This window comes from Kogia breviceps, chromosome 18 (assembly GCF_026419965.1).
Source record: "Kogia breviceps isolate mKogBre1 chromosome 18, mKogBre1 haplotype 1, whole genome shotgun sequence".
NCBI classification, from domain to species: Eukaryota; Metazoa; Chordata; class Mammalia; order Artiodactyla; family Physeteridae; genus Kogia; species Kogia breviceps.
In genome coordinates, this window is record NC_081327.1 from 279,905 (window position 1) to 400,198 (window position 120,294).

The 120,294-nt window shown below is 49.3% G+C and overlaps 4 protein-coding genes, 1 non-coding gene and 1 pseudogene across 13 annotated transcripts; 1 reads left to right on the forward strand and 5 right to left on the reverse strand.

Moving 5' to 3' along the window:
* The first annotated feature begins 7,966 nt into the window (after positions 1 to 7,966).
* A1BG (alpha-1-B glycoprotein) lies at positions 7,967 to 12,935 on the forward strand. The gene is made up of 8 exons (XM_059045589.2): positions 7,967 to 8,000; positions 8,088 to 8,123; positions 8,209 to 8,487; positions 8,962 to 9,234; positions 9,512 to 9,808; positions 10,409 to 10,705; positions 11,521 to 11,808; positions 12,163 to 12,935. Exons 1-8 carry the CDS (start codon positions 7,967 to 7,969, stop codon positions 12,168 to 12,170), a joined length of 1,512 nt encoding a protein of 503 aa, XP_058901572.2. The 3' UTR covers positions 12,171 to 12,935.
* A 13,446-nt stretch (positions 12,936 to 26,381) lies between these two features.
* On the reverse strand, positions 26,382 to 38,661 carry ZNF497 (zinc finger protein 497). The gene is made up of 3 exons (XM_067019592.1): positions 38,522 to 38,661; positions 27,293 to 28,126; positions 26,382 to 26,773 (listed from the first exon to the last, which is right to left on the reverse strand). Exons 1-3 carry the CDS (start codon positions 38,659 to 38,661, stop codon positions 26,620 to 26,622), a joined length of 1,128 nt encoding a protein of 375 aa, XP_066875693.1. The 3' UTR covers positions 26,382 to 26,619.
* On the reverse strand, positions 35,544 to 62,885 carry ZNF8 (zinc finger protein 8). Of its 4 annotated transcripts, XM_067019835.1 has the most exons (6): positions 52,372 to 52,537; positions 51,933 to 52,103; positions 47,479 to 47,605; positions 47,094 to 47,189; positions 41,210 to 42,653; positions 35,544 to 39,413 (listed from the first exon to the last, which is right to left on the reverse strand). In XM_067019835.1, the coding sequence occupies exons 1-5, from the start codon at positions 52,435 to 52,437 to the stop codon at positions 41,257 to 41,259; spliced, it is 1,857 nt and encodes a 618-aa protein (XP_066875936.1). In that variant the 5' UTR covers positions 52,438 to 52,537; the 3' UTR covers positions 35,544 to 39,413; positions 41,210 to 41,256. The 4 variants fall into 4 exon arrangements, with proteins under 4 accessions (XP_066875936.1, XP_058900581.1, XP_066875938.1 ...); XM_059044598.2 differs by lacking the exon at positions 51,933 to 52,103; XM_067019837.1 differs by lacking the exons at positions 47,479 to 47,605; positions 51,933 to 52,103 and having other exon boundaries at positions 52,372 to 52,454.
* Positions 59,839 to 60,245, reverse strand: LOC131744835 (large ribosomal subunit protein eL32-like; annotated as a pseudogene).
* Positions 62,886 to 83,684: 20,799 nt separating the features above from the next.
* Positions 83,685 to 106,527, reverse strand: ZNF274 (zinc finger protein 274). 6 transcript variants are annotated; one of them, XM_067019892.1, is made up of 8 exons: positions 106,171 to 106,527; positions 105,673 to 105,748; positions 104,811 to 104,937; positions 103,954 to 104,049; positions 89,623 to 90,105; positions 86,625 to 86,716; positions 85,455 to 85,581; positions 83,685 to 85,028 (listed from the first exon to the last, which is right to left on the reverse strand). In XM_067019892.1, exons 2-8 carry the CDS (start codon positions 105,703 to 105,705, stop codon positions 84,115 to 84,117), a joined length of 1,872 nt encoding a protein of 623 aa, XP_066875993.1. In that variant the 5' UTR covers positions 105,706 to 105,748; positions 106,171 to 106,527; the 3' UTR covers positions 83,685 to 84,114. The 6 variants fall into 6 exon arrangements, with proteins under 6 accessions (XP_066875993.1, XP_058900580.1, XP_066875995.1 ...); XM_059044597.2 differs by having other exon boundaries at positions 105,852 to 106,209; XM_067019894.1 differs by lacking the exon at positions 103,954 to 104,049 and having other exon boundaries at positions 106,171 to 106,260.
* LOC131745672 (U6 spliceosomal RNA) lies at positions 98,044 to 98,149 on the reverse strand. The gene has a single exon (XR_009332405.1). It is a non-coding gene; the product is annotated as a U6 spliceosomal RNA (small nuclear RNA).
* Positions 106,528 to 120,294: the final 13,767 nt, after the last annotated feature.

Sequence of the window (120,294 nt, forward strand, 5' to 3'; positions counted from 1 at the left end):
CCAGATATATGAATTCAGAAGTCTCACAGATAGATTATGGTGGCTGCGATTTGGAGGTGCGAGGCACAAACTGGGAGAGAAACGGGGACCTGGACTTGAAGGGGAATCCAAGGCCTTACCTGCAGGAGAAACCGAGACCTGGGTTTGGGGGGGGGACTCAGAGGCAGGAATTGGGGGAGAACCAGGCATCCGGATTGGGCAGAAGTAGAGGCGGGAATTTAAGAAGTTACTGGTCACGGAGCGGGAGGACCCGGCCATGGGGATCTTGCAGGGGTCTAAGGACACGGCCTAAACCTTTGGGGGGACGCTCCGGCCTACCTCAGTCCTGCACTTGGAACCGACGGACAGCTTGGACCTAGGCCGGAAGCCCCGCCCTTCCCTGGGAACGACCAATCACCAGACTCCAAGTGATTGCCTGGATGGGTGACGTAATGCGTCTCCAAGGCGATGGCGAATCGCAGGAAGGCTCCATTTCACCCGGAAGCTGGAGTTCCCACTGCCTCCGGCGGAGGCGGGGGAAATGAGGAGGTCGCCATGGTAACCCTAAGGCCCAGTAAAGCCTGGACAAGATGGCCGGTTCCCCTCCCGCCAAGTTCTCCGCCGCTGAACTACCCTGCAGAGTCTGGGGCGGACCCCGGGCAGAACCTCATTTTCTCAAGCCTCTCCGTCCCGGCCTCCTCTGGTCACTTTTGGGAAAAGGGACTCTGACGCCGCGCCGGCCCGGAGAACCACGGAGATGGCAGTCTTCCGGGCGCCAAGAGCACACCGCTCTGGGCACCCCGAAGAACGAACGCCAGGACTCCTGCGCTTCCGGTCCGGGCGGGGCCGCGGCGGGGTCGGCTAGTTGGTTCCGGAGCTGAGGCGGTGCTGGGTCTAGCTCGGGCTTGTGCGGGAGTCCGCGGCCTATAGAGGGGCGACCGGCCCGAGCCTCCTGCTCCGTCGGAGCCTCAGGTTTGAGTAGAGGGCCGGCTAGAGCTCCCAAGGAGCCAGCCATTTTCCGTGACGGTGGGAGCGCCTGGATACCGCCCCCAGGGCCCTCCCTTCCGCCCTTCGGGGTTGGAGGCGGGGTGACGATGCTCCCGCGGCTCGCGGGGCTGAGGTGAAGCGTTGGTGCAGGTCGAGCCCTGGACTGTGTCGTGGACGGTGGCTGCGAGTCCGGCTGCATGGGTTCTGCCCGGGATGCGCGGCTTGCCTATCTGGGCCTCAGTTTCCCCATCTGTAAAGTGGGGATGACACGTGCAACCACCTCATGGAGAGGTGTGTGAGCTCCAGTCTTTCCAGGTGGCCCCAGAGCTGCATTTAAAGCCCTGCACTGGGCGCTAAAGTTTGCAGATTCCTGGGGATCTGAAGGCTAAGAATTTGGCCCACGCCTGGCTTCCTCTGTCTGAGCCCCTATTTCTCCATCTGTAAAATAGGTGGGGTACTGCCACCGCCTTTCTAGACTTGACACGAGGACTAAAGAATCAGTGTAACACTCTTAGCACAGGGCCAGCTGGGGCCTAGTGGGCACTCAGAATTGTGGCCGCTTTTAGCTTAGTAATAAAATGGATGATCCAGGGACTTCCCTGGCGGTCTAGTGGTTGGGACTGCGTGCGTTCACTGCTGAGGGCCTGGGTTCGATCCCTGGTCAGGGAACTAAGATCCCACAAGCCTCGCTGCACGGCCAAAAAATAAATAGAAATGGATTATCCATTCAGCAGACATTTATGAAACTCTGCTGTGCTATAGGCTCCTGATGCTCCAGCTTTTGGGGCTACATCCCCTGAGGATCTGGTTAGAATGGAGTTTTGCCAGAATCTCGATCTCCACACACAGCCTAATAAAGCACAGGTTTTCCCCGCTGGCCGAAAGTAGAGCGTTTCTATGAAACCTTTCCTAAGTCAAAATGGTGTACAGCGAAGAATAAATCACCTTAGGACACATCTTGCTAATAGATGTGCAAAATAAATAGAAATAAAGCACAGATGCTCACAGACACAGTTCGAAGCTATGGCAGCTTGATGCTGAGGTGGTGAGGGTAGTTCTGGGGAAGGAGATCCTTCGGCGATGCCTCGCCCCCTGGTTGGGGTGTGTGCTTCCTCTATCACTCAGCTCACTGCAAAACAAATGCTGAACACTGTTTTCGCTTTTAAACTTTTTTCTTAAAAGTGAAAATTTCTTTCACTTAGATAAAATAGGTACTAATGTAGGTCTTTCATAACAGCAAAGTGGCATAAAGCAAACTTTTGAAAAGCGGGGGTTGCATATATTGGGGTGGTTTGTTACTCAACAGTAGATAACTCAGCCCAGGTGTCAGGACAAGTGGGCCGCTGAAATGTTGTAATAGCAAAAACGTGATGCTTTCCGATTACATAATACCTACTGGACAAAATACAGGAAAGGTTTGATCACAGAGGTATAAAGAGATGGCCCACAGTCCCAGACCCACCCAGAGGCAGCCACCGTGAGTTGAATGCCAGAAATACTTGCCCTGTGAGCTCGCTTTTGCATCCTTTGTTTCCACTTGGCAACTTCAGTGTGGAGTCTTAGGTCCCTCAGGTGTCTGCAAGGAGGCTGAATGGTGAGGGAAAGACCAGAGGCTCCACCACCAGGTTATTAGTATAAAGACATGCGGCAGACAGATAGCAGACCCTGCCAAGTGAGTGGCCCCCTGACTCAGGTTGGGTGGCGCCAGGGGCAAGGCCATCTCCCGGGTTTGGGGCTCTGACGTGGGTTGAGATATGTGAGGTTCCTTGTGTCTGGGAGTCAGGCATAGCCATGGGGCCTCAGACACTCCTCAACCCTGCAGAAAGTTAGAGGTTTGGGCTAGGCCCCAAAGAGGAAAACATCCATTCTCACATGGCAACCAGAGGGAGCCTCTGAAAACCCAAGTTGGATTTCATCTCTCCCCAGCTCAAAATCTTCCCTGTGTCACTCCTGGGAAAAAACAATCTGCACAGTGGCCTGCTAGGCCCAGAGGATATGGCCCCTGTCACCCCCCACTCTCTTCTCCCCCTCAGCTCCATTCCAGCCACACAGGCCTCCTCAGGGCCTTTGCACTTGCTGTTCCCTCACTGAACGTGCTCTTCCCCAGGGAGCCTCATGGCTCACTCTGCCCCTGCCCCCAGGTCTTGTTTCTTTTTTTCTTTTAAAAATTTTTTTTAAAAAATTACTTTCACATGTCTTTTACTTATTTATTTTTATTTTTTGGCCACACCACGTGGCATGTGGGATCTTAGTTCCCCAGCCAGGGATTGAATCCCTGCCCCCTGCAGTGGAAGCATGGAGTCTTAACCGCTGGACCACCAGGGAAGTCCCCCCAGGTATTGTTTTGAATCCCACCTTCTCCATGAGGCCTTCACTGACTACTTACTAATTTCTTTTGAGATATTAGTCATGTACCATAAAACGATTTCAAAGTGTACAATTGAGTCTTTTTAGTATCTTCACAAAGTCATGCAACCCTCACCACTTTTGTAATTCCAGAACATTTTCATAACCCCAAAAAGAAACCCCATACCCATTAGCAGTCACTCCTATTCCCCCCACCCTCCAGCCCCTGGGCAGCCACTAGCTTACTTTCCGTATGGATCTGCCTATTCTAGACATCGTATAAAAGTGGAGTCATGGAATACGTGGCCTTTCATGTCTGGCTTTTTTCACTGAGCTCCAAGCCCAGTTCCACTTTGTCCAGGCGACCCTTTCCTCCTGCGTGTGCCTCCTGTGCTTCATGGCTTTCTTTACACCAGCGTTTCTTCGCTTCAGCACTACTGACGCGTTGTCATGGGGTTGGGGGTGGGGCTGTGCCGATCATTACAGGGTCCCTGGCCTCCGGCCAGTGGATGTCACAGCACCCTCACCCCCAGCTGTGACAACCAAAATTGTCTTCAGATATTGCCAAGGGTCCTCCTGGGGGGCAAAACTTTTGCCTCCTGAGGGCCCCTCAGGAGCCACAGCCACTGAGCCCAGCTCCATCATCCCTGAGCTGGTGTCCATTGTAGGTTAGATTTGTCCCCACCTGCTGATGATCACGCTGGTGGGCATTGGGGCCCACAGCTGCCTGTTTCCCAGGGTGCCCATGTCACCCCCACCCATGTTCTCAGGAAGCTGCACAGTCAGTATCTCAGGTGGACAGGCGGGATCGCGTCCAGTCCACTTCCCACCGGGGAAGAATATCCTTGGACTCAAAGCCACAAGTGTTTGGGAAAGACATGTTTCTCTTTCACATCCTCCCATTTTTTCCCGTGGTGATGGGTGGTGTCAGGGTCCCGTGGACAGTTGTGCATGGGGCGCGATGTGCCAGTGTTCATTGTCACCCAGGTGTCCTCGCACTTGCTTGGAGAAGGGGCTCCGAGTACCCACCCTTTGGTCTCGAGATCCAGCTGGCTAACTTGTCAGGTGGAGAAACCAAGGTACAAAGTGGCAGTTGCCACAGTGCGGGGGAGGTGTTGGATTTCCAAGGAATTAGCCCCGATCAATGCCACCGGTGGGGGAAGGGGAGCCAGCAAGGGGAGGGGGTGGTGTCGGCTTCACCTGACCTGGGTCAAAGGCCAGGCCCGCACAGGCCCAGAGGAGATGGAAGCGTTGTGCAATTAGCACGTGTGACGAGTGAGGGCTGTGTGAGAAACCTCGCGTCCTGCAGGGTCCTGTCCTTCTTGTCAGCCTTTTTTTTTTTTTTAATTTAATTTTATTTTTTATAACTTAGTTATATAGATAAACTAACTTATTAGTTATCCATTTTATACATATTAGTGTATGTATGTCAATCCCAATCTCCCAATTCATCCCCCCCCACACCCCCTGCCACTTTCCCCCCTTGGTGTCCATACGTTTGCTCTCTACATCTGTGTCTCTGTTTCTGCCCTGCAAACCAGTTCATCTGTACCATTTTTCTAGGTTCCACATATATGCGTTAATATATGATATTTTTTCTCTTTCTGACTTACTTCACTCTGTATGACGGTCTCTAGATCCATCCACGTCTCTACAAATGACCCAATTTTGTTCCTTTTTATGGATGAGTAATATTCCATTGTATATATATACCACATCTTCTTTATCCATTCATCTGTTGATGGACACTTAGGTTCTTTCCATGATCTGGCTATTGTAAATAGTGCTGCAATGAACATTGGGGTGCATGTGTCTTTTTGAATTAGAGTTTTGTCTGGATATATGCCCAGAAGTGGGATTGCAGGATCATATGGTAACTCTGTTTTTAGTTTTTTAAGGAAAAACTGAAGAAAATTAATAAAGAGTAAATGGAAAAATAATAAGAACATTTTTAAAATAAAAATAAAATTGTGGGGCTTCCCTTGTGGCGCAGTGGTTGGAGGTCCGCCTGCCGATGTAGGGGACGCGGGTTCGTGCCCCAGTCTGGGAAGATCCCACATGCCGCGGAGCGGCTGGGCCCGTGGGCCATGGCCGCTGAGCCTGCGCGTCCGTAGCCTGTGCTCCGCAACGGGAGAGGCCACAGCAGTGAGAGGCCCGCGTACCACAAAAAAAAAAAAAAAATTGTGAATTCTCGGCTGGTCCAGTGGTTAGAACTCCACTGCTGGGGGTAAGGGTTCGATCCCTGGTCAGGATACTAAGATCCTACATGCCAGGCAGTGTGGCAAAAGAAAAAAAAAAGAGAGAGTGAGAAAAGAAATACATTAAAATAAAATAAATACTAAACCAAGTAATGTAATAAATAATAACAAATACATTTAAATAATAGAATGGAATGGAATCATAGTTAGCAAACAAAATTACCAATAAGTAATAAAATGATTAAAGTGAAAATAATTAATGATTAGAGAAAGGATAAAACACTAAGTATTAAAAATAGATAATGTAATAAATGACAACAGATTAATAAAAGTAATAAAATAATGTTAGAAATAGTATAATAAGAAATACATGAATATTTAAATTGATGGTTTGTTTATAAGTAAAATAATTGATGATAATAAAATAATCATAAATAAAATACAAATAAGTAAGAAAATTATGAGACACCTACTGTTGTGGTTCACGGCATTCTGCGCATGCGCTTGGGCAGTAGGCGGCGTTACTATCAGCTCCGCGTTAGGCATGAAGGAAATGAGGCAGGTGGCGGCCTGTCCTCCCGGCACATTCCCCCCTGCAAGGCCTCTCATCTCCTCCCCCCAACAGCCGAGCAGTACTGGGATCCCCACTCACCCGGGGGCAGGTGAAGGCAGCGGGCAGGGCCCAGGGCAACCCCAAGCCCCACGGGGGCCCGCCTGACGTGCAATGTTGGAGGTGTGCCGGCCAAGGAGGGATTCGCCTGTGTCTGGATTTTCTACACTTGGCATCCTGTGGGCCTCCTGCAGGCGCATCCTGGCTCTCGCCTGGAGCTGTGGTTCCTTCTCCCTCGCTGGTTAATTCCGGAATGTGTGACCATCATGGATTTGGAGACACATTTGCACCCAGGCCATTCAGTTCAGACCTGTGCTTCCACCCTGGTCCTGCCCCTGCGCTCAGGTTGTGGACAGTTTTCTGAGCTGCCTTTGGTCATTCTCGTGACTGTCACTCACTGCAGAGAGGCCGGGCCTCGCCTGTCCCCAGTGGGCCTCCCCCTTTCCCTAAGACACAGCCCAGTGGGAGAGAGTGGGGGGGGTGAGGACTTGTGTTCTCACTGTGGACCTCTGAGGGGTCCGGTCGTCCCACGCCTGGAGGTCTGGTCCTCACCCCGGGTGTCCAGGCCCCGGCTCTCCAGCTTGTCGAGGGCTTGTGAAAACCTCCCAGCTCTCATCTCCCACCTGACCCGCCGTCCTCCTCACGCATGCATCCCACAAGCACGCACTGAGCATCTGCCGTGTGCCAGACACAGAGAAGACAGTGTGAAAATGTCCACCCAGGCCCTGCCCGTGTGGAGCCCAGGCTGGTCAGGGAGACAGAGGCGCTGGGGAGAACACACATCCCGAGGACATGGTGGAGACTGGGGCAGAGGGGCCGTGTGGCTCTGGAGGGTCAGGGAAGGCTTCTTGGGGAGGCTGAGCCCTGCGGGTCACTGGGGGAGGAGCACCAGGCAGAGGAACAGAGTAAAGGCTGTGAGGCAGGTTGAGCAGTGAGGAAACCAGGACGGGGGGAGTGGGGGAGCGGGGCAGGTGCACAGCACCTTCAACACACGGCAGTAGGTGCCTCGTAATTTTATTACTTATTTTTATTTTATTTATCATTTATTATTTTATTCTCATGGATTATTATTTATAAACATCATCAGTATAAATATTCATTTACACTTTCATGTTTTTATTTTTATTTTTGGCCGCGCCACTCGGCTTGCGGGATCTTAGTTCCCCAACCAGGGATCAAAACCGGACCCCTGCAGTGGGAGTGCGGAGTCCTAACCACTGGACACCCAGGAAATTCCCACTATAATGTATCTTTTATTTATTATACTATCTATTTGTAACATTTATTATGTTACTTTTATTATTAATTTGTCGTCATTTATTGCATTATCTATTTTTAATATTTAGTGTTTTATCCTCTCTCATCATTAAATAATTTATTATTTTCACTTTAATCATTTTATTACTTATTGGTAATTTTATTTGCTAACTATGATTCCATACTATTATTTAAATGTATTTATTATTATTTATTACATTACTTGGTTTAGTATTTATTTTATTTTAAAAATTGTACTAATTTTTCCATTTACATCATTTTATTATTTATTAATTTTCTTCGTTATTGTTTACTGTTATATCATTTATTTTGTCATTTTTACTCTTTATTATTAATTTAGTTTATTCATTCTGCATAGTTATTGATTGTTGCTGTAGCTGAGACTCCTGAGGCCACAGCTGCCCTTTGTCCCGACCCCCTGGAGCCCCGCTTTCCCGGAAATACGAATGAGCTGCGAGGTCAGTGCCCCGCGCCCTCCCCGCCCCCCCGCCCCCGCCCCCCTCTCCCAGCCGCCCTGGCTGGGCCTTATCACCCTGCAGACACTCCTGGGGCTGCAGTGAGGCTGACCATGTCCGCACGGGTGGCCCTCCTGCTGCTCTGGGGTGAGGCGTCCGGCCTGGGGTCCCCGGGGCCGGATGAGGGGCGGGAATGGACAGCCGTGGGGCCTCACTGGTGGTGGCTCTCCGCAGGTCTCGCCCTGAACCCAGTGACCGAGGAGGCCATATGTGAGTGGGCCGGGCCTGGGCACGGTGGGCGCCGCGGGGTGAGCCCCTGCGTGGGCACCCAGATCTGACACCCATCCCCACGCAGTCTTCGACACAAGGCCAACCCTGTGGGCAGAGGCCGAATCGCTGCTGGAACCCTGGGCCAACGTGACGCTGACATGCCGGAGCCCCCTGTGGACCCTGGAGTTCCAGCTCTTCAAGGATGGGGTGGCCCAGGAGCTGGTGCACCTGGGTTCACCTGCCACCGAGTACAGATTCCCGCTGGGAGCAGTGACTGGTGACACCCGGGGCCTCTACCGCTGCCACTACAGCATGGACAGCCGGAGGTCCAGCCTGAGCAACCTCGTGGAGGTGACCGGAGCAGGTGAGTGGAGGGCTCCCGGGCCTCGAGGCAGGAAGAGAGGCTGCTGGAGAGGCCTCCCTTCCCCCACGCCTCACTCTCCCTGTTCTCTTCCGGCCCCCTCCCCGGGTGGCTGGTGGCCTTGGGTAAGTCAGGTGACATCTCTGAGCCTCAGTTTCCCCATTGGTGAGATGAGGGTGATGTTTGTACCCACCCTAGAAGGCTGTGCGGAATAAATGACTGAATCCTCAGGGAGCGGTTAGGGCAGGCCTGGCCACAGTTGGGCCCTGGACGCGGCTTCCTCTTGTAGCCCCCCGTCCCCGTCTCTGCCTGTCCTGCCACCTCTCCACCCCTCCCCCCGTGCCAATGCCTTCCATCTCCTGGCTCCCTCACATTTCCATGAGTGTGGAGGTCCAGGTCCGGCTGGGGCCCTGTATCTTCCAACTCAGGCAGAACCACCCATGACCCCTGCACCCCACCCCCCCACCCCCGCCGCAGAGCCCCTGCCCCCACCCTTGCTCTCAACCAAGCCCGTGCCCTGGATCACACTGGGCCTGAACACGACGCTGCTGTGCATCGGGGGACTTCGCGGTGTGACCTTCCTGCTGAGGCGGGAAGGCGACGACCAGTTTCTGGAGGTGGCTGAGGCCCCAAAGGACAGGCAGGCCACCTTCCCAGTCCGCCGGGCTGGCAACTACACCTGCAGCTACCGGACTCACGCATCAGGAGCCCCCTCGGAGCCCAGTGCCACTGTGACCATAGAGGATCTGGGTGAGTGTGTGGACCATCCCAGAGGGCTTCCTGGAGGAGGAGGCTCCTGGAGACAGAGTAGCTTTTACCCTGACCCCCCGGCCCTGAACACCCCTGCCCAGGACTGGGTCTGGGAAACAGCGGCCACGCAGTTGCCCCGCCTTGATAGTGGCGTGGAAATTTGCCACAAGGAAGGCTGTTCCCGGGGCAGAGGTCTGGAGGCTGGGCTCCAAGGAACGCTCCCACAGCGGGGGTGGCTGGGACTCTGGCCGCCCCAGTGACTGTCCCTGACTTGCAGCCACGCCGCCGCCACCCACGCTGAGTCTGAATAGCGGGTTCGCCGGGCTCCTGCGCCCCGGCTCGCGCGCGACTCTCACCTGCGTGGCGCCCCTGAGCGGGATGGACTTCCAGCTGCGGCGGGGCGAGGAGGTGCTGCAGGTACCCATGTCCAGTACCAGCCCAGACCGCGTCTTCTTCCAGCTGAACACGCTGGCCCCGGGAGACGGCGGTGTCTACACGTGCCGCTACCGGCTGCGAGAGGAGCTAGCGCCCTGGTCCTCGGACAGCGCGCCCGCCGAGCTGGTGCTGAGCGATGGTGAGCCTGGGGGATGTGGCAGCGGGGAGGGAGGGAGGGGGCGCTCTGCCCTCGGGGCAGCGGGAGGAGAGACCCAGGGAAGGGTCCCGGTAACTGCACGGCTCAATCCCGACTCATCTGCCCGGCCTCAGTTTCCCCACCTGAGGATAGAAAAATGAGCCCAGCCTCGTGGCCCCGCGAAGAATAACTGGGTCCACGCGCAAGTCTGGCCATGCAGGCGCTACACACACGGGGGCCCCCAGCCTCCGGGGTCCGGGTGGGCGCTGAGGCCTCTCTGTTGAGGGTGGCCGGTTTGGGGCTGCAGGACCCGCCAAGGACCAGGGGCGTAAACCCCTGGAGCGGACACCAGCGGGGAAGGCGGGCGCGGATGCTCCTCCAACAAAACACGACCCCACACCCCTCTCTATCTGTGGACACACAAACTAGTTCGGAACAGTGTAGGAGCGTGCGTGAGCGTCCAGGGAGGACGAGGGCCGGGACGTCGGGCGGACGGTGCGGTTTTACGTAGGGCGGTGCAGGCGGGGCTCCCGGGAGGGCGCAGAGGGAGCGGGGCGGAAGGATGCGGCGTTGGGCGTCAGGCTGGCCGCGTCCTCCCCGCAGGGACGCTACCGGCGCCGGAGCTGTCGGCCGAGCCCGCGACTCAGAGTCCCCAGCCGGGGACGCTGGTGCAGCTGCGGTGCCGGGCCCCCCGCGCCGGCGTGCACTTCTCCCTGGTGCGCGAGGGCGCGGGCCAGCGCCGGGTGTACGGTCTCTTGAGCCCCGCGGGGACGGAGGCCCACTTTGAGCTGCGCGACGTCTCGGCGGTCGACTCGGCCAACTACAGCTGCGTCTACACGGACACGGCGCCGCCCTTCGCGGGCTCCGCGCCCAGCGCGCCCGTGGAGCTGCGCGTGGACGGTGAGCGGCGGGCACAGCGGCCCGGAGCCTCCTTCTGCCCGTGCGCAAAACGAGGGTGCCCGCCTGTCCCAGGACGCCGAAGGGAAGCGCTCTGGGCCTCGGCCCTGCCCGCAGAGTAGGCTCCTTAGGGGAGCGCGAGGTCGGCCGCCAGGGCCCTGGGACACCCAGCCTTTTGGCCTGTTTCCCACCGACGTGAGCACCGGGGGGGGGGGGGGGGGGGGGCTACGTGTAGCGCTTTGGTGGAGGTCGTGGAGAGAGTACCCAGAACTTAGGGTTCAGAGTGCTAACGGCTTTGCACCACTGGCTCACGCCTTAGGTTCCCTGTGTGACACGCCTGTCGGCTGTGGTCAGATTACGACCCCACCGCTGCCTGCGCCCAGGTGCCCAGGGCGGAGGGTTGAGCTGTAATTCTCCCCGAGCCCCCGCCGGCCCTGGGGTCTGTGTGTTCCTCTGATTTCCTCATCCGGATCTCCTGGGGTCGGAGGTCAGGCAGAGCCCCCGGCACAGGGTCCACCGCCAGACCGCTGCCTGCGCTGTGCCCTCTGCGGGAATCCGTTCCCCTGGATCCTGTCTTCCTTCTCCTCACCTGCCTTGAAGCCCTGAGTGCCGTTCGCAGGGGACCCCAGGAAGTCTCAGAGCAGGCCCGGGTCTGGCGGAGGTCGGGGCGTGTACCTGGAGACACTACGGTTATAGGGTAGTGACCACGGTGTGAGGCCAGCAACCTGGGCTGGAGAAGGGGGCTGGCAGCGGAGCGGGGCTGGGCCGCTGCTGCCTGGGGCGAGGGGCTTCACCTGACCGACCCGCTGCTCTCCCAGGACCCCTGCCCAGGCCGCGGCTCCGGCCCCTGTGGACCGGGGCCGTGACTCCGGGCCGCGATGCTGTCCTACGCTGCGAGGGCCACGTGCCGGACGTCTCCTTCCTGCTGCTTCGGTCCGGCGAAGAGGAGCCCTTGGCCGTGGCCTGGACCACCCACCCCTCCGCGGACCTCGTGCTGACCTACGTGGGGCCCCAACACGCCGGCAACTACAGCTGCGCCTACCGCTCCAACTGGGCCCACTCCCTGCTGTCCGAGCTCAGCGACCCGGTGGAGCTCCAGGTGGCAGGTGAAGCTTGGTTCCGTGGGCGCGTCGAGGCTCCCGGCCTTTGCCCGGATTGTACCCTCCTACAGGAGTGCCCTTTCCCGCACCTCCTCCCAGCCCTAACACTGGCCTAGTCTGCTGGGGTGCGTGGGGGGGAATTGCAGGCAGGGAACCACACAGGCAAAGGCCCTAAAGCAGAGCGTGGCGTGGCCAGCTGGAGCACCTGGAGGGAGGCCCAGGTGTGTGTGTGTCGGGGGCGGATGTTAGCTGGCAGCTGACCAAGCCACTTCCTTCCTGGGGGGATCTCAGTGAGGTCTGCCCTGACTCACCAGGGAGCCCTCCTTCCCCTAGCATTTCTCTTCTGTCACATTTGTCTAGGAAGCTGATCCAGCTGCAGACCCAGGCTGCTGATGGTATCCTTGGGAAGTCCTTTCTGCACTCTGGCTCTGGTTCCTCTTCCTGCGGCTGGAAGCTGGACTTCCCCTGGGGGGAGAGGGCAGGGACGGCTCTTCCTCAGCCATGCCAGGAATCAATAAATGTGAAGACAGACTTTACAAATGTGTCTTTGGCCAATGGCAGCCCCGGTGCAGGGGGGCTGGAGTCCCAGAGCCGAGGGAAGTGGGCTGGGATCCTGGGTCTTGAAGGTGGATGGGCTCCGGGTTGGATCCTGAGGGTAGGGGTGCCGACGATTGGCTTCTGGGCCCCCACTTTTCAAGACTGGCTTCTTCTGCCTTCTTCCATTAAGCGACTCCCCAGTCCCCTCTGCGCAGTCCCCAGCAGGTGTGGGCGGGCAGCTTGAGGCTCCAGACATACCCTGGCTGAACTGGGTGGCAGTTCAGAGGCTGCACTGTGTAGTTCTGTCTTCCCAGTCTGAGTGGCCACCATGCGGTGGTGCCAGACTGTGTCTCCAACCAGAGGCCAGGTCTCCCACATCACAGCTTGGAGCTGTGGGAGGAGAGGGGGTCCTGTCCTCCTTCCCCACTGCCCCTTGATTCTGAGCCCCCTTTGCCCCAACCCGACACCCTCCTGGACTGTTGCCCGCCCCTGCCTGGAGCTTGGCCCTCGAGGTGCTGGCATACAGCAGTTGTGTATTAGGCTAGCATTATCAACTAATACTTGATAAACTGTTTTTTCAAGGAATTTGCCTATTTCTTCTGAGAGGTCTGATTTACCCTCATGGAGTTGCTCATAACACTCTTGCATTCTTTTAGTGCCTGCAGGGTCTGTAGTGATGTCACCTCTTTCGTGACTGATGTGGTGTCCCTTCTCCCTCTCTCTCTGTCAGTTTAGCTAGGGGCTCATCAACTGCATTAATCTCTTCAAAGAACTTACTACATTTTGGCTTTGCTCATTTTTGTATTGTCTCTTTTCTACTTTGTGAATCTTTTCTTGTATCATTACTACTCCCTTCTACTTACTTCTGAATGAATTTCTTCTTTTTCCTTTTCTTCAGGTGGAAACTTAGGTCATCGACTTTTGGGGTTAAACAGTCACAGCCTAATATTAAGCTTAAAAATAGGTTTGTGTTACTTTAAATCATGGGAAATTACTTCTTTGTGGATGAAAAAAACATGGACTATTGGCAGTTTATCCATTACATCCAGTTGGTTGATATGTTGTTCAGTTTTTGTATCCTTATTGATTTTCTGTCTTCTTGTTCTGCTGATTCTAGAGAGAGGGGTGTTGAAGTCTCCAAGTATAATTGTGAATTTGTCTGTTATTTTCTTTCAGCTCTACCAGTTTTTGTTTCCTGTATTTTAAAACTTTGCTGTTAGATGCATACATACATATTTGGAATTTTTTGTCTTCTTGGTGAATTGGCCCTTTGTTACTATGTAATTTCTCTCTTTATTCCTGGTAATTTTCCTTGTTTTGAATTCTACTTGGTTTGATATTAATATAGTCACTGCAGCATTCTTTGATGGAGTTTTCACATTATATACCTTTCTCCACTCTTTTACCTTAAGCTTACCTATATCATTATATTTAAAGGAGGTTTTTTATTTTCTTTTAAAAAAAATTCCTTTTAGTTGGTATGTTTAGACTATTTACATGTAATAATGGATATGCTTGGGTTTTGGTCCATCTTTTTCTTTTCTGTTTGTTCCTTCTGTTATCTGTCTGTTTCCCCTTTCCTGCCCTCTTTTGGGTTATTTTTTTGCAGGTTCCATTTTAATTCATCTACTGAGTTTTTGATCATCTCTTTGTATAGTCTTTTTTAGGGATTTCTCTAAGGATTACAGTATGCATACTTAACTCTTCATAGTCAACTTAGAATATTTTACCACTTAAAGTGGGATTTTGAAACTTATCACTATATAGGTCTCTTTATCCTCCACTCTTTAAATTTTTAAAAAAATCTTGTACACTAATGGTTTTCTTTGAGATATAATTTATATACAGTAACATGTACCAATCTCAAATATATCACTGATTGAATTTTGATACCCTCCTCTCTTTATGCTGCAGTTGTCATATATACCACGTTAACATACACTGAAAACCCTACCAGAAAATGTCATAAATTTTACTTTCAACCATCATACATATCTTAAAGATCAAATGTAAGCAATCTGAAGTCCCTCTAGCATTTCTTTTAGAACAGGCCTGCTTGCAACAGATTGTCTTAGTTTTGCTTCACTTGAGGATGTCTTTATTTTGCTTTCTTTCTTTTTTTTAAAAAAATTCATTTTATTTATTTATTTTTGGCTGCCTTGGGTCTTAGTTGCTGCGCACAGGCTTCCTCTAGGTGCGGCGAGCGGGGGCTACTCTTCATTGTGGTGCACGGGCTTCTCCTTGTGGTGGCTTCTCTTGTTGTGGAACACAGGCTCTAGGCACGCAGGCTTCTGTAGTTGTGGCACATGGGCTTAGTAGTTCTGGCTCGCGGGCTTAGTTGCTCCATGGCATGTGGGAACCAGGGCTACAACCCATGTCGCCTGAATTGGCAGGTGGATTCTTAACCACTGCGCCACCAGGGAAGCCCCTCCTTTCATTCTTGAAGTGCATTTTCACTGCATATAGAATTCAGACTGACAGTTCTTTTTCTCAGCACTTTAAAAATGTTGTTTCCCTGCCGTCTGCCTTTATGATTTCTGATAAGAAGTCTATGATCTTACAGGACTTCGCTGGTGATCCAGAGGTTAAGATTCTGTGCTCCCAATGCAGGGGGCCTGGGTTCAATCCGTGGTCAGGGAACTAGATCCAGCATGCTACAACTAAAGATCCCGCACGAGGCAACGAAGGTACTGTGAAACTAAGACGTGGCGCAGCTAAATAAATAAAAAAGAAATCTATGATCTTTTGTATTAATCTCTATGTGAGGCACTGTTTTTCTCAGGTGGCTTTCAAAAAGTTTAAATGTTTTTAGTTTTCAGCTTTGATTAGGATGTGTTTGGGCATGGATTTCTTTGAGATTCTGCTGTTTTGGGTTCACTGAGCTTTCCGAACCTGTATGTTTATACCTTTTTGCCAAATTGGGAAAGTTTCCAGCCATTATTTCTTCAAATATTCTTTCCACCATCATCACAAAGAATGTGATTTCATTTCTGACTATACTTATGGTTTCATGAGTCTCTCATTGTGATTCTGTCCTATAACAAGGCTGTTATAACCTGCCTGGTTTCAAACTATTATGTCATCTTAATGCATTGTTCCTTTTATAAAAATACAGTGATCCTTTGATCTTAATAATGTTTTTCTGCGTTAACAGCTATTTTGTCTGAAATTAATACAGCTCCATCAGCTGGCTTCAGCTCCATGCATCCCTTGTATATCCTTTTGTGTTCCTTTACCCTCAACTTTCCCATGTCCTTGTTTTAGGTGTGTGTCTTCTAAAGAACATATGCCTGGGGAATTCCATGGTGGTCCAGTGGTTAGGACGCCACGCTTCCACTGCAGGGGACGTGGGTTCGATCCCTGATTGGGGAACTAAATCCTAAAAGCCCCGTGGTGTGGCCAAAAAAATAAAAATAGAAAACATATGCCTGGATTTGAAAGAAATCCAATCTGTTAGCATTTGTCTTATTTGGTGTGTGGAGTATAGTCATGCTTATTGAAATCACCGATAAATTTGGATGTGCTCTCAAATCCCAGTGCTTCCATCCTTCCATCCTACATTCTCTGACCCCTCTCTGCCTCTATAAAATGGGGATGCTGGGCTTCCCTGGTGACGCAATGGTTAAGAATCCACCTGCCAATGCAGGGGACACGGGTTTGTTCCCTGATCCAGGAAGATCCCACATGCTGCAGAGCAACTAAGCCTGTGTGCCACAACTACTGAGCCTGCGCTTTAGAGCCCGTGAGCCACAACTACTGAGCCCACGTGCCACAACTACTGAAGTCCGTGTGCCTAGAGCCTGTGCTCTGCAACAAGAGAAGCCACCACAATGAGAAGCCCACGCATTGCAACGAAGAGTAGCCCCTGCTCTCCACAACTAGAGAAAGCCTGTGCGTAGCAATGAAGACCCAATGCAGCCATAAATAAATAAATAAATAAATTTATATCTATATAAAAAAGTATACATGTATAAAATTGAACCGCTTTGCTGTACAGCAGAAATTAACACAACATTGTAAATCAACTATACTTCAATTTAAAAAAAACCAAAAACCTGCATCACATGTTTCCATCCACCCCTCAAACCACCCACCACAAACTCTCCATTCTTTAAGGCTCCTGATTTTGTCACAAGTGTCAGGAGGTAAACCCTGAGGTTGAATGGATCTGAAAGAGAGAGTGAGGGACAGAGAGAGAGAGTGAGCACGCCAGGCGCCTATGTACCTGCTCCCTTGGGCAGGCTTGAGCTCTGTCCCTGCCACCTGGACCTGGATGCATCTGCAGATGCTCAGTGAATACTGGCTGAATGAGGGAAGCAATCCAGGATGCAGCAGACTCTACCTTGAACCCCAAGTAGACACCTGCTGCTGTGGGTGGGTGGGTGGTGCCTCCACCTGGCCTCCCTGAGCCCCCGGGAAGCCTGAGGCCTGCTCCTTATAATGTGATGTGAAGGCAGAGCATGGCTGAGCAGCAGCTGGAGATTGGCTTGTGTACAAGGTAGAAGCATTCCTGAACGGACCTGCCCTTGATGGGTACACAGGGCACCTTAGCCTGCCTGACTGGACATCGTTTACTGGATAGATTCCAGGAAGTGGGGGGGGGGTGTGTGGCCCGAATAACTGCTGGTTAGGTCCACAATGGGGCCCCAGCTCTGCCGCTCGCCAGCTCCAAAGGTTGGGTAGTCTTGCCCTTGTTTGGGCCGCAGTTTCCTCATCTGCAAGAGGGGGATGCTATTCTGCTTGCCTCCCAGGGCTGCTGGCCACTGTTAGGTTCTTGTTCTGTGCTCTGCTCCAAGTGCAATGGGTAACTCCCATTGCCTCGTTTCAGCTTCCTTCTGCTCTCAGAAAGGGGCACTTTGACAACTGTGTTTCAGGCAAGGAAACTTGAGGCCCAGCTGAGGGGAGGTCTTGAGTAATTGGTACAAGACCACATGATTAATTCAGAGACGTTGAGTAACTTGTACAAGATCACACAGTTAGCTAGTGGCCAAGTCGGGATTTCAGCTCTAGAATCTCCTCCTCCTCTAGACCCACAGGTGTTCCCTAAGTCCCTCAACCTCCCTAGCCACATGCTGGGTCCCAACCACCCTTTTTTGCTCTGTTCCAGAAACACTGCACCACCTGCTCTTCCCAGAATGCACCAGTGCATACCATACCCCAGGGGCCTTTGCCTCTCACCATTCCCTCTGCCTAGAGTGTGGTTCTTTCTTGCTGTTTCCGTGCTGTTTTGCATTTTCCCTGAAGACTCTCTTGACCCTACAGAAGGATGGGGCCGCGCCCTCCCTCCTCCCCCGTCCTTGTGATGTCCGTGTCTCGGCATAGCTGATGGGGCCAAGGCAGCGCATCTGACAAGCTCTTTCAGAAAGGTTCGTTTCTCAGGGAGCAGAACAAATTTTCCTAACAGCTCCAGTTACCACGTGTCTGATTCGTGCAGGCACCGTTTCACAGGCCGCATAGACTGCCTTGTTCACACCTCTCGATGACACTGAGGTAAGTATTAAGACTACAATCCCCATTTTACTGACAGGGCAACTGAGGCACAAAAGAAACACACAGCTAGTAGGCGGCAGAGCAGTGGTTGGATGTACCAAGCCTCGATGATTCTTCTGAGCCCAAACTCCATGGTCTCCCTGCCCACGACCTCCGCCCTGGTTGCTGGCACACCCACCCCACCAAACGCTCCTATCAGGTGGGGCTGGGTCCTCCTGGTGTCCCATTGGATCTCCCTGGGCTGTGACATCTGAGTGGGTCTCTAAGCAATGGTGCCCACTCTGGCCTGGGGCAGGTCTGTCTCACCCAGATGCTGGAGGTCAACATAGGGAGGGCTCCAAGGGGGTGCATCGGGACACATGGCATTTCTGGCCCCTCCCCAGCCCCAGGCATCCAGCCCCCTTATCTGATAGCAGCAGCCTAGTTTTCCTTTGGGGAACTTCCCTTGCTCTCACATCAGTCCCTGGGCTTTGGTCAGTCAAAGACAAGCACAAGACCCCGACCAGCTCAGTGAAGCTCAGCTCAGTGAAGCTCAGCTCGGGAACCTTTCACTGTTCTCCCATGAGGTTTCTACATTGATAAGGCACAAGCATGAGATTGCTGGGCCAACTGTGTCCCCCTTGGGGACAGAAGCTACTTAAAGATGAACCTAACGTAGGAAAACTCAACTGAGAAAGAAAGGAGAACGAGAGAATCCTGATGCCGTCACCTGAGCTCCTGATACACAGCCATGAAACCTCCCTCCTTGGCCTCCATCAGTTTGAGCTGGGCTTTTGGTCACTGGCAGTCAAAACAGACCTGCTTACCGCAGGTGTGTGAGGGTTTGGGTGGGTGCCCCCAAGCGCCAACCTGCACCCCCAACATTCCAGTCCAGGCTTTGTCCCGTGTGCCGTGGGCACCTGCCTGTCACCCCCTCACCTCTCTTGTCCGGTGCCTGAGTCAGGTCCTCCACGAGCACCACAGCCTCCTCGCCACTCTTGGGGCACTGAGTCCGCACCCAGGCCTGGATCTCGGGGGGCAGCGTGCCCAGGAACTGCTCCGGCACCAGCAGCTCCAGCACCTGCTGGCCTCATCAAGGCCTCTCGAGCTTCACTCGCAGAAAGTCATCCTGTTGCCAGGGCGCCGGGCTCACAGGGCTCTTGGGGTGGCCACTGGGCAGCAGCCCTCCACTGAGATATGGGATGGCTGGAGCCTTGGCACTGGATCTGCAGGAAGATCAGAACTTGGTCATCCTGTGAACTTGGGGCCCTGCCTTGTGGCTGCCAAGTAGGGCAGAGGCGGGCTTGGGGCCTGCGAGATGTGACTCACTCTCACAGAGTCACAGATGATCAAAATAATCAGGGCAGCGCCCGTCTGGTGCTGAGCACCTTTCTAAATGCTGGCATATAGTAACTCGTTTAAAACTCACAACAAACCCAGGAGGTGGGAGCTTTCTCTCATTACATGGTGTAAAAAGAGAGAGACGGGAGAAAAAGATTTGCCCAAAGTTTCCCAGATAGTGAAAGGAAGGGTAGTTGCTGAGCTACAAACCCCAGTAGCCTGACCCCATGGCCAGTCTGCTTCAGGCCTATGCTCCTCCCACACAGGGTGGATCTGTTTTCGATCTCACACAGACCCCACTCCCCTGGGAGCCACAGGGGCATTCCCTTAGTTTATTTGCTAACTATTTTGTAGTTTCTGAGATGAATATTTAGACAACTGACATTCAGCCTTTCTTCTTTTCTAATACATGTATTTCAGCCTATAAATTTCCCTATAAACATAGCTTTAGCTGTACACCCACAAGTTTGGTTTTGCATCTTCATTACCATTTAGTTAAAAATATTTTCTAATTTCTCTTTTGGTTTCTTCCTGAACCATGGGCTACTTAGAAATCTGCTGCTTCATTTCCAAACAATTCAGAGTTTTCTGATAGTCTTTTTATTACTGATTTCCAGATTAACTCTGTTGTGCTCAGAAAATGTGCTTTGGTCAATTTTAATCCTTTGATATTTGCTGGTTTGAGACTTGGTTTGCGACCCAGTGTATGGTTTTGTGGTCAGTGTTCCACATACACTCAAAAATAATGCAAAGCCATCTTAGGTAAGTGACAAAAGAGGAAACAGATAAACTAGACTTCATCAAAATTAAAAACCTTTGTGATTTGCAGGACACCGTCAAGAAGGTGAAAAGAGGAATTCCCTGGCAGTCCAGTGGTTAGGAGTTGAAACTAAGATCGTGCAAGCTGTGTGACAAGGCAAAAAAAAAAAAAAAAAAAAAAAAGCAGATGAAAAGGCAACCCACAGAATGGAAGAAAATATTTGCAAATCATATACCCGATAAGGGACCTGTAACTAGAACAACTCCATAATAAAAAGACAAATAATCCCAAATTTAAAAATGGGCAAAGGATTTGACTAGATATTTCTCCAAAGAAGATATACAAATGGCCAACAAGCACATGAAAAGATGATCGACATCATCAGCTACCAGAGAATTACAAATCAAAAGCCCAATGAGGGCTTCCCTGTGGCGCAGTGGTTGAGAGTCCGCCTGCCGATGCGGGGGACGCGGGTTCGTGCCCCGGTCTGGGGGGATCCCACGTGCCGCGGAGCGGCTGGGCCCGTGAGCCATGGCTGCTGAGCCTGCGCGTCCGGAGCCTCTGCTCCGCAAAGGGAGAGGCCACAGCAGTGAGAGGCCCGCGTACCGCAAAAAAAACAAAAAAAAAGCACAATGAGATATCACTTTACACCTGTTAGGATGTCATACTCAAAATAACAGATAACAACTGTTGGCACTGGAGCCATGACCTTGGGCACAGTGAGAAGTGAACACGAATAAAACAAGACCTCAATCCTGAAACCTTTCAGTGGCAGCTGGTGATTTCTGGCAAAGCTGTGCTCTAGCCCCTAACTCCGCTGGAAGGCTTACTTGGACCTCTTGCAACCTTGCCTTTGCCATCATCCCAATTCCTGAATTCCTCTGTCCCTGTTACTCTCTTGTCCTAAAATCCCCCTCTGCACCTGGGCAATTTCTCCTAGTCCTCCAGGCCCCACTGTCGCTGTCATCTTCTCCAAGAGCCGTCCCGGCACCTGGGAGCAGGCTAAGTGTCCTTCTGAGGGCCCCGGGTCACTGTCCCCCGGCTCTGTGCTCCAACCTCGTTTCCCCAGAGAGACTGGGCGTGCTGGAGCCGCAGTGCCTATAGCCAGTGCACAGTGAACAGGTGCTGAGAAAACGGAGCGACCAGGAGAGGCGGAGTTTGAGGCAGGGAATCATTGTTCAGAGGAGGGGGAACAGGGGTGGCAGCACTGACAATAAACACAGCGACAGTTTCCAAGCTCCCTTTTGTACCCCTGAAACTGCTCTTTTGGAAAAGCCCTGAGGACAGTCTCGGAGACACAGGGACGTGAACCATGCTCAGCTCACCCCCAACGTGATGACCTCACATCAGGTCGAGGTCCCCTGTCCACAGCTGCTTAACCTACTTAGGAGAGCAGTTCTTTCATTTCTTGCTCCTTACTGCACCCGACCTGACCACAGCAGACATGCAGCAGGTGCCCAAGCTGATGACTCCACAGTCCCTGCCAGGCTTAAGCCCACAGAAGGCGCTAGTGGACATCAACCCAGCTGCGGGACTGCAGGTCACATAATTTTAGCTGCAGACAAATTCTCTGTCACATACTTGGTAAACTCCCTGCAAATCATCCAAATATGGTCCCCCAGACAAATTCCAGTCAATCACATAGTTACATGCATACACCCTACCTCAGGCATAGTCCGTCAGCCATATCCCCAAACATACCCCTGCACCCAAACTTTCTCAGTGTCACTCAGTCAGTCCAATAAACACAGGAGCTCACAGCACCACCAGTCGCTCATAATCATCAGTCACTGTCTCAGCCAGTCACATACACAGACTCTCGGTTACGCCTGAAATCACAGTCAGTCACAGACACACCTCTCACGCACAACACCACACAACCCTCCGACAAAATCTCCAACAACTTCTTTGTCAGTCGCACACTGGATCAGGTCAGTCAGACATCCTATCAGCCGACCGCACGCTCCCAGCTTGTCAGTCAGAAACACACCGAAACGAGTCAGACACAGAAACACAACCAGACACACACACAACTGGTCAGTCAGCCGGTCCCGCACTGGAACAGAGTTCCACACTCGGTCTGTCCGTCTGTCTGTCCACGCGCGGCTCGGGGTCAGCCCTTCGCTCCCCATCCGCGCGTGTCGGTCCCACACATCTCGCTTAGACCACCGAAGGCGTTCGCCGCTTCGGGGTTTCCCGTAGTTTCTCTCCGGCAATCCAGGGGGGACTCCACCCAGACCCACCTCACCCGCTGGCGCGCGGGCGGACGCTTCCGGGAAGCGACGCGGCGGCGCTGGAGTGAAGAGTCCGCGCGCCAGCCGGGACCACAGCTCCCAGAACGCGCCGCGTCTCACGCGCCCCGGCTCGTGCGACTGCCAGCCCACCTGGACTACAATGCCCAGAAGGCGCCGCGTCGCCCACCCCTGCAGTCCCGGGGGCACGCCGGGAGTTGTAGTCCTGCCGGGTGCGTGGGCCGTGGCGACCGCGGCCGTGACTTTGTGGGGCAGTGGTGGCGGTGTGTGGATGATCCGGCCGGAGGGTGTGCAGGAGGCGGATCCGTGCATGGTGCGTGGGGGGTGAGAGGTGTGAGGGGTGTGTGAGGAGGTGAGAGGTGTGTGAGGAGTGTATGAGGAAGTGAGGGGGGTGTGAGGAGATGATAGGTGTGTGAGGAGGTGAGAGGTGTGAGGGGTGTGTGAGGAGGTGAGAGCTGTGAGGGGGGTGTGAGGAGGGTGAGGGGCATGTGAGGAGGTGAGGGGGTGTGTGAGGATGTGAGGGGGTGTGAAGTGAGAGGTGTGAGGGGTGTGTGAGGAAGTGAGGTGCTGAGGGGGTTGTGAGGGGTGCGGATGCTGTGGGAAGGTGTGTATCATGTATGTAATGTGTGTGGCCCGCTGCAACCATGTGGTCACAGTGCCTCTTTACCTGGTCCTCTTTCCATTTTCTTTCCCCTTTAAAAATTTTTACCTTTTTTTTGGAGCTGTAATTCACATACCTTCAGTTCACCCTTCTGAAGTGTACAAGTCAGTGGTTTCTAGTATCTTTACAAGGCTGTGCAACCATCACCACTTTCTAGGTCCAGCACACGTTTATCACCCCCAAAAGAAACCCCATGCCCATTAGCAGTCACTCCCTATTTCCCCTGCCCCAGGCCCCTGACACCCACCAATCTGCATCCGGCCCCGGGGCATTTGTCTATTCTGGATATTTTATGTAAATGGCCCCTTTGCATTTCCTGACCCCTGGTAGGCACACCGTGGGCACCCTAGGAATCCTTCCCTTTCCCCAGCAAAGACCCATCTCACCCATCAAGTGCTGGGCTTTGGCCTGTGGGTGGCACTGGTGGCCCTCATTTCTTTCGGTCTTCTTGGCCTTCTTTGTGGTCTTCTGCCTTCTGCTGTCCCACTTCTGTTGTCACAAGCACAGCCCCGCGATGCCCACCCCCAATAATCATAACAATAAACCACATCTGCACGGAGCCCCATTTGCACACCAGGCAATTGCTGAGCCTAGTCAGTTCATCCAGATTGTTAACTCTGCCCGTGACCTTCTCCCTTTTTGCACCACCAGGGGCTTTCTCTCTGGCAGCTCTTGCTTCCCCCCCTCCAGCCCTGCCCTCTCCACCAACCCCAGCTTCACATCACTGATGTCTTGTGGCACTTGCCTTGATACCTCCCTGCCTCCAAGCCTAACTTGCCTCCCACCAGTGAAGGGAACCCCAGATTTTCCTGGTCCTATTTTACCACTTCTATGAACCGTCATGTCCTTCTTCCTATTATACACATGGGTGCAGTTGGCTCTGCTAGCTGGTCTGGTTTGTGCCTGAAGAGGCTGTATTAGTTTCCTATCGCTACTGTAACAAATTGCCACAAATGCAGTGGCTCATAACAAAAATCTCTTATCTTGGGTTTCCGGAGGTCAGAAGCCTAAAATGGGTCTCACTGGGCTAAAATCACCATGTTGGCATTTGTGTTCCTTCTAGAGGCTCTAAGGGAGAAATCCATTTCCTTGCCTTTCCACCTTCTAGAGGCTGCCCTCGTTCCTTGTTCTCTGCACCTGCCTCGCCCTCATTCCATCCCCTTCTCTGACTGACCCTCCTGCGTCTCTTTTTCACTTATGAGGACCCTTGTGATTACGCTGGACTCACCTGGTAATCCAGGATACTTTCCCCATCTGCAAATTCCCTTTTGCCATGTAAGGTAACATACTCACAGGTTCTGATGATTAGGATGTGGACAGCTTGGGGGGCGGGAGAAGCATTATTTTGCCTATTACAGATCCTAATTTCATTGGTCTGGGTTTGGCCTGGGCATCCAGACTTTTTTTTTTGGCCACACCATGCGGGCATGCAGGATCTTAGTTCCCCAATCAGGGATCGAACCTGTGCCCCCTGCAGTGGAAGCGTGGAGTCTTAACCGCTGGACTGCCAGGGAAGTCCCCATCCAGACTTTTAGAAGTTTCCAAATGATTCTAATGTGCAGGCAAGGCTGAGAGCCACTGGATAAGGAACAGCATGATGCAGTAGGCAGCAAAGGCTATGGAGAGGGACCCAGCTGATTTCAATTCCCAGTTCTGCCTCTTCACTCTTTTATGGGCAAATGACTTCATTGATCTGGCCTTCTACTTCCTTCTCCGTAACATGGAGGTAGTAAACCCTCCCCTCTTCCCAGATGATCATGACGCCCTCTGCTTCTCCACGTCCACGGTGGGAGGCAAAGTTGTACCTGCTCAGACACAGCCACACGCTTAGGCTCACACAGACATACAGACCCATGTAAAGACACACAGACACACAAAAACACAACTTGCATCCAGGATATATAAAGAACTCTTACAACTCAAAGAACCCAACAACGAAGCCCCTAAATCACCCAGTTTAAAAATGGGCAGGGAGGGCTTCCCTGGTGGCGCAGTGGTTGAGAGTCTGCCTGCCGATGCAGGGGACACGGGTTCGTGCCCCGGTCCGGGAGGTTCCCACGTGCCGTGGAGCGGCTGGGCCCGTGAGCCTGTGCGTCTGGAGCCTGTGCTCCGCAACGGGAGAGGCCACAACAGTGAGAGGCCCGCGTACCACTAAAAAAAAAAAAAAAAAAAAAAAATGGGCGGGGAATTTCCTTGTGGCCTGCTGGGGGCCCAGGTTCCATCGCTGGTGGGGAAACTAAGACTCTGCAAGCCACACAGTGTGGCTACATAAATAAATAAAATAATAATGGGCAAAGACAGTAACATTTACCCAAGGAAAACATGCAAATGGCCAATAAGAACATGAATGGATGCTCGACATCCTTTGTCATCAGGGAATTGCAAATGGAAGCCACACCGTGGTGCCACTTCACACCCAAAAGGATGGTTGTGATCAGCAAGACAGGTAACAAGTGTCGGTGAGGACGTGGAGAAATAGGAACCCTCATACAGTGCTGGTGGACGTGTAAAATGACGCAGCCTCTGTGGAGAAATGAAAACGTACGTCCACACAAAATCTTATACAGGACTGTTCGCAGTTACATTGTTCAAAGAGGTAAGGGAGGAGCCAGGATATAGAGAGGGTCTTTCTGCTGGAAAAACAAACAAACAACAAAACATGTGGTCGAACATCAAAGATTACTGCTAATCGCAAAGAACAGACACCTCAAGTTAATCACGTTAGTGCTTTTCTATGTATGGGAAGATGCAAGAGTCCGGGTTCATTGAAATTAGTGCTTAGATACGTATCTTAACTGTCCAGGGCCAGGATCCAAAGCACAGAATGGATAACATTCTGTGTCATCCACAGAATGGTTCCTGTTTTTCTCCATCCTGAATTCCCCTCAGGGCTCACCGTCTGGAGGCATGTGCTGGCTGATGGCTTGATCTTTGTCTACTGCAATGGCAGGCAACATTCCCTGTCCACAAACCACAGGGTGGTCTGGGGGAAGCCCCCAGTAGTAGTTTTGTATTCCGTGTCTCACTGGCTCACTCATGCATTCCCCGTACGTGCCAGGAGACAGGGACACAGAGACGTGGACATGTGCTAATGGAGCTCCTGGCCTGGGGTGGGGGGGGGGCTCTGAACAAAGACACAGGCAAAAGCAACACAAGGGATGTGCTGCCAGGGTTGGGGGGCCCGAGGAGGCCACGGGCCTCTGACTTGCTCAGGGAGTCACCCTGGAGCTGATGCTGAGGACAGGAAACCAGAACAAGCTGGGCTGTCCAAGGAACCGGAAGGAGGTAGGTTTGGTCACTGCAAGCTGCCTGGGGGACGGCGAGAAATGGGCCTGGAAAGGTGGGCCACGGTGGGGAAGTGCAGGGGCTTCGAGGCCGGGCTTGAGGTTGGTTCTTACCTTGGTGGCCACAGGGAAGCCCTGAGCAAAGTTGTACCGGAAGTGAAAGGCCCCCGCCTGTGATGGGAACAAGCTCGTGGCTCCCAGCAGGCATTTCACCAACAACCTCTGGATTGAGCAAGGGCTGCCCAGTTCCCACGCTGCAGCAGTTGAACCCTTTGCCTCGAGTGGGTCAAATGGTTCAACTGCTTCTTCAGATGGGACCCAGTCCCCCTGCTGTCTCCCAATTCTCAAGGGGGCTTTATGTTCCAGCACCGCCTCCTCACAGGGAACACGTCTGGGTGTCCGCTGAAAGGGACAGATGGACTTCCACCACGCTGTCCTTATCTGCTACATCTAATATTTCCATCCTGAACAGTGAATGGCTTCCAGCTGGCCGTGGGCAAGCAGTTTAAGCTCTCAGAGTCTCAGCTCTAAGTGGGGATAGAAGTGCCTGCATTCCGGGGCCGCTGACAGGAGGAGAGGGGACAACACGTGCAAAGCGCTCACACCGTGTGGACGCCTTACACGGGCCCCACCGTCGCAGCTGATTTCAACAGTCTTCATGCGGAAGCTGAGAAGCGACACACAGTTTTTAAAGAGCTGGACTTGGTGACACCACGTTTCAGCACACAGAGCTTCCTTTTTTGGGGGGTAGGGTGGGAAACAAAAAACCATATGGCCCGGGTTAATGCAAGGCACAAAGGACTAAAAAAAAAACATCCTTTTTTTTAAATAGTTTTTTTTCTTGTTTGTTTGTTTTTTAATTACACTTTTCCCTTAGCGAAAACTTTGAAACGAGCTGTTCCAGGCCTGCTGAGAGCAAGACCATTCACACCTGTGGATCCTTCCTACCAAAGAGTGGGCACCCGTGGGAACCTGCTCGTGGGGGAGGATTGGGGGTGGCCGTGACTCCCCTTCAAGTTCACGGAGAAGCATCTCCAGAAGACAGCTCCCAGGCCCATGCCCGGCTTTCTCACCCGACCGGGTGACCCTGCGTGCAGAAGTGCAGGAAGGGCAACAGTGGCTGCTCTGTACCAGCCCCAAGTTCCTGACGCTCCCAGGGCCCCCGCAGGCTGGGGGGACAACGCACCCAGGACGGACAGAAGGTCTCCGCCGCATCTGGCACGTCCGCAGGTCACTGACGCATGAGAACCAAACGATCACGGAGGGTTTTCTGACGCCCGCTGCGTTCGCGTGGTCTCCCCTCACCCCCCGAACCCCCGAAGGGACTTGCTCCGGCCGGAAGGCCCCGCCGCACTCCCCGCACGCGCACGGCCGCTCGTGCATGTGCGCCCTCAGGTAAGCCTTGGCTAGCGTCCAGCTTTGCGTGCACTCGGCGCAGGAAAAGGGCCGCTCACCCCTGTGGAGGCGCCGCTGCTGGGCCCGGGACGAGCTCTCGCTGAAGGCGCGCCCGCACTCCCGGCACGGGAACAGCTTCTCACCCGCGTGGGCCCTCTGGACCTTCCCACGCTCCTCGCGCGCGTGGGGCTTCCGTCTGCCGGGACTCGGCGGACGGCCCACGAGGCGCGCCGTCTCGCCAAACGCACCTCCCCGCCCACCGCGCGCCGGCGCGTCCTCCCCAGCGTCGACTCCTCGAGGGAGGCTGTGGTCTGGGAAAGAGCCGAAGGCTTCCACGCACACGCCCTCTCCCGGATCCAGGGCTGAAGTGCACGCGACGCCCTCCTGGCGAACGCGGTTCGCGGGAGCTTGCGCCCGTGCGGGTGTGTCCTGATGCTCGGTGAGGAAGGGGAGCCAAGGGAAACCTCCCGCGAGGCTCCGCTCGGGGCTCTGCTCCCGCCGGCTGCGCGGCCCCGCTGCCGCCTGGCCTCTGTGCTCTGCGACTTCACGAAGGTGTGTGCCCCTGGCAGCCCCCGCGTCACCTGCCCTGGAGCCTGCCCTTGGTCGGGAGCTCGGGACCCAGGCCCTGATTCGGAAATGTAAGCAAAAAACGTGCTCAAGCCGCGACCTGAACGTGCACGGCCAATCAGCACGGGGACAGAGCCCCAGCGGCCTGACTTGGACACCAGAACGAGCTGCTGGCCCGGAACTGCGGCCTCGAGCAGAGGCTCCTGCATCTGAGGAAGGGCACCCACCGCAAAGCACGTACCCCAAATTCCAGACTCCCAGAAGGAACGCAGGTGCCCGGTATAAACCATGTTGTTGGTACCCACGGTTCAGGCGCAGTGAGCCGCTGTTACCATTCAGGGAGTGGTGAGAACCCCACGCCCCCGAAATCCAAGTCCCCAGACACCAGCCAAAGGCCAGGCTTGCATCAGGCCCGTCCGAGGACGGCAGCCTCATACCTGCTGTGTTAACCTTTTTCTGCACAGCGAGGAAGGAAAACGGTAGAAGGGAACAGAGAAAGGCACAGGCCAAAGCCACCGAGAGCCATCCCCTGGGTCAGATGCCATGAGGGGCACAGCCTCGCCCTCGCCGGACCAGGACCTGGCCAGCAGAGTGGAGAACAGGCACTCAAACAAAAACGTGTACGTATGTGAATGTTCCCAACAGCCCAAACGTGGAAACAGCCCAACTCTGTGTCAACTGAAGACTGTATGAATAAAATGTGGTCTATCCATGCGATGGAATATTATTCGGCCACAAAAAATAAAGGACTGGGCTTCCCTGGTGGCGCAGTGGTTAAGAATCCGCCTGCCAGTGCAGGAGACACGGGTTCGAGCCCTGGTCCGGGAAGATCCCACATGCTGCGGAGCAACTAAGCCCGCGCACCACAACTACTGAGCCTCTGCCCTAGAGCCTTCGAGCCACGGCTACTGAAGCCCACGCGCCTAGAGCCCGTGCTCCGCAACAACAGAAGCCACCGCAATGAGAACCCGCGCACAGCAACGAAGACCCAACACAGCCATAAATAAATAAATTTATTAAAAAAAAACGGTAACTCTGAATTAATAGCTTGATTGTGGTAATCATTTCACAATGTATACGTGTGTCAAAATACAACCTTGTACACCTTACATATATATATAACCTTTATTTGTCAACTACACCCCAGTAAAGCTGGGAGAAAAAAAATGAAATTTAATTTAAAGAATGATTAGATAGAGAGACGTTCCTTCACTTACCTGGACCTCTCGGAACGTCTCTCTCCACAGTCCATGCGTCTTCTCACCGCCCCGGCTTGGAGATCACGTGTGGTTTGGAATCAGGAAGTCCTGTCCACGGTGACAAAGGAGAAGGGGGTGGCTACAAGTCAGTCAGGCCCCAAGAGGCTGAACAGTAGTGCAGTGTGTGCCCCGAGGCATGGGAAACGCCTCTCCCGGGTGATTCAGGGAGAGGCATCCAGTCTGCACAAAGGGGACCCAGCTGGGGACACAGAGCCAGGACACATCTGGGTGTGAGTGACCTGACACGAGGCAGGGGATGAACACACACACGCACGCGCGCGCACACACACACACAGAGCATCCTCCGCGTTGGGCCCAGCAACCCCCATTCCTCCCTTGTGAAGTCCATGGCCGCGTCCTTGAATGTTACTGGCTTCTGAAGCATCCCACGCGCACTGGCTCAGCCAGGGGCTGTGTCTGACGGGGGTCAGCCCCGTGGGAAACAGCAGGATGTGAACACCCTGTCGTCGTGGGGGAGGGAGTGTGGGGACTCACGCTGAGTGGCCCCAGCCAAGAGTTGGCGCTGTTATCACCCCGATACTGGGTGCTGTGATCCCACTTGAATATCTGTGTCTCTCCCAGAGTCCTATGTTAAAGCCTTAACCCCCAATGTGAAGGTATTTGGAGGTGGGGCCGCTGGGGGTGATTCGTTTTAGATGTGGTCATGAGCCTGGGTGTTGGCTGGTAAACAGTGTGGCCACAGAGAACCCCATGTCCCAGATCTTCCCAGGGTCAGGGTTTCTTCCAAGGTGCCCTCGATTAGTGACAGAGTCGCTGAGCTCCACCCTGGGGTGAAGAGAGAAGGAGGAAGAGGAGGGAGAGGAGGAGGTTGGCCCTGCCCCAGGACCCACACTCCCTGGGGGCTGCAGCTCCAGTTCAGCTCGGATGTGAAGTGGCACAGCAGGAACGGAACGGGTGTGCCTGCTGCGAACGTTGGCATTTTGGAGACTCGCGTGGACGGCATCTGCCAGGAATGTGGTGTCCTGGGCCTCAGGCTATGGTCCCCGATCCTCCCCTGAGAAGGAGGAGCTGGGGGAGGGCGGGGAGGGGCTTGAGGGAGGACAGATCTGCCCTCAGACGCCAGGGACCGCAGCCCCGAAGTCCCCTCACCCAGAAGCCCTGCCAGCCAGTGGCCCCTTTCCCAGGGAGCCTGGCCCTCCCAGTCCAGAACCTCCCACGGGCTCCTGTGCTGCCTGCAGGGCAGCAGCCCTCCAGGGCTCACAGAGCCACAGCCCCCAACGTCTGCTATGTGCCAGGCATGCTGTGGGAACCTTCCATCAGCTCTGCCCCTACGAGTGAGACAACACGACCTGGCCCAGCTGACAGGAAGGAAACGGAGGCATCAGGAGGCGAAGACGCCTGCGTTCACATGGACAGATGGGGGGGTGATCTGTGCCCCTGGAATTAGTCTGGGGATGTGGCACGCCACCTCGGCTCTGGTGCAGGGGTCTGCACAGCCACCATGGATCCAGGGTGACCGGGGGAAGATGCACGCTTGGACCAGGAAGTCCTGGACCTCCGGCCCCATATCCCTGCTCTCAGGTACAGCAGGGACAGTCTCTGGGAGGATGGACAGCATTATGCTGTGAAAGGTTTTCGTGAAGTGAAACACGGGACACCTCACAGGGCCTTTGCTGCCCAAGGCCACACCGCCTTTACACCCTGCATCCCCGCCTGGCTCCTAGGCTGGGCAAGGGGGCTCAGGGCTCCATAGAAAGCAGCCCTCTGATTTGCTGCTTGGGGGCTGGGCCTCAGACCCTGCCTCTAAAACTGTCCCTGAGCCTAGGCTGAGTCCCTGAGCTGCAGCCCCATGCCACCCCCAGCCTGTGAGCTTCTCAAAGGCTCTCTGTGCCACACTGGCCCAGTTCCCTAATGTGGGGACAATCAGGTATGGTCACTACCCTCTGTTATACAGGTGGGGGAAAACGGGGGCACAGAAGGGTTAAATCTAAGGTTGTGAAGCAAATAATGGGTAGGTGGGGATTTGAAACAAGGCAGTCAGACTTGAGTCTGTGCCTTCAAAACGGTAATTTTTAAAAAGAGAGATACCAGGGCTCAGCTCAATGAGTTCTGAGCAATGCACACACCTGTGTAACCACCGTTCAGATCAAGCTCTAGAACTTTCTGCGAGGATGGAATTTGGCAGCCATCAGCCCCATGTGGCTCCTGAGCAGTAGGAACGCAGGTGGTGTGACTGAGAAACTAGATTTGTGATTTTTATTTATTTAATTCAGATTTCAATACGTACAACGTGGCTCAAAGATACCAGTTGGAGGGCTTCTCTGGTGGCGCAGCGGTTGAGAGTCCGCCTGCCGATGCAGGGGACGCGGGTTCGTGCCCCGGTCCGGGAGGATCCCACGTGCCGCGGAGCGGCTGGGCCCGTGAGCCGTGGCCGCTGCGCCTGCGCGTCCGGAGCCTGTGCTCCGCAACGGGAGAGGCCACAACAGTGTGAGGCCCGCGCACCATCAAAAAAACCACAAAAAACAAAAAACAACCCCCCCCCACCAGTTGGAAAGTTCAGCCCTGGGGCGTTTCAGCACCATGGACAGACCCCTCCTGGCCCCCTTCCAGGCAACGCCCTCCCCAGCCAGGAGCTGGTTACTGCTGGGGTTTGTGACAGCGCCCGAGTTGTGCCTAGTCTTGAACTTCGTACAAGGTGAATGATATGCTGTGTAACAGTCTGAAGGCTCAGCTCCAAGCTCTCTCAGGCTTATGGGTGGCAGCAGCAGAAGGCACATTTCAGGATCCCTTGTTACTGGGACGGCTGGGGGCGACGCGGAGCTACCAGGTGGGCGAGTACTCAAGAGGGCTGAAAATCACAGTCCCAGCCGTCTTGAATGCAGGTCCTGACAGAGACCCCCAGGAGGGGACGGCTGACCGAGGCCTCTGCCCCTCCCCACAGGGGTGAGAGTGAAGAGCTGATCCCTGGGGCCCGGCGCACCCTTCTTCCTGGTGTCATTGCCAAGCTGGGGACGGCGAGAGAGGTGGGTAAGTGGAGTCTGTCAGATCTAGGATCGAACCCACCTTCAGCACTCCCTGATGGGTGACCTTGGGCTGCTCAGTTCCCCCGGGGCCTCAGTTTTCAATCTGTAAAATGGGGTAATAATACCTTGTGTGGGAGGCTGTTTGTTCACTCATTCACTTAACAAGTGCTCCACGGACTGGGCACCACATGATGAAATTTACAGTCTGTGATGAATGGGAACAAGTGCAAAGTGTTCAAATGTGGTGAGAGAGAAAAGCGTAATGTGGGCTTGGGTGGCCAGGGAAGGCCTCTGAGTGGCTAAGCTTATACCCTACTGAGTGGGCCGCTGGGGTGGAGGAGGAGAATGACAGGCAAAGGGCGAGCCATAGGGGAGGCCTGGAAACCTGGAAGGCACGGAAAGAAGTGTGAATTTGGGTCACATCAGGGGTCAGCAAACACGGCCCCATTGCCTGCTTTTGGACGGTCTATGAGCTAAAACTAGTTTTTACATTTTTAAGTGGCTGGGCGGGGGGAAGGTGAAAAGAAGACAAATGTTACATGAAAGTCAGACTTCAGTGTCCATCAACAAAGTCGTGGATTTCGTCAGGAAAAAAGAAAACAGTGTGGATGTGTGTTTGCTCTCTTGTTAGGTAAGAACCTACATGACATCCTTGATTTTGCCTCTTGCACTACAAAGCTCAAAGTACTTGCGATCTGGTGCTTTGCGGGGAGACTTTGCTGACCCTGCTCTGATGACGTGGGCAGTGACAGAGGGTTTAAGGGGAGGGGTGGCCTCACCATTCAGGGTTAAAGACCCCCGCCCAGTCTTATGTGGAGAGAGGTGGAAGGGCCAAAGTGTGGCAGAGACCTGTGAGGAGGTGGTGGTCTGGACTAGGCTGAGGAAGGCAAGGAGTAGGGCATATTTTGAGGGAGATCTGGTTTCTGAAAAATGTCCAGCCCTATGACCACCAGCCTGCCGCCTGCCTCACCTGGTGCCTCGGGCTCCATCACCCGCCACTCGGCTCCGTCTCTGGGCTGCTTGGCCTCAGCAGATACATGACAGCGGTCTTAGTCTCAGGCTGAGAAGCCAGGTTGTAGGTGACACTGGCAGGGATGGATTCCTGTGCCCAGAGTCTACTTCTCACACAGCAGTGGGGCTCCAAGCTTCTGGCTTGAACCTTGGGGCCCAGGGCTGGGATTCTCGTAAATGAACTACTGCTGGCTGAGCACAGGCAGCAGGGAGTGGGTGTGGCCACCGCCATACACATGGGCTCCCCTGGGACAGACCAGCTGCCTCAGTCCCCCGAATTGAGAACATATGTCCACACACAAACCTGTGTGTGAATGTTCACAGCAGCGATGCTTGAGTAAACGAACTGGTCTATTTCCATACGATGGAATATTATTCAACTACAAAAATGAAGGAAGTACTGATACACAGCACAACATGAATGAACTTGGAAAACATTACTTTCAGTGAGAAAAGCACACACACAAAAGCACATATTGTAGGACCCCATTTATATGAAATGTCCAGAACAGAGACAGAAGGTAGATTAATGGTCGCCAGGGGCTGGGGAGGAGGTGAACGGGGGAGTGGTGGCTACGGGTTCAGGGCATACAGGCACACACCTGAGGTCACACCTGCATACACAGGCGGTGTCACACATGCGGGGTCGCGCTCGGATGCACACCCGAGGTCTCAGCTGCCAGCACAGGTCGCTCCCCCACCCCCATCCCCTGGCGCGCATCACCGCCTCTTCTCTCCCCTCCCCCACCGCCCGGCCGCCCCGGTCCACGCCCCTTGCGCCCCACCGCCTGCACACACGGGCCTCCCCGTTCCTCACACTCGCACCGCCAACCCGCTGGGGCCGCGCCCCCACTCTCGCGCATGCCGCCCTGTGCAGGCTCACTAAGGCCACTTCCGCCCGGCGCCGGTGGTTGGGGACTTCATCTCCCAGCGGGCCCCGCGCGCTCCGTGCCTGGAAACAGCCGGCATAGGGTGAAGGCCCTTCTGGGAAATGAAGTCCAAGTGCACCGCCAAGGAAAGAGAGTGGGGACGTGTCAGTCCGTCTTCCCCGGGGTGGGGGTGCGGGGTTGGAGGACTGGACATACAGTGACAGGCACAGTTTCCTGTGTCCTTTTAGATATGCCACGTATGTACTTTTTTCCCTCTTCCTCCTCACACATACACATGTGTAAGTATTAATGGAAGAAATTTTCATGTATTGAGGTACGGGAAAGTCATTCTGGCTTGTACACGATGTAACTTTACTTTTATGCTAACTAAAACTTAAGCCTGTTTGCAGCCTATCACACACACAGTGTACATCTGCTTTAATCATTAAGGAAAAGGGTGCACTGACCAGAAGTAAAGAATGTCCATGTTAAAAATAAAGATTAAATGCCTTCCTTCCTGGGACAGCAATGCCGGTCCTCCAATGATAAGGCTCCCTTCCCAGGTGCCAAGGTCATACGGACTCACTGTTTATTTGTTTAAATTTATCTGTTTTATTTATTTATTTTGGCTGTGTTGGGTCTTCGTTGCTGCACCCGGGCTTTCTCTAGTTGCGGCGAGTGGGAGCTACTCTTCGTTGCGGTGCGCAGCCTTCCCATTGCGGTGACTTCTCTAGTTGCGGAACACGGGCTCTAGGCGCGCGGGCTTCAGTAGTCGTGGCTCACGGGCTCTAGAACGCGGGCTTCAGTAGTCGTGGCTCATGGGCTTAGGTGCTCCACAGCATGTGGGATCTTCCCGGACCAGGGCTCGAACCCGTGTCCCCTGCATTGGCAGGTGGATTCTTAACCACTGCGCCACCAGGGAACCCCCTGACTCACTGCTGATCTGATTGGTTTTGTTTTTGTTTTTTGAAACCTTGAAGGAAGGTATCCTTGACTTGTCTGGCGCTCTTTGTTCTGAGAAGATACAAAACTGCCCTGAAAACCATGCTTCAGTGGAGCAGTTCCTCAGTTATCTGAGATGCTGTCTTCCAGGCTAGAGTCCTCAGTTTGGCTCAAATAAAACTTTCTTCTATTCCTACTATAGATTGGTTTATTGATGGGAAATGTATGTGCTACAACTAGCTTGCAGGAAACGTTACGGGGTCTAGGCTGTTTTACACTCAACTGGCTCTGTTAGCTCAACACACACGTGTGCGTATATACAGGACAGGTGTGGCCAAGACACACAGTCATGGGGACATTTAACTGGGGGGAGACAGACAGTGAACAATGAAACAAATGAACAAACTTAGTTTAATTTGAAAGAATTGAGGTTTTGTTTAAATTTATTTTTTGAACTGGTAATACTTTTACATGTTTCAAAATTCCAAAAATATCAAGAGTGAAAATTTTTCCTCATCCTTTTCCCCTCACTTCTCCTCCCCAAGAGCAAGTAGTATAGTAGTATGTATGTTCACTCTGTACCCTTCAGATATAGTGTGTGTGTCTGTCTGTGCATAAGCAATGGCTTCTTCTTTACACAAATGGAAACATACCATACAGACCGTTTTATACCTTTTCACCTAACAATCTTGGTGCTCTTTTCCACAGTTCATAAAGACAGTCCCCATCTTAAGGGCTGTGTAAAAGCCAACCAGTCCACCATAAATCACTTAGCCAGTTCCATGTGGTGGACACTGAGGTTGTTTCCAAATTTTCACTTTTGAGATCAATACCATGGTTAAAACTACATACAAACAGTTTGCACGGGTACAAATGTATCTGTAGGATTCGTTATCAGCAACTGGCTTGCTGAGACAAAGTGTTTGTAATTTAGATAGCAACCAACGAAGTGCCCTTCACAGAGGCTGTATCAATTCATACTCCTTCATAAATGTGTATGAAACCCTCCTCCCCCTTTTGGATAAAAGTCAAGGCTGGTTAAGATACTGGGTGGAGGTCACATTGTTACAATCCTCCTGAAAGGTATTTAAAAAGCTACATGAAATCCATTTTCAGAGGAAAATGTTCAAGATAGCGTAAGAAGTACATGTTACAAGAGAAACAGAAGGGATTCTAATTTTCTAAACACAATATAACTACACATAAATATTTTTGTTGTGTGTATAAGATTTAGTGTTCACTCTACGTATACACACATGTATATTTAAAGAAAAAATTACAAGGAAAATTAACAAAATCTTAAGGTAATGACCATCTCTGGATGGTGGAAGTATGAGGAATTAAATTTTAAATAAACCTCCATACTTATGTGTATTTTACTTTTGTGCATTTTACAGGTTTTGCTACAAAGAATTTGCATTACTTTGACAAACTGATAAAACCATCTATTTCCCCTAGTTTATAGTAATTTCCCCTGAGGAGTTTCTTATCTGACTTGGTTTCAAAGCATCTGTAAGGAAATTAGTAGGGATATGATGCCTAGAAAACGTGACCCGAAAAGAGAAATGGAAAATTCCCAAAGATCTGCAGTGCCCGGGAGAGGGCGGCAAATGGCAACGGTGACAAGCTTGTTCCAGGCTTACCTGGTGAGGCCACCGTAGCCTCAGCCCATCCAGCGTCCACTCCTGAGAACTGTGGAAACATGACCCTTCGGCAGCTGCCATTTTTCAGGCCAAGGCGGAGGGAACGGGGCAATCGCAGGCCCGGGTTCCAAGCTGTCCAGAGCTGTGAAGTTCCCGCGGGGTCTCCCCTCCTCAGAGCACACGAACAGTGGGAGCATTCTGAGTCTGCACCCCACGCCGCTGATGGGGCCGTGAAGAGGTAAAGTTAAAAGTGGGGAGGGCTCTGGTGGCCAGGCCACTTGGTGTCATGTCACTCCCCCTCTCGTGGCCATCCTGCACCAGCGGTGGCAGGGGGAATGGAATGGAACGAAGACAGCTGAGATACTGAGATGGTAAAACCAACCGGATATCTGTCTTCTGGCTTGAGGGAGGCGGTGGCGGCGGGTGGCAACCATCCCCGTGAAAGGGCCCAGGGGAGGAGGAACAGGTTTGGCCTGGAGAGTGGCCTTTCCCTCCAGGTCGGCTGTGTCTTGGGACTTTGCAGGACATCTAGGGGAGCTGCCCAGCAGCATGCAGCTGCTGTTCTAGCCTGAAGCTCAGAGACCAAGACGTGGGAGTGAGCAGCCCAAAGCCATGGGTGTGGACGAGGACATCCGCGAGTGAGCGGAGCACGCAATGGGCCTCCAGGACCACACCCCAGGGGCCCCGACATTTAAGAGGGAGGGGGGGGGAGGGGAGGGCCGGAAGCCCCTCGAGAGGTAGAAGGGATCTGGAAGAGTGGGGTGTTCCAGAATGCCGGGGGACCAAGCATTATAGAGAAGGGGGCCTGGCCAGCAGGCTGAACCATCCAGGGGATGAAGAGGCGGAGCCGAGAGGCGGTGGCGGCATCTGATCACCAACTGGGGAGCACTAGCGACTCCCCGAGACTCTGGAGCGGGAGGGCTGGGGGTGCTGCCAGCTGCCTGTCCATTACCTGCTCCCAGAGACCTTCTTCTGGTGCAGTCTCAGCCCCAGAGGTTAGAGAAGCCGAACACTAGCTTTCCAAGCGCGCTCGTCGTTAGGCGGTGCCGTGACCCAGGCTTGGCCAATGAGACCTAAGGAGCACCGGCCGGAAGCTTCGGGAAAAGCCTTTTCTCTGAAACGTCACTGGAGAGATGAGCACAGGCCTGCCCTTCCCCGGTCCTGCAGTCCTGATTGTGGACGCCACCTCTGAGGCTGCAGCAGCCTCCCTGTGATGAGGGACGGGGTGGGAGAGAAAACACTGCCTCTGCCATAGCTGAGGCCCCGAGGACACAGCCTGATCTGCTCAAGACACCGCTAACGGGATGCTGACGTCACGTCCTGGCTCCTAGCTGTGCGAGCTGGCCATGCCTCCTTTTGTCCTGTGCCGCATTTTCCTTGTATGTAAAATGGCACCACCTCACAGAACCGCGAGGCACTGCCTGTCTGAAAACACACCTTTTCTGAGCCATGGACATAGAAGGTTATTGGCTAAGAATGAAGCGGCAGGTGGTGCAGGCTAAGCCATGAGGACAGAGGTGTCGTGACAGTGAGAGCCGACAAGGGAAGCCCAAGAGGACAAGCCCAGAGGACAGGGGAGTGCAGAGACGCCAACACGAGGCTTCGAGGGCTATCGTGGAAACTCTGGAGGTGAGCAGCGAGGCTGGCTCTGAGCGTCCTGGAGGCCAGCTCTGCTGGGATGGAAACCCCACCGGCTGTGACACCCGCAGCGCCCAAGAACAGAAATGGACACGAGAAGTTCTGACCGGTTCTGACGCTCAAGCAGCACGTCTCGGCAGCGAGAGCTCTGACGCTCCGTCACTCTGACAGGCGTCTTAGAACCGCTGTCGTGTCCGCCCGCGATGATGCTTCTTCCATTCAGCTTGACGCTCTGCTGATCCAACATTCCTGCGGTGCATATTTTTAGGAACAATTTCCACAAGCTGAGATGTAACATGACCAATTCTCCTTCCTTCCGATGTTTGATGTTTATGGTTTGTGTTTAACTTCACTAGAACTCAGCTGCAGCGGGAACAGCAAACAAACAAAAAAAGGCAACCATGCTGTATAACTGGAGCACACGACGTAGTGTCCCGGCGGGATGGGCATTTCGCTCTCTCATCGTAGGTTAGAAAGCAGGCACGTTTAAATCCTTGCTTGTTACATCCTCTCTGCTGTGAGATAGCAAGGATCACATCTCGAACACAATGTTCTTCTTTATGGCAAGAACAGCATAGACAAAGGTCACAAGGCTCTGCTTTCCTGAGGAGTAAAGTTGGAGGAAAGCAAAAAGAGGATCCAGACGAAGTTTCCAATCGTGGACGTGAAAATGGTCATGTTAGAACGTTCTGCATCGTATACAAATAAGCCAGTTTCTCGGACATCTCTCTTTCCTGGGCATTGACAGCGGAAAGGTCTTCCGAAGGTCTTCCAGCAGAGACCCCAGCAAGTTGGGGAGCCGTGCTTGAGGTGGCGCAGACGAACTTTGAGAACAGAACAGTGAGTTTACACCGGTCACACAGCCCCTCAGCACAGCCTGGTGACTTGACGCCAAATCAGAAGTCACTCCACCAGGCCAAGGAGGGTCTGATGGGCAGGCTTGGGATGGGGACAAAATTTAGGTTATCTTGTTGTTTGTTTCCCCCAACATATAAAAGACTAAAAAAGAAAAAGAAAGGAGACCTATAGATTAAAAGAGACCTAAGAAAAATATTAAGCAAATGCACCGTGTGATTTTTGTTTAGATCATGATTAGAACAAACCAAATAGAGAACAAAACAAAATTTATGAGGCAATCATGAACATCTGGACACTAGATACTTAACAATATATTGAGGAATTGCTGTTATTTCTGTTTAGATGTGAAAATGGTAATATGGTTTTACTCGAGATTTAATTAAATTAATCATTTTTCCTGCTGCATCCCAGACATTCTTAAATGAAACCAACATTTTCTTTTTCCTTTACTGAAATGCCGGGGAAGGAAGAATAGGAACAACACCCTCGGGACCACTTCCTTGATTCCCACTCCGGCGCTGGCAGCTTTACCCACTGTTGCCTTTGCACTATCAGCGCAAACATCAACTTGGTGAAAAAGGCAAACGATGGCTCAGAATGATTATGAAAATGGTTTCTGTCAGCACGGGCTAACACGATTTTATATACATATTTAGGAGTCCATGCTTTTTAGAGATGTACAGAAAAATGGATGAAATGACAAGATTTCTGGGGCTGATGTAAAAATAATACCGTGGCAGGCAGGGGGGCCAGTGAAAATGTATTATCCATGTTTTACATGGAATGTCCAAAATAAAATGCTAAAATTTAGATTACTCAGAAAAATAAGTGGATTCTTTTCCTTCATACCAACTACGAATGCTAAACAACAGTGAAAAAAGGTTACTAAGAAACACGTTGTGCACATGCTCATGATATCACCTGTTAAAATCAAACGTACAGGATGGTTAATACAGCCCTGACCAATCAATTTACAGAGTCTGGGGGAAATCAGCTCTTGTGCTGGGCATGGTTTCTCCACCTCAGGGCCATGTGATTCTTTGCGGAGGGGCTGTCTGGGGCTTTATAGGAAGTTCAGCAGCATCCCCGGCCTCCCCTACTGGATGCCAGGGGCACCCCTCCCTTCCGCCAGTCATGACAACCAAAATTAGTCCAGACATCATCAAGTATCTCCTGGGGAACGAAAGCACTCCGAGTGAGAACCTCCATCACAGGCCACACCGCTGTTCTAAGGCGATGGTTTCCAGCGGGAGCTGTGACACCCCCAGGGAATGCTGTGGAACTTCACGGGGGCTCCTCTGACATTTGATTTGGGCAAGAGTGTGGCTGCCATGCATGCTCTAATGACTCTGAAGTGCAGAACCGGCCCCCAGGGACCGTGTATGTATGTGTGAAACCACCTGTCTGTAATGTATGAATTGAGACCCTGGGTAGACTCCATGTACAAACCAATTAATGCCCGCAAGTTGAAATGTTATACATAAACCTTCCAGAAATGCACCGGCATTTTGTTTTGTTCAAACCTTTTCCAAGACTTAGCCACCACTTTGGGAAATCACACCCACACAGGAAACGCCTCCAGTAATGTGTCCATGGTCAACACTACACCCCGTGTGCCAGACGGCAACAGGCAACGCCGCAGGCCTCCGGGCACGATGGCCACAAGGTCACCGGGAGAGATACCACCAACTCAGCACACGTTACCCTACTGTAAATTACTTTCGTTTTAATTATCCTTTACAAAATGGAGGCACGGATGGATTTTTCAACATTACAAGTGTGTGGGTTACAGCACCTGTGAATTCATTTCAGGGTACTGGGCTTGATAGATTGGAGAAAAACTGATCTCAGGTGTCTGGGAAGCATCATTTCCTTAGGAAATCCGAGGGCATTTCTACCCCAGCCCCCCTTCCATAAATACACCTTGTAGGACTTACCACATTTTTGTACCTGTGGTTCAAAAGTCATCCTCAGAGTTTCTCCCCTAGGTGGATTCTCTGACGTCAAACAACACGGATGTGCCCACAGAAGGCTCTTCCACCCCAATAACGTGCACTGGGTTTTTCTCTTGCATGATTTCGTGGATGTCAAACAGGGCCAGTGCCTTGCCTGCCGGCTGCCCTGCCTTCGTCCCGGCCCCGGCGCTCTCACCCGTGGGCCCGAGCTGGTGCCGCCCGACGTGCGGGCCCTGGCCGCAGGGCTGCGGGCGCCGCCGGCCCCGGCCTCGGGGATCCTCCCTGGTGTGCGTTATCTGGTGTCGGATGAGGTGCGAGCTCTGCGTGAAACACTTGCCGCACTGGCCGCACCTGAAGGGCCTGTCGCTGCGGGGAGGCCCCTCCCCAGGGGTCAGGGGCTCCGGCCACGGCGGCGTGGGCTCGAAGGCCAGCCTCTGGCGGCAGTCGTAGGGGCCCTCGCCGGCGTGCTTGCGCTGGTGCTGCGCCAGGGACGAGCTGTGCCGGAAGCCCTTACCGCAGCGGCTGCACTCGTAGGGTCTCTCGGCCGTGTGCGTCCTCAGATGCAGGAACAGGCACGTGGTGCGCGAGAAGGCCTTGCCGCACACGCTGCAGGTGAACGGCTTCTCCCCGGTGTGCGTGCGCCGGTGGCGGCCCAGGGACGAGTTCTGGTTGAAGGCCCGCCCGCAGTCCTGGCACGCATAGGGCTTCTCCCCGGTGTGGATCCTCCGGTGCACCGTGAGGTGCGTGCTGTGGCAGAAGGACTTGCCGCAGTCCGCGCACTTGTAGGGCTTGTGGCCCGTGTGGATGCGCTCGTGCTGCACCAGCGAGGAGTTCTGGCTGAAGGCCTTGCCGCACTCCTTGCACGCGTACGGCCGCTCACCCGTGTGGATCCGCCGGTGCACCGTGAGGTGTGCGTTGTGGTTGAAGGACTTGCCGCAGTCCGCGCACTTGTAGGGTTTGTCCGGCACCTGGCTGCGCACAGGCTCGGGTTCCGGTTCCAGAACCGCCTGACCCGAAGAGTTGCTGCGGTCCCTGTTGTCACGCGGCTGACTTCCGGGGACGCCCATCTGCTCACCGACTGCACTCGGGTCCTGCTGCCAGCTTGTAACCCATGAGTCGGGAGCACACAAGCACTCTGTCCTGGAAGTCTCCGGGAGGGGATTTGGGTTTGGACTCAGGACACAGTTTTCCCCAAGTCTGAGACTTTCGTGGCTTCCATCTTGAACCAGTGCTTCCTTGAGGCTGAATTCCAATTGCCTCAAATTACCCTGGTCCTTCTCGGGCCCCTGTACCCGGCCGTCACGTTCCCAGTCTTCCCCTGGTGTAGCGGGACACGGAGCCGCCCCCAGGAAGCCTTCCCGCCCCTTCTCCTCAGGAAGGCCCTGCTCCTGGGGCGGCGCTCGGCCCTCAGGTCCAGGCTCCCAGCCTGAAAGAAAACCCAAGAGCTGTGAGGGGCGGGTGGACACACCCCGGGCCTGTGACCTAACCTCTTGCCCCGCCTCCCAATTCTGCTGTCACATTGACCCCAGTGCCCTGGCTGCAAACTCAGCGTCACTCATTCATCCTTTCAACAAAAGCTTCTTGAGCACCTGCCATGGGCCAGATATTGGCCTAGATCAGGGGCTGGCCAACTACAGCGCCCAAGCGACCGATGCTTTTTATGTTTTTAAAGGGCTGTAGGAAACAGATATGTGACAGGGGTGGGCGGGACTCTGAAGCTGTCGGTGGCTGTTCAGGCAGGCATCCAGGTACTGCCATCAAGGGATTCTGCAGGTGACACGAAGTTGACTCATCAGCTGACCTTAAACCTCAAAATAGGGAGATGACGCTGGATTAGCTGGCTGGGCGCAAAGCAATGCCCTCAAGCTTTAAAAGCAGAAGGAGGCAGAGGGAGAGGCTGGCTGGGCAGGGGGCGTGAGCCAGGGAATGCGGGTGCCACTCAAGGGTGAGAGAAGCCCTCGGCTGAGTCCGCAAGGAGACAGCAACTTCAGTCCTATGGCCGCAGGGAACTGGATCCCGCCACCGTCTAGATGCGGATTCTCCTGTGCCTCCCAGTAAGTCGGCGCCCCCGCCCCCAGCCCGCCGACGCCTTGCCTTTGGCCTTGTGGGCCCCAGAGCAGATGAACCAGTCAGGTCTGACAGAACTGGGAGATAATAAATGTATGTTGTCCGAAGCCATGTTTGCGGCAATCTGTCTCAGCGGTGACAGAAAACAAACACGGCAACTGCAAGTTGCCCGCAAAGCCTGAAATATCTACTGCCTGGCCCTGGATCCTGGGGACAAGGCCGTGACCCTCTGGAGCTGGGGAGGCAGACACTGAACAAAGCGGAGAAGAAGCAGGCTAGGGTGGGCAGCGAGTAGCTCAGTACAGAAAACCTAGGTGAGACAGGCCAGATGCCCAAGTGCACGTGCCTCTTGTCTGAGGACACGCCGGAAGGGCAGCACCCGGCCTGCGGAGCCTCCAAAACCGCCCCGCGGCGGGCCAACTCACCACACACTCGCCCCCACGACGGCGCACACCTTCTCTCCGGAAGGCAGAGTCTGGAGCCAGGTTGGGCAGGGCTGCAGGAACGGGCTTCCTTGCCGTTTCCAGCATCTAGAGGCGCCCACGTTCCTCGGCCCTTGCCCTCGCCTCCGGAGCCAGCAGCGGAGCGCCTGCCAACCCCTCTCTGATGTCGTCACCTGTCCTCCTCCCGCCTCTCTCACTAGCGGACTGCTGTGACTGCAGTGGGCCGGCCCAATAATCCAACGGACGGGTGCTGGGGACCAGGCTCCCTGCTCACCCCGGCCGGCCCTCTCCAACCTCCTCACCTGCTGGAATCCTGCCCACAGCACACTCTATGTGTTCATTCACTTAGGGTCCATCTCACCACACCAGAATGTCCACAGCCAGTTCCTAGAGCTCACAGGGAGCAGGTTCTCAAAAACAGACGCTTCAGACGCGAGGCAGTGAGGGAGCATTGACCGGGGGGCAGGCGCCGTAGGAGCCAAGCCTGACCAGGCAGCAGGCACTTGCCTCGCTCACCTCCAGTCCCCAAACTGGACTCCGTGCACAGCACCCAGAGGGTACTTAACAAAAACACCAGCCAGTCCACAAGAACAAAAACACCAGCCAGTCCACAAGAAAACTCTACAGGAATGTTTACAGCAGCACTTTTCACAAGAGCCGAAAAGTAGCAACAACCCAAATGTCCATAAGTGTGGTCCATCCATATAATGGGATATGATTCAGCCATGGAAAGGAAAGAAGTACTGACATACGCCACAACATGACTGAACCCTGAAAACAAGATGTTCACTGGAAGAAGCTAGACACATACAAACTATTAGGCATTAAAATAAGCTACAAGGCTATATTGTATTGATACAACACAGGGAATTTAGCCAATATTCTATAATAAGTGGGGTACAGCCTTTAAAAATGGTGAATCAGTATATTGTACACCTGTAGCTTATATATCATACATCAACTCTACTTCAATTAAAAAAAATACAAAATAAAACAAAACAAACACAAACAGAAAAAAAAGAAAAAGCTGGACACCAAAGGCCACATATTGTAAAATTCCATTTAAATGGAATATCCAGAATATGCAAATCCATGGACAGAAAGTGGATTAGTGGTTGCCGGGGGCTGGGAGGGATGAGGCGATAGAGAGACTGCCTTTGACATTGTCATTTAATGAGAAATATGTATTTGGTCTTCATCTCTGGTCCCCGGCACACAGCTCCTAAAAGCCTTGGGATTTCCTTAGTGAGCGGGGTCAGGAGTGTCTTTTGTTAATTGTAATAAGTCCCCCTCAACCATATGAGTTCATGCTAACGAGGTGACTCTTGGTGGGCCTCTGGACAGCTTCCGGATGGGGAGCTTCCGCCCCTCTCCCCTGACATCTGTCTGTTCATCTGTATCCTTTATGTTATCATTTACAAAAAACAGTAAATGTGAACAGTGTTTCCCTGAGGTCTGTGAGCTGTTACAGCACATTACTGAACCTGAGGGGGCGGTGGGAACTCCTGATTTACAGCCAGTCGGTCAGAAGTATGGGAGGCCCTGACTGGTGGCCAGTGTCTGAAGTGGGGGCAGCCTTATGGGACTGAGTCCTTAAGCCGTGGGGTCTGCACCAGCTCCACGGAGACTCGGCGTCAGAATCGGACTGAATCGTTGGGACACGCGGCTAGTGCCCGGCGGGGTGGAGAAGTGGTTGTTGATGTGGAAATCCCACACGTTAGGTGTCAGGAGTGTTCTGTGGGTAAAAACAAACCATGCTACTGCGAATGGACAACTTCTGGGCAGCAGAAATGTTCCGGAACTAGACGCTGCTGACGGATGCACAACCTGCGAATACACTCAAAACCACGGCATTGTACACCTCACAGGGATGAACTGTATGGCATATTTGGGACCTGGCAGCTGGAAGGGGGATGGCCTGATGGGAGTTCGTTCAGGGCCTGGGGGTGGAGGCCAGCATTTGGGGCTGCAAGATGTCAGACAGGGTCCGCGGCCTCAGAGGAGACAGGGTGCCCGTTAGCCCTGCCCCCAGGGGATGGGCCACGCCCTGTTGTGGAGTTACCAGGGCTTCCCTACAGATGGTGTCAGAGGCTTTCAGGCGGGACGCTGGGCTGCCGGCACAGCTGCTTACGTATCCCGCGGCCAGAGCCCACTGCTTTCAGAAAGTAGTCACGGTACCAACGCACCAGCCCCAGGGAAGGGATGGATACGCCAGTGATGACAATCTAGACTCCCTCCTTCCAGCTTCCCTAGCAGCTGGGGTGACCCCCTCCTGACCATGGAGCCCTCAATGGACAACATCTGGAATTCTGATAAAGGGGAAATGGGATTGGCTCCACTCTTCCCAGCTCCTCCTGCCCCTGTCTGGAGCACAGGTGTGACGGCCAAAGCTGCTGCAGCCACGCTGAGCCCCAAGGAAAGGCCGGGAGAATGAGAGCCATCAGCCCTGGTGTTCCTGGAATGCCACGCCAGCACCAGCAATGGCCACCTCGGGGTTCCTGCTTCGTGAGAAAAATGCTGCTCTCTTGCTTTGAGGTCCTCTAGCCCAGCTGTCGGGTATTTACGGCTGAACACAATCCTGTTCCCGAGAGAACAGAAGGGTGCAGGGAAGAGGTTTGCGGACTGTGGATGTGCAAGAATGAAACGGAGAAGACGGAGGGCAAGTTCACACATCAGAAACGATCCTGTGCTAAGGGCACGCTGGGAAGGTTGCTGAGAGAGGGAAGAAGAGGTGCACTCTGACCCCTCGAGGCGAGGCGGGAGGTCTCTGAGCCCACAGAAAGGGGAGCACTGGTGAGGAGGCCTCAGCGCACCGGGAGCACTCCAGCCAGGGGACGGGAGGACAGGGCCCAGACTGCCTGTGCCGAAAAGAGCTACAGGGTCGGCCCCAGGCTGCCATCCTAAGAGGGCCAGCTTTCAAGGCTGGTCTCTGGCTGGGTCTGGGAACTTGGATTGGGGGAGGGTTGCCACAAACCTACCTGGTCGGAGAGGCTCACTGTGCCCAAACTCTCTGACAACAACATGGTTTAGGGCGAACACCTGCTTTCTCCTGGGAGCCTGGAGTCTTGGTCTGTGCCAGGTACGGGGTGCCCACGTGACCAGCCCCCAATAAACCCCCTGGCACAGAGCCTGGAGTGAGCCTCCCCGGCAGCCAACACTTCTCCCCTGTTGTCACAACTCACTGCACGTCCGGGGAGGGACTCTGAAGCTGGCGTCTGGCTCCCTCTGGACTCGGCCCCACTGGCCTCTTCACTTTGCTGACTTTCCTCTGTAGCCTTTCTCGGGGACCCCGACACACCACCCCTTCCAAGCAGCACAACTGCTCCTGTGAGGGGTTCCACTCGGCAGGCTCTCACCTGGACAGCAGCCGCGGGCAATTCCTCTCTCTGCCACCCACAGCTCAGCCCCTTGCTCCAGCTGCGAGATGACTTCCGGTTTGGGAAGCTCAGGCCCTGGAAACAGAGACAGACAAAGGAGGTGGGAGCCTGCTCTGGAGGAAAAGAACCAGCCCAGGCTCCAGCCCTGGACTGCTGACCGTCGAGACATGGGGGCGCCCCGTACGTTTTTGCATTGGGACAGAAAAGGGCAGACACCCTCCTGCCCGCCTGTCCCACAGGAAATGAGAATTCAAGGCCTCTGATCCCTAGCCCAGGTCCTCACACCAGAGGCCCTACGACCCGTGACCCACGAAGAATAAGTCACCGCAGGAATCTGGTCGCCAGCTTGGGAAGAGGGCCTCACCCACAGAGAGCAGGTGCCCGAAGGTCTCCAGCATCACGTCACGGTACAGGGTTCTCTGGGCGGGGCCCAGCTGCCCCCACTCCTCCTGGGTGAAGTCCACAGCCACGTCCCGGAAAGTCACGGGCTCCTGAAACATCACACACACTCTCAATCAGCTGGGCTGTCCTCATCAACAGGCTCGGGGAAAGGAGGGGGAGAGGGGAAGGTGAAGACAAGCAGGCCAGTGTGCAGAGAGGGCACATCCTGAGCGAGGCAAGTCAGGTTTCACTGGGCGCCTACTGGGCTGCCTCATGCGGGGCTGGGCTGTATGGCGAGGACATGAGAAAGTATCCAGGCAAGATCAAAGCCAACCACAGCTGACCTACAACTGACCTCAGACAGGTGCCAGTGCCGACAAAGACCAGTTTAAACTGCTGCCTTGCAGATTTGTGGGCTAAAGAAATGGTTATTTTTCGAATCCACTAAATTTGGGGATAGTCTGTTGTGCAGCAACAAGTAACTGACACACTAAGAAATCCTCAGATTCAAAGCAAGGCTTCTCATCCTCCCTGAAAAGAGGGATGTGCACTTGAGGTCAGAAACTCACTGGCCTTGAGAGACTGGGCACGCTCACAAGTGACTAAAGTGGGCCCATGTAAGAGCTTACGAGGGTTTAACCTATAAGAGGTAACACGGGAAGTGATGAGTAATATGTGTGACCTGTCTGAAGGGGTGGCTGGGACTCAGAATCAGTTGACTGTGGGGAAATACAGGCCCCATGTGGTCAGAATTCCCAATCTCTGGTGAGAAGCTGAAAATTTGGTCACATTTTATGAAGTGAAAACTTTAAATTTTGGTAAGTTTATGCAATGTATTTAAAATGTTTCCCACAAATGAAACCCTTCTGTGGGCTGGCTGTGGCCATGATTAAAAAGCTGGATCAAAGGTTTGCCTCTGCCATCTCCTCGAGAGGCAGAGAGCAGATACCCACCTTTGCCTCCTTGTTTCCTTGGGAGCTGTGATAGGGATTAAGTGGCTGTTAAACAGCCACTTCTTACAGGACAACTGGATAGCCACATGCAAAAGAATAAAGTTGGTCCCCTACCTCACACCATATATAAAATTGAACTCAAAATGGATCAAAGACATAAATGTAAGAGCTAAAACTATTAAATTCTTAGAAGAAGGGACTTCCCTGGCAGTCCAGTGGGTAAGACTCTGCGCTTCCAATGCGGGGGGCCCAGGTTCGATCCCTGGTCCAGGAATTAGATCCCGCATGCATGCCGCAACTAAGAAGTCCACCTGCCACAACTAAAGATCCCTCATGCTGCAACAAAGATCCCACATGCTGCAACTAAGACCTGGTGAAGCCAAAATAAATAAATAAATATTTTTAAAAAATTCTTAGAGGAAAACATAGTGCTAAATCTTTACAACCTTGTATTTGGCAAAGGATTCTTAGATATAAAAGCAAAAGCACCAGCAATAAAATAAAAAAATAAGTAAAACGGACCTCATCAAAATTAAAAACTTTTGTGCTCCAAAGGACATTATCAGGAAAGTGAAAAGACACCCATGATGGGAGATGATAACTGCAAATCATATATCTGATAAGTGACTTGTATCCACAAGATATAAAGGACTCTTAAAACTCAATAATAAAGACAATCCAATTGAAATGGGCATAGGATCTATATAGGTATTTCTTCAAGAAGATATAAAAGAATATACAAATAGCTAATAAACACATGAAAAGGCGCTCAACATCATTCACCACCAGGGAAATGCAAGTCAAAATCACATACCTAATACTTGAATTTAAAAATTGTATTGTCTTTTAAGAAAAACAGTCAGATTTAAAAATATTAAAGATATTAAAGAAATATAGTACAGGTGGCATATGGCTCTGACAAAAATTGTGCAGCAAATATGCAGAACCCTTTGGCTGGGAATGGAGGTCTCTGCTCCTATCCTCATATCCTCACCTCCCACTCAGAAGGTCCTCCAATCCTGACAACATGCTCCCTGTGCCTCCCGCCCCCACCCCCCACCACCTAATCTGCATGGGGTACCGGTGACAGCCCAGCCACCAGGTCTTCAGACCCCTGCAAACCTCCTCCTCCTCTGCACTGTTGGGTCCTGGAGGGATGGGCTTTGTCAGACCCCATCCTCCCCCCTCACCCAGTGCCTTACTTCTCAGTGTCTCTCCTACCCCCACCCCCCAGATGCCTAAATGTTTTTTCTCAAACCCATGCCATTCCTGTTTAAAACCCTTGAGTGGCTCCTTTCCATCTTTGGATAAAGGATGACCCCTTTTAGTGTGGCTATGGTTGGCTGAAAAATGGCCCCCAAAGGTATCTGGGTCCTAGTTCTTGGAACATGTGAACGTTACCATAAATGGCAAAAGGGACTTTGTGGACGTGATTAAGGATTTTAAAAATAGGGAGATTATCCTGGATTATCCAGGAGGTCCCTAAATTCAATCACAAATGTTCTTCTGAAGGGAAGGCAGAGGGAGATTTAACTACAGAAGGCAGAAGACAACGTGACGACTAAAGCAAATGCTATGCTGCTGGCTTTGAAGATGGACAAAGGGCTATGAGCCAAAAAATGCAAGGTCTACAGCTCTAACAGCTGGAAAAGGCAAGGAAACAGATTCGACCCTAGCCTTGACAGGAAGGGCAGATCTGCCCACATGTTGATCACAGCCCAGTGAAGGTGACTTCAGACTTCTAACCTCCAAAACTCTAAGAACAAATATGTGTGTGAGTGTGTGTGTGTGTGTGTGTGTGTGTATATATATATATATATATATATATATATATATATATTTTTTTTTTTTGGCGGTACACAGGCCTCTCACTGTTGTGGCCTCTCCCGTTGCAGAGCGCAGGCTTCGGACGCGCAGGCTCAGCGGCCATGGCTCACAGGCCCAGCCGCTCCGCGGCACGTGGATCTTCCCGGACCAGGGCACGAACCCGTGTCCCCTGCATCAGCAGGCGGACTCTCAACGACTGCGCCACCAGGGAAGCCCTGTATATATTTTAAGCCACCACATTTGTAGTAATGTTATGGCAGCCAGAGGACGCTAATACACTGGACCTCAAAGCCCTCCACTTCTGGGCCTTGCCTCCTGTGGTGGCTGGCCTCCAAGGATCCCCAGCCCTTTGTAGCCCCCTCCTATACGAGCAAGTTTGACTTATGTAACCAATAGGATATAGTAGAGTGTGAATTCTGACCCCAGGTCATAAGACATTGTGGCTTCCACATAGCTCCCTCCTGGATCACTCACTTTGTGGGAAGCTAGGTGCCATGTTGTGAGGCCGCCCAGGCAGCTCCACAGAGAGGCCCACAAGAGAAGGAACAGAGGCCTCCTGCCTGTCATGTGAATGAGCCATCCTGGAAGGGGATCCTCCAGACCCAGTCGAGTCTCAGGTGACAGCAGTCCAGGCTGACACCTTGACTGCCATGAGCCCAGGCCAAAACCACCAGCTAAGTCATTCCCGTATTCCTGTCATCAGAAACTCAGATGATATTTATTGTTGTTTTAGGCCACTACGTTCTTCATTATTTGTTACACAGCAACCGATAATGAACACACTTTCTCTTAAGCCTCTCACTGCTGACAAAGACTCTCTCCTTGACCAAACTTTAGTCTGGCTCCTCACAACCCTCTTCCCAACTAAACTTTGACTTCTGGGCTTCTGTGTCCGTTTCTGCATCACTCAGTTTTACCAAAAATCCACTGATTTAGCCAGAATCCCACCGTCCATATCTGATCACTCTTGATATTTTTTCAAAGTCCTCATCCCCCACAATCCTCCAGATAACATCCCCTCATTTGGGTGCTTCAGCAATAATCCTGTTTTAGGTCAGTTTAGCAAGGATTACCCCCGCTCCCCCCCCCCCACTATAAATACTCACTTTTCCCTGTTGTATTCGGTTAGAGCCCAGTTCTATACTGAAGTCTCTTTCCCCCTATTGCAACAGTTCCCGAATAAAATCTGTTTTTACTGCTTTAACTACTGTCCAGCTCTGGTGTTCTTTGACACTGCTCACTCCCTGACATCCACAGCAAAAGCCAACTAAAGCGTGGTTGCATTTCCTGCCAATTTGCAACAACACGTCTCTGAACACATGCACACCTAGGATTGTCAAGAGTCTCACTCTGCATACCAAATGTGAAATAAATGCAAACCCCCGCAGACAACAACAAAAAGACAAAAAGTCTGTAAGTTCAAAGACCCAGAGCTTCAGGAATTATGAATTTCTTGTGGTTCCTGCTACGTGGAGTCAGCACTACATGGAGAACAGAGGCCACTTTGTCTAGAAAGGCTGGAGCTTTGAATCAGGCGCCTTCCCAGACGGCCTTGCAAGCAGACTACTCTGTACTGCAGTCCCCCACAGCCCCGCAGGGGTCAGACCCGGTGGTCGCTCCCGCCCCATTAACGCGGTGTGTGGTCACCTGTCCTCACCCCAGAGGCTGTCCCCGTCCGCGGGCCAGGGGGTTCGGGAAGCGGGGCTCTGGGTGGAGGTCGGTCGACTCCGCATGTTGAAGCATCTCTACTCCAGTTACTATTACCCATCCTCACGGTGGTCGGCCTTCGGGGCGGGGCCAGCCCGGTCCTCGGGAATGACCCCAAGTTCTAGGCCAGGACAGAAAGGCGGGAGGACTTGCGGAGCATGCGCACTCGGGGACTGGAAGGCCTGGGTTCGATTCCCGACGCCACCCCTCACCAGCTGGGCTAGTCGGGGCGCCCGACCTGGGCTTCAGTCTCCCCGTATGACCAGGGTATAACGCCCGACCCTGCTCACCATGCGCTGCGAGGGGTAAAGGGTCAATATCTGAGGGAGATGCCCGGCCTGGGGCCCGCTGCCGTCGTTGTTGTTGTTACTATTATTGTTCCGCCGTACCTGAAGCCGTTCCGCCAGCGGTCCCGTAGCCATCGCCAGTGCCGCCGCTTCCTCCTCGGGGTCCATCCTGGGCCGACAGGTCGAGGACAGGCGCCCGAGGTGAACCTGAACCAGAGAGCCCCACCCGCTACAGGGACCGCGGGACTCGCCGCCCGCCGGACAATGGCGGCCGCGCCGGCGACGCTGCAACTACAGCTCCCAGAAGGCTGTGCAGCGCGCTGCAGCCCCGGCCAATGAAAGCCTTCGTTCGTCGAGGCTTCGACCAATGGGGGCTTCCTCTCTCTTGCCCTTCGGCCAATGGGGCCCCTCAGGCCGCCGCGCTGTGGGCCTAAGCGGGCGGGGGTCCAGCGCCAGTCGCTATGGTGTTGCGGACCCCGATGGTGGGGGTATCGTTCTCCCAGACCAAATGCCAGTACGCGCCCTGCGGCCCCGCTTCCAAATGCCAGTCTGCGCCCTGTGGCCTGGCATCGGAAAGCCAGTCTGCAACCTGGAATGCCACGGCCCGGGTTGAAATCTGGGCCTGCTCTTCCCAGCTGGAAAGGCGCAGGAGGAGGCCTGGGGCTTTCCTTGTTTGTCTGTGGATCGTATACTGCCGTTGTGCTTAAAATATTTCTATGCGTTACAATTACATGAACGTTTAAAGATTTTGTTAATAGAATAGGTTTAGGGGGCTAGTGGCCCAGAGGGGGCACAGGCGGGTTCTGAGAGCTGATCACGTTCTGTTTCTCGATTTGGGGTATTCCCTTTGCGAAGGGTCATATCTGTGGTTCTGTTAGAGTCCATTAAAAACTTTATTAGAAAAGAAGAAAGGGGGGTGGGATAGGGAGGGTGGGAGGGAGGGTGACGCAAAAGGGAAGAGAGGGCTTCCCTGGTGGCGCAGTGGTTGAGAATCCGCCTGCCGATGCAGGAGACACGGGTTCGTGCCCCGGTCCGGGAGGATCCCGCATGCCGCGGAGCAACTGAGCCCGTGAGCCATGGCCGCTGAGCCTGCGCGTCCGGAGCCTCTGCTCCGCAACGGGAGAGGCCACAACGGTGAGAGGCCCGCATACCGCAAAAAAAAAAAAAAAAAAAAAAAAAAAAGGGAAGAGATATGGGAACATATGTGTATGTATAACTGATTCACTTTGTTGTAAAGCAGAAACTAACACACCATTGTAAAACAGTTATACTGCAATAAAGATGTTAAAAAATAAATAAATAAATAAAAATTTTTTTTAAAAAAAGGAAAAGCAGAAGTTCACCAGGATGCAGTCGAACCAGAACAAATATTTATTTGATCACGTACTGTGTGCTAGGAACCAGGCATAGCAAGGCAGAGAACAGAGATACTTGCCCGCCCCCACGGGGCTGTTGGTATAGTGGGGAGAGACAGACAGTAAACCACAAACATGACAAAAGGGTGAACGACCGTGGTCACTGCGGGGATGGGGCAGCCGGCTTCCAAGGGGCGCGCGGTTTCCGCACTCACGCCCATCCCTGTCGTCCCTTTGCTGCTCCTGCATCTCTCCGCTTCAGTCCAACCACCGCTCTGCAATCTGCTGGGCATCTCCCCTGCAACCCCACCCAGGACCCAACCTCACCAGGTCTGCGGTACCAGGAGGAGCATGTGTTCACTCACCACTCACAGTGGCTGTGGGAACCACGGATCAGGCAGCCTCCAGGAGACTGAATCTGCCTTCTACTGGGAGCCCAACAAAATTTCCTGGTGGTATTCCTTTCTCCGTGGGCAGAGAAGGTCCCAGGAGGTCGCAGGAGGATCTATTGCCTTCCCCTTAGCAGCAGCCCCCCAGAGGGTGGAGAAGGTGGTGGTGGGGTGTTGAGTCTATTATCTTCTCCTTGGGAACAGCTCTTGTATTTATTTATTATTTTTTTTAAAGTAAAGTTTTTTTAATATATAAATTTATTTATTTTTGGCTGTGTTGGGTCTTTGTTGCTGCGCGCCGGCTTTCTCCAGTAGCGGCGAGTGGGGGCTACTCTTTGTTGTGGTGTGCGGGCTTCTTACGGTGGCTTCTCTTGTGGAGCACGGGCTCTAGGCACGCGGGCTTCAGTAGTTGTGGCCCATGGGCTCTAGAGTGCAGGCTCAGTAGTTGTGGCGCACGGGCTTAGCTGCTCCATGGCATGTGAGATCTTCCCAAACCAGGGCTTGAACCCGTGTCCCCTGCATTAGCAGGCGGATTCTTAACCACTGCGCCACCAGGGAAGCCCCATATCCTTTATTTTTAATCTTAATTTTTTGTCTGTGCCGCATGGCATGTGGGATCTCAGTTCCCCTACCAGGGATTGAACCAGTGGCCCCTGCAGTCGAAGCGTGGAGCCTTAACCACTGGACCACTGGGGAAGTCCTACAACTGTGTATCTTTTTTTTTTTTTTTTTTGGTACGCGGGCCTCTCACTGTTGTGGTCTCTCCCGTTGCGGAGCACAGGCTCCGGTCGCGCGGGCTCAGTGGCCATGGCTCATGGGCCCAGCCGCTCTGCGGCATGTGGGATCTTCCCAGACCGGGGCAGGAACCCGTGTCCCCTGCATCGGCAGGCGGACTCTCAACCACTGCGCCACCAGCGAAGCCCCAACTGTGTATCTTTTTAAGAAATATTTATTTAGGCTGCACTGGGTCTTAGTTGAGGCACATGGATCTTCATTGCAGTATGCGGGATCTTTAGTTGCAGCATACGGGATATTTTTTTTCCAGTTGTGGCATGCAGACTTCTTAGTTGTGGCACATGGAGTCTTAGTTGCAGCATACATGTGGGATCTAGTTCCCCTACCAGGGATCGAACCTGGTCCCCCTGCATTGGGAGCACAGAGACTTACCCACTGGACCACCAGGGAAGTCCCAACAACTGTGTATCCTTAGTACACCACTGCTGTAAATCTCAGCCGTGAGTACAGTTAGATGCTGAACCCCATGAATTCTAGAAAAATCTCTAGATGTGGGAGTGGTCTTGTGGGCCACCAATAGATTCACTACTGGTTGTATCAAAAATACATTATGGGGGCTTCCCTGGTGGCGCAGTGGTTGAGAGTCCGCCTGCCAATGCAGGGGACACGGGTTCGTGCCCCGGTCTGGGAGGATCCCATGTGCCGCGGAGCGGCTGGGCCCGTGAGCCATGGCCGCCGAGCCTGCGCGTCCGGAGTCTTGTGCTCCGCAATGGGAGAGGCCACAACAGTGAAGGCCTGCGTACCAAAAAAAAAAAAAAAAAAGTATCAAAAAAATACATTATGATTATTTTGGTATCTGTGTTTTAAAGAGTGGGGGGGTGGGCAGGGAGAATGGATTTCTGTTAAAAGGAGCCCCTGGGTCACATATAACACAGGTGTGGTATCTGTTTAAGGTCTTCTAAAAATTAAGCCACAAATGTAAGTGAAACCAACAAAGAGGAAATAGATATACGGATATACAATTTTGAGATTACTCTTTACAACATGTTAAGATGGGTCCAGTGAGCTGTAATTCTAACACTTCCTTTCAGGTGGGTCTTATGCATGTTTTGATTTGGAACCACTGGGTATGAGAATCATTTGGGCGGAAAGGTCTCAGGTTATGAAAGGGTAGAACCCCTCTCAGAGCAGGGCCTGAAGCACTCACTGTGTACACAGCAACTTCTGTCTTCCATTCCCCCCAGCTCCCTACGTGCATCCTTCCTGTGTGGTTCCCACAGGCTGTGGTCTCCAGGAACCCATAACCCCTATGCTCCTGTGTGGCGTCCCCATCTTGGGAAGAAGGGACTGGAGGGCACTGCAGCATCACACGCATCTTCCGTACTGAGTCCCTACATAGAGCCTTCACCGAACGAAGCTACTTTTAAGACTTGCTGAATGGAAATGTCTCTCAGGTGTTTGGTCAACAAGAATTGTCAACACTCACTTTGCTAGATCCATCGCGCAAGTCCTTCCTCCCAGGCCCCAGCATCTTCTGAAAGCTACACAGGTTGGTCTCAGCAGCAGGACCAACTGCCTAACCAGGCAGCAAAGTCCCCTCTGTTCTGTCCAGGCCACTGGAGGAAGGCATTCCCTGTCTCAAACTCCGAGTCTCAAATGAATCATGCGGGCCGTTACTTATAGGGTCGTATGGAAAGTAAATACCAGGTAACTGCCAGAGTGCCAGGAGTACATTCAGTATTTGGTGGTTATACAAATGCACACACCTGTCTTGTCCACCCAGGTGTCCCAGGATACCAGCACCTCTCTGGGGCCCACTGACTTCCTGGTGATAAGGCTTCTGGAAAATAAAGTCTTAGAGCCTTAAAAGGACTCCAAGGAATTCTAAGAAGCCAAGGAGCCTTCCTGCTCTGCTGGAATCAACTCTGATTGGCAAAACAGAAGAGCCTGACATCTTTTCTTTAAGCTCTTGCTTTTAATCTTCAATTTACAGTGACACCGAATCAAAAGGAAACGTGTACATAACCCCTAAATCAACTGCAGATGTCTTCATGCACTGTAGTTTGGCTCACCTAAGGGTACACATTTGAAATAATTTGCTACCCAAATAAGAAGTGTACCACCAGGGAATAAAACACTACAGAAGGTTTAAAATGGAAAGCAGTTGTCTCCTGCCCCACCTTACCCAACAGTCACAAATCCCATCAACCACTTTTTGCCATTTCTATTCTGGTTCTTCCTGAGGCCACCTCTGCAATTCTGATCTTTCAGTCTATAGACTTTACTGGCTTCCTGCTCTGATAAGGAATTTAGATTTGACTCACGTCGCTGCTCCTCTATTTGCTTCCAACTTTTTGTCATATTACTGTTTTGAGCTCTAGTTTTGGTCTCCTAAGTAACCTAAAGTATTGTATTTAAAAGCCCACTTCCTAAGATGATGATATGGGGATACACTCCCTCCGTTCTACTTCTCTTCCCCTTTCTACTTTGTAACAGTCACAGGCTGTGCCATTACTATTGGTGACAGGACTGGGAACCATGGCACGCCACTCTGTTGCCATTATGAAATCTATTCTGTCACAGATCTGGGTTTCTTCCTAAAATTGAAAAATAAAAACAAACAGTATCTACTGTTTATATCAGAGCTATGCAAACACTGTTCAGTGAAGGGCCAATCAAAACAACGATTATATTTCCTCCTCTTTTTTTTTTTCCGATTTCCTGAGTCCTCTGCCTCTTCCAGGAAGAATTATTAACACAAGGGTCAAATGAATACTCCTTTCTAAAGTTTGCTTCAGGGGCTTTCCTGGTGGTGCAGTGGTTAAGAATCCACCTGCCAATGCAGGGGACACGGGTTCAAGCCCTGGTCTGGGAAGATCCTACATGCTGCATAGCAACTAAGCTTGTGTACCACAACTACTGAGCCTGCACTCTAGAGCCCGAGAGCCACAACTACTGAGCCCGAGTGCCAGAACTACTGAAGCCCGCAAGCCTAGAGCCCATGCTCCCCAACAAGAGAAGCCACGGCAACGAGAAGCTCACGCACCACAACGAAGAGTAGTCCCGGGCTTCCTGGTGGTGCAGTGGTTGAGACTCCGCCTGTCGATGCAGGGAACACGGGTTCGTGCCCCGGTCTGGGAAGATCCCGCATGCCGCGGAGCGGCTGGGCCCGTGAGCCATGGCCACTGAGCCTGCGCGTCCGGAGCCTGTGCTCCGCAACTGGAGAGGCCACAACAGTGAGAGGCCCATGTACCGCAAAAAAAAAAAAAAAAGAGTAGCCCCCACTCGCCGCAACTAGAGAAAGCCCACGTGCAGCACTGAAGACCCAATGCAGCCAAAAGTAAATAAATATATTTATATTTTAAAAAGTTTGCTTCACATTTGGACTGCAATTGTCTTGTACAATCTGTACATTTTCTTGAACAATTTGCTTACCTTGAAATCTCTGATTAACTTTTTTTAATTAGAAGAAACATTCCTTTTTCTTAAAAAATATTCCTTTTCTACTTTCAAAACTATTTCCAGAAGTTTCTGTGATTTTGTGTGTGTGTGTGTGTGTGTGTGTGTGTGTGTGTGTGTGTGTGTCTTGGGTCTTTGTTGCTGCGTGGGCTTTCTCTAGTTGTGGCAAGCAGGGGCTACTCTTTTGTTGTGGTGCATGGGCTCCTCATGGTGGCTTCTCTTGTTGTGGTGCACAGGCTCTAGGCACGCAGGCTTCAGTAGTTGTGGCTCATGGGCTCTAGAGCGCAGGCTCAGTAGTTGTGGTGCACGGGCTTAGTTGCTCCGTGGCATGAGGGATCTTCCCAGACCAGGGCTCGAACCTCTGTCAACTGCATTGGCAGGCGGATTCTTAACCACTGCACCACCTGGGAAGTCCCAGTCTGTGATGTCTTTTTAATTGTGTTCTCAATTTCTCATGCTGCATGGATCTATCCATGATCCAAAGATCTTTCAGCTCTGGAGAAGTTTCCCTTTTTCTTTCTTTCTTTTCTTTTCTTTTTGGCCTAACAGTCTTACTTTTAATTTCAGGAAGTCTATTCTTTTTAAAAGAGCATCTTGGATTTATTTTTCATTTGCAATTATTTCTTGACTCATCCCTAGAATAAAACATTTAAAATATTTATTTCTCCTGAATATCTGTTCTCTTTGGCGTTTTTTTCCTGTTTTATCTTAGATTTTTTTAAAAAATAATTTATTTATTTATTTTTGGCTGCGTTGGGTCTTTGTTGCTGTGTGTGGGCTTTCTCTAGTTGTGGCAAGTAGGGGCTCCTCATTGTGGTGGCTTCTCTTGTTGCGGGTCATGGGCTCTAGGCACATGGGCTTCAGTAGTTGTGGCTTGTGGGCTCTAGAGTGCAGGCTCAGTAGTTGTGGCACACGGGCTTAGCTGCTCTGTGGCATGTGGGATCTTCCTGGACCAGGGCTCAAACCCATGTCCCCTGCATTGGCAGGCAGATTCTTTTTGTTTTTTAAAATTTATTTATTTATTTTGGGCTGTGTTGGGTCTTCATTTCTGTGCAAGGGCGCTCTCCAGCTGCGGCGAGCGGGGGCCACTCTTCATCGCGGTGCACAGGCCTCTCACTATCGTGGCCTCTCTTGTTGCGGGGCACAGGCTCCAGACGCGCAGGCTCAGTAGTTGTGGCTCACGGGCCTAGTTGCTCCGCGGCATGTGGGATCTTCCCAGACCAGGGCTCGAACCCGTGTCCCCTGCATCGGCAGGCAGACTCTCAACCACTGCGCCACCAGGGAAGCCCCTGGCAGGCGGATTCTTAACCACAGCACCACCAGGGAATCCCCAGATATTTTTTCATTCATGTTGGAGGCTTTCTTAATCTTTCACTCCCTAGCTCTCATGATACTGAAGAAGCTATCAGAAAGCAGAGGGGAAGCTCCACAGATGGGTGGGGCTGGTTTAATGGCACACTTTGCTTTAGGATTAAAAGGGTAAGAACCAGCTGTTAGGATGAAGCTCCTTGAAATGCCAAAATAAGGCAGCACTTGTTCTGGAGCATAATACACCGGATTCCTTAGTCCCTCAGACTTTTTTTTTTTGGCCGTTTTACGGTTTTATTAAACAAAACATGCACACGAGCTGTCTATTCATTTTCTTCACTGCACAGCCTGCTGTTGGGACTGGTGACTCTGATGGCCAGCTGGGCTGCTCTCCCCACAATGGCTTTGCGGTTCTTGGAGGAGACGTTGTGCACAATCTCAGCACAGTAAGACTTCTTGCACATCAGCAGCACTTCAAGCTGCTTGACGTTGTGGACCAGGAACTTCCAGAAGCCGCTGGGCAGCATGTGCTTTGTTTTCTTGTTGCTCCCGTAACCGATGTTGGGCACCAAGATCTGGCCCTTGAACCTCCTGTGCACCCTGTTGTCAATGCCCCTGGGTTTCCGCCAGTTCCACTAATTTTGACATATCGGTCTGACTGGTGCCGGATGAACTTCTTGGTCCTCTTTTTGATGATCTTGGGCTTCATGAGGGGTCTGAGGGCAGCCATGATGCCGAATAAGAGATGGTGGCCACTTCCGTAGGCAGCACTGGGGACCTCAGACATTTTTTTCTTAGCACATAATTCATTCTCTACTATATTTTTTGCTTACCCATGGCCAGATACTTAATGCAAGAGAAGGGAGATCAAATTAGGAGTTTCACGGACCTTCAATGAACCCTGCTTTCCTGCTCCACTTGTCAGTCTACAGCTCTGACAGGGGGGCTGTGACCTCCACTCTTGCAGCTCCCTCTTTGCAAGTTCCTAGCTACAGCCTTTCCCACTCTGCATCTCCAGGCGATGCTCTCACCTACTTTCACCTTCCTCAAACCTGCAATAGTGGCCTCTCCCACTTGCTTCATCATTGATTTACACTTCAGCTTTTTGAACATGCTGCCGAGCTGACCTTCTTAACCAACCATCTGTGCACATGATTTTATATGTTGTAACATTCTGTGTATATACGGTTTTGAGCCCTGTTTTCACTTCACTTGACATCTTTTGATTAGTCAACCTAACTGAGCAACAAACTTAAGTTAGAGCATGACAGAGTCCCTGAAAAATTCAGAGTCTACTTTTAATTCCAATAAAGATAATTTTAGAAGACTTCCCATCATTAGTTTTCCTTCAATTTGTTTTTTGTTTATTTTTGCTGCCACGCAGTGGGATCTTAGTTCCCTGACCATTGATAGAACCCAGGCCCCAGCAGTGAAAGGACCAAGTCCCAACCATTGGACTACCAAAAAATTCCCCAAGTTGTGATTTTAAGTGCTGGTTTACACTGAACATGGCTGGCTTCAAATTTCATTTCCAAACACCAACTTCCTCATGCAATGGTTTCTTCTTGAGTGTTTGGGGCTCTGTGTAAAGAGTATCTTTCAGTTCCACACCATTTCCATGAATGTGGAGACAACATCTGATTGAGTTTGGGTGGCTGTATGCACTAAAAATATTATCTGGTGGGTACAGCTCCTTTCTGAGTTTTCTAACTTCTGCTGAGAGCTCTGACTGAATGTTTTTCATCAGTGGTCATATTCATGACCTAAATGCAGAAGTATATAAATTTTAGTATACATACAAATCACGTGTGCTCCTTTTGGAAACTGCAGGCTCCTGGGTTTTACTGCTAGATATTCTGATGTAGTAAAATGAGGGTAAGCTTGGTAATATGCAGTTTCAACACACACACTCCAAGCAATTCTGATGTATGTGGTCATTAGACTACACTCTGAGAATCATACCTTGGTCATCTGATGTCTAGTAAAGAAAGTCTGGCAGTGAGCTTTTCCATCTTGATTATTCATAGGGTTTCTTTCCCATGGGTTTTCTCATGTTGAATAAGGGATGTACTATAACTGAAAGCTTTTCCACACTCACTACATTCATAGGGTTTCTCTCCAGTATGGATTCTCTGATGCCTAGTAAGTTGACACCGCTGGCTAAAGGCCTTTTCACAATGATTACATTCATAGGGTTTTTCCCCAGTGTGTGTTCTCTCATGTTTTGTAAGGGTTGATCGATCATTGAAGGCTTTCCCACAGTCAATGCATTCATAGGGCTTTTCTCCAGTATGTGTTCTCTGATGTTCAATAAGGCGTGACCTTTGACTGAAGGCTTTAGCACACATGTTACACTGATAGGGCTTCTCTCCAATGTGTATTCTCTGATGCACAATGAGGGGAGACCTCTGGCTGAAAGCTTTTCCACAATGACTGCATTCATAAGGTTTCTCTCCAGTATGTGTTCGCTGATGCACAACAAGCTGAGATCGCTGCCGAAAAGCTTTCCCACAGTCATTACACTCATACGGTTTCTCTCCAGAATGAATTCTCTGATGTGAAAGAAGGTGAGAGCTCCCAGTGAAGCCTTTCCCACACTGATTACATTCAAACGGTTTCTCTCCAGTATGAGTTCTCTGATGTTCAATAAGGTGAGAGCTCCCAGTGAAGGCTTTGTCACACTGATTGCATTTATATGGCTTCTCTCCAGTGTGAATTCGCAGATGCCTAATAAGCTGAGTGCTTCGAATGAAAGATTTTCCACACTGGTTACATTCATAGGGTTTCTCTCCAGTGTGAGTCCTTTTATGTGCAACAAAGTCAGAGCTCTGACTGAAGGACTTTCCACAATGAGCACACCCATAAGGTTTCTCTCCAGTATGAATTCTTTGATGAACAGTAAGGTTAGAGTTCCACCTGAAAGATTTTCCACATTCATGACATTTATATGGTTTTTCTCCAGTGTGAGTTCGTTGATGCCTAATAAGTTTGGAACTCTGGGTGAAGGATTTCCCACACTGGTTGCATTCATAGGGCTTCTCTCCAGTGTGAGTTCTCTGGTGTACAACCAGGTCATAGCTCTGGCTGAAAGACTTCCCACACTGAATACATTCATATGGCTTTTCTCCCGTGTGTGTTCTCTTGTGTACAACAAGCTTAGAGCAACAGCTGAAAGATTTTGCACACTGATTACATGCATATGACTTCTTTCCAGTCTGAATGATGTCACAGTCAGGAAAAGATGAGGCCACTTGGAAGGCACCACAGTCCTCCTCACATCTGAATGGTGCCTCTCCAGGATCACTTATTTCAGTTTGTACAAGGCATTCATCGCACTCGTACTGACTTTCTCCAAAATTCATTGGCTTGTGTTCATTCAGAGACATGCTCTGATTAATGCTGTTTCCATCATCCTTACTGTCATTGCCATTCTCTGCTGAAAAAATTCTATTAAGAAAATGAAGGGAGGTACCACAGTTGAAAGAGTCACTACTGACAGTATAATCATAAGGTTTTTTATTTCCCGTTTCAACATTTGCAATTTTATTCAAGTAAATGCTCTGACAGAAGGCTCTAGCACTTTGATGATCTTCACAGGACTTCAGATCAGCCCAGTTTTTCTGATGATTAATGAAAACCGAGTTCTGTTTCAACCTTTTAACCTGTGAGTTGTGCTTATGGAAATGTGTTCTTGTGGGTAATGTCGGAGGTAGAAGGCTTAGACTCAGATAACTACCCCCTTGAGCAAAAAGTCTCTCTGAGGCAAGTACTGTTTGACTCAGAGAGTCCTCCGGGTGCTTCCCTAGCTGGTCCCTCCAATGCTGCACTTCTCCTAATGACACCAACCAGGGGCCCTCCTCCTGTACACAGTGTTTCATTTCCATGTGGTGAGATGGCTCTTCCACAGCAATACCCTCTTCAGAAGCTGACTCTTTCTTTTCAAGTGTAGTCTTCCAGTCTGAAAGACATCCAAATTGCCTGAATTACTGGAGAAGCATTAGAAGGGGAGAGTGGGATTAAGGAGACCACCAAGTATGAGAGGTATCTCTGGGTTTGTTTTTAATCCATGGACTGTAATTTCATGCAGGTTGTGAAAGGAAGGGATGGCTCAGCAAAGAGGAAATCAGTAGTAAATATAAAAAAGCAAGCAAAGATAATGAAGAGATGACTCAGGAGGACTGGTTCCCAAAGAGGGAGCAGAGGAATAAAATAAGCAGGGAAGGGTGAAGCTTAAAGGAGAAATTCACACAAAAAATTTGGGTCTGAAGGTATAAAGCCCTCAATCACCCCAACAGATACCTACATTCTCTTTGCTGGGACCTGTCAATATGATAGCTTATTTGGAAAAAGGATCTTTACAGATGTGTTAAGGATTTGAAATGGGGAGATTATCTGGATGGGCCCCAAATGTTATCACAAGTGTCCTTATATGAGGAAGGCAGAAGGAGATTTGATACACACAGAGAAAGCATTCTGAACACAGAGCAAAGAGATCTGAAGGTGTTGGCCTTAAAGACTGAAGTGATGTGGGCACAGACCAAGGAATCCCACGGCTGCCAGAACCTGGAAGAGATAAGGAATGGATTCCCTACTGGAGCCTCCAGAGGGAGCATGGCCCTGCTGCACCTTGATTTTAACTCAATGATAATGATTTTGGACTTGTAGCCTCCAGAACTGTGGGAGAATCAATCTGTGTTGTTTTAAGCCACCAAGTTGGTAATCTGTAATAGCAGTCACAGGAAACAGGATCTTAACATGTGCCTCAACCTTATGATCCACAATCTTAGTCTATCCATTTCCTGGTGCTGGATCTTGAAACAAGATCCCAAATACCAACACTAATTTAATATTCTTAATGCTCCATTTCTACCATCGCTTCAGGCTGCCTACAGAGGGAAAAAAAGGCCCTTTAACCACTCCAGAATTGATGTCACAGACTCCCCAGAAAAGTGCTGTGGTCCCTGAAGCAGGGTGCTTGGCCAGACTGGGCCACAAGTGGACTCCACCAGCTGGTGACTTCTGAGGCTCGATTTACTTCGCAGTAAGCCAGGAATATGAATGCTTAGCTAACAAGGGTTACTTCGAGGCATAAATGAATCAGCATGTGAGCCTCACACAGTGTCTGGCACACGGTGCACTGCTATACATGGTACTGTTGATGTCGTCACCCTTATTATTGTTCTAAAGGGGATTCCTCCACCTGTTGAAGATACTGGGCCTTTAACAAAGAGTGCCACAGGCTCCCAGCTCAGGATCCTTGCCTGCGTCCTCCAGGATTCCCTTTTTACTTGTCGCTTTGCCCACATACTGTCCTTTTCAGTCAGGTAGCCACCCACATCCAGTAATATCAAGGCCTTTGCCTAGAGTCCCATGTTTCTCTCCCTATGCCTGCCAAGGAGATAAGTATCCTCCATTTGGCAAAGTATGACCTACACTCTCCGGCTATCCTTTGATTTCCAGGAGGACGTTTCCCTTCTGCCCAACAAACACCTTCTTTCCCTCTTGGGGAAGGTCCTTATCTATGCCCAACCCCTCCCAAAACCGGCACTGTTCTCCTTCCCAAGACTCTGCTGTGTTCCTTTGGGGTGTTGACTTGGAATCTCTGATGATGAGAACTTTTCAAATGAAACAACAGCCCCATGAAGGTGAGTGAAAGGGTATTTGGAGGAGGAAAGGAAAGAAATCTTTGAGTGGCTAAGATATGTCCAAGATGTGCCTGGCTGTTGGAAACTGGGCAAAGGTGGTTAAAATTCTACAGTAGCATCTGCACCAGGATCTTGAAATGAGGAAGACAGATTGTACAGGTCAGCAAGAAAGTAACATCTATGACAGAAGAGAAGAAAGACACTGCTGGTAAACTAAATTCAGAATGATGTCATTTGAGAACCAAGGGTAAGTAAAAGTAGGTAAGAGTTCAGAAGTAAGAAATAACAGAAGCTGCAGGCAAGAGAATAACAGGGTAAAAAGGCGCAGGAACACACGAGATACATTAAACATCTCCAGGATGGGGCAAGGTGGTATAAAGGACAAACATGTTGCTTATTGCTAAATGAAAGCAGCCACTCAGCAAAGAACACGTACTGCATGATTCCAACTATAGGATATTCTGGAAAAGGTAAAACTACAGAGACAGTAAACTAATCAGTGGTTATCAGGTGTTAGGGTGGAGGGAGGGTGAATAGGTGGAGCACAGAGGACTTTCAGGGCAGTGGAACTACTCTGTACGATACTATAGTGGTGCATATATAACATTATATATTTGTCCAATCCCACAGAATGTACAACACCACAGTGAACCTAATGTAAACTGTTGATCTCTGTTGATAATAATTTATCAATATAAGTTCATCGACTATAACAAATGTGCCAAAGAATGCAAGATATTAATAATAGGGGAAACTGTGTGGGGTGGGGTGGTATACGGGAACTCTGTACATTCTGTAAGCATGAAACTGCTGTAAAAAATAAAGTCTATCAATGGGGACTTTCCTGGTGGTCCAGTGGCTAAGGCTCCGTGCTCCCAATGCAGGGGGCTGGGGTTTGATCCCTGGTCAGGGAACTAGATCCCATATGCCACAACTAAGAGTTCTCATGTCATGACTAAAGATCCCACATGCTGAAACTAAGACCCGGCGCAGCTAAATAAATAAATAAATAAAATAAGAAAATAAAGTCTATGAATTAAAACAAAACAACAAAAGATCAGAAGCAGCCCAATTAGTATGATGAACATGTTCTAAAATAGATTGTGGTGATGGATACACATGCTGCAAATATACTAAGAGACTTTGCATACTTTAAATGGGTGAACTGTATGGTATGTAAACTGTATTTTGATACAGCTCTAAAAGAAAAAAAGAAAAAGAAAAAATAATTCCATTTAGGCTGACACACAGTGTAGGAGGTGGGCCTATGGGATAAGGGGAGGTGGGAGAGCAGGTCCAGGATGATTTAGTAGGAATCCTTCTGGAAGGCTTGGACGCACAAGTTTTTACCACATCTTGGGATCATTTTAAAGACATGGGAACGTCCAACGTGGAGGAGGGCTGATAACCCAAATGGCAGAGCAAAGACCAGCCTGAAGGGGAGGGCTTAGGAGCTTCCACCCTGGGTAGAAGTCAGGATGAGAGGATGGAGGAAAAGAGGGGGCATGAGGACATGTGAATGAGATGCGGCAGCAGAGGGGTGAAGACCAGAGGAAGACGGGGACAGGAATGAACCCATGTGTGACACATGTCCTGACGACAGCAACAAGTGTTCTCCGTGGGTGGGCTGGGCACAGAGACAGGCTGATGTGCATGAGAACATAGCTGCCTCATTGGACACGAGGAGGCAGCAGAGACCACCAGAGCAAACCCCCCGAAAATGGCCTCCCTGCTCTTTGGACCTTAACCATTGGGCCGCTGGCCTGTTCTCACCTCGGAGAGGTCCCTGCTCCACCTTCCATGGGTCCTCCCCTTGCTCCAGTCGGATGATCACATCCGGTTTTGAAAGCAGAAGCCCTGGTCAACAGAGGAAAAACAGAGGGCTTGGTCTTCTGCTTGGTGACAGGCCCAGCCCTCACCCCTGGGGTCAGACGTGAATGGACTAGAAGGGCCCCCGCACCCTCCCGAGGAGATTTCCCACTCCCTGAACCACAAGTCACAGACCTGCTCTGGAGGTGGAATGAGCAGCAATACCAGGACCCGAATCTCAAAGGGAGCCACTTCCAGCATGTTTTGGCCCAGCCTGGGCACACCCTTGAGATGAGCCACACTCTGGGTCCTGCGGTGGGCAGTGCCTGCCTTACCCAGGGAGACCAGGTGACTGCAGGTCTCCAGAGTCACCTCACGGTACAGCATCCTCTGGGCCAGGTCCAGCTGTCCCCACTCCTCCCATGTGAAGGTCACAGCCACGTCCTTGAAGCTCACAGGTGGCTGAAACATCACTGGTGTTACCATGGGACCCTGCTTTCTCGACGAGGAGGTTGTGGGGACAGGACAGTACAGGAGAGGGAGAACCCCTTGCTCAGATCAGACCCAGACTCAGGCCCATGGCGTTTTCATTTCTGCCTGGGCATCTCATCTACTGCTGGTCACACCAGTGATCCCGATTTTCTGTTTTGGGAAACAACGGGGACCCCTCTTGGAGATCCCCGTCCCCAGCCTCTCTACAAAATCACAGATTGGAAGCCAGTCAAAGAGGATGCTCTAAATTAGGGGACAGCACACAGTGGACAAATCAGGGCTGTGGTGTGTTTTTAGAAGGCTAATGCCATGAGCTGAATTGTTTCCCCATGAATCTGCATGCTGAAGTCCTACCCCACAATGTGACTTGTCTGGAGACAGGGCCTTTACGGAAGTAATTAATGCTAATGGAGGTCATAGGGCAGGGCTCTAATGTGATGGGACTGGTGTCCTTACAAGAGGAGGAGAAACCAGAGGCCTCTCTCTCTCCCTACTATGTGGAGACATAGAGAAGGCACCATCTGAAAGTCAGAAAGAGTCCTCACCAGAAACCAACCCTGCTAGCAACCTGATCTTGGACTTCCAGCCTCCAGAACTGTGAGAAAACAAATGGCTGTTGTCCAAGCCACCCAGCATGTGGTATTGTGTTACAGCAGCCCAAGTAGACTAATAGAGCTGAGAAAGGATTTTATGTTTTTAAAGGACCACATAAAAAAAAAGAATATGAGGCAGAAGCTGTATGTGGCCTGAAGAACCTAAAATAGTTCCCACCTGGCCCTTTACAGAAAAGGCTGGTCAAGCCTATGCTCAAGGGAGGCCAGGAGGTAAGGGGCCATATGCCCTGGCCTTGGGGGCCAGGCCAAGTTGGCCTCTCTGCTTCATGACTTGCTAGCTGGACACCTGGACGTGTCCCTGAATTTCTCGGCATGAGCTGCCCTGATGCGACTATAAAGACAGCCTCCTGCACCGGGGAGTCTCACAGGACATGAGTGCAACTGACCCCTGGCACCCAGGAAGCACAGGCAAGTGTATGGTGCTGGGACCCTGAAGGAGGTCAGGGACCCGCCCCCACCCGCCATGTGCTGCACCGTGAGCTGTCTAAGGGCGACTCTGGCTCTTTACGGGGACACTCTCAGCTGCCCTCCTGAGTGGTCTCAGCGAGGATCAATGGGCCCAGAGCGCCTGAATGTTTATGGAGGCTCAGCTCTGCCTGCCCTCAAGAGCCCACTGAGCAAAAACCACAAATAAAAAGTCTGAGGCAGAGACCTGGCCCAGGGAACCAGGTTTGTGGAGCTCCTGGCTTGTTCACGCAGGGAGCCTGTAGACTTCACTCCAAGGCATTAGGGCAGCATTACAGAACTTCCGTGTGTGCTGGCCTGAGGAGTTGGGTGTTATCCTTGGACACATTTTACAGCCAAGAAGACTAAGGCAATGAAAGCGAAGGTCCCCAACTCACCTGAGACACGATCTGCTGAGAATATGCCTCCATTTCCTCCTCATACCAGGAGAAGCTGTCCTGAAGAGGGCAGAGGTCCTCAGAAGGCAGGGCTGGGGTTGGGGGAACAATTAGGGATTCAGCCCCACCTCAGCATCTCCACGCTCCTGAGTCCATGCCCGTCCCCAAAGGAGAGAGTGGCCAATGCCAGCTGAGGACCATCCCTTGGGGAGGGAGGGGCAGGGAGGCGAGCTCTGACCACGTGTTCTCCCTGTTCAAGGCTCTGAGGTCAGCTGAGGTGGCCGAGCCAGCTTTCCAGTTGTGGAGAGGGCCAGTCTGCCTGGGTCTGGGCCTGGGCTACCCCAGGCTCAAGGTAAATGCCTTGAGGCACATGCTGGAGTGTCTGAACCATGAGCCCAAAGATACACAGCAGTCCCTCAACACTCAAATAAAGGAGGGACCAGTTTTTCCTCTTATTTCAAGACACTAAATAGGGAGAAGTGGAGGCAGTGTCAAAACAATTAATCGTACAATTAAAAAATATCCCAATGAAACATCAGCTGGCTTCTAAAAATGGAGGTGGGGGATGGGGACAAGGAGGATATGAAAATCACCAGGAGGACAGCTAAGGGCACTCTGAGAGGCGGGTATCAACCTTCTGGAGCTGCTGGGTGCTGCCCCACTGCCCGTGGGCCACACCTATTATCCCCTGCTTTACTTAACACTGTCGTTGCTTCCCATACTCTGCCCATCTAGTATCTTGGCTGTAGACACGTGACAGTCCCACGGAGACAGCCAGGTAAAAGTCCTCCCGAATCTTGCCCCAAACCCTTCCCTATGTTTGACTCCCTCTCACCCTGCCTGTACCAAAAGCACACCAACGCCATGCACACACACACAGATGTTCACCACACCTAAGAAGGCTGCTGAAGACTCTATATGATGCTACCTTGTTCTGACGTTTCCGTCCATCCACGGGCAATCTCCTACTACCCGTGTCCATTTCCACCCTCTGATCCTCTTCTTCCTAGTCTGGAGACACCCCAGGGTGAGGGCTGGGAACACCTCCCCTCCGCAGCCAGACTGCCTGCTTTCAAAGTCCTAGTTTCACCACGTGCCTCTGTAGGACTCTGAACAGGCCTCCTTAACCTCTCTGAGCCTCATACGTAGACATCCGAGAGAAGAGCAGGCCCTGCCTTGTGGTCCTGCTGTGGTGATTATGTGAGCTGCATTTACAATTGCTTAACATTGTGCTGACACACAGTAGGGGCACAGCAGATTTCATTATATTGGTTATAGTTGGACATAAAACTCCCCTTCTTTTCCTCATGCTGGACCCAGGAGGGGGCTGGTCTGGCAGGGGTCCCTCTTTCTAGAGGCCTCTCTTTCTCCCTCCTTTTCTAGTTTCCTCTTTCCCTGCCTGTGAGGGGGTGGGGTTTCAAGGGCTGCCCCAGGCTTTATGTCCAGCCTAGACCTCCCTCCTAGGTTCCCTGCCACTGCCATTCCTTCCTCCACATCCAGCCATGCCTCTAAAGACCTGATGAAATAAAATTCATATTTTGGGCTTCCCTGGTGGTGCAGTGGTTGAGAATCTGCCTGCTAATGCAGGGGACATGGGTTCGAGCCCTGGTCTGGGAAGATCCCACATGCCGAGGAGCAACTAGGCCCATGAGCCACAACTACTGAGCCTGCGCGTCTGGAGCCTGTGCGCCACAACAATAGAGGCCGCGATAGTGAGAGGCCAGCGCACCGCGATGAAGAGTGGCCCCCGCTTGCCACAACTAGAGAAAGCCCTCGCACAGAAACGAAGACCCAACACAGCAAAAATAAATAAATTAATAAACTCCTACCCCCAACATCTTCTTTAAAAAAAAAAAATTCATATTTTATGGCAAGACAAGAAAAATTTAAACATAAACTTTTTCTCTGCTTGTTTGGGTCTCTTCCCTCCCATTTAGTGTGTATCCTGTATCTGCATTAACCCTATCTCCTTAGGAGACAAACTTCCTTCTTTGTAAGGGGTCACAGTGACCCACTACTGGCTTTGTACTGCAGCTCTGGATTACATAAACTGTCAATTCATCATTTGACATATGACCCTTTGTCTCAAAAAGGTATATAACTGTGCTTTGATCTCTAGGGTGGAACAGTCCTCAGAGCTTTCTGAAAGACTATTTCCTGAGTTATAATCCTCAGGTTCGCTTGAATAAAATGTTCCATTTCTTGGCTTCCCTGGTGTCACAGTGGTTAAGAATCCACCTGCCAATGCAGGGGACACCAGTTCGAGCCCTGGTCCGGGAAGATCCCACACGCTGTGGAGCAACTAAGCCCGTGCGTGCTCCACAACTACCAAACCTGAGCTCTAGAGCCAGTGAACCACAGCTACTGAGCCTGCGTTCCACAACTACTGAAGCCCATGCACCTAGAGCCTGTGCTGCGCAACAAGAAAAGCCATCCCCTGGGCTTCCCTGGTGGCGCAGTGGTTGAGTCCGCCTGCCGATGCATGGGACACGGGTTTGTGCCCCGGTCCGGGAAGATCCCACATGCTGTGGAGCAGCTGGGCCCGTGAGCCATGGCCGCTGAGCCTGCGCATCCGGAGCCTGTGCTCCGCAACGAGAGAGGCCACAACAGTGAGAACAGTGAGAGGCCCGCGTACCGCAAAAAAAAAAAAAAAAAAAGAAAAAAGTCATCCCAGCAAGAAGCCCACACATCGCAACGAAGAGTGGCCTCCGCTCGCTGCAACTAGAGAAAGCCCGCGTGCAGCAACGACGACCCAGTGCAGCCAAAAATAAATAAATAAAACAAATAATTTTTTTAAAGTTCCATTTCCATTTCTTTCTTAGATCAACTATGGCTTAACTCTATCATTGACAAGACTCCTGGACTCAACACAGCTGAGAGTGACCACGGATTCCTCATCTCTTGCACTGCGGCCTCCATCCTGGCTCCTCACTAGACATGGAAAGTCAGAGTCCTCCTCATTCTTTCTACTCCCTTGGCACTATCCCTTGCACTGAGTTATCCACCACCTGATGCTTCTACTTACTGAGGCTCTGTAATCCAAACCCCAGCCCTCAAGCACAAGGGAATTTGTGTCCCTGCTCTCCACACCACTAGTCCTGCTCACCAATACAGCCCCTTCTCACACCGAGCCCTTAACTTGGGGCATCACCAAACACAAGCAACACAGGCCCCGAACACCCTGGTCAGGAGTTTGCCCGATGCCATTTGCTCTGCCAGGACTGCCCCTAATTCTTTGTTCATCTGGACAACATACGCTTTCTCTTCAAGTTGAATTCAAAGTCCACGTACCAGTGGAAGAAAACGTGTCCATGTTGTGGGGCTGGGGTGGCCTCGGGGGTACAGCGGACCCCCCACGCGGGTTCCCGGGCCACGATCACCTGCGCGCGGGGGTAATGGCGGCACTTCCGGTGGGTGGCGGAAGTACGCGCGCTCGGCGCAACGAACTACAAGTCCCAGAAGGCTGCGGGCTGGCGGCAGTTTTTCTCGCTTCGGTGGCAGTTTTTCCAGCTGCTGCTGCGGCCGCTGTTCCGGGCGGCGGCGGCCGCGGCGGCCGCGGCAGCGTTGAGGCCTTTGGTGTCTGGGCGTCGGCGACCCAACTTTTAATCTCTTACAACAGCTCGGGTTGTGGCTGAGAATGTTGCTCCTCTTTAGCTCTGCCTCTCTGCCCGCAATTAATGGACGACTCTGATTCTCCTCATGGGCGTCTGCGACACAGGTCGAGGGCGCGACGTACGTGTCTGAACCGTGCACGGCTTCGTGCTTTCCTCGTGGGCCTTTGCAACGGCCAGACCTGCCGTGGAGACCACCTGATGAGGACCACAGAAGATGTTTTTTCAGAGGCCGCTAGAGCAGGGGAGTCCACCACAGTCTTTGCGTTTGGCAAAGGCTCAAAGGCCGGCACAGGAGAGGGAAAACTTGACAGCAACAAACAGAAATGGCCTCACGTGTGTCCTGAGTGTGGAGTATGGAAGTCGGAGGCCGGCTAACTAGTAGTGGGCCATCCTATGTGATTGCTCAGGGGAGCTTATCTGGCTTTCTCCAGTGGGTCATAAGTGGGACAGGGGCAAAAAATAGGGAAGCTGGCAGTTAGTGACCAAGTCCTGTTTTGGGCCTGTTGCTACAGAGATTGTGGGTCAGAGAGTTCTGTTATATGTGGTCTGGCCATTGTTTGTGGGGCTAAGACCCACAGACCTGCTAACGTTCCCTGGCTCTTCAAGGAGGGAGAGACCACAGGAAACCTTCCCAGGCCTGCCTTCTGGTGGGAACCACTCTGGCTCTACTTGAACCTCAGGCATCGTTAAGCTCCTGGATTGTGCCCTTGTGTCTGGGTTGCTCCTGTGACCAGTCTTCCTTGCCTTGACTCTCCTGGAGTTGACCTTGGTTGCTTTACCCAAGGCCGTCGCTTCTTATTTGCACACTTCGTACTTGCTCACGTGACCCTGTAATTTGTATATTCTTCCAGAATGTCTGGAACCTAACTTCCCAAAGGAGGGTCTTGATGGAGTGGTCTCATGCCTCTTGCCCTGTGATTGAATTAGTCAAGGGCATTCTGGCCAAGGAGAAATGACAAGTCTGCTGGGGGCTTCTGGGGCAGTTTCCCTCTCTCTTAAAAATGGACATAAGACGCTAGTGTGTCCCCTTATATTGCTTCTGGACAGTGTTGTCTGCATGTAATGTATAGAAAAGTACCGCCATGCCAGCACCATGCGGAAACCAGCCCAAGAGGCAGCCAACATGCTGAGAATGGCAGAGCAGGAAGATGGAAAAAACCAAAATAAGTAATGGGATCCTCCCGGAGTCACTGAGTCAATATTGCCTATGCCCACCTTGGGACTTTTCATTATGGTAAAATAGACGACCTTGTTTGTTTTTATTACAGAAAATTACACACATACAAGAGTAAAGAGAATAGTATGATGAAACCCCATGCTTCCTCTACGCACTACTCAGCTTCATTTACTGTCAGCATTCTGCTTTTTAAATTTAATCTATCCCTACCTGCTGTCAGCAACCGCTGGATGATTTTGAAGCAAATCCCAGACACATCACCTCACGCATAAATGCCTAAGAACGTATCTCTAAAAGATAATGAAATCCATGGAGAAAGTAAATTAGTGGTTACCTAGAGCTGGAGGAGTTTTAGAGGCTATGTGAGTGACTGCTAAATGGATATCTGTGTCTTTTGGGGGTGATGAAAATGTTCTAAAATTGTAAAACTCTTGAGTATATTAAAAACCATTGAATTATACAGTTTAAGTGGGTGAATTTTATGTGAATGATGTCTCAATAAAGCTGTGAATAATCAGTACATAAGGTTACCAATATCTATCAGAAAAAAGATAGTACACCTGAAACTAACACAACATTGTAAATCAACTATACTCCAAAAATTTTTTTTAAATAAAAATGTTATAAAAAAGAAAAAAGAGCTAATGATGGCACAACTTCCTGGGAAGTCTGAGCAATTGAAAAAAAAAAGATATCACGGGAAAAAATGAGTTTAAATATATAACTACAAAATCATTAACACACCTAAAAATATTAGCAATAATTCCTTAATGTCAAATATCCAGTGTTTAAATTACCCCAAATTGTGTCTTTTAAAAAAAAAATTTGTTTATTCAAATTGAGATCTGAAAAAGGTTCACACCTTGCATTTGGTTAATGGGTGCTTAAGTCTTGTAGTTTATGGATTTCCTCCACAAATGCTTTTTCATTTCCATTTATTTGTTGAAACCAGGTAAATTTTTCCTGTAAATTTTTACTACATTTTGGATTTTGGTAATGGTATCCTTATGGTGTCATTTCTGTTTCCCTTGTTTTTCCTGTAAACTGGTAGTTGGATCTAGAGGCTTAATTATATTCAAATTTGTATGTATATTTGACAGTCTTTCATAGGTGCACGTTTTCTTTTGCAATATATATATTTTAAGAGAAACATTTTAGATTTATCCTGATATTTCTATATCAAATTTAGTGTGACAGGGCTTTATTTTATGCTTTGATCTTTTTTTAAAGCTGAAAATCTTGGCTCCCAATTACATCAGCAGAATTACTTAGTTGCTTTGTGTTTCAAATTCCTTCCAATCTTATTACTGAAAGTTCAAGAGTTATTTGCAGTTCTTTTTGTCCTTAGGATCTATCTCTACAGTGAAATTGCTGTGTTTTAAAGTTAATGGAAATAATTATTCATGTGATAAGCTTTTCACTGAACCCTTTCAATTTTTAGAGATCACTTAAAACTTAAGTAATTTCTAATTATGCAAAGCACTCTCACGGTTCCAAAATGAAAACTACAAAAGCAAAATTACACTTAGAGGAGCCTAGCCTCTTTGGCTGACCCTCTCTCTATCCCTGCCCTCTCCCACTGGTAATTATTTATATTAATTTTGGATTATTCTTCCATTTTAAAAAGTATCTAAGCAAATACATTCTGCATGTGTATCCCACACTCTTCCTTGTGTAAAATATTCCAAACCACACATAGTGCTCTGATGTACTTCGTTGCTTATACCTAATGATTTGGTGGGTGATCACTCTCTGCCAGCTGCTAGGGCATCATTGCGTTGCAGGACCACAGTTCCTTCCACCAGCCCCCTACTGATGACATGTAAGCTGTACTGAGTGTTTTACTATTACAAACAGTGCTGCAGTGGATACTCCTGTGCCTATGTAATTTTGCATTTTTGGCAGTGTGTATTTGGAATAGATCTCTAAAAGTGGGATTACTGGGTCAAAGGTAAATGTGTTTTTAATTTTGCCCAATTCCTGTCCTTTGAGGTTATACCTTTTGCATCCCACTAACAATGTATGGTAGGACCTGTTCCCCACCGTCTCATCAGCTGGGTATGGCACCAAACTTTTGAATCTTTGCCAATCTGATAGGTAAAAAATGGTATTTCAATACAGTTCTAATTTGTGTTTCTCTAATGAGTGAGAATTTCTCTAGTTATGAGCATCTTTTAATATGTTTAAGAACTATTACATTTCTTGTTCTGTGAACTGTTCATATTTTAGCCATTTTTTTTGTTGGTCTTTTACTCTAGCTTTGGAAGTTCCTTATTAGCAATATTAACCTTGCAAATTGCAATTTCCCACAGTTTGTAATCTTTTTATGTTGCTAATAGTGTTGTTGTTGTTTTTAATGCAAATGGTTATTATTATACCATCAAATTTATCAGTATTTTCCTTTATTGCTTCAGGATTTTGACTCATGGGTAGGAAATATTCTCAAGTTTTGTGGACATTCACCCATGTTTCTCCTAGTACTTGTATAGCTTCATATTTTACATTGAAATCTTTGACCCACTCAGAATTCATCCTAGTGTAAGGTGTGAGGAATGAATTTCATTTTATGTTTTGCCACAGGTAGACTAAGTAGTTTAGCAAAATTGTCTACTTTTTCCTCACTGTTTGAGGTGCTTCTTTTATCATATACTAACTTTCCATATATAATTGAGTCTATTTCTGGATTTTCTTTTCTGTTGAATATGTCTATCGTGTGCCAGTACTACAACTTTAAAATTATAGATGCTTCATAATACAGTTTACTATCTAGTAGTGCTGGTCCTCCCTCATTGCCTTTGTTTTTCAGGGTGTTTCTGGTTTTTCTCTATTATTATTTAGTGCTTATAAATTGTTAAGTGTTGAAAGAGGAGCTAGTAATAATAGTAATATCAATAGTAATAGATTAAGGGCTTACTGACTACCAGCCTGGTAAACCACACGTGTGTATTGACTCAGCTCTCCTTTTAGCAACCCTATAAGATAGACTCTGTATGAACTTCCCCTGGAACAGACAGGAAAGCTGAGGCACAGAGAGGTTAAGTAACTAACTCGAAGGGCACAGCTGGTAAGATGCAAAGCCCAGATTTGAACCGAGGCCATCTTGCTGCAGAGCTTGTGGTTTTTGTTTGTTTGTTTGTTTGTCTGTTTTCAAATATCTGCCAGTTTTAGACCGGACTGACTTGGAAATCCCAGATTCCCTCAACTCCTGGTTTGGTCTAGGCCATGTCTCCTCTTCTCTGGAAGATCAATTTCCTTGTTGTTACTGGGGGAGCCCTCAAAGTTGGGATGTAAAAGTTGAGTTTTGATGCCACTGGCAGGAACCACTCTGCCTCACACGGACGAGGGAATATTGCAGGCGGAAGAGGCCCAGCACCCCCCCCCAGGACCAGATGGAACACTGCTCCTAGTTCCAGGAACAAAACATTGCCCCAGTGGGCAGCCCCTCACAAAACTCCAGGGGGCGCCACTCCCACGCACTGCTCACACATCCCTCTCTTTCCCATTTTGTGGGCTTTTAGCTTTTCAAACCAGCTTTTCTTTCAATTGGTGTCATGAAAGGAAAGGAATTCCTGCCTTTGGCTGTTCTCAGTGAGAAGACAGCAGGGATATTCTCTGCCACTAGAACTGTAGCAGCTACGCTGCTGTATCAGGTGATCACCTTGCAGAGGTAAGGAGACTTGTCAGCCACCTGGACTGTAGGAGCTGTTGCTATCCCCTGTGTGAGTCAACGTTAACCTCTAAGTAAAGTCTCTAATTCTGATTGATTGTCTTATCACTAATGTGGCCCTGATGATATACTTCTGACAACTTGACCCTGCTACCCAGCCCTGTATTCCAGGGAAACAGCAGCAGTAGAAGAAGCCTCTCTACCTTGTGCTCCTGGAACTTCTTACTGCAAAGAACCACCCTTCCACACTTGACTTAGATAAGACTTGCAGATAACCCCCTTGTTTATCTAGGATAAGACCAGACACGTTTCCATTCTTTGTCGCACACATGATTAACTGAGCTGTTTGTCCCATTGGTCAGTTGGAACTTTTGTGGACCAAGTTTTAGTTAATCTTCTGTCCTCCGCACAGGACCGAGAACTTTGACATCAGCCTGGGGCAGCGTCAGAATGTTGATCAGCTCCTCCTTAACAACTCCTCCAGAAAATCAGCTGACAAACAAGACAAAATTGTTTTAAAAATTGCTCGATCAACTGCCCAATGCCTGTTCCTTCTAGCATCCCTGTAAAAGCAAAGCCTTTATCTGCCTGACCTTTGAGATGCAGATCTTGTGGTCAGAGCTATTTTCATTTGACACCTGCAAGATCCCGAGAGTTCCATTTGTTAAAGCCCCGGAAGATGGTGGTTGCCACAAGCCCCATGCCTGGGGTGGAATTACAGGCTTCTGATAGATGTTCTATTTATTTATTTATTTGGCTGCGCCAGCTCTCAGTTGCAGCATGCGGGATCTAGTTCCCCGACCAGGGATGGAATCTGGCCCCCCTGCGTTGGGAGTGTGGAGTCTAAACCACAGGACCACCAGGGAAGCCCCTACATGTTTTATTTAAACAGAATTTGAAAGAGCCTCACACAAACTTAATACCTAAGATGCACCTCGGGGTGGTACAGAGTGAACCTGGCCGAGGTCTTCTTGTTGCTGAGGACTTGATTTCAGTGAAAAACAAGATCCTATGGGCTTAGTGTAGGGAAGGATCTTTTAGACCCCCTACAAAGCCGGAATGAAAGCCATTCTCTTAAGCAGTTTCATTGCTAGTGTCAGAAGAATGGTTGAGCAGACATTCCCATCTTCGAGGCGCTCTGGTTAATGCGTAATGCAAATGCACACCGCACATTAGGGACGGAGAGAGGAGGTGCAAACAAACAGAAGTTTATGTTTAATTTCTTCTCATCCTGCCTTAAAATACAAAATTTCTTCCATTAAGGGAAAGCAGCAAACACTGACCCCCAGGAAAACTACAGCCAGCTTATGGAATGAATCTCACTCTGGTTTCATGTCAGACACTCAAGTGAGATAGACCCAAGTGATGGGCAATGGTTGAGGCTCTTCCCTCCTGAGACAGGCTGGGACCTGAAACCTGGGACCTAGGATCCTCTGCTGCAGGGCTGGCACCGGGACAAATGTCTCCTCGAGCAGCAAAATGCAAAGAAACTAAAAGGGACTGAACACAGCTGCCTGCATGTGCAGTTAGGGCAAATTACGGGCAACATACAAAAGACCAAAACCCCAGCAAAAGCAGGCTGTTGGGAGCAAGAGCCGCGTACCGCACGTGCCCCCTGCACACACCGCCACCGAGCGGGTGCGCGGACCACCTGAGCCACCCCTCTGGGCCAACCGCTGGACTCACCCCTACCCTCACCCCATGTAAGGAACCAGCTGGCTCCCCTCATGGAGCAAGAAAGGGCACCTGTTACTGGTTTTCGCTTCCTTGTGCTGCAGCATGAGTCCTACAAAAGACTTACCTGAATTTCTTAGCTGGCCTCTGATCAGTTTCTAATGATTAAGGAAGCCAAGGACTCTGGGTGGCAACACTCCCATTTCTAGGTTTCCTGCATCACTGGTCATTCTCCCCAGGCTGAACACGGAAGGATGGTAGGCCGTTCTGGGTAAATGGCACTAGTGAGTACAATGATTTGAGCACACATACGTTCTGTGCTGCCCAGGCACTTGCACTTCTGTGATGAGATTCTCCAGTGCATTTCAAGTTACCTCCTGAGAAGCTACTGGGTCCTCAGTGGTGACCCTCTGGGGAACCCAAGAATGATAGGAGGTGTGGCCATCACACACTTTTCTAGAAATACTTCCCAGAAGCCAGGTAGCACTTAACTTCTTAGTTCCTTGTCCTCCTTCTTCCTGATATCCTCAAAGGAGGTCAATAGTCCACAGGATTCTACTTTTGTTGTGGACTTTTAAAATTTGTTGTTAAGTAATTATCACAGGAACACTTAAATATTTTTAAGTGGAACAAATCCAATCAACTATTTATCCATTCCATTTTTCTTCTCGCCCATGTACAAACATATTTTAATATGACAGCACAGTCATGCACATCAGGCATTTTTCACTTCACATCATAATTATGTCTTACAGAATCTGCATAAAACAGATTAGAAACTACACAGATGTCCCCAAATGGTAAAATATCTAAGTAAAAAAGAACATTGATATTACATTTCCATCAACTGTTTCAATCTCTGAACAAATAATGTAATCATCCGAGGAAACAATTTCCCCACCTCAGTGCTTATATTATTCATTTTCGTGTTCTTTTTCCTCCTCAGATTTAGGCCTCAGTGCTATTAAGAACACTGCCTAGTAGATCAGCTTTTGTAGGACTGTGTCATAAGAGCAGAGATTGACCATATGTCATTACACTAAAAACTGTTGTTTAACAGTTTTCTTCAAGAATGAGTTCTCTGATGTCCAGCAAGGGGAGAGCACCATCTGAAAGCCTTTCTGCACTGATTACATTCATAAGGTTTCCTTCACTATGAATTCTTTGGTGTTCCATAAGTCAGATGGTCTGCTGAAGGCTTTTTCACAGTACATTCAAGTTTTTTGTTCCTTAAAAATTAATTTTATTATTTCTTTTTGGCTGTGTTGGGTCTTCGTTGCTGTGTACGGGCTTTTTCTCTAGTTGCAGTGAGTGGGAGCTACTCTTCGTTGACGTGTGCAGGCTTCTCATTGCGGTGGCTTCTCTTGTTGTGGAGCACAGGCTCTAGGCATGTGGGCTTTAGTAGTTGCGGCTTGTGGGCTCTAGAGCACAGGCTCAGTAGTTGTGGCGCACGGGCTTAGTTGCTCTGCGGCATGTGGGATCTTCCCAGACCAGGGCTCGAAACTGTGTCCCCTGCATTGGCAGGCAGATTCTTAACCACTGTGACACCAGGGAAGGCCCTATTTTTAAAATTTTTTAAATATTTATTTATTTGGCTGCGCTGGGTCTTAGTTGTAGCACACCAGATCTTTGTTGCTGGGAGCGGGCTTCTCTCTAGTTGTGGTGTTCTAGCTCTAGAGAGCGCAGGCTCAGTAGTTGCAGTGTGCAGGCTTAGCTGCCCCAAAGCATGTGGGCTCTTAGTTCCCTAACCAGGAACTCAACCTGTGTCCCCTGCATTGGAAGGCGGATTCTTAACCACTGCACCACCAGGGAAGTCCCTCATGTGGTTTTTCACCCTTATGAATTTTCTGATTCACAATAAGATAAAAGCTCGGTCTGAAGATTTCCCACATTGATTACATTTATACGGATTCTCTCCAATGTGGATTCTTTGATGTCCAATATGGTGACAATTCTGGTGGAAAGACTTTTCACACTTACGGCATTCATGCGATTTCTCTCCAGTGTGAGTTCTCTGAAGAGTAACAAAGTGAGAACTCCAACTGAAGTATTTCCCGCACTGTTTACACTCATAAGGCTTCTTTCTTTTCAATGTGAGTTCTTTGATGTGAAATAAAGCCAGAGCTCTGGAGGAAACACTTCCTATATTAACTACACTCATAAGGCTTCTCTCCATTATTCTTTTCTTAAAAATTTATTTACTTTTGGCTGCGTTGTGTCTTTGTTGCTGCACACAGGCTCTCTCTAGTTGCAGTGAGCAGGGGCTACTCTTCGTTGCAGTGCGTGGTCTTCTCATTGAGATGGCTTCTCTTCTTGCAGAGCACGGGCTCTAGGTGCGCAAGCTTCAGTAGTTCTGGCACTCAGGCTCGGTAGTTGTGGCACATGGGCTTAGTTGATCTGCAGCATGTGGGATCTTCCCGGACCAGGGTTCAAACCCATGTCCCCTGCATTGGCAGGCGGATTCTTAACCACTGCGCCATCAGGGAAGTCCCTCCATTATTCTTTCTTTGATACACATTAAAATCAAGGATGTGACTGAAAAACTTCCCACATCAAATACAACAGAACAGTTTTTCTTCAGTGTGAGTTTTCTGATGCCTAATTAGTTAAGACCTCCTGCTGAAAGCTCTCCCACGTTCACGACATTCATGGAGTCTCTCTCTAGTACAAATTATGTAATGTCAACAAGTTGGGAGCACCAGGTGAAAGACTTCCCACATTGATTACATTATACAGTTTTTCTTAGGTATGAGTTCTTTAATGTGCAACCTTAATAGATTTACCACAGTGGGCTTCCCTGGTGGTGCAGTGGTTAAGAATCCGCTGGTTGGCTTTCATTAAATTCCAGCTCCAAAGGAACCGTAATGGTGGCTGTTTCTATGTTCTGTGATCTAGGAATCTGAGGCAGCGGAAAGCTGTCACATCTTACCTTGTGACTGGGACCCTTCTCCACTTTCTCCAGCTTTCAGCTGACTCACTGTAATTCTCCCAGTTACTATCCTCATCCATTTCTACAAGTTCAGCTGCCTCTGCCCCAGAGGATACATGTGCACCCTTTTCCACCTGACAAAAGTCTAAGTCCCAGGCTCACCAAAAAGTCTGAGCAGGCTACTCTTCCAGACTGTTGGGATTTCCTACGCAATCTCCATGTTTCTGTGAGAACAGAGAACCATTCCACACAATTCCAAGCCCCTAGTTCCTTGCCGTTTGCCAACCCTAGGCACAGTGCCTGCCCGCTCTCCCTTTCCCAGATCCAGTGCTTCCTGGAGGGATACACCATCCCTTTGGGTACAGTATCCAATGGTGGAAACTTTCAAATCATGTACACCCCCTGCTATTACTGCAGAAGCAAATTACCACAAACCCAGTGGCTTGAACAACACAGATTTATTATTTTACCCTCTGGAGATCAGAAGTCTATCACTGGGCTAAAATCAAGGTGTTGGCAGTACTGCATTTCTTCTGAAGGCGCTAGGGAATGAATCCATTTCCCTGCCTTTTCCAGCTTCTAGAAGCCCCTCACGTTCCTTTGTTTACGGTCCTTCATCACTCAAATCTCTGCTTCTGTCACCATATCCTCTTTTCTTACTCAGATCCTCCTGTCTCCCTCCTGTAACAACCCTTGTGATAATACTGGGTCCGCTGGGAAGATCCAGGATAATCTCCCTGTTTCAAAATCCTAATGTAATCACATCTGCAAAGTCCCTTTGGCCACGTGAGGTACCACATTCCCAGGTTCCAGGGATTAACAGTGAACATCCTTGGGGGCCATCATTCCGCCACTCACAACCCCTCACGCAGGATCTTCAGACACATCCTGAGCCCTGATGGCAAACTGATGACTGAAATGCTGGGTGGTACAGGTGTGAATTACGTGGGCTTGGGGAAAGATTAGGAGCCACCAGTTTTGTTTGGCTGCGCCAGGTCTTAGTTGCAGCACGCAGGATCTTCAGTTGTGGAATGGGGGATCTTTCAGTTGTGGCATGCAAACTCTTAGTTGCGGCATGCATGTGGGATCTCGTTACCTGACCGGGGATCGAACCCAGGCCCCCTGCATTGGGAGTGTGAAGTCTTAACCACTGGACCACCAGGGAAGTCGCATGTATATTCAAATCCTGCATCATTTCTTCCTACGTTAAGGGACGTGGAAACTCTTCCATTCACCTCAGAGATGAGTTTCTCTGACCTTCTGAAGCAGTCAACTTATGATATTAAGTTAGCCATAGCCTTAAATCTTTCCTAACTCAGCATTTATTACCTTCAGGTTTCTTTTAGTGAGAGTGGTGAGTACAGAGGCTCCTGCCATGAGACTAGGGCAGTGCTGGCCCTCCTGGTGGAATCATCCACCATTCCCTTGGTTGATCATCTCCAGCTCATCATCCGGGCTCCTCATATAATCCTGACAGATGTCCATCCATCTGAAGGAGGTTTGTGCAACCACCTGCCCTGCCACCTGCCGACCATGCTCCCAGGGCACTTCCTTCACCTGCCTCGGCGCCCACTCCCCTTATCTACCCCAGCACAACTTCCCAGGTCTACCCAGGGCCCAACCCTTTTGTTTTAACATTGCTTCTTTTAATCAAGTCATTAGTGAAAAGACGTTTAATCAAATAGGTGAGAAAAAACACACAGAGATCCTACCACAGAAATATATAGTTTATTTATCTATGTTCTCTTCCAATCCTTGTCCATATGCATAAATACTTTACGACAAATATAATATCAGTGCACAGACTTTTTGGTACCTGGCTTTTTAAACTTAGATTATAAGCATTTTCAGGTTTCACTAATATCACTTTTAATAACCAATGAACAAACAAATTAAAATGGCAAATCAACTGAGTGAAAAATTAAATGTTTTTCCAACTGACGTATTCATTCGAGATACTCCCCACTGCTTTTCTTACTGACTTACGTGCACGGCGTTCTCCCTGGTCATCCTTTGGTCTTGAGAACTTCATCACTCAAGGCTTTCCACATTCAGTCCCGAACCCCAACCAGGCTCACTCATGTGACACTGCAGGATCAGGCTGCAAAGGCGATGTCTCTTCACCTGGCTTGAGCGCTACGAGGTAGGCTGTTTCTTCTTGCATTTCACCCCGCTGTGTGTTTTCTGATGCCCTATCAGGTGCGAGCTCTGGGTGAAGGCCTTTCCGCACTTGTTACAGGTGTAGGGGCGCTCGCCGGTGTGAGTCCTCTGATGCCTGATGAGGTGGGAGCTCTGGCGGAAGGCTTTTCCGCAGTCCTGACATGAGTAGGGCTTGGCCCCAGTGTGAGTCCGCAGGTGCTGGGAGATGGCCGAGCGGTCGTTGAAAGTCCTTCCACACTCGTGACACTCAAAGGGTCTCTCCCCAGTGTGAACCCTCTGATGCTGCGTGAGGGAGGAGCTCTGCACGAATGCCTTCCCGCAGTCCGGACACACGTAGGGCTTCTCTCCCGTGTGGATCTTTTTATGCACGGAGAAGTACCTGGGGTTCCGGAAGGTTTTCCCGCATTCGCTGCATCGGCACACCTGGCTTCCTTTGTGAATTCGTGTAAACGTGATCTGCTGAGTACTCCGGGGTAAGGTTCTCCCACAGCTCCCGCTCTCCTGGGCCTTTCCCCGGCTGCAGCTCTTCTGATGAAGTTTTACACAGGGGTTGTGTGTCATCTTTTTGACCCTGGGGTCACGCTTGCGCAAGCGTTTTCTAGGAATGGTCTTCTGGAGGGAGATGCGGCTTGTGTCGGGACCTGTGCTCGCCTGGGGTTTGGGGCTTTCACCGGGTGGCTTCTGAGGGAGGGTTTTTTCCTGAGTGAGCACTACTGGTTTCAACGCCGTGTCCAAGACCTCCGGGGCCCCAGCCTGCAAGGTGTCTCCTGAGGCAGAGGGCTGGGCGTCATCCCTCGAGAATTCCTCCACTTTCAGGTGGCAGGCTGGCTCTTCCTCAGGCATGTTGGGGTTTGGAGTTAACTGTTTGCTTTCCAGAGTGGTCTCCCACCCTGAAAGAAACACAAAGGTACAGACACTGTAAACAGAAAGTGCTAAAACGGGTCGACAGTACAACATAATTGAATACCCAGAAGCTGTGTTTTCCCCCAGGTACAGTCATGCACCCTGGGGAGGGAGACTGAAAACAGTGACGCAGCAAAGGGTGGCACAGCGAGCTCGGGCCAGGCCTGCGAGTGCCTCCCAGCTCTCAGGGTCCTTGTTCTCATGCACCCGCAGGGCGGACGGCAAACCGGTCCTTCACTGGACCCGAGGCTGCCTCTGTTCATATGAGCCCCACCCCTCCAGATGCACAGTGTCGGCTAAAGGCCCTGGACGGTGCAGGGGACTCGAGGGCATGTCCAGGGCCCAGAGAGGGTGTAAGCCCTGACTCAGAGCCCCCGTGGCATCCCAGTCCCGGAAGCGTGGAGGGGCCTTACCCACAGAGACCAGGTGTCCAAAGGTCTCCAGCATCACGTCGTGGTACTCGGTCCTCTGTGTCGGGTCCAGCAGCCCCCACTCCTCCCTGCTGAAGTCCACAGCCACGTCCAGGAAGGTCACCGGTTCCTGCAATGTCACACACCTTGTATTTCAGCAGGAGGGTCAGGGAGTCCTTGGCGGGGACAGAAGAGAGGCTGGCGGGGACATTCCGACAGAGCTCGCTGTGCTGGGGATGCCCCAGCTTTGGGGTTTGCCTGGAAACACTGACTGGGGCCTGTAAAAAGTCCAATGGGTCTGTTCTCACAAAACCAGAGTCTGGGGCCCAGGCTGGAGGAAGAGCCCTACTTCACAAGGAACTACAAAGTGCCACAAACAAACTGCCTCTACCCTTTCCCCATGACTTCCCACCGGAGACCACGCCTCGAGCCGGCCTTGCCCCTCCCTGGGCATACCCCATTCTGGAACAGCCCCTCCCCGTGGGGACAGGGGTTGCCTGGGGGTGGGGCGGCTGCCTGGGCCGCACCATGATGAGTCCTTTCTGAGGACCTGACCAGCACTCCAGGAGGAAGAGGCTTCCCACCACCCTCTGTCTGGATCTGGGAGGCATTCTGCCCAAAAGGGGCAGAGCCTGCTTGAGAAAGAAGAGGCAGGAGCCCCTGAATACAGCTGTGCCTGAAGCCTGTCCCAGACCACTCATTACATGAGAGCCGATATATTCACTCCTATGCTCAAGCGAAATGTAGCCCCGACCAAGGTCACATAGACACCATCACTGGCTGCTCTCTAAGCCTCAACAGTCAGCAAGACAGGTCCAGTCCTATTTCATCTACACCCCAGCTCTGATTATTTTGAAGCAAATCCCAGGCTTTGTTTCAGTTATAAACACCCAGCTCTGCGTTTCTGAAGGATGAAGCCTCTTTTGTTCTAACTGGGATCCAGCCTTGATCTGGACGCCTGGGCCCCAGGCTGTGAACGCTTGGCCCCTCCCCCTCTTCCCCGCCAGATTTCCTGACTCCTGGTCACTGTGCCCTGCTGTGGTCTCCAATGACACCACAGTCGCTGGAGGGCAGGCCTGCCATTCATGCTCAGCAACTCTGAAAGGCCTGCCTGTGGGAGGCCTGTGGGGGATGCTGGGACCAGAGAAGGAAAGGGTGAAACTCCCCACTCACCTCAGGCAGTGCCTTGGCCAGCCTGGTGGCCATGTCCTCCTCCTGCTGAGCTGTGGTCTGGAGAGAGCTGGTGGGGCCCTGGGTGGGCGGTGCTGGGAAGAGACAGCAGCGCAGGGTTAGGTGGGGCAAGGACAGCCCGCGTCTGTCTCCGGGACCCATAGCTTATTGTGCCCCCCGTTCTTCTCTCAAAGCCTGTGCCCAAATCCCCATGTGTGGGACCACAGGGCACCACTGTCCCCACTGCGGGTCCCACCCACTCCCCCTCCAAGGACTGTTCCGGACCCAGTCCCTCCACTGAAGTAGCTGCCTCACCTCCACGTTCACCTCAGCGGCTAGCCTCACACCTTCTCCTCAGAGACAAAGACCCCATTTCTGGCCTCCACGTCCTCCACCCCTTCCTCCTTCCTTCCTGCTACCCCACAGAGTGGGGTACTTCCCCTGGCCCCAGGACCAGACTCATTCCCCTAAATCCATCTTGATGCAAATTTTACCAAGTTTCTTCCACCTCAGAAAACAGCTCTGCCTGGCTTTATGGCCCCTCTTGACCATGGCTCTTTGATGTCTGACTTTCCTTATGTGTCCCCACATGGTCCTTAGGCTTCTATAATGACGATGCCACCCCACTATCAAGGGGGACACATGATGGTGACCCAGGCTGGCCCACCAGGCCGTTGCTTCCTCCTGGCCAAAATGATTGGATCAGGGATGAACGTGGGCCCCCCAGCCAGCCAATAAGAGCCAAAGGGGCATCTGTTAGAACATTTAGGAAAGAGAAATTCCACCCTGGGAGTCCCTACATGGAAACAGTGTCTTTGGGTGAAGCCATCAAGAGGCCAGCAGAAGTATGATATAGCAGAGAGGACGAGTCCTGAAGATGTGTGGAGCTGCTGGGTCTAGCCATGCCTGAAGCTGGATCACCCTTGGATTTTTTTCAATATATTGTCCTTCTCCCTTAGGCCACTCTGTGTAAGGCTTGTGGCAGTCATGCCCAAGAGGTTCAATGGACATGCTGACCACAAACGCAGGACTCATAGGGTTCCCTGGAAGGCCTCTTTCATCATCCCCTGTAACACTAATTGGTTTCATTCACACCTCACCGCCTTTCATCTCGATGACCTCGACAACTGCCTCCTTGGTACCTATATTAGTTTCTTAGTGCTGCTGTAACAAGCTGCCATGCCAGTGGCTCAAAATAACACACATTTGCTGTCTTACAATTATGGAGATGAGAAGCCTGACACAAGCCTCACAGGGCTAAAATCAAAGTGTTTACAGGGCTGCATTCCTTCCAGAGGCGTCGGGGAGAACATACTCCTTGCTCCTTCCAGTTTTTAGAGGCTATGTAAACTACATGGCTTGTGACACTTGCCTTGTATCACCCCTGCCTCATTTTTCACATCTCCTATTCTGACTCTGACCCTCCTACCTGCCTCTCATAAGGACCCTCATGACATTCGGCACATCCAAATAATCCAGGATAATCCAGCCACCTCAAGATTCTTAACTTAATCACACATGCGAAGTGCCTTTTGCCATGTGAGGTTCAAGGGGTTCCAGTGTGGATAATTGTGGGGCCCTCACCCTGCAGACAACAGCACCCCAGACTCGGTGCCTGTGGAAGAGACCACTCCCACTGCCGCCTGCCCCTCTCCTTCCCCGCACCTGCTTCTCCAGGAAGCCCTCTTTTCTGAATCCCACCATCCAGCCTCATATTCCCCCCTCCTCCTCAAGCATCAAAATCAGCCAATCATTCATTCACTCAAGAAACATCTTCCAGGTACCCGTCACAACAGACACAGAAAGTGGTGTCCGTGCTCCACGGAACCCAGCCTGATGGACATCAAGCCTCATGGAGGCTGGCTCCCAAATACATCCTGAACCTGTGCCGTCGCCCTGGCCCACCACCACCGTTACCCTCTCTACCCCACCACCATCAAACACATGTTCATTTGCCAGACTCCCGTCTTTCTTGCTAGCTCGGAGGCTTGTTGAGCTCATAAGTCCACGAGTTCTGTCTATCTCGGTCACCACTTTATCCACAGCCTCCACTGAGTGTATGATGTTAGAAGGCACACCAGGGGACTTCCCTGGTGGCACAGTGGTTAAGACTCCACACTCCCAAAGCAGGGGGCCCAGGTTGGATCCCTGGTCAGGGAACTAGATCCCACATGCATGCCGCAGCTAACAGCTTGCATGCTGTCACTAAAGAGCCCGCCTGCCACAACTAAGGAGCCTGCAAGCCGCAATTAAGGAGCCAACCTGCCGCAACTAAGCCCCATTGTAACCAAATAGTAAAATAAATAAATAAATATTTTTAAAAAAGAGAGAGAGAAGGAGTACCAGAAATACAAAACCTGTGTGACTGATATTGATATGGCAGGGATCTTAGAGGGATCTGCTGGCTTCCATCAGAAATGTGTGGAGGGGGCTTCCCTGGTGGCGCAGTGGTTGAGAGTCCACCTGCCGAGGCAGGGGACACGGGTTCGTGCCCCGGTCTGGGAGGATCCCACATGCCGCGGCGCGGCTGGGCCCGTGAGCCATGGCCGCTGAGCCTGCGCGTCCGGAGCCTGTGCTCCGCAGCGGTGAGAGGCCCGCATACCACAACAAAACAAAACAAACAAACAAACAAAAAAAAAAAAACAAAAAAAAGAAATGTGTGGAGGGCTCATAAAAGAACGCAGTGCCAGGCCTCATCCAAAGGTTTCAGCAGCTCCGACGTGGGGCCTGAGACCTTCCATTTCCACAAAAGCGTCCAGAGAGGAGGCCATTCTCAGAACCTTGGCCCAGGCATAGTGACAGGTACATCAGCAAGCAAGTATCTAAAGCTCTGATTCAAGAAGTGGGGTTGGGGGAGGGGGGGAAGTAGATGCCCTTGGCGTAGATGGAGTGGGCACCAGCCCTCCCCTCCCCCTCCCAGGAAGCCTGGGGTCCCTTCGCCCTCACCCTCCCAGATGCCTTCACAGGAACTGCTGTCTCCCCACTCTTCCACTGCACTCACCTTCCTCCTCAGAGATCCAGGTTACATCCTCCACCAGGGCTACTGCCTCCTGGCAGTCCACGGGGTGCTGCGACTCCACCCACATCCGGAGCTTCCCGGGCAGCGCGCCCAGGAACTGCTCCAGCACCAGCAGCTCCAGCATCTGCTCCCTGGAGTGCACCTCGGGCCGCAGCCACTGGCGGCACAGCTCACGCAGCCGGGCCAGGGCTTCTCGGGGCCCTGCCGCCTCCTCAAAGCGGAACCTCCGGAACCTCTGGCGAGCGGTCTCAGGGTCAGTTAGATGCTTATCCAGATGCTGAGTGGGCTCCCTGAGGATGACTGGGCTCAGGCCCTCCTCTTCAGCATAGAGGGCGCGGATCTGGGTGTTCCGGGGAAGAGCCACCTCCTCGTTCAGCGTGAGGATTTCAACAACCTCGATCTTCATCAGGGGGCTCCCAGCAGGAAAAGGATGGAACTGAGGGTCCAACTGAGCCTCAGGACACTCTGTAGGTCAAAAGCAGAGCAAGACAGATGGCCAAAAAATGCATGAAAGGTGAGCAACGTCGTTAATCACCAGGAAAATGCAAGTCAAAACCACCGTGAAACACCATTTCATACTCTCTAGGATGGCTATTATCAAAGATGGGTGGTAACAACCGTTGGTGAGGATGTGGAAAGATTGGAACCCTCGTATGCTGTTAGCAGGAATACAGACTGCTACACTACTTTGCAGAACAGTCTGGCAGCTCCTCAAAAAGTTAAACATAGAGTTAAATCATGATCCAGGAGTTTCAATCGAAGAGAATTGAAACCGTGTGTCAACACAAAAACTTGTACAAGAATTTTCACAGCAGCATTATTCATAATTGCCAAAAAGGGAAAACAACTCAAATGTCCATCAAACGATAAATGGACAAACAAAATATGGTCTAGTTATACAGCATGGACCTTGACTACATTATGCTAAGTAGAAGAAGCCAGACACAAAAGGCCCTACTGTATGATTCCATTTATATGAAATGTCCCAAATAGGCAAATATATAGAGACAGAAAGTAGATGAGTGGTTTCCAGGAGATGGAGGAGGTGAAGGGCTTTGGGGTGATGGCTAATGGATACAGGATTTCTTCTTTGGGATGTAGACACTGTTTTTAAGTTAGATCATACTGATGGTTGCACAGCCTTGTGAACATAGTAAAAAACACTGAACTGTATACTTTCAAATGGTGAACTTTATGGTTTATAAATTATATCTCAACGTAGAAGGAAAAAAAAGACCAAGAGATAACAAGAATTATGCCGTATATGCCTGCAGCCATGAGGGGAATAGAACCTGATCCCACCTCCATGGGGGCCAAGAACAAGGATGTCTGGGAAAGGCAGGGACACTGGGTCTTGTCATAGAGTCCACAGAGCATTTGCTGAACAGAACTCCAGGATGGTGCTGAAATGCTAAGGAAAGCTCTCTATAACTCCAAGAAGAAATGCTAATTCTATGACTTAAGAGATTAAAAAAAATAAATTTAAAAAAGTAACACAGACTATGATTTATTTTTGGTTAGATTTGTTTTATAGAGTTTTCTTTTTGACCCCAAGCCAATCATCTCCAATCAGAACCTTCTCCTTTTTTCCACTATGAATCTTTCCACTCCCAGCCTGCCTTAGTCTCTACCAAACATAAGGGACGGTGGCTGACCCCCTTGCTAGGGTGGGCTCTGAGTAAGTAGCCTCTGCATGTCCTCCTCTGAGTGGTCTTTATTTCCACAACACTCACTTCCTAGCAATGTGGTAAATGATGGAATAAAACTGGAAGACACAGGTAGTGTTAAAACACAGGTCAAGAAAATTGTGAGATTCCCATGTAAGCATTAAAAATATTAATACACTGGTTTTAGGGGGATTATGACAACATACAAATGTTCCTGTCACATGAAGTAAAAAGCAGAACAGGAAATTACTATTGAATGAGTCCCCCTAAAACCGATTCCCCTGCCGAGTCTATGATTAACCTCTGTTATCCAAAACTTTATCCCCTTTCTTGAAGTCCCTGCTGACCTCAATCCTGTGCTAACTGAACATCAATCAACCAGTGTCAGATGACCAAGACTGCTGTAATTGATAATATCATTAAAGTACAAATTCAAGTTGTCTCTTCACGGTAATAGGAGCTAACAGATTCTGGAACCATGGACCACCTGGCCAGAGAATCCTGAACCAGAGACATGATGACTTCTAAATCCACGATTAAGTAATGTCACAAAACGATGATTAACCCTAGACTCTCAGTTCTTCCTTTAAAACACTCCTAAGTCAAAGACCAAGTTGGAGTGGATCTGAGACCTGTCTCCACGCAATGAACCCTTTGCTGCAAACTCCTGCTGTCAGAATTTGGCTTTCTATGCCTGGAGCACAGGAGCAACTTTGCTCACACTGCTGTGGAGTAACTGCAATTGCGTTAAACAAAAAAAAAAAAAAAAAAAAAAGACTCAGGAAGCGATTAGGAGCAGCGGCTCCCTGCATACGCTGCCTCTGTGTTTTTCCTCGCCGTCTGCAGCCTCCCAAGCACCTGCCACAACGGCCACTGGGCGCACTTATCAGACAGCGTTGGCTGCTGGGGAGCTGGCTTTGGCAGAGTCCGCGGAGCGCGCCCGGCCCCTCCTCCAAAGGGTGAAGCGGTAAAAAGTCCATGCCCCACCCACCCATCCCCATCCTGAAGCCTCACTCGCTCTTCTCAGAGCTCCAGGAGCGCGGGGCCGCGACTTCCGGCCTGGACGGAAGTGCGTCAGGCACCCTCCTCACTACAATTCCCAGGAGTCTCCACGCCGCGGACTTCCGGCCCCGCCATGTTGAGGGTTTGGGTTCGCCTGAGGCCCTTGGCAGGATGGCGGCCGCTCGGCTAGTGGTGGGGCTCTCGCCTCTGGCCTCCACTCGCGTTCTCTCTCCCGGTCTCCCCGGCGACGGTGGACGCGTCCTGGGGCGACGCCGGCGCAGCCTCCACACACACCTTCCCGAGCTGCAGGTCTTCCCCGTTGGGTGACGCGGGGTGAGGGGAGCGCGGCCGCTTTCCCCGAGAGCAACGAGCACCCGGATTCTTCACCCACTTTCCTCCCCCGCCTCCACATTCTTCCCCTGTCTCCTTACGGCTCGTCTTCCCTTCTCGGAATTTCCTGACTACACACTTCGGGTCGGCGGCGGCCTCCACGGACCTCACGGGCGTTGCCCGTTGCTGGCGCGCGATCCGAGGAGTGAGTCAGCTCGCGGTCAGGAGTCGCCCAGTGCCGGGTGGGGCCGCCCCGCCACCCCAGACTGGCCTTGGGCGCTCCAGGGTTGAAAAACAGGTCCTGGGCCATACAGTGACTTATCGGCCGCTGCCAGTCACTTCTTTCCTACGTTTAAAGTGGCTGTTTCCTTGATAAAAATCATGACAGGCATTTGATCTCCCATTTCTAACCTCTTCCCCCCACTTCCTCCCAAATAAGGTTTTGAGTTAGTTTCATCGGGAGGCTTCCCCGCCTAATTCATATCTGCGTTATCTTGAGCATTTAGTTCCCTTCCTGTTCCTTAGGATTTCTGGAGAGTTTTCTCCATCCCCCCCCCACCCAACCCCCACCCGGTCATTCTTGATTTGAAAGCTTAGTTCACTTTTCTTTCACTTACAGCTCTTATGGCTTGGTTGGAATTTCTCTCTGAGGATAACCTGGGAAGCCAGGGATAGGAGTTTACCAGAATCTCAGCAACACTGGCCTGAGAAGCAGCCCCCACAAGGGGTGGGCGTGGGGCTCCCTAGCGCCTCTGTGCTGGGGCAAAGGCACCATTTTGAGCAATAATCATGCATGACACTTAAGAACAAACTTAATTCTCCGTATTGCTTCATAGCTTTTTAACTTCTGAAATTTCCGTTTTGTACTCCTTGGTTAATCAGGAATTTTTATTTAATGCTTTCTCCTTTAAAAAAAACACGTTGGGGGGCTTCCCTGGTGGCGCAGTGGTTGAGAGTCCGCCTGCGGATGCGGGGGACGCGGGTTCGTGCCCCGGTCCGGGAGGATCCACGTGCCGCGGAGCGGCTGGGCCCGTGAGCGATGGCCGCTGGGCCTGCGCGTCCGGAGCCTGTGCTCCGCGGCGGCGGGAGAGGCCACAAGAGTGAAAGAAAGGCCCGCGTACCGCAAAAAAAAAAACCCAAAAAACACGTTGGGTTCTTTTTATTCTACTTCATCTCCTCTATCCTCACCCCTTCTCCTTTAATCTTGATCATATATTTACTTTCTCCTCTTATCCTCGGGGGCAGGAGGGTGTTTTCTTAGAATCTTGCATTGAATGCTCACTTAGAATGTTAACTGTTTTAAACTGTAGAGCTTGTCTGGGTTTGAATGTCAGGAACTCTGCCGATGTTTTTGGTGCTGAGAGTCCAGTATATCCGCCCTCTCCCTGCTGTAGCAGCCCTTCAGGCGGACACTGGTTCTGCAGTTGTCATAAAGCACCTAGTGGGTGCTCTGCAGTATGTGAGATGGCCACAAGCCTCTAAACCCATGGGTAAATGTCATCCTAGGCACGTCTCATCTCTTGGACCACTCCCCCAAACCTCTAAGGTAATCTTCTGGGCTGTCCGTTCCAGAAAAGTATTCGCCCCACTTGACAGCTGTGTTTACCAGCTAACAACGCTGAAACGGGATCCCCACCTCACTGAGGCAAGGCTGAGTGACCCACCCACTTACCCACCTACCTGCCTGGGGCTGCATAAAGTTATCCCTATCAGCTGCAGCTCCAAGTACAGGCTTTCAACCCACCAGCTGAATAACCCTGGGGGGAATTTGGGCAATTTAGTCCCCTCCCCTGCGACTCCCTATCTAGCTAGGGGGCTATTACACAAATTCACTGAGCCTTTGGGCAAGGGGCTTAATTATTAATTAATTAATTATTAATTCTTTGGGGCCTCAGTTTCCCCTAAGTCCTAAGTGATTAGGCACCTAAAGCCAGTACTGCATGAACAGTACTGGTACTGCTGATGGGAGCTGTTTTCTTCTTCTAATTACCGTTTTCTTCTCTCATGTTCTCTCTGCTCCCTCCTTTCCAGGTAAGCTGTCTCCTTCATAGTGCCCACTTTCCTAGTGAACGCGGACTGATTAACCAGGTACACTAGGGCTACCAGTCCACAAACATAATAGTAACTAATTACAATGATCTTTTACCAGCTTGCTGGGGGGCAGGGGCAGGGTCAGCTCCCCTATCCCTCTTCCTCCTTGTCCAGGATGCGCCCAGCTCTCACCCTTTCTCCTTTCCCCATCACTCTTTTCAGCTCTGCTGGGCACCCTGCTATATCGCCTTCTAAACGTGTCTCCCCCACTGCACTGCTAAGGCTGCTAACTGGGTCCTGTGCATCGGAAACCCCTAGGCCAGACCCAGAGGAGGATCTGCAAAAGCCACTTATGAGGATCTTTACATCAGTCAAAGTCTTTGAATCAGTAACAGTAGCTACCATTTCATGAAGGCCCCCCAGGACCTGGGCTTTTACACCATCACAGCCCCACTAAGCAATAGCGTCCAGCCTTTACACAAAAGAAATCCATGCTGGGAAAGGATAGGAACCTGCCCAAGGCCACACACTGGGAAAGGGAGCAGCTGGAATCCAAACCCTCTTCTTTTATGCCCTTTACACCAAAGAGGGCTTCACACAGCAACTATCTTACTTTTCCTCAAACGTGCCCAAATGTGTCTCATCCAGAAGTCATTGCACTTGCCTGACAGTCTCTCCTAGCATCTCCACCTGGTTCTCCTTCCCCATCCAGCTCTCAGCTCAGATGTCATCATCTCAGAGCTATCTTCCTGCCCAGTTCTAAACTAGTATTGCCCACCCACGCTTCTCCACTCCCTGATAGATATCCTATTGTTTCATTTTTCGTCATAGCACTGATTGCCACCTTAAAGTATATGACTCACTAATTTCTCTCTCCACCTTCTCTAGAACAGCACTGCCTAGTGGAACTTTCTTTGAAGGAAATGTTCTAGAACTGCACTGTCCAACATAGTAGCCATTAGCTGCAGGTGACCAGTGAACATTTGAAAGATGGCCAGTACGACTAAGGAACTGACTGGTAAGTTCATTTTAGTCAGTTTACATTTAATCAGCCACACGTGCTAGTGGCTACTCTGGAATGAATGTAAGCCCAGTGAGACAGGGGGCCTTTCCACCCTGTTCATCGTGGTGACCCACCCCTATGACAGTACTTGGCATTTTGGCAGGTGCTCAAGCAGTATTTGTTGACACAACACAGCTACTAAGTGCCTTGGTGAATGGTTCACCGAGACATTTGGGCCTTTTAGTCTTATGTCTGGATTTACCCATATTTGACATTTCAGGAAATCTTACTGGCACTGTGAGTGTCCCATCTGAAGTTATCATGGGAGGATGGCTGCTGCTACAAAGTTCCCATCTTGTACTTAGGAGCCTAAAGCAGGCCATGGGGTAAAAGGACACTTGGTTTGCACCCCACCTGCTTCTTCCCAGACCAGCCAGGTCAGGGACTTGCATTCATGCTCCCACAGCAGCACTTCTGTGGAGGACTTATAGGACTTAAGAAAGGGACTTCACACACTTCTAGCCTTTGTAAGCCTTCGAAACAAGTCAATGCTTTTACAGTACTTAAGTCTTCCATGGCATTCTAACATAACTTTCTCCAAATAGAGCCTGCTCATTAACAATTTATTCTTAGGTTCCATTTCAAAAAAGCATCACTCACAAAACCTTTCCTCTATCTGTGTTAAATTGGTTATTCCTGGTATAAGCCAGAGCTATTAGCTTCTGTATTTTGCAATCTGTTGCAACTGCTCAACTCTTATAACTATTTCAGAGGATTAGCTTTTTTTAAAAAAGGTGTTAATTGTTACAAGTTACAAATATTTCCTCCTTTTGAATATTTTTCTCATTTTGTGCTTTGGTGAGAACGATGCTACATATACATTGCAGAAAGAACCTGTTAACATATCACCCTGTGTTGTCATTGAGTAGCTCATGTTCCATGAAAACTATCTTTTAACAGGAAGCTGGAAAATATTCACTGCCCAGGTCAGTATAGAAACAAAACTGGCCACTTTGTTCTAAGAAAAAGTTGGTTTTAACATTTTTCCTGGGACCAATTTTGCCAACTTTACACTTTTCCAGAAATCTTTCCATCTTATTGTTGGTTCATTCCTGTACTCAACAAATAATTACTGAGCACCTACATTGTGGCAGGAACTGGTGATATAGCAGGAAGAAGATAGTTGTTTCCATTTTATAAGCATAGTTACCAGCAGCACCTCTAAAAATGGAAAGTCACCCTCCCACCCAGTTTTCTTCTTGGGAGACAGTTACATCCTATCAGTTTCTATATTCTCCCAATGATAACCAATTGACACATTCATACTTGGTGTGTGTTTGTGTGTATATTTTTAAGGAAAAAAACCCCATGTACATCTATGTATCTTTATATATGTGAAGATAACGTATGTTATAAGATGTACATTTTAAGAAATATATTTCTTGGAGATTGTTTCATATGAGTACATAGAGCTGGCTTATTCTTTATGACAGTTGGGTAAAGTACTATAATGAGAACTACATGTATTGCTGAATATCTGAATAGAGTTTCTTTTCCCTGTATAGGTTTTTAGCTTGCCTTTTATTTATTCTGTCTATCCAGAAAATGGGCTTTTTTTCTTCATTTCTGACTCATTTATTCCTGCTTTCATCTTATTTTCCCTCAAGACTTTTGGAAGTTTTTTTTCACTAAAAAAGGTTTGAGTCAAATGCTTAGTTCATTTATTTTCCTTCTTATTCAGTGAACAGTTAAAGCACTTCAGGCTTTGAAATTACTCCAGGGACTGTATCTGGACACCAGAGAGAGTGGTCCCCAGATATAAGGATTAAGATTACTTGGTCCTAGAGAACACACAGATGGATGGTAACAGATAACATAAAGTATTCTTGAATAAAGACTGCACAGTATGTGACCACACCCTGATAGGCTGGATTCCTACCAAAACATGTTTGATGGTCACTCAAGATTCTAGACTTTTGCCCCGTCCCCAAAGATGTGACCCTCTCAAAGTTCTTTGTAGCAGTATCTTAAGATTTCCCTTTACCATCCCTTACCTACTCTCTTGTCTCAGCCTGGCCTAGTCTTCAGAGTCTCCTCTTTGAAGATTCCCTCTCGTCTCTTGAAAATTTTCCAACCATTTATTCTCTCAACAGTTTCCTGAGTTAGGACGTCAGTCATTGTTCTAGTAACTGGGGACTTACAAGGGAAACTGAAATAATGATGCATGCTCTCACCCATGCTACTTAACACTTGTTCTAGATGTTCAGTTCGGATAGATAATAGAACCCAAATTGGAAAAACAATGTTTTACTATATATTTGTACAGTTGACCCTTCATGTCTGACTATACTACACAACTTTATTTTCTTTTAAAATATGGAACGCTTCATGAATTATATGTCATCCTTATGCAGGGGCCATGCTAATCTTCTCTGTATCGTTCCAGTTTTAGTATATGTGCTGCCAAAGCGAGCACTGGCACTACACCATTTTATATAAGGGACTTGAGCATCTATGGATTTTGGTATCCATAGGAGTGTGAAACAATCCCCCATGGATACCAAGGGATGGCTATCCTTACGTGATCAAAGTTTTGCAGAGTTTGCCTTCCTTATGACCTATCTGATATAAACCTAAATGTCTCATTCTGTTTTAAGTGTGGTTCTCTTCAGTGTAAGTTTTTCTGTTGTTCTGTCAAATAAGGTGAGAGCCAAGATTAATGATTTGCCTGCGCATATTGCATTGAGAGTCTACTCTCATATGAGTCCTCTGATGCTGAACACAATGAGGACTCCTACTGAAGGGCTTCTTGCCAGTGGGTTCTGTGACTCCTGAAACCTTCCTAACACTGATTATTTTCTCGGACACTCTCCAGTATGACTTCTATGATGCTGAAAAAGAGAGCTATTCATGAAACCTTTCCATAGCAGTCATGTTCCCATGATTTCAGAGTTCTCAGATATAATTATTTGGTATAAGAATTTTTCTAAATTGAACAGAACTGGAATTTTTTGTCCAGTATGAATTCTCTCAAATCAGACTTTATCAGGCCAGAAGCCTTTCCTGCTATGATTATATTCCTGAGATTTCTTCCACGTTTGAGTTCTCATGTTGGAAAACTCATGATGAAAAGGACTTCCTCCATTCAGGGTATCCTGTGAGTCTGCATGTGAGTCTCCTGTGTGAGCTTTCTCTTAAAGGCTGAGCTGAGAATAGGCTTTCTCACACTAGTCTTGTTCTTGAAAGAATTATCCTTGGTATAAAACAATTGATTTCCTACATCCCCCACATGTTGGTTTTATATAGCCCATGTGAGTCCTCTCAGGCTACACAAAGGATGAAATCTGGAGAAGAATTTCCTTCTCTTCCTCCCAACAAAAAAATCTTGTACAAGCTGTTTTTTTTCTACTGATGTTTGTACTAATTTGAGAGTTGCCATGTTCATATTTGCAGGGCTCTTCTGCTTAAATTCTTAACCAGTCAAAAAAAGTTAAATATCCTGCAGGCTTTCCTACAATCATGACCTTCAAAATAGTGTCTTTATTGTTTTCCTGATGTTTGAATCTAGATTATGTCTCAAGCTTTCCACCCAAACCACACATATAGTAATACTTTCTTGAAGAACACTGAGTGAGAAGGCAGAAGATTTGAGTGCCATCAAATATTTCTCCACGTCCCTTATCTTCATAGCATCTTTTCAAATTAGTGCCTTCTTGAAGATGAATACCTGTCTTCAGCATTTATCCATTTTCCCTTCTACTTCAACCAATGCCTATGCTGCCATTTTTACTGTCGTGGAGAGCTAAAGACACGTGCAAAACGAGCTGCATCAGAGAGGCCTAGCTTTCATTCAGTTCCAGTTCTCTGCACTGAGGAGAGGCACAGCTACATTAGTACTGGGAGAAAACGACCACTGCAGGAGATGGTTCTCTTAATAGTAAAGCTGGCCATTCCAAACACCTATGATTCCCATGTTTTTATGCACTGCCTCAGGAGGAGGTCCAGGCAGATACATTCAGCTGGCTTCACAAACCTCTACCTGGGTGTTTCTAAGTCCCCTCTCATTCATATTTCATTAACAGAACCAGTCAAGACACGGGAGAGTTCCAAAAACATTTGAATCTAGCTAGGTGAAAGCTATTAGGTAGTTCTTTGTACTAGTCAACTAACTGTCTGCCTAAAATTATTTCAACATAAAAATAAAAACCAAAGAAAACCTCTATTTCCACCCTTCAGAAGTCTCTGCCTTTATCAGACTTAACCACGTCACTGACTAATGCCAAAAATTCCAGAGTCATAATATCGCTGTTCTTGTATTTTTAAAATGAAATACTGATACATTAAAAAATATATATAGTAAATACATGTTAAAAAGAATAGTCACAGGAAATCCCTTGAAGCTTTCACCTATGAGCAGTTCTTGGCAGTTTCCTTTCCTTTGCTCTCTTGGGTCAATTACTCAACTACCCCCACTGAATCCACCTACGAATGGGGAGGAGCCAGCTTCTCCCCAGCCCTGCTGCTACGCTCTCAGGCCAGGTATTGCCACCTCTTCCCTAGATGCTACCACAGCCTGCTGCCTGCTTCCGTCTGTGCCCTTCCATCTTCACAGAGTGAGCTGTGAAAAGCACACCACACGTACTCAACGGAAACCAAACCCGCCTCACAGTGGAAGCCCGGTGTGCTGCCAAACTTAACTTGCATGTCAGTACACCTCGGTTACCTCCTCCCAGCCCAGCGGGTGACTGTCCACTCCCAGAATGTGCCAAGCCTGCTCCATTCTCACAGTAACCCCAAGTGGTGTTTGTATCTGGAAGCTCTTCCCCACCACTCTTACACGTCTGCTTTTTCTTCAGGAATTGGCTTAAATCTCACTCCTGCATTGTCACCTGACCAACTCCTCTAGAGTAATTCCCCATTGCTCCCTACTTTACACCATGTTCTTTTTCTTCTCAGTACTTACCACTATTTGTGTTTACACAGTTATATCTGTGTAGCTTGTTTGTAGAAGGCTGTCATCTATTAGACTAAGGAGTCTACAATGGCAGGGATTATGTTAGGTCTTTGGCTTACTACCTAAGTGTACAGTTTTGTTTTGTTTTGCATAGGACACAAGAGGCCTCCCACAAATATTTGTGAAGTAAAGGGGAGGCAGTGGAGGAAAAAGAAATCACATAAAGGACTCTTTGTGACACAGCAGAAATGTGTTAAGCACCTATCACCTCAGGCCTAGCCTGCAAGTATCCTGGTAAGCCTCCCTGCACAAGGTCTCTCGTTCTGGGGCACCACCCCTGAATCTCCTGTTACCTGTCAAGCCAGCTCCCCTGAGATGTGCAGAACCATAGGCGCCCATTGCCCCCCCAACAGCAGCTAGATTTAGGAAACTATTAGACCATCCAGAATTGCATGGCTGGGAGGTTTGCCTACATGGGACTTAAGTTCCAGAGAGGATGAGACACAGACCTAAGCCAGAGCCACAAAGATGGGAAGAGACCTTAGGAGGCTGGATCAACCAGGGAGAACAGAAACCATGTTGGGTGGATACAAAGTGCTTGTGTTGCTGGGGACCTTCCAGGTCAGGTTTGGTTTAGTGACCTGTGCTCACGGTTAGAAGGGAGGTTTTCATTGTAGAGAATGAAAGGAATGACGTGAATAAGGAAAAGGAAAACAAAATATTAATGTTGAGCCATCAGGCTAACAAAGGAGTCTAGGAAAGGGGGACAAAGAGTCAGTGGAGACTCTAGTCTATGTTGTGGCAAACAGAAGGTCATCACCAAAGATAGGACCAGATGGAGGCTTCACAGATGAAGACTGCCAGGTTGCTCCGAAGCCACTTTCATGAGAGCAGAGAACAACGGTGGGGAGAACACCCAAGGTTCTCCTTACAAAGCCAGTACACTCTGATACAGAAGTGTCCAAAAATAACAAACACAAAGAAGAAAACCACCCACCTCCCCAACCTAATTTATGAATATTGATGCAAAAACCCTAAAAACAAGTTAACAGACACCAGCAACACATTACAAGGGCACTTCTATGATTATGTCACTGTTAATTGTTCAAATGAGAAAATCCCCGTGGTCGCTTTGGAGGGGGGAAATCGGGGCTATTACTAATTTTCATTTATTAGAAAGGGTGAGGTGACTATTTCTTTATCCAGATAAAAACTGATTTGAATCACAGAATCCAGCAGCATGCTTGTCAAAACCCAGAGACTTGCCCTTTTAAGTCTAAGACCAAATATTCAAATCATCACTCTCTTAGCCCAGTGTTTTGGAAATACCAGATATGATGAATGCAATTACATGACCGTGCAAGTGAAGTAAAATAATACAACTGCCTCCTCCTTTATACTTGCTAGTAAGATGACTTTGTACTGAGAAATTAGTGAGACTGTAACAAAACTGTTAAAATAATAAGAGAATTTAGCAGCATGACAGGTTCATCTGCAACAACTACGCAAGACTGCAAGGGAGGATTAACCTGAGCAGATTAACAGCAACTACAGTGAACTCCCAGCAGCACTTGGAAGGCCTGACTAGCACGGTGAGGTGAGCAGATCCCTCTGTACACCTGTGCCAAAACTCAACTGAGACCAGTTCTACATCAAGGAATGTCTGAATCCAATCAAATGTAAGACACATTCTAATAAGATTTTCTCAATGAATCCTGACAAGCTGATGGTGACTGTTCATTTGGTTGAGAACAGATAATAGGTGTGTTCTTTTTTTTTTTTTGCGGTATGCAGGCCTCTCACTGTTGTGGCCTCTCCCGTTGCAGAGCCTGTGTTGCGGAGCACAGGCTCCAGACGCGCAGGCTCAGCGGCCATGGCTCACGGGCCCAGCCGCTCCGCGGCATGTGGGATCCTCCCAGACCGGGGCACGAACCCATGTCCCCTGCATCAGCAGGTGGACTCTCAACCACTGCGCCACCAGGGAAGCCCAGTTGTTTTCCTTTTTTCAAATAATGAGAGGAACTACCATTTATCCAAGTGTGTTGTAAAGTTATAGTAAGTATCAATATGGTGTTTACTCAGACACTGACAGAGACCAAGGGAGCATAAGGGGCCAAGACGGCCTGCACATGATGATGACTATGGGAATTAAGTCTGTGCTAAAGATGGCGTTTCCAACAGTCAGAAGAACCAAGTCAGAAAACAGTGTTGAAAAACCTTGTGCCCCACATCATATACACGAGGAAACCAGTTACAAGGAAACCCAGTTAGAGGAAACGGCTAAAAACCCCCCACAGAAATACCAGAATTGACAAAAGTATTTGTACAACTTGCCTATGTATGACATGAAACCTAGAATAGGACTAAAGACAGATTTGAAAGAAAAAAATATCCGAAATCATAAAACTTCTTTATGGAGACTAGATAAAGGTAAAAGATAAATGTCGGACTGGTATTTGCAGTATTAACATCCATAACATATAGTATATAGAGTCCTCCTGACCACACACACACACAAAAGACAAACCAATAGGAAGAAAAAAGGGAAAATACATAAACAAAAGCAAAAATACAAATGACCTATAAACTTATGAAAATACATGCAACTTCATGAGGGAAATATGAACTAAACTGAACATACCTTTTCCCATCAGATCTGCAAATCTTAAGAGGACTAAAAATCGCTGGTATCTTATGAAAACGAAAAGGAGCTCTCGTGTTCTTGAGCAGCTATATGTATTTTAAAAGATCTTAGCAGTTTGTTGCTACCAGATTTTTTCACTTACATCTTGGTTGATTCTAACTTCCATTTCTAGAAATCCCTACCTACAAAAAACCAACTTGACTGCAAAAAAAAGTATGCGAGGTAGTTTTTTACAACAACTTGAATGTCCATCAAGAGTAAAAAAATCAAATGTGGACTACACTGCATTTGCTAAAATGATTGATGCAGACCTGTCTGCACTGAGAATGGAAACACCCCCCAAAACAAACATGTACCCATAAATGTAAACGTATCTAAAAAACTCTAGCCAGAGACACCAGTTACTGGAGATCACAGGACGGAAGGGCAGTTAGACAGTGAGTGAAGCAGGGTGACAGAGCCCCTGTTGCCATCGTGGCACCGGCAACAGGTTCACGTTCTACCAAGCAGTACACCCCTGATTCTGAAGCCAGAGGAAAATGCAGGGCTTGATTCAGCATGTCTGCAGCTACTCATCACAACACCCCACTGGGGGTTTTCCCCATCCACCTCCTTTTCTAAGACACTAGATCCTCACTAACCAGGACTCCCGTGCCAGGACTCCCATGTGCCTGGTTCTCACCTGAAAAGGTGTCTTGAGGAATTCCTCTCTCCACCGACCAGAGCTCTTCCTCCTCCTCTAACTGAGATACCACATCTGGCTTGGAAAGCTGATGTTCTGCCCAAGGGAAAAGAGACAGTGCTTGGGAGGGTCTGTGTTCAGGAGAAAATACTTTCCTGCTGTAGCAATTCTGCCCCTGTGTTCTCCCCTGCTAGGGCGTGACTTCTGGTCTAGGGCAGTGTTAATAACCCCACCCATCCCATTTGCCAGCTGCTTGCTTTTCTGGACTCTTTTGCCAGTAAAGGAGGCACTGAGACCTGGTTTTGGCCAGCAAGACACAAAGGGAAGTTTGTCAGCTGGGGGCCTAAGGCAGTTTTCTTTCTTTGTAAGTATGACAGCTGTAGAAAGAGAACTAGCCAGGGTTGCCGTCTCTACTTTGCCTTGAACATGGATATGATGCTTGGCATCGCAGCCATGCATATACTAACCTAAGAATGGAAAACTTCACACTAAACGTGGACAGATGGAAAGGATCAGGGTCTCTGATGATACTCCTGAGCTGTCAGACACAGACACCACGTCCTGAAATTCTTGTTACAAACACAGTAAACATCTACTGCAGCAGCTGGAAACATCCCTTATAGACCCACCTCCCTGGTATTCAACGCCTCTGACGGATGGACTAGGTAAAGCTTCAGAAGTTATGTGAAGTTGCCCTTTTCCAATGGGTACAAAGTAAAGCCCTCTCCCTCAGGCTCCAGGGCCTTGACACTTGAACTCGGATCCCTGCAGGCTGAGCCGAAGCAGACACACACTTCAGAGGCACCACATTCGTGCTGCAAAGCGCAGATCTTTATTGACACAGAGGCCATCCTTACCCACTGAGACAAGGTTCCTGTAGTTCTCCAGCAACACCTCCCTGTACAGGGACTTCTGTTCGAGGTCCAGCATTTCCCACTCATCCGGGGTAAAACCCAGGGTCACATCTTCAAAGGTCACTGGTTCCTAAAACCCACAGGTGCGTGTTCAGCCAGGGCCTGTTGTCACCCACGCTGACAGGAAAGGGAGGCTGACTGAGCACATGTAGGCACAATCAACAAGGTGACCTGAGCATTCCAGGTGTGTCTCATCATGAGTTCCTGCATTTGTCTGAAACAGCAAACCCAAGCTTGACCCTATCAGGTCACAGCAAAGAAGACAACCCATGAAGCTGGAGCAGGTTTTTAATTTCTGAAAACCTCTCCATTTTTTATTGACCTGGGGATTCCAGCATTTGTATCAGGGTGTATACCTCCTGCGAGGAGACTGCGTGAGCTGAATCATCAAGCCCCAGCCTTCAGCCCCCATCCACTGCCCGTACTGCTTCTACTTCCTTCACCTGTCAAGGATTTATCCTTAGCTCTCTTCTCTCAGGGACTAAGCTCTAATGCCAAAGTACTGTTTAAATATAAGCGTGATCCCTGCTTAGACATGACAATGCATACCCCCACCCCACCCCCAGTTTAAACGGTAAATTAGTATCCCCCATACTTGAACTTCTATTCTAATCACTCCCTTGGAAAGTAACTTGCTATCCCTCCACTCACTAGGGTCTCTTCTTCCCAGCCACTCCCCCTTCCCTTCCCGAAATGCTACGGGCCCGGGGCATCTCAGGGAAGGTGGTGTCCCACCATCATTCCGCCACCCCCGCTCCCAAATCCAGGGGTAGACTCAGAAACTCATAAAGAAGCCTCTACTCACACGGAACCAGGCCGTCGGAAGCCCGGTGGCCATACCTTCCTCTTCCTCAACGTGTCTCGTGGGAGTGGGCAGAGTCCTGAGAAGGTCGAATTTGGGAGGTGGGAGGGGCGTGAGTGCTATGCCGAGGCCCCCCGCCCCCCTCGGCCCAGTCAACGGGAAATGACAAGTCCATTCCCCACCTCGGAAGACGCCCTAAAGGAATGTCTCCACCTGCTCTTGAACACGCAGAGGGACGGTTTCCCACCTTCCTCACCGAGAGGAAGTCGCCCCCCGCCCTGCCCACAAGCGCCGGGAGGAGGTGGGCCCGCCCGCCGCGCGTCCTCTGGGCCCCGAGTCCCCGACTCCCACTGCCACTAAAGGCCACACGGCGGAAGGACGGCAGGCGAGGCTGGCTCTGGGCTGCTACGATTGTTGTGGCAGGGGCCGCGGCTGGGCGCTCCCCACGGAGCAGCCCTAGAACTGAGCCCCCGACGGGCGCAAGTTTCCCGCCGCACTCACCCCGCGCGCGGCGCACAATGGCGCCCGTCGGCCCGCGGCGAAGTGCGTCAGCGCGCCGGCCTGGACTACAACTCCCAGTCATCCCCGCGGCGCGGTGCGCCCCACCTCGCGGGCGGCGGCCATCTTGGCCGGCCAACTCGGGGCGGCAGGCGAAGCCCAGGCGGCGGAGAGCGCCCTCGGCGGTCCCGCTGGGCAGGAGGAGGCCTTGGGAGGGGCAAGTCTGGCCGTTGGGCCCCAGCACCTGGGTGGGCGGCGACGCAGGCCGGGAGGGATCCACGCCCTGCCACGAGGGCTGCAACGCATTGGGCCGGCTGGAAGTGGAGAAAGGGACGCTTGGGAGGGGCAGGGCCGGAAGTGCTGAGGGGCGGGGCGAGCTTCTGCTCACACCCAACGTAGGGGGAGGCGGGGCGGGCCGGAAGTGCAGAGGGGCGGGGCTAAAGTCCTGCCAAGTTCCGGGAAGAGGGCGGTGCTAAAGGTGCGTCCACGTCTAATGGAGAGGAAAAAGGGGCGGATTGGGAGGGTGGGAAATGTTCTGGAGGCGGGACTGAAATCAGCCAGAGGTCCTGGAAGGAAAAGAGTTACAGGCCTGTCCCAAAGTGTGCAGAGGGTGAGAGTAAATGTCTTACAGGCCCAGGGAGAAGAGTGGGGGTCAGGACTGTCTACTCAAGTTGTGCGAAGGGCAGGGTTAAGTGGACCCAAGGCACAGGGATGGGGGGGGGGGTGGCTGTTGTCTACGGTAAACCAGAGCTAGACGGAAGTTAAAGCGGTGAAAGTAGATTTTATTCAATGAACTATTGCAACCGGGGAAGGGAAACTCCAGTGTAGAACTGAGATCAGTTCTGAATACAACCAGAATAAGTGGGGATTTATGGTCTAGGATTGGGGGAGTGGGATACTGGTGGATAGAAAATGAAGAAAAGGAGACGTCAAGTCTGGGGGAATTCTGGCTGAACCAAGATAATAGGCTTTTTTACTGAAGGCAGGCCCAGGTGCTGGGATATCACCTGGGATAGAGAGTGGGGATGAGTTTGATCAGATATCAAGAGTAGGGAATTCTAGATAAACTGATTTAGGATTCTTGCTAAAATGGGATTCTACGAGGAAGTACACGTATGGGGCTTACTGGGGAGAAGGTTCAGGGTAGCCTGTAAATTGCATGTTTTTTCATTTAGCAAATTAAGCATACTATTTTAATTTACTGTAATTTGATTATATTTTAAAAAATTTCTGAACAAATGTTAACTATTATGCATGTAAAATGTCAAAAATGTTATGCGTCACGTTTGCATACAGGACCCTAATCCTTTGTTCTAAGCCTTCAGGGCCAGAAGTATTTTGGAATTCACAAGCATTTGGATTTTAGCAGTACAGTAAGGTGCATACACTGCGCAATATGTAACATCCCAACAGGTCTGGGGCAGCGTCTGGGTATATCTGTATCAAAATATATGAGGAGTCCCACTAAGTTAGAGAGAAACAAAGTATAAATATCTGTGTTAGTTCAGGTAAATTTTGCAGAGACATAATAGGGGGAAGAAGCTTTTCATTAGAAAACGTTTTAGAATTTAGAATTGCAGAAAAGGCATTGTGGATCATTTATGAAAATTGCTGGATTAGCAGTAATAATTGTTTCATTCAATTGAATTGTTTCATTCAATTCAAAGTTTAATTTGCCCTTTTCCTTTCTTAGTATGGTCTGACAAACATGTTTATTGAGATACTGAATTGTTGAAATATATTAACATTCTTTCATATGCTTTTTAAAATTAGTAGTCCACTATTGGTTTAATTTTAACAATATATGACTAAGAATAAGAGATATAAAACTATATATTGACCAAATCACTATGGTAGCTGGTGGCATTCAATTGACTGAATCATGGGCCTACAATTTGATCTCCATTCACTGATATTATTTCATCACACATAGCATCGCAAAGTGTTCCATGTGAAGGGGAACATGTGTTTAAAAGTCATTTAAGGGGCTTCCCTGGTGGCGCAGTGGTTGAGAGTCCGCCTGCCGATACAGGGGACGTGGGTTCGTGCCCCAGTCCAGGAAGATCCCACATGCCGCGGAGTGGCTAGGCCTGTAAGCCATGGCCGCTGAGGCTGCGCGTCCAGAGCCTGTTGCTCCGCAGAGGGAGAGGCCACAATAGTGAGAGGCCCGCGTAACGCAAATAAATAAATAAATAAATAAATAAATAAATAAGTCATTTAAAAAACAAGAAAACGAAGAAAGATGTATATTTTTGTCTTTAAAACATGAGCCTCTAGGACACTTCTCAACTCCTCAGAGCTTAAGAAGTTCAGGTTGGAGAAGGAGGAATAAATTAATCAGCATTTTACCTGTAAATTATTAGTATCATAACTATTTCCTGGAAATAGGCTTTGGGGTCTATTTATTACTGCTACACATTTGTTCTTCGCCTGTTCTGCCACACATCAAGAATAAGTTCAAAATCGCGATAATCCAGACTGGATGTAGCACATGGGGGAAAGGTGAAGAACCTGAGCTCTGAGCAGAGACAGACCACATATAGCTTCCAGAAAGTGATCTGTTTCAAAAAGGAGTGTAGGAAGTCCACAGGATACTGGACAAACCAGGAAGGTGACTTTGGAATAATCCAGTTCAAAGCTTTGTACCCTGTATCCTATAGGGTGTGTTTAGCTGTAAATAACTGAAAATCCAACTACCGTAAATAAACACCATTTCCTCACTGAAATAAATGTCTACAAGTAGGAGGTTCCTGGTACTGGTTAAGCTGCCACCAGTGTCATCCAGGACCAGGCTCCTACTTTCCCTCTTGGTATCATCAAGTGTAGAAATGTCTCATCCTTTGGCCACTGGGATGTAGACAATGGATAAGCCAGCAACCTGCTTACTGCTGGTCCTGAATACAACCCATTTCAATATTTCTCTCTGCCTTAGGAAATTGACCTTTTCCTCTCTGATGAAAATTGACCCCCATCTTTCTTCATTCTCTTGTTTATTCACTCTGTTCGATAACCGTGGATTGATATACACATCCAGAACAGAAGGATATCTGCTTTCAGCAATCTGAAGTTTAAGATTTCTGTATGTCCTTGTTACCACAAAAAAGATAGCAAACAGACGTAAGGGCTGTAACTATTAGAAAAGAAAATATAAAAATGCTTCTATTAATAGATAACATTACGGACTTCCCTGGTGGTCCAGTGGGTAAGACACCCCGCTCCCAGTGCAGGGGGCCCAGGTTCGATCCCTGGTCCGTGAACTAGATCCCTCATGCATGCTGCAACTAAGAGCCCACATGCCGCAACAAAGCTCCCGCATGCCACAACTAAGACCCAGTGCAGCCTAAATAAATAAATATTTTTAAAAATAGATAACATTAGAATACTTTTAAAATCCAATTGGAAATTTTAAAAATCCATAAAGTTGTAATAAACCAGACAATAAGAAATAAAGATACATGAATCAACACACAGGTACACACAAAATCTGTATAACCTTAACAAGTATATTGAAAGGAGACTCAGAGTAGAAGCATAAAGACGTAACTGTCTGGGATTAATTTGTTGGGAAATGCAAGGAACCTACAGGAAGATAAGTTTCTGGAAAGAATTACACGTAAAATTGCATAAATGAAGATGAGTATTATGTTCCAGGTTGGGAAGGCCAACTATAAATCCCAAATCATCACTAGGCTCAATACAACAGCAAATGGGATTACGGGATTACAGTGGGCTCTTTGGGAGCCTGGCCCTTGACTTTGCTCTGTACTTCCTTCCTCTTTAAAATGTGAGGGAAGAAACTGACTGCCATCTTCACAAGAACAATCAAGTTGTATTCAAACTCATCTTAAGGAGAAATGCCCTCAGAAAGTACTAGTTCAAGAAAAGTCTTTTTCTCTCCAATAAATTTGACTTCAAAGCCATCAATAGCATGCAGTAATAATATAATTTTTTGTGTGTGTGTATGGTGGCAGGGAATTCATGTTGTTCAGCAAGTTGGCACAATTTTTTAAAATGGAGGTATGCTTTTCTTCAAGCACCCTTTTTTTTCCTACCCAGAGAGGACCCATGTCACCCACTATGAAGACTGAGGGGGAGAGTGTACCCATGTCTGCATGTGTAATTTGATGAATCCACCATATGCCCTTGGTCCTGTGTGTTTTCACATCATATCCTTGGAACTCTGGAATGTTTCTTTGCCTCCTCTGTAGCCCCTTGGCAGTGCCTCTCAGGCTGCAGCTGGCCCTTCTTCCTGACCACATTGGGTCTCTGCTCCTTGTGGGGTGTCCACCTCCCGAGGAGTGACTCTAAGTCAGGTAAGCAAGCGTCAGCCTGAGCCTGCAGAACCTTATTACCTGTGATGGCTGCTCCTAGGAGTCCCTGACTTGTGTCTCAGCATGATTAAACAAGAGACTTGAGAGCAGAAGCTGGTTGGGAGCAAGAAAGGATTATCATGTGAGATTTTTTTGGGGGGGGGCACGAGTAACAGAATGTGCCGCCATTCACTATCTCGTTGCATGAAATCCAGAGCAAGGGCTTCCAGGGATGGTTTCAGGTGCTCTGCATCTTCCACTCAGCTCTCCTCAGTGTATCGTCTTGCTTAATCCCAAGGCTCGTGTCCTCATGGCCTCAAGGAGGTTGTCACAGTTTCACGCATCACATGAAGCCATACAACATTTGGCTGAAGATATAGCCATCAGGGAGTGTGTTTGTTTCCTTTGCCACTGTAACAAATTACCACAAATTTTGTGGCTTACAACAGAACGAGTTTATCATCTCAGCTCTGAAGGTCAGAAGTCCAACACGGGTCTTTCTGGGCGAAAATCAACATATTGGCAGGGCTGCCTTCCTTCTCTAGGGGAGAATCCATTTCCTCGCCTTTTCCAGCTTCTAGAGATGTCCTGCGCTCCTTGGATCATGGCCTCTCTCTCCATCACCGGAGCCAGCAGTGTAGCATCTATAAGTCTCTCTCTGGCTCTGACCTCTGCTTCCTCATCACATTGCCTTCTCTGACTCTGACTTCTCCTGCCTCTTCTTAAAACAAGGACAATTGTGATTACATTGGGCCCAGGATAATCTCATCTCAAGATCCTTAACTTAATTGCATCTGCAAAGCCTCTTTTGCCCTGTAAGATAACACAGTCACTGGTTCCAGGCATTAGGGTGTGGGCAGCTTTGGGGAGCCATTACTTTGCCTACCTCAACAAAGGAAAACATTCTCTTCAGAAGCACTCTTTCTTTTTTTTCTTTTCTTTTTTTTTTTTTTTTTGTGGTACGCGGCCCTCTCACTGTTGTGGCCTCTCCCATTGCGGAGCACAGGCTCCGGACGCGCAGGCTCAGCGGCCATGGCTCACGGGCCCAGCCACTCTGCGGCATGTGGGATCTTCCTGGACCGGGGCACGAACCCGTGTCCCCTGCATCGGCAGGCGGATTCTCAACCTCTGCGCCACCAGGGAAGCCCAGAAGCACTGTTTCTTGTAGACTTCCTCAGGCCCTGTTGGCTCAGGTTGACACAAGTGTCCGTGTCCTGGCTGTGACAAAAGCTGGAAAAGAGTGGCTCGCATTTTGGCAGCTGTAGGTGACGCCTCCACAGTGGCTGGCACAAAAGCCGGCTTGGGTGAAGCTCATCTGCCCCAGAAGCCTCTCTTCAAGTTGAGTTGTAAGGACATATCCCCCATCTGAGAGCAGCTGGTGCTGGAAGTTTCTGGACTTGCTACCAGCAGAGATCTGGAACTGAACAAAGTCTCAACATCCAGGGAGCAGCAAGGAGATGGGGATCTTGGTGGAGGCTTTGATGGTAGTGCTGGAAAGGAAAGGTGGTATCCATAGAGTATAAGGGAAGAGCAGGATCTCTCCCTTGGGTTTAGGAGGAAAACCAGATTTTCAAAGGATTCTCATAAAGGGAGAGGGAGAAGAAGGTCTTCAGAGTTCATGTGTGGGACATTTCCCTTCATCCCTTCCCCAGAACCATATACCCTTTCGAGCAGCTATGGGTGAGCTTGCTCCCACTCCCAGTATCACCCTTGGAGTACGGACACTTCACCAGGCTGTCTTTTTTAAAATAAACATTTTATTTTTTTCCTTCCAGTTTTATTCAGATGTAATTGACACCCAGCACTGTATAAGTTTAAAGCATACAACATAATGATTTAACTTACATGCATCGTGAAATGATTATCACAATAAGTTTAGTGAACATTGATCGTCTCACATTGATACAAAATTAAATAAATAGAAAAAATTTTTTTACTTGTGATGAGAACTCAGGATTTATTCTCTTAACATCTTTCTTATATAGCATACAGCAGCATTAAGTATATTTATCATGTTGTACCACCTGACTGCCTTCATCCGATTCCCCCTCCCCCCTCCTCCTCCCCGCCTCTGGTAACCACAAATCTGATCTTTTTTTCTATAAGTTTATTTGGTTGTTTTGAAGTATAATTGACCTACGATACAATACTATGTTAGTTCCTGATACACAACATAGTGATTTGATATATCTATATGTTTGAAAATGATCACCATGGTAAATCTAGTTACCGTCTGTCACCGTACAAAGATATTACATAGTTATTGACTATATTCTCCACACTGTACATTTTATATCTATGACTAATCTATTTGGCAACTGGAAGCTTTTACCTCTTAATCCCTCTCACCTATTTCTCTCCTCCTCCCACTCTTCTCCCCTTTGGCAATCACCTGTTCTCTGAATCTGTGAATCTTTCTGTTTTGTTATGTTTGTTCTTTTTTGTTGTTATTTTTTAGATTCCAAATATAAATGAAATCATGCTATATTTGTCTTTCTCTGTCTGAATTATTTCACTTAGCATAATACCTCTAGGTCCATCCATGTTGTCACAAATGGCAAGATTTCATTCTTCCATGGCTGAGTAATATGTCGTTGTGTATATATACCACATCTTCTTTATCCACTGATCTACTGATGGGTACTAGTTTTTCTTCCATATCTTGTCTATTGTAAATAATGCTGCAGTGAACATAGGGGTGCATATATCTTTTCAAATTAGTGTTTTTATTTTCTTTGTATAAATATGCAGGAGTAGAATTGCTAGATAATATGGTAGTTTGATTTAATTTTTTTCTTTTTTTTTGGTAGTGCTGCGTGGCTTGTGGAATATTAGTTCTCTGACCAGGGATTGAACCTGGGTCACAGCAGTGAAAGTGTGAAGTCCTAACCACTGGACTGCCAGGGAATTCCCTGATTTAATTTTTTGAGGCACCTCCATATTGTTTTCCACAGTGCCTGCGTCAATTTACATTCCCATCAACAGTGGATAAGGGTTCCCTTTTCTCCACATCCTTGCCAACACTTGTTATTTGTTGTCTTTTTGATAATAGTCATTCTGACAGGTGTGGGATGATATCTCATTGTGGTTTTGATTTGCATTTCCCTGGTGATTAGTGATGTTGAGCATCATTTCATGTGCCTGTTGACCATCTGTATGTCTCCTTTGAAAAAATGTCTATTCAGATCCTCTGCCCTTTTAAAAATCGGTTTGTTTTTTTGATGTTGAGCTCTATGAGATCTTTTAATATTTTGAATATTAATCCCTTATCATGTATATCACTTATAAATATCTCTCCCAATCAGTTGGCAGCCTTTTCATTTTGTTGATAGTTTCCTTTGCTGTGCAAAAGCTTTTTAGTTTGACATAGTCCCATTTGTTTATTTTTTGCTTTTGTTTCCCTTGCCTGAGGAGACATAGCAAAAAAAAAAAAAATTACTAAGACCATTGTCAAAATGTGTACTGCTTATGGTTTTTTTCTATAAGTTTTATGGTTTCAGGTCTTACATTTAAGTCTTTAATACATTATGAATATATGTTTGTGCATGGTGTGGTGTGAGAAAGTAGTCCAGTTTGATTCTTTTGTATGTAGCTGTCCAGTTTTCCCAACACGATTCATTGAAGAGGCCATCTTTTTCCCCGTTGTATGTACTTACCTCCCTTCTTGTAGATTAATTGCCCATATAAGTGTGGGTTCATTTCTGGTCTTTCTATTCTATTCCATTGATCTATATGTCTGTTTTTGTGCCTGTACCATACTGTTTTGATTATTGTAGCTTTGCAGTATAGTTTTAAATTAGGTCACATGCTCCCTCCAGATTTATTCTTCTTTCTCAAGATTGTTTTGGCTATTTGGGGTTTTTTGTGTTTCCATACATATTTTAGAATTATTTGTTCTAGTTCTGTGAAAAATGCCATTGGTATTTTGATAGGGATCACATTGAATCTGTAGATTACCTTGAGTAATATGGACATTTTAACAATATAAATTTTTCCAATTCATGAGCACAGTATATCTTTCCATCTGTTTGTGTCATCTTCAGTTTCTTTCATCAATGTCTTATAGTTTTCCCAGTGTGGTCTTTTACCTCCTTAGTTAGATTTATTCCTAGTTATTTTATTCTTTTTGATTCAATTGTAAATGGGATTATTTTCTTAATTTATCTTTCTGATAGTTCATTGTTAGTATATAGAAACAACAGATTTCTGTATATTAATTTTGTATCCTGCAACTTTACAGAATTCATTGATGAGTTCTCATAGTTTTGTGTGTGGTATGTCTTTTTAGTCCTACCTGAACACTGACTACGCCCCTAGAAACATGAAGATGCAGGCAACTCTTTATGATACCTCTCTTAAAGTTAGTAGTGGAATGCCACTTGTGAAACATTTGTGAGTTTTTATAAAAGTTTGTAATTTGTTTGACGTGACAGGACTATGCAAGAAAGAAGTGGTTGGCATATTTTTCAGCTCTCTTCTGTGACTACTATAAAACTGTACATATATTGATCCCTATGATACTATAAGATAAATGATCTCTGCATGACACTTCAAATTTGATGGTTCTCTGATTTTTATATGATGTAAAAAATATGCTGTTGTCATTGAAACATTTACATTTTATTATCTATGGCAGTCATTTCTATGAGACATTGTCCATCAGGCCTAGACCCCGAGTCCCATTAAATGACGTTCTATGGGAAATCAAGGGCATATGAAGAACATAACTGCTCATACCTCGTTATCTGTAACTTCAGGGAGTTACAAGTGCAGAGTCTTATTACATTCAGGTACCTGTTTATGGGTCAAAAATAACTTGTGGATTCTGCCTCCTTTGTGGTTTATTTCTGATATCAAATCACATGGAATTCCAACCAATAGCTTTTCCATATTATGTTCAATGAGTTTCTCTAATCTATATGAATTTCCTGGTGTCAACTAATGTGAAAGCCATAGTCAAAAGCCTGCCAATATTGCCTCTATTCAAAATGTTCTCCAGTATGAGTCCTCTTGTGTTGGATAAAGTGAGAACACCTCCTGAAGGCTCTTCCACACCATTTACATGTATAGGGTTTTCCCAGTATGAGTTCTCTGATGTAGCATCATAAGTGCTGAAATATGTTTAAAGCTTTTCCCACAATGAATATATTCATAGGTTTCTCTCCAGTGTGTGTGCTGTGATGTTGAGTAACTGAGAAAAGCATGAAACATTTCCCTGAATGATTACATTGTAGGGTCTTTCGTTTATAGATCCTTGGATGTAACATAAAGCAATCACACCTTGAAAATAAGCTCCTGAATTCACTGCAAATATGAAGTGTCTCATAAGTATAAATTCTCTCATACTGAGTAAGGGATAATTTGTGCCTATACATTTATAGAATTTTTCTCCTATATGAGTTCTAAAATGTACTGAAAGACAATCTTTCTCAGTAAAGACTCTCCCACACTCAACACATTTGTAAGATTTGTCTCCTGAGTGAATTTGCTCATGGTTATAAGGGTTGAGCTCTGTTCAGACTTCTGTACACTCAACACATTGTATGATCTCTCTTGAGTATGACTTCTCTGATGTCATTATATAGTGGAAGAAGGAAGGACTGAGTTCTAATTAACTTCTCCCCAAAATGTATTATTCTTGCTGCCTCTGTCCTGAATCAGTGTTTTCTCAAGGGCCATGTGTTCCACCCCTCTCTTCTGGTTCTCCTGCTGCTGCTTTAAATGAGCCTCACATTCCTGGTCTCTGCCAAATGTGGAGGGATGTAGTTTAGCCTTTGTGAATCTTTCTATTTTCAGGACAGCATATGATTCTAAGAGAAATGCCCTGATTTCTGGCTAACTCTTTGTTTTTGAATCCAGTTTCCAAACCTGGAAAAAATGTAAATAATTATACAAATATAGACATATATATGTGTGTGTATATATATACATATACATGTATATCACATATATATGCCTCCTTCCCACTTGCACAGGGAGTCTTTGCAAGTCACTAGCAACATGTGAGGGCATGTAATCCTTCTTCAGGGAGGGCAGTGAAAAATTGGGACCAACAATTCAACTGACTGGTTTTCAGTCAATGAATATTCATTAAGTACCTAGTATGTGCCAAGTATGAATAAAGACTTAAAGAGGATAAGGAATGAGCTGGGCAGATATCTGATGGAAACGTGTTCCAGGCAAGGGGGGAACAGCATGTGCAAAGGCCCTGATGTGGGAGCATATCATGCATGTGAGCACCAGGGAGAGGATGAATGTGGCTGGAGCTGAATAAGGCAGAGAGAAAGAAAGGTGTGGACAGTGAGCTCAGGGCTGACCTGGCTGCCTTGCAGGCTGTGGTGTGGACTTTCCCCACTGAGGGAGCTGGGAGCCCTCAAAAATTTTAAGCAAAGGAGGGAGGTGCCATGGGAAGTCTCGGGCTGCTATGGGGAAATTTAGTTGGGGAGAAGGATAGAACCAGGGGGGCTGGTGACATGATCACTGTAAGAGATGCTGGCCGTCAGGCAGGCAGTGAGAGTTGGCTGCATTCTGGGTAGGTTTGAGCATGATGCTGGCAGGACCTACTGTCCAGTCACAGGTAGGATATGAATTAGCAGAGTCCAGACACCAAAGAAGATTTGGCCTGGGACTTCCCTGGTGGCTCAGCGGTTAAGAATCTGCCTGCCAATGCAGGGGACACAGGTTCGAGCCCTGGTCCGGGAAAATCCCACATGCTGCGGAGCAACGAAGCCCGTGTGCCACAACTACTGAGCCTGCGGTCTAGAGCCCGCAATCCACAACTACTGAGCCCACGTGCCACAACTACTGAAGCCTGCGCACGTAGAGCCCGTGCTCCATAACAAGAGAAGCCACCGCAATGAGAAGCCCGCACACCACTACGAAGAGTAGCCCCCGCTCGCCACAACTAGAAAAACCCCACGCGCAGCAACAAAGACCCAACGTAGCCAAAAATAAATAAATAAATACGTTTATTACAAAAAAAAAAAAATTTGGCCTTTATCAGGGAAAGAATGGAAATGCTGGTGACCAAGACAGGCAATGCTGTGAGAGGAGCCGGGACTCAATCCCAGCACTGGCATTCGCTTTGGGGCATGTAAGATGCTCATCAGGCCTTCCAGTGGAGAGTCAAGGAAGCAGGAGACTGTTTTAGTCTGGAGTACAGGGAGGGGCCTGGGCTGGTATGGTGTACCTGGGGATCATCAGCAATAGAAAATCTGAAAAAATGAGGAGGCACTGACCAGAAGAGGGAGTACAGAGGAGAGTGCGCTACAGAGCAGAGGAGTCTGATAATGGAGAACCTGGTGTGAGGAGGGGCAAGGCAAGGGCAGATCCCGACCTTCTTTCTCAAGCATGAGGCACTTTGGCCTTCGTGGGCTCCTTCCTCCATCAAAAAATAGAAAAAAAATACATTTTATGACTACATTGGTATAAAGACGAACATAAGCCAGACTGGATTACATTAATTTTTCTCCTCTAATTTTAAAAGGAATGATACCATTTTGGCAGACCCTTAAGGAATCTTGAGCACTCTGGCTTCTGTTCCTGATGGAGAAGTCTAGGAATTGAAAGAGGATCAGAGGCCACAGAAACCAAGGGGCCAGAACCTGATGGAGCTGGGGGACAGGACTCGACCAGGCAAGGCTTTGTAACCCGAGTGAAGGATCTTTTTCTTTAAGGGCACTATGTACACCAACAGAGGACAAGGCACCAAGGATAGACTTGGTTGGCTGCTACCCTGACTTGCCTTCAAAGAGGGACCTGCTGTCAGCTGTGAGCTCCTTAGGAGCCCAGGTCACACTCTTTTCCCAGCAGCCTCTGGCCACCAAGCACGCAAGGCCATGGTCCACAGGCCTGGATGTTTGCACCCCACACAAGACTCCTCTCACCGGCAGTCTGCCCTGAGCTTATTGCTGGGCAGCATGGTGGTCGGACAGTGCCTCCTGGCCAATCCCGCTTTCTCCCCTTTTCACTGTTTCGTTCTTTTACTAGTGTTATTCCCCAATAACCTTTTGTACTTCTGACTCCATCTCAGTGTATGCTGACCCTGACTATGACACCTCGAGAAGCCAGACAGGAACATCAGAGGAAAAGGAGGCAGGGGAGCTGCTACATGAAAGTTCATACACAGTTGTGAGATAGACTCCAGCATAGACATGGATAAACAATATGAAGTGACCAGTCCCGAAAAAGATTGGGTAGTTAATGAACAGACATACAGGAAGTGTGCAGACTTGCTGGTTGTCAAGGGCCTGCAAGTTAAATCAATGCATTTCAACTTCTAGAGTGGACATTGTGATAGGCAAAATTCTAAGACGGCACCCATGATTTCCACCTCCTGGTATTACACTCTGATTTGTTTTGGTTGTACAGCAAAGATGAAGGGATTTTGAAGATGTAATTTAGGTTTTAAATCAGTTGACCTTAACCTAATCAAAAGGGAGATTATTGGTGATAGATCAAGATGGTGGAGTAAGAGGGACATGGATCACCTCCCTCCACGAACACATGAAAAATACATCTACATGTGAAACAATTCTTACTGAAGACTAACTGGAAGTTGGCAGAAGGACTCCTGTATATCCAAGGCTGTAAGAGAGATCCACAAGTAATCGGGTAGGAAGGGAAGAAAAGCGACCACATTGGGACCTGTGCCCCTGGGTGGGGACTAAGAGGAAAGCCCTAATAACCCAAGTGCCTATCAGCAGATGATTGGTTTAAGAAGGTATGGGGACTTCCCTGGTGGCACAGTGGTTAAGACTCCACGCTCCCAACGCAGGGGGCCCAGGTTTGATCCCTGGTCAGGGAATTAGATCCCACGTGTATGCTGTAACTAAGAGTTTGCATGCCACAACTAAGGAGCCCACCTGCCGCAACTGAAGACCCAGTGCAACCAAATAAATAATAAAATATTGAAAAAGATATGTATATATTACATATATACATGTGGTATGTATATATTATATATGTACACATTACATATACGTATATATATGTAATGGAATATTACTCAGCCATAAAAAATAATGAAATATTGCCATTTGTAGCAACATGGGTGGACCTAGATAATATCATACTGAGTGACGTTGTCATACAGAGAAAGACAAATATATCACTTACATGTAGAATCTAAAAAATAATACAAATGAATCTATATACAAAATAGAAAGAGACTCACAGAGAAAACAAACTTATGGTTACTAAAGGGGAAGGAGAGAGAGGGATAAATTAGTAGTATGGGAATAACACATACAAACTATGATACATAAAATAGATAAGTAACAAGGATAACTGTAAGCACAGGGAACTATACTCAATATCTTATAATAACCTATACTGGAAAAAAAAAACCTGAATTACTTTGTTGTACACCTGAAACTAACACAGTATTGTAAATCAACTATACTTCAATTTTTTTAAAAACCTACAATCACCAATACGAAAACAAAAAAGTGTATATACTGGGCGAGATTCTTTGAGAATTGTCTCCTTCACCTTGACTTAGGCTGTGTAGGAACTGTGTCTGGTACCCTAGGCCTCACACACATCCTGCCTGGGCTACTCTGGGGGTTGCCCCCCCCAACATTCATGCTGGATAGTGGAAGTGTGGGTATTTATTATTTTTTGTACATATGCTAATTATTTCTTTTTGGAATTGTTTTATTTTATACACATACATAAAACTGAGAACATTTATTTCTTTTAAAAGCACATTTTCTAACTGCTTGCTGCTAATTTTTATATACTTATTTTTCCACAACACATACATTAATTTGCATTCCTAATCGTCCATCTAAAATCCTTACCTAACTCCCATTAA

What these genes read in the sequence shown, in the direction of transcription:
- A1BG (XM_059045589.2), top strand. Translation starts at nt 7,967, where the DNA reads ATGTCCGCACGGGTGGCCCTCCTGCTGCTCTGGG. An exon ending in GGCCCTCCTGCTGCTCTGGG is followed by an intron (nt 8,001 to 8,087) that starts GTGAGGCGTCCG and finishes GGCTCTCCGCAG; the next exon opens with GTCTCGCCCTGAACCCAGTG. An exon ending in CGTGGAGGTGACCGGAGCAG is followed by an intron (nt 8,488 to 8,961) that starts GTGAGTGGAGGG and finishes CCCCCGCCGCAG; the next exon opens with AGCCCCTGCCCCCACCCTTG.
- ZNF497 (XM_067019592.1), bottom strand. Translation starts at nt 38,661, where the DNA reads ATGTTGGATCAGCAGAGCGTCAAGCTGAATGGAAGAAGCATCATCGCG. An exon ending in CTGCTTGAGCGTCAGAACCG is followed by an intron (nt 28,127 to 38,521) that starts GTCAGAACTTCT and finishes TTTCCGAATCAG; the next exon opens with GGCCTGGGTCCCGAGCTCCC. An exon ending in AGACCTTCTGTCCGTCCTGG is followed by an intron (nt 26,774 to 27,292) that starts GTGCGTTGTCCC and finishes GTCGCTTCTCAG; the next exon opens with CTTCCGCATGAAGACTGTTG.
- ZNF8 (XM_067019835.1), bottom strand. Translation starts at nt 52,437, where the DNA reads ATGGACCCCGAGGAGGAAGCGGCGGCACTGGCGATGGCTACGGGACCG. An exon ending in CGCTGGCGGAACGGCTTCAG is followed by an intron (nt 52,104 to 52,371) that starts GTACGGCGGAAC and finishes GTCCTGGCCTAG; the next exon opens with AACTTGGGGTCATTCCCGAG. An exon ending in TGCCCGCGGCTGCTGTCCAG is followed by an intron (nt 42,654 to 47,093) that starts GTGAGAGCCTGC and finishes GTTTTCTTTCAG; the next exon opens with GCTGGGAGCCTGGACCTGAG.
- ZNF274 (XM_067019892.1), bottom strand. Translation starts at nt 105,705, where the DNA reads ATGGCCACCGGGCTTCCGACGGCCTGGTTCCGT. An exon ending in CAGGAACCTTGTCTCAGTGG is followed by an intron (nt 104,050 to 104,810) that starts GTAAGGATGGCC and finishes TCCCTTGGGCAG; the next exon opens with AACATCAGCTTTCCAAGCCA. An exon ending in TGGACACCTGGTCTCTGTGG is followed by an intron (nt 85,029 to 85,454) that starts GTAAGGCCCCTC and finishes TGTTTCTTTCAG; the next exon opens with GGTGGGAGACCACTCTGGAA.